Genomic DNA, 133,671 nt, shown 5'->3' with positions numbered 1-133,671 from the left:
TTAGAGAGTTGGCCTTTCCTGAGGAACAATTTACCTGCTTTTACTCGACTCTGGTACTTGTGCTAATTTAATATGGGATGTTTTACTTTTGCTATTATATTTGGACAATGAGTTTGAGCCAAAAGTTAGGCAGGATACATGAGGGTTAAGGGTCATGCCCATGAAGGGTCACAACCTTTCAATCAGTAACCAAAATCCTTCAACCACCGAGCCATTGCTTTTAACATACACTGTGGACACCTCACCATCACACCCATATGTGTTCAGATAGATAGATAGATAGATAGATAGACACACACACACATATGATATATAAAAGGAAAATGAATGAATGAACACCCATCCCCCTTTACTTTTATAATAAGCTCCACTCTTCTGGGAAGCTTTCCACTAGATGTTGGAGCGTGGCTGTGGGGATTTGTGTTCATTCAGCTACAAGAGCATTAGTGAGGTCAGGTGCTGATGTTGGGTAAGGAGTCTCCAGTTCCAGTTCATCCCAAAGGTGTTCAGTGGGGTTGAGGTCAGGGCTCTGTGCAGGACACTCGAGTTCTTCCACTCCAACCTTCACACACCATGTCTTCATGGAGCTCGCTTTGTGCACAGGGGCATTGTCATGCTGGAACAGAGTTTGTGTCTCTTAGTTCTTAGGGAAACTGTAATGCTACAGCACACAGAGACGTTCTGTACAATTGTGAGCTTCCAACTTTGGGGAAGACTCATATATGGACAGGTGTCCACATACTTTTGGCCACATACCTCAAGGCTCTATTTAAGGCCCAATGCTATTTTATAGCAACAGTAATATTTTGCTTACACTAGGTACAACTGCAACAAAATGTAAAATGTCTTACCTTTGTTATGCATCATACACGCAGAATTACTACATCGCAGTACTTTTGAATTCTCGATTCTGATTGGTCAGAAGGTGTTGAATAATTTTCTGTAAGAGCAGCCCTGAAATTAATTCCAAGATTTACAGTAATGCGCTCATCCTAATAGATTATCGTTTCTATAGTAACAACTCGGTCACAGGGACTTGACGTATGGCGTTCTGTAATTTAAGATAATAAACAAATGTGTTCTTATTGTAAAAAAGAAAAGCACGTATAATTTTTGACAGGATGACGTGTAAGGAGCTCTTTATTTAAAATTTACAGAATTAGTCTCCAGTGTGAGCGCTTTAACGTCATCCGATGTCATGAATGTCATGAATTCAGGTCCTCGAACAGCCTCTCTCCAGATCCTGATGTTATTTTTGTCTCATCTCTTAAATTTATTTATTTATAGAAATACTGTTGAGGAAAAAGTTCAGACGGAAATCCTTTCTCTCGTGTACGAACCTGGAGATTTGCACACGTTTATCACAACACGTTTGCTGATTGCTGCAATTCCCTGGGAGTCAGTCGTTCCTTTTTATCTCATCTGCAGCTTGTCCAAAACGTCGCTGCATCATTTTTATAAAATGGTATAAAAATAAATAAACAGAGCAAGATGAACAAACCAGATGTTTTTTTTTTCATGCTTTGGTTTCATCATTGGTTTTACTTATTCGATTTCACCTGCAATACAGAAATAAAGTTCTTTTCACTCTACGTCTCCCTTTCCATCAAGGGTACATCCTTTGAAAAAGGTGCACGTGATGTACCATTAAGGTTCCTCAGCGATACTTAACGTCCGATTATGTATATTAAATTATTTTTTAAAAAGTAAACTATAATGAATAATTAATGTTAAGGCGAGGCATCCAAACCCAGAAACCTTCAGAGCTCTCCAATGAGCTACTATTGGGCCTTTTAATTTAATTTTAAATTAAATTGTATGATAACAATTTTTATGAAATTATCAGTAGAAATAATTGATTTTATTTAATGTACTTACATAAATAATTTGAATTCACATGTGTAAATACCACCATGCAAGGGTTTTTTTTGGACGATGGAGCCCTCAGACCACACACACACACACACACACACACACACACACACACACACACACACACACAGAGATAAAATGTAATACCATGTAAAGACTCACTTCAGCCATATTATGTGAAATTCATTGTATGTTCATTTATAGTGGAAGAGGTTTGTTTTCTTTAAGACAGCTTTCTATATGCACAAATAAACGCTATTTATAGATTAATGCATATATTTATTGAGTACTTGAATCAAGCGGATTCACATGGTCAGATATGACTCGAAATGTACAGTTTGATGTAAAGGCAAAAAAAAAAAAAAAAAAAAAAAAGCAAGTGAAGAAGAAGGAATAAACAAGAAGATCCTGCATTTAGTACAAAACTCTGACTTGACAAAGATTTCTCCATATTTTTCCCGACACACAGCTTGTCCCCAAAAGATATCCCTCTCAGTCCACATCACCCTTCCATATCCTGACTTCTGGGAGACTTTCTGATTAACGACAGGACAACAAATACAAAAAAAGGCTTGGTCTTTTAAATAAAACTGAACGTCTCGCTATGCGATCAGTCGTCTAAGAAGTCGTCGTCCAGGTTGACGTCTGTAGTGTCGATGTCGTCCAGCTCCAGGTTGTCCAGGTCGTCCTCCAGCTCCTCCAGAGTCTATGAACAAACGCCAAAGCAGAAATTTTAATACTCTAAAATACTCTAAAAAAAAATACACCAAGGAACATGAATAAGTGAATTAATTACATATTTTTTGAATTTAGTATTTTATTGAAAGGTCTAATCTGATCGGAAATGGCCAAAAAAATCATTATCGCTCTAATTAGACACTAATTAACACAAGTTACGTTGTCTATAGGTCTTCTAAAGGCTTAACTTCTTTACGCTTCACGTGTGTCTGCCTTTAATAAAGCTCTAATCTAGCGTTTAAATTAGGATCTGAGTGTGAACACTTCCACTTTCCCTATTTGAGTTCCTTTGGCACTAATAGCCATTAAACTGTAATAAAACATAAGAAACCTTATGTACTTTTACTCATAATCTAACTCTCGTAGGTTTAACTTCTTTGATAAAACGTCTTTCACCTTTTCTCTAAACTGTGTAATGTCTTCCTCCACTTTTTTAGCAGGTTCAGGCTGTGGAGGAGCCACACTAGCTACCGGAGTAACTACAGGAGCAGCTCTGACTGCTGATACTTCTGCTTCTACTGCAGCCTCCTCAGGGCCAGCGGTCTGCTGTGAACACACACACACACACACACACACACACACACACACACACACACAGAAAGAGAGAGAGAGTTTATTTCCACCTTGCAAATCATCATCATCATCATCATCAGAGAGAGCTGGGAAAAGAAAATACGCAATAAATACAATTCACGAGACGCAAATATCCTGATGTTCATAAATCGGAATAGTTCTGCTTCCGTTAACCAATCAGTGAACAGGATTTCTGATTTAGCACCAGAAAATGACAATGATTTCCAGTTTCTTTGCTTGGTCAGTCGTACAGTGCATTCAGTGACACGTCTGCGTCACGTCTGCGTCACGTAACAACGATGCGTTAGCTCTCTTACAGAAGTGCAGTGTGTATCGTATTTGCCGTAGGGCTCGCAGTCGGTTTCGTAGGAGAGCACAAACATGCAAAAAGATCACTGAAGTAACTGTGAAATTGTGTAAACGTACCTGTGTGTGGGTGGGAAGGATGTTTTTGGGTTCATAACCGCTGGCTTCTTCTAGCACGTTCCGCTCCTCATTGGGCTAGACACACGCGGATAAAATCCACAGAGTTAGCGTTAAAACAGTACAGATCTGCTTTACATTCTCAGATATTAAATGTTATTATTTAAAAGTTAACTATTTTCACAACACTCGCTTCATTTATTAAACAACTTTTACAGTGTAGAATGCTGACTTCTGATTGGTCGGAAGGAGCTGATTAATTTCCGCAGCAGCTCTAAGAGTAGTGTGTATGAAAAGCTGGCAGATGAAGCATGTGAGGATGAAGACGGAGTGATGATCTCTCTCACCGTGACCAGGGGGTAGTCAGTGGCAGGTCTGCTCTTGCCCAGAGAGGTCTCTCTGAGGTACTGCTCAGCCAGGAAAGCCTCCTTCAGCCCAGGGAACAGGTTCTCGTATTCAGTGGGGTCGGCCAGTGACTCTCCAGCTTTCTGGTTGACTTTTGACAGACTCTCTCTCCACAGCTTTACCACTCTGTTAGCGTCACACAACAACCCACACAAGTTAAACAATCCTCTTTAACACATTCGTTCTGCAATCAGTGCATGATCACTATCGCTGAATCTGAGGCTTAACTTCCATGTTAATGTGACGAGGACTCGATTGGCCACTAGGTGGCAGCGGTGTGTTGGAAAAAGGGAAAGAAGGCAGCCAGAGTGTTTAGTGGTAAAGCACATACACATAAAGCACATGTAATGCTACTAAATCCTCCACTCTCATAACGATTCAGTCTGAAACCGATATTAGGTGAATACCGAGTGAGGCGTTAGTTAACGAGTGTGTGAGGGGAGGCACCTGGACACTTGGCTGGGCAGGTAGGTGCGAGCGAGGAAGGCGGCCTCCGGCAGGCGATTGGTCCTGATCAGAAGTTCCAGACACTGGTCCAACCTTAAAGCAGAAACAGCAACATGTACATGGAAATACATCAGTCAGTGTGTGAAGCCATGTTTAACAAGTGCATTAGGTAAGACTAGACCTTTTTTTTTCTCCACGTTAGCTTTCTAATGGTTAAGTAGCTTAATGTTTTCTTTTCCTTAAGCTCCGCCCACATGATCTAGTTTCTCTATGGTGTCCTGTAGACTAGAGCGTCTATAAAATGACTTATGAGACTTATCATCTGAACACAAACAAGCATCCTGGACCAGAAGTCCCTTTTCCAAATGGGTTTTCTCAGCCACTTAATACTTTTCTCCACTATTTCTGGAAAAATATTCTACATACAGTGCTGTGCAAAAGTCTTAGGCACTGTATTTTTTTTTTTAAGTACAATCTTTGTTATAGATGTTTATTTTCTGACTTCTACATTATTGATTCAGTACAAAAACATTTCAGATTCCAAACACTAGTTTTTCAGCACAAAATGAAACGTTACAGAAAAATGTTTGTATGTCAGTAAAGAAAGCAGCAGATTCCATAAGAGACACTTTTCAGATAAAAACAGAATGAAGGCTGCTGGGTTTCGCTGCAGAAATAAGAAGCGAGTCGACAGTCAAAGTCTCCAGAAGAACTGTGGCTGCTTCTGCAAGATGCTCAGTAACACTTCCAGCTCATTTCCTTATAAAACTGCACACACTGCACCTCAGATACTGTTTATTTATTTAAAGCGAAGGATCGTCACATTAAATACTGACTTTGTTTCATTTATTACTGTTTACTGCTCTTTATAGGATTTTTAAAATGTAGAAACATTTAATTTCATTATTTCTGAAGGCGTCTTTACTCTACAGCATTTCTTTGCATGTGCCTGAGACTTTTGCACAGAACTGTATTTTTCCATGTTATAGTAGTTGTAGTAGCAAGGAATGAAAATAATCACCTCTGGAATCTTTAAAGGATTACACTTATTGTAGTCAAAACAAATATCTAGGAGGAAAACGCTTCCATAACACACATTCATAGTGAAATATCTGTGATGTATTTAGCGATTCTGGTGCTTGGTTGGTGCTGTATTTCTGTTGTTATATACCAAGATTAACACACAGGATGGATTTTCCTCTAAATGAAGCTATTTAAGAAAATAAAACGGTACTCACTTCCCCTGTAAGAAGTAGGTCATGAAGGCGACGTTGTTCTTGCCGTCGCGTTCAGCACCTTCAGCCAGTTTGCTCACCATCGCGGCGTTGCCAGAGGCTGTAGCCAGCAGCAGCAGGCCTCCGTAGTCCTGGGCGTGATGAAGGCACTCCTGTGCCAAGCCAAACTGGCACTTACTGATGGCCAGCTCTGCCAGTTGCTTCCACTTTTGTTCAGACTAGATAGAAAAAAATATCCTATATTTGACTACGGCCATAAATATGTTATTATTATTATTTTTTTTATTAGTTTAACCCTGAACGAAGTTGGAGGTTAGATGCTTTGCTCAAGGGCAGAGCAGAAATTAAAAAAGAACCATTTCTAAATAAATCTCACCTCGGCTTCTACGGCGAGCTGGTAGCCAATCTTCAGCTCCCCGAGCTGTAGAGCAAGCTCAAACCTGTGCTCTGGGTCAGTAGACACGGCCAGTGCCTGCTGTTTGAAACCCTATTAATATATAAACATAACATCTGATTAAAAACAAGCCCTTTTTTATACGAGAAACATCATTTTATAAGTAAATTAAAGGGTCAGTGAAGTATGTGAAGTCACACCTGCTTCTCCAGGAAGTGGGCCACCCTGGTCCTCTGCTCTTTGGGAATGGTGGGGAGCACTTTGTCCGCCATGGAGAAGTCGCGCCGCATGACGGCTGTCTGGTACTCCAACACGGACACCAGCAGCGAGTAGCTGACGATGTTCAGCTCCTTGTCTCCCAGGTACAGCCGGTCATCTTTAGGGATGTAGCCCAGCAGGTACATGGTCCTGAGGAGATCAGAGGCTTCGTTTATAAAAGAATGCAGTAATAACCCCAACTTCAGGAAATGATTCTTCAGGAGAGACTGAGGGAAGAGTTATGGCTGTGTAACCTTCTGCTGCTACAACATTCAAGACATGGAATGGTGGAATGAAACTTCTACTGAAATGCACCTGTCCAGGTGAGCAATGGTGACGATCTCTCCGCCCACAAAGTAGTTTAGCCGGTTGACAGAGCTGGTGTAGATGAAGCAGTCTCCCACCCACAGACCTGTCTTCACAATCTCCTGTATCTCGCCCTGGACCTGCACGCGTGCGTACACACACACACACACACGCGCACACACACACACACACACACACACACACACACACACACACACAAAGTAGTCAGCAATTCTGATATTATGATGTACCCTGACTAATCATCAAAGATACACCTGCTGGACAAATCAGTAACTCAGGTTCTAGACAGATTTTGTTTCCAGGCTTTTCTTTCTTTTTCCAATTCCTACTTTCTGACTTTTTCGCAAGACAAGTTTTCACTAGGTATACGTGTTTAAACCTAACCTAACCTAAACCTGGATCTGGCTGGACTAATTAGTGCGTAAATAAATGATTAATAATACCGAAAACAAGACGTCACTATATGACCGATCGAACACTAACCTCGAAAGCGTCCTCGATGCCGTCCTCGGTAACCCCTTCGTTGGACTCTTGTGATGCGGCCACTTTGTCCGCCAGGTAGCGCAAGATGAAGAACGACTCCTCCGTGGCGATGCACACCAGCTCTCCGGAGTCTGACCAGAAGATCTGAACACACGCATGAGAAAAGGAAGGTCATGTCAGGCTTGGAATGATGAGCTGCACAGAGCAACATAGCAGTAATCTAAAAAATTTTTTTCGTAAACTAGAGCAACGAGCAGCGAGAATTACATGTTTGGGCTGAATTTCAATGCGCCGAATCAGCTCCGTGTTCTCCCAGTCGTAGAAAGCCAAGCCGTTCACGGACCTGACGCCCAGCAGAAAGCCACCGTAGATACCTGAAATGAGAGAAAAAAAAAAAAAATCTCACTTCACATGTGCTTAGAGTTACACTTCACACTTCGAGTCCAGTAGTAACATTCTTTCTGGAGATATAAAGCTGCGATATTAAATCAGAGAGCCTCTAAAGAACCACTGCTACGTTCCTGAGCAAGGACCTTAACCCACAACTGCTTAACTCGAGTCCAAGTTATTACATAAACGTAAAACGGAAATTACCCTCCGCTCCGAAGTCAGGCTTGAAGGACTTCTTCTCCTTAAAGTTCTTGAAGATTTTCACCACGCTGTTGCTTTCTCTGATTGCATACCTGCATACAAGAACAAGATTTTTCACACTTAAATACACAAATACACCAGTTCAGGAGTCATCACCTCAGGTCCAGGGACAAGCTTAGAAAAGTCTGGATGAACCAACATGACTCAAAGACCACTGTTCTTCTGATGCTTAACCATTAATGATGAGCTACATCTCTAATGACAGAGACTCTCAAACACACACACACACACACACATCTCTGTCATATCATCATTAAACATTCTGTCGTTATGGAATTTCATACAAGAATCAGAAACTGCAGAAACACCACTACTCAAACACTATATAATTTGTACGTACGCGTCCTGTTATACCTCGGATCTGATCAGAAGCAGGCGTGATGGAGAGAAGAACACTTACTCAGAAGAATCATGGGCCCAAACAAACTCCTGAGCGGAACCAAAGCTCTTGTTCCTCAGAGCCATAGCTGTGTAGATGATGTACTCTCCATCTCCACAAACCACCACGAACCTGCCACAAAAATCAAAGCCGATTGGTCACAAACAGATATTACAGTGCTGTGCAAAAGTCTTGGCACCCTGTTGTTTTTAGTACAAACTTTGTTATAGATGTTTATTTTCTGACTTCTACATTACTGATTCAGTACAAAAACATTTTAGATTCCAAACATTAGTTTTCCGGCACAAAATGAAACGTTACAGAAAAATGTTTGTATGTCAGTAAAGAAAGCAGCAGATTCCATAAGAGGCACTTTTCAGATAAAAACATAATGAAGGCTGCTGGGTTTCGCTGCAGAAATAAGAAGCGAGTCGACAGTCAAAGTCTCCAGAAGAACTGTGGCTGCTTCTGCAAGATGCTCAGTAACACTTCCAGCTCATTTCCTTATAAAACTGCACACACTGCACCTCAGATACTGTTTATTTATTTAAAGTGAAGGATCGTCACATTAAATACTGACTTTGTTTCATTTATTACTGTTTACTGCTCTTTATAGGATTTTTTTTTAATGTAGAAACATTTAATTTCATTATTTCTGAAGGCGTCTTTGCTCTACAGCATTTCTTTACACGTGCCTGAGACTTCTGCACAGAACTGTATGTATACATAATATATATTTAATGTAGATATGTTCATCGTTGGCTTAAACGTTGCAATATCTGTGACGTAAGATAATCTGATGAACAATAAATTGGTCTAAGTTTGTTTTTTGTATTTAGGTTTATTGCCATACCAATAGCTTCAATGGCAAATACAGATTAAAACAAAAGTCCTGATAAAAGGCGTTGTTTCATAACTAACCAGAAAAATATGTTTTACAGTTAAGAGATTATTACAATATTGACATTTTGGTGGTTCTTCGCTCTTCATTAAATATCCACGGGTCAGTCTGGTGAGGCCGTCACGGCACTCTGCGTACACCACATGATCGTGTGTATTAAACTGGTCTAAGACGTACAGTGCTAGTGTTTTACAAGGCATGGCATCGCTTAGAGAATCAATGTGACGTAATAGTAATATCTCCAGCCTGCGTTTGTGCAAACTGACCTTCCGTTAGGGTTGTGTTGAATAGTCTGGGGGTAGATCTCACAGCTGCCCATGTCTTTGACAGCCAGTGGCAGTCTCTCTCCGTCTTTAATCTCGGTGTCTCCCATGGCCTTCAGGTTGGCCTGCTGTACCTCCGAATGCTTGGCCCAGATTATCTTACCGTTGGTGTCCATGGACATGGCAGGCTCCTCGCGACCAAGCTAATGGAGAAAAACAAAAACAAAACAGACAAAAAAAATCAACGCAATGATAATAACACAAGCTATAATTCAAATCACGGGTTTATATTAATACGGTAGATGTGCTACTACAGGAAAATAATCAACCGAGATATTCTACATGTATACGCGGATATTGTGTATGACCTTAATAATAATGCTGCCCTCATCGTAACCGAGCGCGACGTTGTTGGAACCGCGCAGGCCGCACACACACCACACCCGCTCCATGCCGTAGTTCAGCGTGCTTTCCAGCCGGTAGGTGCTGGAGTGCCAGATGCGCACGGTGCCTGAACACCAGTCAAGACAAGCAACATACATCACTCAAAAGTAGGATCTTATTGATGATTGTGTCACATGTCACTCAAAATGGCAAAATATGAAGCTTTTAATGGTTTTAACAATAAATCATAGGTGAGGAAATGAGCAGGAATGAAACAGACGCACTCCTGAGAGCTCCTGTGCCTCCATTCGCTGGGTTGCTGTTTGGGGAAAAGCTAGAAACTTCATTTCTATAGTCTTCTTATACACAAAATCATGACAATGATTAAAATGTTTGATGTAAAATTCAAACTAACACGTGTCTGGGTGTACAAACTTTTCCAAAAATATCTTCTGGGATTAAAAGATTAGTGATTATTTGGTTATCTGCCGAACCTGACGCAGCTCATCAAGAGCCACGAGGCTTAAACATTTAAAGAAATCGAAGAGAAAAGCTCTCGCATACTGAGCTCCTTCATCTGTCTGTTTAACTCTTGCTCATTTCCTGTGGTTGTGGTTTGTTATTAGGATCGTTAAAAGTATATTTGCTAATTTACTCTGACTCCTGTGTGAACTTACCGTCCTCGGATCCTGTAACGATGATTGGCAGCTCGGGGTGGAAGCTGACGCAGGACACGTTCTGGGCGTGACCCTCCAGCGTCTGCACGCACGTCTTATTCTGAGGGGGAATAATTACGTAACCGGGAGAGGCGTAAGCTTGGCCCAAGTGAATGAAGTCAGGGAAAAAACAAAAAGAGAGAGAGAGAGAGCGAGAGCGAGAGAGAGAGAGAGACAGAGAGAGCGAGAGAGAGAATGCGAGAGAGAGAGCCAGAGAGAGAGCCAGAGAGAGAGAGAGAGAGACAGACAGAGAGACAGAGACAGAGCGAGCGAGAGAGACAGAGAGAGCGAGAGAGAGAGCGAGAGAGAGAGAGAGAGAGAGAGAGCGAGAGAGTGAGAGAGAGAGCGAGAGAGAGAGAGAGTGAGAGAGAGAGAGAGAGCGAGAGAGAGAGAGAGAGCGCGAGAGAGAGAGAGAGAGCGAGAGAGAGACAGAGAGAGAGAGAGAGAGAGAGAGAGAGAGAGAAAGAGAGAGAGAGACAGAGAGAGAGAGAGAGAAAGAGAGAGAGGTCCTCACCTGGTAGTCCCAGATCTTCACCAGTCTGTCGTCAGCTCCTGAAATGAGATAGGGCTTATCTCCTCCGCTGTAGTAATCGATGCAGTTGACTCCTTTCTCGTGGCCCTCCAGAGTGAAGTTGGGGGAAGAGGAACCCAGCTGCCACACCTGAAACATCACGAGTGAATTATTTCCCTTCGTAACGTCTCGACGCAACAGGAGATCCCAAACTAAGGGTTGCGTGGCTTGATTTACAGACGGGGTCGCGAGAGAAGCTCGCAATCTCCTCTTTTGTTTGTTTCGTTCATTTATTTATTTTACAAGTTGATATTAGAAATGGATTTTGTGTGCTAATATTTTGAAACGTTACTGCGAGTCACATCCAAATCCGAGTTTAAATTAATACGTGCTATTTCAGTCTTTTTTCACTATCCTGACACGCTGCACTAGTGTAGCTCAGCAAACAAACAAACAAACAAACAAACAAATATCTCCTTGTCCATCTAACTAACTCCGCTAAACAAGTTAATTCAAAGCTCTGACTTGGGAACCAGTCTTCTGGATTTTCTAGATCAGTAAATACTTTTCAACGTAAGGTCAATTTGAGACGCAGATCATGACAACAGTCACGACGACAGCGGAAGGTTTTAAGTTTAACGTCGCTGCGCGTGAAATCTCTAAACATTTTACAGTCTGACTTGGAAACCTGGTGGACTCTAGCGAGATTATAAATCATCACAGCTGTAGAAGACTTATTTTAGAATTTTAGAGTTAGTTTAGAAGAGTTTATTTTATTTTCACAAATAAACGGCACTAAGCGTGTTGTTCAGTATCAACAGGTTGCGAATACGAGTCCTGGGATGAACGAAGGACACGAGTCTTAACGATTACAGCAGCAGCTCTTAGGTAGAAGATCAACAGACATTGCCACAGAGCAGCTTTACAGAAATAAATCCATTCAAATTAAATCTAAATAAATTGTAAATGTGTGAATTTATCCCTAATGAGCGAGTCAGAGGTGACGGTGGTGAGGAGAAACTCCCTGAGACGATGATCTGAGGAAGAAACCTTGAGAGGAACCAGGCTCAGGAGGAGGAACTACATGGAGGAATAAATAGTGGGATTGTGCAGAAAGGTCACCTTGATGGTTCTGTCGAGCGACGCGCTCGCAAACTGGTTGTTGTCTTTGGGGTTGATGACGATCTGCATGACGTAGTGCGTGTGGCCTTCAAACACCTGACTGCACGACCACTTCTTCTCCCAGTCCCACAGCTTAATGAGCATATCGTCTTCACACACACACACACACACACACACACACACAACATTATATCAACATTATATCAAATTCTACAGTGTATGAAGTTGATATCCAGTCTGTTGCCCCACACACACTCTCTCACTCTCTCACACACTCACTCTCTCACACACACACACACACACACACACACACTCTCTCTCACTCTCTCACACACACACACACAACATTATATCAACATTATATCAAATTCTACAATGTATGAAGTTGATATCCAGTCTGTTGCCCCTCACACACACACACACACTCTCTCACACACGCTCGCTCACACACGCTCGCTCACACACGCTCGCTCACACACGCTCGCTCACACACGCTCGCTCACACACTCACTCACACACTCACTCACACACTCACTCGCTCACACGCTCACTCACTCACACGCTCACTCACACGCTCACTCACACACACACTCACACACACACTCACTCACTCACACACTCACTCACACACTCACTCACACACTCACTCACTCACACTCTCTCACACACTCTCTCACACACTCTCTCACACACTCACACTCTCTCACACACTCACACTCTCTCACACACTCACACTCTCTCACACACTCACACTCTCTCACACACTCACTCTCTCACACACTCACTCTCTCACACACTCTCTCACACATTATATCAGATTCTAGAGTGTATGAAGTTGATATCCAGTCTGTTGCCCCACACACACACACACACACACACACACACACACACCACTGCTCGTGAGGATGTAGGGCTGAGTAGGATGCACGGCGATGCAGCGGATGTAGTCAGAATGAGCCTCGAACATGTGCACGCGCTCTAACGTGTTGTAGTTGAAGACGCGAATCTGCATGTCGTCCTATAAGACAGAAGCCGGACAGAATTTACTCAATTCGCTGGAAACAAATCGAACGTAAGAGAACTTTAACTATCTGGAATAAATAACACACTTACTGCTCCAGTTATCACCCAGTTCTTCCTCGCGACAAACTTGGCAGCTCTCACTGGCAGGTCACACACTTCGAACGTCTTCACCAAGGTCTGAGCGGAGAAAAGAACAATATTCATATCGGATATAATTAACTGCTCTACTTTCTTCTGGATTTGAGGATTCGCTGCGTGTACTCACCTGTGTTTCGTGGTTCCAGACGCACACGCTGCCGTTGTACAGACTGGCGAGCATCCACGGCTCGGTGGGATGGAGATCCACGCTTTTCACGCGGTCCGACCGAGCCGTGAGCTTGCGCTTGATGTCCAGCCTGAGAGGCTGCGGGAAATAAAACGGAAAACGTCAGGAAGTAAAAAGATCATCGTATCATCGTAAATTACCTCCAGGATGAGCTTTTCTGATTGAGGCTTTTTTTTTCTATCATGAACACCATGAGGAACACCGCGAGGAATATCGTGAGGAACACCATGAGGAATACCGTCATAAACACCGTCAGAAACATTGTGAGGAATATCGTGAGGAACACCGTGAGGAACACCGTGAGGAACACCGTGAGGAACATTACCAGAAACCACGTCACTGAGATATTTTTTTCTATCATGATGTGTGGATTCAAACCTTGATTTTTTTTTTTTTTTTTTTTTTTTTTTTTTTTTTTTAATTCAAAACGTAGCTGCTACGCAAAACCAGGTGGACTAAGTGAGGAATGAAACACTCGAGGGGTGTGCTGTTCGAGGAAAATAATCAACGCTGGGGTGGTGTGTTGATTAAAGCAGCTGTAATCAGTCATTCCTTTCTTCTTTTTCTGTCTCTTCAAGTAAAAATAAAAAAAGGCAGAAAAGCAAAAACCTTCCTGACTGCTACACACGCTGACACTGGAGACTCCTTCCATATTATGTTAAATAAACGATTAATAATTAAACAAACATTAAATAAATAACCGACATGTTAAATAAACATTACGAAACTTACAGAAATCTTCACGATATCAATTCTTTTATTTAAAAAAAAAAACGCATGTCTTTTTTTAAAATCGGCTTTAGGTTATCCGTCATGCGAGTCCCTGTGGATCAGCCGTTACTATGGAAACAGTAACGTAATAAAACAAGCGCATTAATATAAACCTGTGATTTGCTTCGCACTCTGAGCTGCTGTCTTTAATGAGAGAACATTAAGCGACATCTTTCCGACCAATCAGAATCGAGAACTCCTTTGATGTCTAGTTGCGCTACGTTTAGTTTTCTTCGTCACGTAGCTACGTAACCACGTACTGATCAAACCATTTATTACTCACGTGCGCTCATCAGTGCTCTGATTGGTCAGAATCCCAGCTGTAGTTAATGCGCTTGTTTTATTGCGTTATCTTTGTTCAGCTGATGCTCCACGTAAAAGGCTGAGTGTAGATACGATGAAGTTTTCCCTAAAGACATGTTTATGTAGCATTTACGGAAGGAGTCTCCAGTGTCAGCGCTTTGTAAGAGAGAGAGAGAGAGAGAGGAGTAATCAGAGGCTGGTGACGGAATGATGTAAGCGATATCAGGAACCTGTTTCACGCATTTACTATAAACGAACGACAACAAGTACGACGTTTCATTTTTTAATTAATAATAAAAAAATATGTTGTAATCGTTGACTAATTGTTGAAAAGGAATAAAACATTACGATGTGAACTTATTGGAAAATAATCAACTTCGGTGTGGCTACTGCATCCCGTCGTACAGCTGGGCGAAATGATGATGTAATAACGACATTGTCAGAGACATCGTGAGGAACATCGTGAAGAACATTGGCAGAAGCATAGTCAGAAACATTGTGAGAGACATCATGAGGAACATGGTGAGGAACATGGTGAGAGACATCATGAGGAACATGGTGAGGAACATGGTGAGAGACATCATGAGGAACATGGTGAGGAACACCGCCAGAAGCATCGTCAGAAACATTGTGAGAGACATCATGAGGAACATGGTGAGAGACATCATGAGGAACATGATGAGGGACATGGTGAGGAACATGGTGAGAGACATCATGAGGAACATGGTGAGGAACACCGCCAGAAGCATCGTCAGAAACATTGTGAGAGACATCATGAGGAACATGGTGAGGAACATCGTCAGAAATCACTTCACTGAGATATCGCAGGAGACGTGATATATTTTTCTAACTTTTCAAAAAATCGCAATAACACACTTTGATTAGAAAACTGTTACGTTTTGTACTGAAGCTTTAAAATTGTAAAATGATTTTTTAATAATTATTAGTAGAATTTTTTGGGTTTAAAGTATTTATATTTGTACACGTTTAGATATTTTCTCATTCTTTTTATTTTTAATAAGTACACACACACACACACACAATGACGGATTGTGTGTATCGTAGAAACACCTTCAAGTATCACGATACAATATTTTTTATCATATTGTCTCCTCCTCTTCCTCCATCGTTGATTATTTTCCTGGAACAGCACACCCTGAAGCTGTTTTATTCTTTATTCCAACAGACTGCAGTTACTTTGCTCCTGGGATTTACATTTTGGGATTTTCAGCCCAAATAAAGACAAGTACAGCAAATAAACAGAGCTGGTTAACAACAACAACAACAACAACAACAGTAGCAGCAGCAGTTAAGTGACAGTCTGGATGTTAGAAAGAAATAACTTCATTTATTTATTTATTTATTTAACATTTAGCTTTACAATGTCCTGACCAGGCCACAGCACTGCCTGCAAACACACACACTTCTGTGTAAATATCCTTTAATCAGAATTAGGCGGATATTATTGTTGTTATTATTATTGTTAATATTATTACTATAGTTATTTTCTCTGATATTGGTGAAGTCACTAGCTAAATGATAATAAATTAGATAGCTAGCTAGCTAACAAGCTAAATTAATTTACTGAACGCAGACAGTTCACAATTTCTTATACATAACAATGTGTGAAAGTGTTAAATCTGTTAGTAATTATTAATTCTTTAATTCTTATATATAAAAAAAGACCAAAGCCACAGCACTAGCATTAGCATTACTATCAGCATTAGCGTTAGCATTAGCATTAGCGAGTGGTGTATGTGGCGATAGATTAGCACGGATGAAACAATGCTAGCTAGCTGTGCTGCTAACTCCACTGCTCCGTGTTTAACTGTGTTTAAAAGCGCTCATTGCTGTTAAACTCACCATGTCTGCTCTTCTCCTGTATAATAAACCTACAGCACCGCTTCGCTCTGCAGCTCTGCGCTTCTCCGCTACACCGCTAATCTGACGTGGAACTTCCTGAAACGTGTTGTCGGAAGCGATGACGTGGCCACGCAAAGCATTGTGGGTAGTTCCGCATTCGGCAGAGAGTTGCGTGTTTTTTTCTGACTGAAGTTTATTTTAAACGAGGAACCTGTTCACCAGCACAGAGGAACAAAAAGGACTAACTAACTAACTAACTAACTAAATAAATAAATAAATGAAGAAAGAATAAATGCATAAATAAATAAATAAATAAATAAATAAATAAATAAATGAAGAAAGAATAAATGCATAAATAAAGAAAGAGAAAGAAAGAATAAATGCATCAATGCATAGATAAATAAATAAATGCAGAAAGAATAAATGAATAAATAAATAAATAAATGAATAAAGAAAGAATAAATGAATAAATGCATAGATAAATAAATAAATAAATGAAGAAAGAATAAATGCATAAATAAATAAATAAATAAATAAATAAATAAATAAATAAATGCGGAAAGAATAAATGCATACATAAATAAATAAATAAATAAATAAATAAATGCAGAAAGAATAAATGCATAAATAAATAAATAAATAAATAAATAAATAAATGCAGAAAGAATAAATGCATAAATAAATAAATAAATAAATGCAGAAAGAATAAATGCATACATAAATAAATAAATAAATAAATAAATAAATAAATGCAGAAAGAATAAATGCATAAATAAATAAATAAATAAATAAATAAATAAATAAATGCAGAAAGAATAAATGCATAAATAAAGAAAGAGAAAGAAAGAAAGAAAGAATAAATGCATAAATGCATAGATAAATAAATAAATGCAGAAAGAATAAATGAATAAATAAATAAATAAATGAATAAAGAAAGAATAAATGAATAAATGCATAGATAAATAAATAAATAAATAAATAAATAAATAAATAAATAAATGAATAAAGAAAGAATAAATGAATAAATGCATAGATAAATAAATAAATAAATGAATGTTGATATATAAAAAGGTAGTTATAAATTTAAGGCATTAATTTAATTATGAATTACTCTTTTTTATTACCTTTATTTATTTATTTGTTTGTGTGTTTGTTTGTTTTATACATTTATTCATGTATTTATTTGTTTGTTTGTTTTAAAAAAAAAAAAAAAGCAATTAAACATGCAAATTCAACACTATTTTTAACTCACCAGAAGGTTATTTATTCGTTGCTTTGTTGCCAGAACAAACCGCGTGAAACTCGGGATCGAAAGCTGCAATATCATCACAATATAAATATTTTAAATATTTGAAATATTTAATCTCCTTGATTAAAACTTTAGGTTTCTACAGCTTTAATTATTTTTAAATAAAATATTTTGCTTATATACTTTATTTTCTGTAAACGTCTAGACATCAGCATTAATGTGGTAAAGTAATGCAGCTTGTTCTGGCAAATAAAAAGGTCCTAAAAGAAATCAATATCTGAGAAATAAAAGAAATAATCAATGATGCAGTGGTGTGAAAATTATTTTATTTTACTCCTGACATTTTTATCCAAGTTCAGTGCATTGTACATTTTAATCAACATGTCAGTTTTGTCTGATTTGATGTTGATATTTGTTTTTAAAGTATTATATTTTCTGTTGATTAAAACCAATAACCTAGGCTCTGAGTTTTTTATTAGCAGCTGCTCTCATAGTAAACGAATCCACATGAAATCAACAGCAGTGTAAATCTATAAATCTTTACATCTCACTAAATCCTTTTTTTTAATTTACACCAAAGCAGATATTAACCTGTGTGTGAACGTTGTCACTTCAACAGGTTTAAATTCATCCTGTCGTCTTGCCTTCGTAATTACACTATAATGTAGTAGCATGAATGTCAGTCTTCTGCTGGATAATAAAATACCTGACTTTCAGTGCTTCATGTTGCCCAGTATAATAGAAATGACTGTCATTACAACTAAAACTACATATAATTATATTGTCGTTATTATTATTGACCAAACAGAGGCTTTATTATTTATTAATGAGGCACTACTGCTTTCTTTTGAACACTTGATGGCAGACAACATCTTCACAATACAGCTCCTGTAAAAAAAAAAAAAGGTAAAAACAGAAAAAGCAATGTTACTGTGGCAATAGAAACGACATGAAAATAAGTTTATATATATATATATATATCTGTTCTGTGCAAAAGTCTTAGGCACGTGTTAATAAAGAAATGCTGTAGAGTAAACACGCCTTCAAAAATAATGAAATTAAATGTTTCTACATTAAAAAAAATCCTATAAAGAGCAGTAAACAGTAATAAATGAAACAAAGTCCGTATTTAATGTGACGATCCTTCACTTTAAATAAATAAAGCAGTATCTGAGGTGCAGTGTGTGCAGTTTTATAAGGAAATGAGCTGGAAGTGTTACTGAGCATCTTGCAGAAGCAGCCACAGTTCTTCTGGAGACTTTGACTGTCGACTCGCTTCTTATTTCTGCAGCGAAACCCAGCAGCCTTCATTCTGTTTTTATCTGAAAAGTGTCTCTTATGGAATCTGCTGCTTTCTTTACTGACATACAAACATTTTTCTGTAACGTTTCATTTTGTGCTGGAAAACTAATGTTTGGAATCTAAAAGGTTTTTGTACTGAATCAATAATGTAGAAGAAGAAAATAAACATCTATAACAAAGATTGTACTAAAAAAAATACAACACCTAAGACTTTTACACAGTACTGTATGTCATTCATTATGATTTAAAGCTCACCAAGTGTAGTTTATCTCCCTCTAACCAGTGCCTCCATCCACGGTTGGCCTTTTCTCCCTTCTGTGTGCACACCAGTGTGTCGCCCTCCCAGCTGACCAGAGTCTGTGCTCACAGTTAAACAGCAGTACAATCACAGTGCTGTCTTCATTTTGCTCATTTTACACATAACAAGCTTCAATTACCAGTCGAACCTCACCTTCCTTGTCTATTTTGATGTTTGACCTGTACAGTCAAATAATAAAAGATAATAATAATAATAATAACGAATAATGTGCTTTCAGAGGTAAAACTGTTTCCGTGAAGTTTTCTAACATGGAAAAGTCTTCAGGATAGAGGACTCTGTGTTTTTATTTTTTGTCTTATTAAAATAAACTGGATCAGATATTCACACCTACCTTTAGCATTCTGTTGTCCAGTCCTTTAGTATACTCATCAAACTCCTCCCCGATTGTCAAGCTTATCTCGTAGTTCCTGAAGGTGCTGAGTGTCTTTATCGTAAGCTTGTCTCCATCTTGGATAATAACTTTGGTTTGAGACAAGTGGGCCGCGATCTTCCGTGTGACCAAATCGATGTCTGCAAAAAAAAAAAGAAGAAGAAGAAGAACATGATGCACGTGGGCTTGAGTTGATCTTGCAATCACCTGTACAAGAAACGAATCGTAATCTCACGCCACTCGTTCGGGCTTACTGAGTATTTTCATGTACTCTTCAAAGTTGTCATTTGTCTCCAGAACCCAGGTCCCGCTCAAATCCACAGGCATGGTGCTGTGCGGTGAACTTTGGGCAGAATGTAAGAGAGCGTGCTATTCTGGGACTTTATACTGGAGCAAGCAAAAGGGTCACAGTACTAAAGATAAGAAAGAAGAGCAATGGGAGAGAAGCCAAAATGAGGCACATATCCCAGTCAATGGAATAAGAAGGAGAGAAAAATAGATATATAGTTGTCCTTGATCATAGATTATATTATAATCCTGTAATGTAAGTGAATTTCTGGTTCAGAAGAAAATCTTTACGTTTAGAGATGGGTAAATGTCAATGGTGCTACCACCACCAGGCTTCACTGTGTTGATGGTGTTTTCAGATGTTGGGTTTCTTTCCAATGTAGCGCTTTGTACCAAAGCCAAGCCATTCTCTCAGACCAGAGAAGCTTTTTCTCACATGGTTCCTGAGCCTCCAACATGCCTTGTGGATCTCTATAGCATCTTAAGAGTTATCCGTTGAACTTTTGGTTGCTTCCGTGACTATCTTTACCTCGGTGACGTCTTAGTTGTGCCAAAGTCTTTCTGTTTTAAAAAAAAAGATTTAATGGTGCAGGATATTTGGGATATGTTTTGATAGCTCATTGTTCTTGATGGGCTCATTAATGCTTTTACTTACTCATCGAGTTCTCAGATACTCATCAAGTGCTAATCTTCAGTTCTCAGACCCAGAGCATTAAAACAAGACGATCTCATGTTTGACAGAATGACAGTTAATTAAAAAGACAACTCAAATAACAGAGAGATGTCACCGTCACTGATAGCTCTTAGTATCCGAAAGGAGCTGTTTTCATCTAACTCCTGTCATGTATCCACATGGCATCTTAATCATTATGATAAATAAGCTAAAGATGAGCTAAAGATTAAATATGACTGTTATATGTTACAGAAAGGCAATATTTCTTTCTGATAAATGATCAAGCGGATCAAATCTAATAGACTCCTTCCACTTTTTTTTTATTTAAGCTTAAAGGTGTTGCAGATAATAATCATTTATTTGGCATTTGCAGTGTTTAAAATAGAAGAACAGCAGGGGTCAGCAGTGTCTCGCTTTTAGGGAGTGACGACCAAATGAATGCCAGCGTACGGTCTTTACAGATGGTTAGGCCTGAAGTAGAAAAATCCAATCATGTGACCAAGCAATCAGATAAACACCACCCACATTATAGCAGTGTGTGATAGAAATAGAGCTAAAGCCAGGAGAGAATAAAACCCCAGTTGTGAAAAAGAATTCCCATATTATTACACCATGAGAGAGTAAATACAACGTATACACGTGTGCATGAAGCCCTGCCATGGAGTGGCGTCCCATCATGAGCTTGTCCACGCTGGAGACAAACAATATTAAACACAATAGTAAGAAACTGTATGTAGAGAGCTACTGCAATTTCAGTTTTCTTTCCTCATTATGAGAAACTGAAGATGGGAGTTTTCCTCCATGATGTTTCTGATGTTTGATTAACATGAACTGAAATCTGAGATCTGTATCTGCATGATCTGATGCATTTCACATGATTGGCTGATTGAATAATTGCTTGAATGAGCAGGTGGACAGGTGTTCCTATTAAAGTGGTCTGTGATTTTTACACTTTTGGATTTCATTGAGTGTTAGTGAGATAAGCTTGAGGTCCACTGCGACCCTGAATATGCTGAATGTGAATGGATTCTGTTTTGACGATGAACACTTGCGCTGGCGAAGCTGCTGTTGGTTATTAGCTCGAGCCCAGAAAGCAATTTCACAGGCTGTTTCCAGCCGAAGCTATGGAATAAACGCGAACAAAGCTTGCCCTTTAGCAAGGAGATACCGGCGCGTCTGTCTGCATCACGAGAACAAAGCAACACCGGCACAGTGTGACTACTGGCCAGGTCATCAGAGATCACTATCTTAATAGGTTCTTGTGTTTATTGTCATTTCATGAAGCTAATTCTCTTATTAGTACAATTTCTTGCTGTATACTGCACATGTCCCAGTTTGTCAGGACTCAAGGGTATAGACAATGAAAGAAAGATAATAAAATGTGAAACACATTGGTAGATCTAATCTAATAAGAGACGAGGAAGAGAAATGAAAAAAAAAATATCTTACTCTCAGTTTAAAATAACTTTCGGAAATAATCTGATTTGTCGTAGCTAAGTGAAGTTACAACTCCTCCATTATTGACAACAAAATGAAGGTTAGAGTATCAAAAATAATTAGCATTACTAAGAGAAAAAAACACTCAAGTAAAAATAAAACTTTTCATCCATATATGTACCTGAAGACGAGAAAGAAAGTATCTAGTTAAAAAAAAAAAACAAAAAAAAAACGACCAAACTAGCAAAGTAGCTGTTACTTATTACACAGGAAGCGTGAAGTAAAACAGACTGAATGTAAATAAATGTAGATTATTTACATCTGATTTAAACTCGTGTATTATTATTAATTTAATGAAACTCTTCAGAGTAAGTCTTCCGCTTGCTGTGACATGCCTATAGCGTGTAGCGGGGTGTTGGATTCAAGCTTCAGGCACAACTACAAAAAGTTTATATAGTTTGTTTAACGCTGGTTGACTGAACGTAATTATAAATTCGTATGGACACAGTGCTTAAATGATCATTTAATCAAAAACAATAACGTTTCCTCCGTTATCTTCCATCCTCCACACACCTGCATGCAGGAGTGTTTTTATACACGATGCTGTAACGCAGTAAAAGTACATTTCTATTATTATTCATTTATTGAGGCTTCTCTTGCTTGGGCCGAGCCTCTTGTGATACAATGGTCTTCCTTGCCCCTTGCTGTAGCGTGTTATCACCACCTTCTGGAGCGTCATTTGCTGAATATTTGATGACGTGAAATTTTCAAGGAGGATTTTTAAAAAAAAATAAATAAATAATCGAGTAGCCCATTATAAGTGAGAGCTCTAAAATCAATAACACACACTTACAGCTATATTTGCTTTTTCTAAAGTGAAACAAAGCATGCTGTTCTCCACAACCTTCCTCAAGTCAAGGTAACTAATGTAGCTAATGCACTTCATTTAAAACACACACACACACACACTCCAAGATACTTCACATGGCCACTATTTAAGTGGAAAACAAACAGCTAAATAAGTAAGTACTAATTTCAATATCAGCATTGGTATTGATTAGCATCACAAAACAGATTCTTGGCCTAAAAAAAAACAAAAAATAAAAAGGGTATAGCTGCATCCCTCGTAAACTTTGTAAAAGCTAACTAACTTAAACATAAACTCAATATTGTTATAAGTTTAAAAACTAATAACCAATTGGTAGCAGATCTTGTGTGGAATCTCAGGCCTTGAAAACCTTGAAAAGAAAGATTCATTGATTGGTGAAAATAAGAAGCCGAAAAGCTTAAACAGTGAAATAAGTAAGTAATTCTGCTACGTCCTCACGTTCTGGACCAGGTGGTTTTCTTCAGAACTAGTGGACTTTTCCTGTATCCTCGTTTTCCTGCTGAGTACAAATTCATCAAAGTCATGCTCTTGTGGCTGTGACGTCACACGAGAAGCCTAGAAAAGTCTTTCCCGTTCCCGTCTTGCCGAGGAGTCGAGGATATGGAGTCATACTTGATGATACTCAAATATAGCATCCGAACTCTTTCTTGCTGTTTCTTGCTAATAAGGTGGAATCAGTACCATTAAACGAGCGTGCATCGGTGTACACTTCGGGTGACATTCCTAGTGTTTGACTCGTTCATTTTTCTCACCAGATACTGCGTCATTAAGACAGACTTGTATTTTAGGGAAAGATAGTGAGCTGATTGTTGTATGAGGTCCTGGAGTTGGATGACGGTCATGAGAAATAGCCAAATTAACACTTTCAGAGTCACTTCAGAGACAACATACAAAATACAAAGGGTGATTGAGGTGAGCTGGTAGTGTGATGGTACTCGACTATTGCGAAAGGTGCAGAATGAACTAAATGGTCACGCTGTATGGGGTTGATAGGGGGAGGGTGGGACTGTGCATGGAGTTCTGAGTTTTAGAGGTGTGTGTGTACACCAAATGCCAGTGCCCTGGATATTCAGCAGCCCGATGGCCTTAGGGTAAACGCTGTCCCCAAGCCATCTGGTTCTGGAGCTGATGGTGCAGCGTCGCCTGCCAGACGAGACGGCAGCAGCGAGACCGGACTCTGGCTTGTGATGCTTCTGGGTTTTGGGTTGTAGTTGGTGACTTAAATCAGTAACTTAAGTTCAAAATATCAATATTTACTTCATGGAAAGGTCTCAATATTCAGTCTTAGGTTGCTTAATGTACATTTCCAGGCAGGGATTTTCAATATAAAGAACTCAAGTGCTCTCAATTCACAACATTTTAATGACCCTGCTCTCTCATACTGCTCTGCATGCTCAGGTCATCTGCCCTCGTACTCTTTCTTTTTTTTTTTTTTAAAGATACTGTTTACACACCATAAGCTATTTCATAAGGTTTTTTTTAAATTGATATTTTCACAGAGCACAGTTTGGAAACTGCTTTGTCCAAATCGCTGTGATTTCATATTGTCTGTTCATTAGGACAACAACGTACACCAGGCTTAGGAGCATATTTTTAAAATTAGTATCACACCGATACCCAAAACCTGTATCAGTATTGATGCGTCCCTAGTGATCATTTCTAAATGATGTCCTTGATTACGTTACTGGTGTCTTCTAATCATTCAGTGTAGCACAAAACAAATTTCCACTTCGTTACAGGAAATCAGAAATCCGAGTGAATGCAGTCACACACATACGGAGTGTGGATTGCTCCACTGCCTTGCTGCGTTTGAGTTTGATCTGAAGTTTTATTCGGTGCTCTGTGTGATGGAGCTGCTGTCGAAAATCAGCTTTCTATCTTCTTTAGAAAGCTGGCCTCTGGGTTCTGGCTGTTCAGGAACGAGTTTTCATATGACTCCATTTCTTCATCTGTAAGCTCCATCCAGACAAACTGCAATACGCAGCATGAGATGTAGATTCCTCTGATGATGCAATGCCTCTTAATATCAACTCCATTCAAGAAAGGTATTCAGTTGCTTGGAGACTAGAAATATACCTCCATCATCCATAACCCTAACAGGTACTTATTGAATATTGGAGTAAAGCTAATTCATATACATTCTCTAGGTTCCTGGATTAAAGCTTTGATTCTGGAACAATGTAAAATAAGTTTATTCTTCTTTTCCTTTCTGGGATACAGATGTTTGTATTTTACACAAAAAGCCCAGTGAAAACTACACAACATTTTAAACATAAAGAGACGCTCCTTTATTCTAAAGAAATGTCTTTATTGGTCAATGTACAGAAAGTGCTGTAGTGACCACCAGAGAAAAGGCATAACTTTTCATAACATTTACAAAAAACAAAATCGAGCGATTCAAGATATCTACAACAACGTAACACACGGAAGAGTGGGGTGTGGTTGAGTATCTCACAGCGATGGTTTTACATTAACATGGCGGATGAGGAAAATGGTAACCACGGCTACAAAAACGTACATGTAACACAGTGCGGAAATAAATGAAGCTAATGACCTTTTCCTAGCTTAGATCACGTAGCAGGAACAACAAGCAATTTCCAGCTACAGAAGAATGACTACATTAACATCCATCTTGATTCTGATCCTACTATAGAGTTAAACAAGCCTCCTCGGCAAATGCATATGTTCTTAATGGATCGACAAAATGGCTCGAAGCCCTCATCTTCACAAGACTTTTTTTTTTTTTTTTCTCCGCACAACATTTCCTGGCTTTTCTCTTGCATATCTCTGGGGATAAATGGCACACAGAACTCATTACTAAACATGAAGTGGGGTTTTTACACAATTGGTACTTTTAGCCAGAGGGTAAATAGCAAACTTCCTTTTCTTTTTTTCTTTTTTCCTTTTCTTTAAATTTTAAATTTAGGATAGAAAATGGGACGCATCATTATTTGCCATTCCTACTCTTTTTTTTATGTGGAAAAAAAAGACAAAGATGTCAGAGAGACACTACTCATCAGAGAGGCTTTTTTTTTTCTATAACAAGCAAATGTGGACACAAAACAAGGTGACATGGAGGAGATGCATTCTACGTGACTGACAGCTTTCTATTTACAGTATACAGGCATATAAAATCATACTGCCACCCTTTCTATGAGCACAAATCGAAAGAAATTTAACAGAAAGGAGAAACGAAGAAAAAAAATTATATTTTTACGTACTTCTGTTAGAGGATCTATATAATAAATGCAATAAAAAGTGTTTTACCTTAAAAATAAATTCTTCAGTGTTATTCGTTAGAGAAAAAAAGAATAATCAGTGAACTTTATGCCACACGAAATCAAGCGCTTTGTAAGTTAATGTTACAGAAAATAACATTAAGCATTAAGCACATGTTGAGACATTAAGAAGTGTAATATGTTCAGGAAAAACCATAAAACCTCCCAGCAAGGCTACACACATATATGTTACCTGGTAATGCCACCAAAAATGTTGGACAAGGCTTGTTTTTTTCTTGGGTTGATTATATTTAAGCTCCGTAAACACTCTCGATCTGAGCGAGGGCATGTTGGTGCAGTTCCATTGCTGGCCATTAAAGACAGATTAGAGGATTAAACAACACATCAGGTAAGTGTTATCAAAAAAAAATTTCAGGGTGGATCAGTTAGATAATAATCTAATAAGATTTTCAGGCAGCAATTTCTGATTTTTTTTTTTTTTTTTTTCCTGTGTGTGTGTGTGTGTGTGTATGTCTCCTGAGTGTATGAGTTGGACAGGGGTGTTAATAGGGTAAAGTGGACTCGTCCCACACTAGTTTGCCCTTCACTCTTCCTCTCTCAACTTTTGTGTGCTCTTCTTCTTCACTATCATCAGACTCCGCACTGGACAGATTCCTAGCCAGTTCATCGTCATCCTCCTCTTCAAAGTAATCGTCCTCTTTCTCAGGATAGTCCTCCTCCATATCCTCAGCAGTCTGACGGCCATCGATGTTCTGATGTTTCACAGAAAACAAGGGAGAGACAGCTCATTTCAGACAGCACTGAAATCTCAAGGCTATGAAACTATTTGGATGGAAACATCTAAACACTCTTACAGGCTAAACACCGAGTCTCAGACGATCAGACTTGATTTTAAAGCTTTAACATGTTGTAAAATCAGCTATAGAGTAAAAAAAAAAAAGGTATTGTACCAGTATACCTTAATAACACACAATTTTGAAATAGATAGATATCATTAAATTCAGGAACACAACAGGTTACAGGTTCACACACACACACACTTCCTTATGTTCTGGGCCAACAGGTTGGTTTTTTTGGAGCTAGTGGAGTATTCCTGCTTGTTTCCTTGCTGAGTACCAATAACAAAGCTGTCCCCTTCCTGACAATGGTCAGATCAGACACTGCATGCTGAGCATTAACTCATCCAATTTGCAGCAAATAAAGCTGTCTTGCGCTAAAGCCAGGCGTCTTCCATTGCCTAGTCCAGGTCCCACTGTGCTCTCAGCGGCAAATCATCAATGTCTCTCTCTCTCTCTCTCTCTCTCTCTCACACACACACACACACACACACACACACACACACACACACACACACACACATGCTTACTTCTGTGGTAGACCCATTAAAAGACGCTTTCAGCCAGCTCTGCAAGAACCCCTCTACAAAAACATTGTTCACTGTGCAAGATAAGAGTTTTTTTTTTTAGCACAGTAAAAAAATTCACTTGCCTGCACACAGCTGGTGCCTAGATAGAGCAGACAGACTCACAAGAGTGCAAATGACCCCTTGCAATCATGCCAGTGATGTGCTGGAATTGCTCCCATGGGCCAGACTCATAATTTCAAGGTGTGTAGAGAGTACGGAGGGCCATCAGTAATGTCAACAGCAGATGGAACCATGTCCTGTTTGGTCAGAATGGGGCCATCAACAGCACTGGTTGCGTACTCTGTTGGATATGCTGCAGTCTCATCCATAATGCAGCAGAGCTGGAAAGGCATACCGTTATAGATTTGGCCAATTGCATGCCAACACATCCTGGTCAAAAGACTCGGTCCATGACCCACACTGAGCAATGAGTTGGTTCACGAACAGATCGACTTGCCGTAGATGAACCACTTCATTGTGATTTAGCTGATCTCCAGGCAAAGGTTTTCTGTGAAACCGAGCATTCAGTGTCAGATTGCACTGGCTTGGTATGTAGGCAGTTCTTAGATAAAAGGTCTCCATCTGCCTGCTTCCAGAGCTTTCCAGAGCTTTCCAGAGCTTTCCAGAGCTTTCCAGAGCACCTCACGTTTGCTTGTGATTTTGTGCCTCCCCCCAGGTGATTGATGTAAAACAGCACCATGGTGTTGCTCCACAGTAATGTGGAAAATAAGCCTCTTCTAGATCTGTGGTCACAAACCAGTTCAATGTCTGGAATGCTTATGACTTGGGTGTCGCGGCTCTTCAGGGCGGACCTCTGTATTTGGCAGCGGTCGATGGTTGAACTGTAAATGACACCCTGTGCAGGTTGTGCTCAGTAGCCAATGATCTGATGTTATCAAGCTGCAGAAGGGAAAACCATCACACCACTGACTGTGTAATTTCAAACAAGTCATTGTGATTTCCCAGCACTTTCAGTGATTCAGGTCAATTTTAATTGCATGGGACTTTCAACAGTAGACAGAGTCACAAAGCAGAGAATAGTAGAAGACTAAAGGCAAGCAGTACTAAGTGTATTGAAAGGATGTTTGGAATGAGCATCTTGGGAATAAAAAGGACAGCCAGACTGTGTGTGTGTGTGTTCAAATGGTACCATCACCAGTGGCAAGAATTGTAATAGGTCTCCACATCAATGCACTCTTATCTGATGGTGCACATTTAACAATAACAAGATTAGGCTTATTAGCAAGAAAAAGAATTACAGCACTATACACAGCGCCACGTCTTTGAATCCACGTCCTTAACTTCCTGTCAAGACCAGAAAGGGAACGTGAATGAGCACGACTTATAGGCCGTCCATGTTGGGTCACGAGGCAATGACTTTGCTATTGGTACTTTGCAAGGAAACTGCCCCGGTTATCTGGAACGTAAGACGTTAGAACGCATTTCTGATATAATACTGAAATACCAGGAATTCCCGTCTTATACTTGAGAATTAAATGGCATGTATCTTTGAGATCTATAGGAAAAAAAAATTACTCATGATCCAAACTGTCTGCTTGTACCCCTGGAACACGATTCACTGGACAGGTTAATGAAGCAAGTGTGCAAGTCACCTCCATAGGATTGACAGTAATGGTGAAGGTTGTGTCATCCAAGGCTATTTCTGGCTCCTTCCATTCATCCTCTTTCTCTTTTAGACCTTCTAGATAGACTGCATGAAAGCGGTAGATGCCCAGCACCATGATGACCACCAGGGCAGTGATACACATCACTATCATTACTGTAGCAGCTGCAGATGTATCTGTGAACACACACAGCACACACACACACACACACACACACACACATATATATACAACGCCAAAGTCACAAATTACATATAAGGTCTCAAATAAAGTAGGATAAAATCTCACGTCATAAAAATAAGAAAGTTAATCTGCACCATTACTGGCAAAACCTCTGACTCTAAATGGTTAATAAGCTGCTTGTTGCTGAATTTTATTAAACCAAACATGATGTACAGGCTTCTCTGCTGGCCAGTGTAGCTTTTTAAACTAGCTAGAAGGGAGAAAGTAGTAGTTTAGTGCAAAAAGACTGCAGTGTTACAGTACCTTGCCCCTAGAAATATGTACAGAATACATCGATGCTCCATGCAAAGACTCGCCACTTACATAAAAACAGAAGCACTGGACGATCCGCTCGTCATTCCTACACTCTTTTCTAGCATTAACACTGTTACTGAGTTGTTTATGTTGCCAGGATGACAATGTTGTCAGTCAGTATCTGACACACGCTCACACAATCCTGATCAGGCAGAAAATATCTTTATAGAAACATTTAAAGATTGTTCTTAAACCATGCTGCCAAAGGCTTTAGCGTATTAACTGACGTTAGTAAACAGTTGCGTAAGGCAGCGACTAGAAGTTACGGATATAAGTTTTCAAATGAACAATAAGAGGTGCAAATATAATTATTAAAAACTCGTGCATTTATGAAATATTAACGAAGGACTATTTTTTTTTAAAACTTTAAACATTTTTAAACAATAATGGACACAAAGCAAATGAATTAAAGTTTATACACAGTTTAATTCTTACTTAGGTATAATAATATATATAAATAGCATAACAATAATGTTAGATATTTAATAACGTTTATGTAACACTTATTTTTTGTCAAGTGCATTCTAGTTATTTAATATATATTAAAAACTCTTAAGCAATTATAAAGTGCTCCAGAAAGGTTGAGTGTCATAAAAACTTGAATAAATAAGAAATAAGACACGAGATGTTGTGCGATGTGGCCTGACATGTAGCATAGAATTGGAAAATCATCAACATTTTACTAATAACGTAACACAATTTGCAAATGTTAGCAATTGTTACATAACGTTGTATAAACATCTCCTAAAAATATCAACAATTATATGTATTTCTTTGTTATATAATTTTTGAATCCATTTATTGTTAGTCTTGGATTAAGTGGATTGTCCTCTATACAATGGAGCAACGTATTATAACGACCTTTATAACGATAGCACTTGCGTCATCATTCGTCTATAACCGCTTTGAGAGAATTCATTAATGGTTCATCGTGGTAATGTTATATTCAAATTAATAAGTTAGGAATAAAGAAATATGCAAATATGTACTTCAAGAGAGCAGAAAAAAGCAACAACCACGGGGCGTGTCCAGATAAATCAGCAGAATAAAGTCTGACGTGGATAAGCAGCAAAATTAAACGTTAATTACTATTAATAAATGGTAATAAGTGAAGAGTAAATGGAAGGTTTTTGTGTCTGGTATCCTCACCTGACATGTATTTGGAGTTGGTGTGGATGACCAGTGGATGATGTATGGGTCTCATGTACTGCGATTGGACAGCCATTTGATTCACATGTTCCACAGACCCTACGCTGTGAACTATTCGTATCTGAGAGGCGAAACACAGAAAAAGAATTTAAGAGATTAAAAAAAAAAACAGCTGAGATTTGCAGAAGGCTAAGAATGTGCTGCAAAATGTTTAACATGAGTTCAAAACATCTTCCTGTGTAAACATAAGTCTATCGTTGTTAGTAGAGAAGGTTTTAAAACGGATGAAGGAAACGACAGACACGCAAACGCGCCGTTCCGCATGCCGAGATGTGACCTCTGACCTCTAGGTTAAAGTTGTTGCTGATGTAGCGGCCATTGAGCTCGGAGCAGCTGAGCCTGAACCTTCTCTCTGACAGGCTGGCCGGTTGCCAGTTGCGGTACCTCACCTGCCGGATAGCCAGCTCGTAATTTGCCATGGAGTCCACACCTGAGACACACACACACACACACACACACACACACACAGGCTATCAGTCAGTGACAAGACACCTACTGAATTGTGTTCAGCTAGACAGAGCCACAAAAATACAGCGGAGCCACTAAGGTGACATGGTGACTATTTTTAAATAAGGCATGGTCACGAGTTAATATATTGACACCATGAGGTAATGCTTTCAGGCCCAGACTAAATATGTATGGCTACATATCATTATTTTATGGCTTTCCCATTGTTTAATGGGAATGGGTGAAAGCCTAACGTCTAACTCAGGCTAATGGTATATCCATGTCTCAACGCCATATATGAAAATAACATTATGAATTAACTTCAAGTCAGTTGTAAGCCTAGCAGCTAAGTGCATGTTCTTCAGCTTATCCTTTAACCCGTTCGACTCATCGGACATTTTCAATCAGTATAAACAAACGAATCATTTTAGCACCACAAGTCTGTTATATGATTAGTCAGGACACTGTTGGGTTTCTGTGCATAGAGTATCGTGGCTCTGCGTTTAGATGCTGGAGAGCAGGATGATGGAAAAAGGGAGAGTTAAATTTAAAGAGTTAAACCGTAGGTATGTTTTCTTCACAGAAGAGCACATTGAATTAGCAGGAAAAACACTGGAAAGTGTGATGAAAAGGTTACAAGAAAAAAAAACAAGTCAAAACAAGGTATATGATAAAGCGCAATAATGAATCAAGGTAACTCATATCTATGAGAAGTGCTAAGACTAAGAATAGGCCAAGTTAAATAAATACGTTTTTAATCTGGACACAAAAACTCTGAGCAAAGTGCCTGAGGTTAGATCTAACCTTTCAGGAGTTTCGACCAGAACTAAACCATGTGGAACTTACAGAGTCAGAAACATCACAAGTGGCTGATTGAAAGCACTGACATATTAGATATTAAAATGATAAACGTGGCCCCATTTATGGACGTAGTAGGATAGCTGTAGTGATGGATACCATAGATGGAGATGCCGGATGTGGAATTAGTGGCGTCTAGATGTTTCCCCAGTAAAGAGCTGTGATGGAGCTCCAGACTCTCGTGCTCTGGATTCAGCTCCTCCCCAATGACTAACACATCACAGTAATCAAGGTTGTGCATTACCTCCAGAATTCCAGGTCTGTGACCTACACACACACACACACACACACACACACACACAAATGTATATTATTATACCTTAAAGCTACACTCTGTGGCTAATTTGTCATGTATCATATGCACAATCTCTCTACTCATATACACACCATATCACCCACTACTGAGCCTTTGCGTGGTGCGTGAATGCAATTTCACTGATCTATTGCTCCTGTGCACAAATTGACGAGCCTTGGACAATTCCTAAGTACATTTGTCATAGTATGGTACAATAGGGATCACTTATATTTGAGAACTTTATTTCCTAAGCATCATGGAACATCGTGTTTCTTCGGACATGTTTATATCACGCTTCCAGGAAATAATCTTAATTTATTGTTTCACATCACATCACATCACATCATATCAGCATGCTTCTCCATGCTAGCTCGGAAGCGGGAGTCACAATTTCAACTTTCCAAGAGTATCAGAGAGGTTTGTGTGTGTGTGTGTGTGTGTGTGTGTGTGTGTGTGTGCACAAGTTAATAAATATGATAAACCTGGCTCTATCAGGAAGTGAATCTGTTACAATAACCAACAGCAGTACTTCTAGCTTCCTGATTTATTCATGTGATCATGTTATTTATGCAGAAAGCAGAACCTATCTCGGGACATTTTTTAAATATCGTTTCAGAACACGTCTCCAACACCCTCCAAGGCACGTGAAGCCAGCCAAATGCATCTTTTCAAAACTGCTGCTCATGCTGCATCTCAGGGCATCTTAAGGCACTCGGAGGAAAACGCTATCCGCCCTCTTCCGCATACATGAGCTCACAGCTGCCCATGATTGCCTAGTGTCGCTGTGATTGAAAAGAGAGAGAGTGTGTGCCGTGATCTCCAGTAAACACTTTTCTCAGGAAAGGGCTTAAATTATTCGAGGTTCGGAGTTCTAAATTAATAGCTTTGTTAATATTTTTTTAATCCTTGTAGAAGCCATCAGCGTTTTGAGTGTAATAAAGTATCGAGCGGAGTGTGTGTGCGCTGTGTTACCCAAGCCGAAGGTCCCGTCGCTCCTGATGACCGTGCTGATGATGTGAATCTCTTTGAACAGTGCCACCCCAAAGGAGGCTTGGAGCTCAGCTGCGGGTATCGTGACTCGCTCGGTGCCTGTGATGCTGATCTGAGGCTCGCTGGGCACCAGCACCATCACCACTGCCTTTATGTTTGGGATGGAGATGCACGAGTCCTCACCGAAACATCTACACCACATAGGCAGGAAAGAAACCCACTGTCACAATGCTCGATTCTCATTGGTGAGAAGGTGGTGATTCATTCTCTTTAACGAAGCACTCACTGAATGGTAGCGGATACATGTAGTGTGCGCAGGCCTGGAGTCGGGAACTGCCTCGAGTTAATGTAGGAGACCTTTGCCATGGCTGTGTTAATGTTCTCCAGATCATCACTTTCCATCACTAGCACTGACTGGGCTGGGTTGAAGTGGAACTAAAATAGAGCGAGAGTGAGCGAGAGAGGGAGAATGTGTTAAAAGATTTACGCTTGTGTGTATGAGCTGATCTGTTTATGTGTATGTGTGCACCTTGATGCCTTTCCCCAGACTCTCCATGGAGTTGATGTCCAGACCCTCCTTGCAGGCCTGTAAACAGGAGATGACCTTCTGAGTCTCGATCTTCCCAGGGCGGATAGTGAGTCCCGAGAGACTTCCGCGGAAGTACTGCGTGAAGCGCGGAGTCGTCACCTCTCCTCCTGCCAGGTAGTCACAACATGGTCAACAAAAACCGAGCATACAAAACACGCGCAACAGCCAACTCTACCTGCATTACAACAATGTATTTCCTTCTTCAATCTGCTGATACTAGCATTCAGAGAAGGTCCTGAATCTCCAATGATCATTTCTCTGACAGATTTTACCATTTGATTGTAAAAAAAAGAGTAAGGGAACACTTGAGTTCTCATTTATGACAGAAAAGGACAGCCTACTACAGTATCTCTCTTATGATATAGAAGCATTTCTTTTTCTAGCCTGGAATTATTCAGAAAGACGAGGATTAAAATGAAAACCCAGCTCCTAACACTCTCTATTTGAGTAATTAGATTATAAAGAAGTAAATTGCCCATCCATGTCTGTTTGCGAGTGCAGAACATTAGCAGTAGCATGATGAAATGCTTATGAAATCAATGAGTCCTAGCGCTAGTAAACTTCTAACAACAGCTCTAACAGCTAGAATTCAAACCGCAGGTGTATGTTAATGTGCTCTTTCTAATACGTTACTGTTTCTATAAAAACGACTTACGCGAGACTTGAATGGTCGACACTCCACATAAACAAATGAAAAAAAAATTTAAGTTGTTTATATTATCATTGATTATTTTTCCTATAGTGTTTTATTCCTTGCTTGTTTTCTTTCAGAACTTAGACAGTAGAATGCATTGCTTTCTTCAACCATGATAAGGATCTCAGTTTTTCCAGCCTTGACACAGCTTATGTTATACAGGAAGCTGTTATTATGTTGACTGCTTAAGCAATCTCACATGCTAACACTCTTGAAAGCTTCTATAATGTGGCTTAGCTGAGCTTAGACATGATCCGCTGAGGTGTACTTGTGAGTGAACCGTTCGATTCTTTTGAATCCCGTCTTGGGGATCACAATAATCAGCACCGGAGGCAAAATTGAAAGAAAAACAGATGAGTGCTGAGAGCCTCATTTCAGAATACTGAAACTAATCGCTTTGGATGGTTTGTAGAAAAAAAAAAAAGAGAAGAAGGTACTGTGTTTTCAGGGGCCAAAAATGGCATCTCTATCGGTATTCCAGCTAGGATTACTAATCCCTTTCCTGGCTCTAACAAAAACATCTCTAACTCTACAACTCTTAAATTCACTAGCATGCTCTCTAATATGTGTATTAATGCTAATAGTATGCATAAATAGTAAGCCATGACTTGTGGCTTCATTAATGTTGCTTGTTATTTAGAACGATAGTATGATAGTATTTGTGTGTCGCTTGTTTTATGACTGGCCAATCACAGTGAATAATTCAAATACATCTCTCGTATACAACAGATCAGATTTGTGTGTAAAATTATAATAAAGCAAAGAACCACATTTTCCCATTGTTGTTCCAATTCCTTATAAACTATAAAATATAGTAATGAATTACAGAATAGCCCCTTTAATGAACGTGGAGGTGGTGCTCGTGAAAATTGATCACTAGTGGTGAATGAAACCAGGCTGAGAGTTGGAGAGACAAAAAAGGTCCCATCATAACAGTTTATTAACAGGTTATCTTTTTAGTGCTTCTTCTCTTCAGTGGTTGTAGAAGCTCTACATTTTGCTGATCTAAGCAAAAAAAACCACCGTAAACATCATGTCCATATTTCCCTCACCTTGCCAACAAGCGCCGACTGTCAGCTGGACGTCAATCTGCGAGGGGTGAATGGGCCAATCGTCTGTTACTAGGTAGGGGTCGTAGGTCACTCCATCGACAAAAAGGGTCACAGCGGGAAACTCCACGTTGATCACGTAGTAGTGCCACTCTTTATCACAGATCTGTGCGGAGAAAAGAGAAAGAAAAGATTTCTTAAGATTAACGATTTCTCTTAACATTCACCTAAAAGCATTTACAACATATTCAGCTCATGCCTAATGTACTGTATTTGGCAGCCTAGAGAACAAAATATCCATCTTGGATCATAAAATACACGAAGAACACAGATAGCGTAATAAAAATACACACACTGGAAGCGACCAGAAGTGATGGTTTTGCTCTCTACACTTCCCTGCGCTATTTTAGCTAGCTAGCTAACTCGAGTTAGTGGTCTATTGGTATCGTGTATGCATGGAACCATCTCCGATGCAGATGTACGTAGATCCACAGAGCAGCATGCTGTAACACAACACAGTTCAGTCTTAATAGAATTGTCATTAATAATAGTTAAGTAGTTAATAGTTATATAATGTTTAACTGTCATGGTTTCCCACTTTGTGTCAACGTTTCCATGGTGACAAACTCCATATGGTTGGCTTTGTTTTGGTTTCTGTTCGAGTCCTGTCTCTGCTCTTGTCCTGTCACTGGTTTGTTACCTGGTTGTGGGCACCTGTTCGGTGTTGGTTCTTGATTAACATGTATAAATAGCTGTCTTTTTTTTTTTTTTATTTATCAGTCTTTATATTACTGTAAATCAGAGCCTTGCACTCGGTGCTCTCATTATTCAGCTATTAAACAACAAAATTACAGAAAACCGGTGCTTATTTTTTGAATAGCCGTCACTTCTGTTGGTTAAACACTGTTATGCTCCTTTTTCTTTATCTATTTTGAGGTGATTTTAATCTGTTAATCCCGTCAGCATACTGTGCCTTTGACCTATAGAGCAAACTATAAATTAAACCATGACAAGACGAGTGTCTAGTCTAGTGTCTAAAGGGCAAGGGATATTAATATTAATATGAATATGAATGTTATGCAGTGACAGCTAAGACCTACATTGCATGACAATATACAGCTAATCATGCGTTATATTACACCCACAAATCAAAAAAATCCTCCTTAAGAAATTCAGATTTAATTAAAATTGCTACTGTATTTAAAAATGAGGCATCCTTGGAAAATTCACCTCTTCGATTTTGTCATATGCCATGTAGGTGGCCTTGCAGGAATAATAAAAATGAGTAATAATAGTCATATTCATTAACAGCAGACAAATGATTCTCTCAAGGTCCTAGAAGGAGAGAATTCAGAAAGCTCAGCTTGATTTTTCAGCATTCTGATAGATTATTCTGTTTTTCTGCTATAGATGGCTATATTTTGTATTCAGAAAAGCTGTTCTAAATTCAAAATATAGCTATCTATAGCAGAAAAACAGAATAGTCTATCTGTTCGCTTCTCCTACCCTTTTACTGGATCGCATCTGTGTTACAGAAACGCAAAAACATTCTGAAAAAAAAAAACATTAAATGCTCAGGCTTTGAAATATTCAGATGTTTTATCTGTATATTGACAAAAGTTGCATTGTAAGATAAAATTACTTTTAGTTCAGTTCAGTTGGCCGCTTTACTCTGGGGATGTAATCGAATATATTATTCAGAACAGATAATGTGTTATAAACATATACAGATACAGATAGAAGGCGAACTATTGTTTTTTTTTTTGTTTTTTTTTTAATTATCCACAAAGATTGAAAGATTCAGATTCATAGCGGCCATTTGGCTGAGACTAGAGGTGTTTACTTTCATGCGGTCAAACGTGAAGCTCACTGGACAAAGACAAACCACGTTCGTTAGCGGTGTAGCACTGCACAATGCATTTGCAGCATCCTTAGGATCCGCCCGGTCAAGGTTGCATTGGTTTAAATTAGGCTACTAGTTTGGTTATATTTTTGGGACGTACTGTACCTAACGGTTAGAAAACATTGCTGGAAGATACAAACAAAAATAATAACCATGCCATTGGGATTAAAACAAAACAAAACAAAATATTCAACAAAAATAATAACCACGCCAACGGGATTAAAACAAAACAAAACATTCCCTATTTGGACAGCAATTATGAACTCGAGTGATGTAGCTAAGGTTGAGGAACTGTTAAAGCCAGAATTCATACACCATGCTGACAGGCCTGACAATTCTACCTCTGTTTTTGTTTTTTTCTGGTGTTTTCCAGACAAACAACACAAAAAACAAATGAAATTAATATGGTTTAGACCACACCCACTTCAGTTTTAAGTCTGAATACAGATACAGATTGGTTCATTGCATTACACACCTACTACACCCAGAATCTCTCATTCTTTTAACACGTTTATTATGGCAGGCCACACCTCCCCACTTCAGCTGACACACCTCCCCACTTCAGCTAACACACCTCCCACTTCAGCTGACACACCTCCCCACTTCGGCTGACACACCTCCCCACTTCGGCTGACACACCTCCCCACTTCAGCTGACACACCTCCCCACTTCAGCTGACACACCTCCCCACTTCAGCTGACACACCTCCCCACTTCAGCTGACACACCTCCCCACTTCAGCTAACACACCTCCCCACTTCAGCATTCAGCTAAACATCACCAATCTGGAATTAGACGCACAACAGATAAACCTAGTCGCCGTTCACCAATTGAATTCAGTGGGCTTGAGGGGATTTACTCAGAAGGTAAAATGTCCATGAGAAAAACAAAGGGTATGAAATGATCATCCATGTTTGCACTCTGATAGGTGGAGTTGTTGATTGCTTTCAGAGTGCAGACTGAGCTGATCATTGGAGCATGAGATTGGCTGAGTGTTTCTAAGTGCCAGGAGATTTATGGACCTGTAATAGTCCAGGCTTGAGCTTCTTGGGGGTAAACAATCATTTGAGGCTATCTGTCCCCCCACCTTCTCTCCTGACCCGTCAACCCACCATGTTGAGCTACAGAATGTACAGAATTTGTAGTTAAGGATTAAGTAGTGCTCAGTTTGAAAGAAAGAAAGCACAGGATATGATGAACAGCTGTTGAATAGATTTCCCAACATAGTGCACAGGTACAGGAGTTTAGAATTTGCTTCAGAATGTAAAATATTACACTGGAGGTGAGATATTGACATGGAAGAAGAAAATTGGATATTTTTGAAATTTCTAAATTTCTGAGGTACCAGATAAAAAGTTTAGCAGGACTAGAACATTTTCATATTGCTAAATCCTGCACATCAGAAAGGAGAAAGATTCAGCTAAAGACAAGAACCTTCTCTCGGAAAGAATAGGCTCTCCAAAAAGATGAAACAAAGACTCGATCTCTAAACACAAAGGACAACGCTCCAATGCTAGGATCATGGTGCACCTATTATCTGTGTGCTCTATCCTCTGTTGGAATTCATCTGTCCATTTACAAATGAGATGCTCGTACAGGGCAAGAATCACCTGGTTGATGGAGCTCCTACCAAACGGTATGCATGGCACACTTTCACACAGAAACAGCCTTCACCACGGTTGACTTGAAGGCGTCCGGCTCTAGTGTGCTAAATATAAGACGCACCTCTCATCATCATTCCTCTCCTCCACAACAGCGCTGACCAAAATCATAGCGACTTCCCACTCTCCACTGAGCAGTGGCAGATAAATGATTCAGGAATTCCAGAGACGTTATTGGCACTGACCTCCATGTCTCCGCCGCAAGCTGGTCCAGTATGTGACCTGATCCTAAGAATACCAAATCAGTGCTCTAGGGAGCTGGGTTTAAACACAAAACTTTGTGCTGGTCTGTCTGATAAAAAAACATGTTCATCTATCCAGAACTAGTAAGCGATCGCTGAAAATTTATTTTAGACCTTAATTTATTTGAGAGATTGCAGGGTTTTTTTGCATAACTGTCCACTTCAATTCAATTCAATTCAATTTTATTTGTATAGCGCTTTTAATAATGGACATTGTCACAAAGCAGCTTTACAGAAATAAATGGATTCAAAAAATTATTGTAAATATTTGAATTTAGCCCTAATGAGCGAGCCAGAGGTGACGGTGGTGAGGAAAAACTCCCTGAGATGATATGAGGAAGAAACCTTGAGAGGAACCAGACTCAAAAGGGAACTCATCCTCATCTGGGTGCAACGGATAGTGCGATTATAAATCATTCCCTTCTATTATTGTGTACTATAAGGACAAATAGTGCAATTGTGCAACCAATAAATTCATCACAGTTTTTGCAAGATGTCCGGTTGGTTAAAATCTATCCACTGTCCACTGATGGAGTCCTGAGTACGAAGCTGCTCGTGGCAACTGCAGCCCCAAAGCCACTACAGCAAAAACATTCACACTTTCATATTAAAAGCAGTTCCTGATTTTAATAAATTTGCAGTTAGACTACAGTTACCGTTATTTACGCTTGTTTTTTTTAGCTACTAAATTTTAGATTAACCTCTTTCCTTTGAGTTGATGAGCCAGTTAGGTCGTCTACAGCATGATAACAAGCTATGAAAACAACCTTGATGCTAGAATTCTGCACTGCATTGATTCATTCTTCAGTCTGATGAACCCAGAGTCTATCCTACTGGGCGCAAGGCGGGAGAGTTCACAATTCACCACAAGTGGCTGGAAGGCACACACACATTTACACGCTCATTCACACTTAGGGGCAGTTTAGCAAAGCCAGCCCACCTACATGCGTGTTTCTGGACAGTGTGAGGAAACTGGAGAACCCGGATGAACCCCAGACGGATGAATACAGAGAGAACATGCACAGAAACTCAGCACAGATGACCCAAAATAAAATCCAAACAACTGTCTTGATTGTTTATTCGGACAAATCCAATGGCACACAACTTGTACTTCATACCCAATTAGCAATTAGTTCCTATTTGCTCTTTGACGTACAAAATGGAAGAAAAACAGAACCGTGGTTTCACCTTATCCTGTCACATATGACCTCTTATTAAAGGTGTATAGAGACATTACAAATAAATGCCATATATTTATCATAAAAATCCTTCTAAGTGTATCATTTTTAAGCAGGAATGCACATCATTGCATAGTATGTTTAATGTTTAAATGTAATGTAATTATTATATTAGTAATATTAAAAATATATACTATATGGCCAAAAGTATGTGAACACCTGTCTATCACACCATTATGCAGTTCTTCCCCAAAAAAGTTGCCACAATGATGGAAGTACACAGTTGTATAGAAAGTTTGCATGCTGTAACATTACGACTTCCCTTCACTGGAACTAAGAGGCCCAAACCTGCTCCAGCATGACAGCATTGCTTCTGTGAACGTAGGGTGAGAACAGTCCTACCACTCTGTTTATGCAGGAAGTAGATGGAACGATGGGAGATGGAATGTTTTTGTGATTTCGTCCCCCATGACATTCTCTTCAGGCACCCACACCACTCTCACCCAACTCCAGGCATGCAACAGAGAGAGATATGGCACTGATGAAATTTGCAAAAGCCTTGGGAGGTGAAGGTGGAATAATATCTCATCAGTGCATGAGAGGAAACTCATCTCTCTAACCCTTCACATCTGCATTATTGGGACCACAGAGTTTGCTGGCAGTTCATCACATCCACTTTCCTGGAAAAGGCCATTCGTGCACACCAAAGCGCCAACACACTTGTGCACTTGCACACAAACACGTGGCTTAGCTTCGTCTCAGCGTGGCTCTGCCAAGCATTTCAGCCAGCCATGACAAAGCCATCATTTCAGACTCTCTCCTCCAGGAAATGCATTGTGTGATCAGAAGGAGCTGTTCGGATTCAGCTGGGTTCTCGAATAATCCCTACAGTAGGCTTATAGTGAAGAACTACTGAAAATTGAGTTTCTCTTTTTTTTTTTAGTCAGAAAAGCCGTAAGCAAAACCAAGCTTTTGTGGAACGACAGAGAATGGGAATATTACATCATGGGTGGATGTTTAATACTGTTGCAGGTGTTAGTAGCTCTCTTGATTGCTGGAAAGGTAGAAGGGGTAGAAGAATTAAGGATTTCCCTTTTCATCCTTTGCTTTTTCCACTTAATTTTAATTTTGTATCGTGAAGATGGTTTATTCTCTTTTGGAGACGTTTTGTTGACACACTATTTGTACACTATTATTTTAAATAATGAATAGCTTTCTAATTTATTTCTTCATTATTCAACTATATCATCACGTCTCAAAATCGATGATATACCAAGAAAGTAAGGAGAGGAAGACCGCTGCTGCTCTATTGCGTCATTGCCTTGGCCGTGCTACTCGAAAAGCAGAAACAGTAACAGCAGTTTGCAGCTGGCGAAGTTGCGTAAAACATTACTAAGATAAATACTAGACCTTATTCCAAGCACATCATAAACTTTGAGATGGTAAGGAGTTATCTAGCTACGATATGACTATGTGGTAAATTACTTTCAATATCACTAGCTCTCAAGTTTATACCTGCTTGTTAGCTAGCTAACTTTGTTTACGTGAAGTAAAGAAACTTTGTTTATGTGAAGTAAAGAAAAGCAGATAAAATATATTAAACTATATATAAAATATATAAACTGGGACTTTTAAGAAACTCCACTGATATTAAGTGTGAATGAGTGAAAGGAAAAAAGACATTACTGATATATAAATACTGAAACATTTACGTAAACAAGTAGCTATAAATTGTTTATAATATAAAGTAAACTTCTGGGTTTTACAATAGTGATCCAGTAAGACATAAGCAATGAACAGTCATGGATAAACACAGTGGTAACATGGTAGCTGTGTCTAAAGCGGACGTACTATGCACTATATTCTAACACCATACACTATGGATGATTTTTTCGTAAACAAAAATGATAGCTCACTGAATGGTACGTGATATCACTGACCACAGTAACACCTGGTGATTTTAAAATCCAAAATGTCTACTCACATCAATTTGTTCCTAATTTGTGCTGACAGTGTAATGGCATTCTCACTCGGGGCATTTACTGCGGCATCGTCTGATGCTGAAGGAAATCACAGGTTCAGCGCATGCAGTCCTCAGGAGAAAAGGGTCTATTCAGTGTCACGGTGACAGATTTGTGTGTATTTTATATTTATATTCTTCTGCTGAAGGGCAGAGGCTCCAATTTTACACACCTACACATACACATTCATATAAACACTTCCAGCATCTGCGTTTTCCCAGAGTTTTTTATAGCAGGATGTCCTTTATGAATACAGGATCTCCGTTAGATCAATAACATCATTTCACGTCATCTTTTAGGAAGCAAAATCATTTGCGCCGGGCCTCCCTCGTTTATAGTCACCACAATTAGCAGAAGAAATCATTTATCAGTCCCTTTATGACATTATACTCTTCTTCCTATGCTCTCAGGACTGAAGAACATCGATAGTGAAATCGATAATGCAACATGTAGTTGCATCAGCTTACTGATACAAATGTATTGAGTCAAAAAGCACAACAACCAAGACCTTCTCTCTCTCTCTCTCTCTCTCTCTCTCACACACACAATTAAAAACTGAACTAAATGTTTTAAAGATCATGTTTTAAAGAGATGCCTATGTCTACTGCGGACATTGTAGGCCATGAAAACATTAATTCAGCATCTAGGATTGTGACACTGGCACATTAGGGCCATAATCATACACATCCCATTCCAGATTTAGTCCCCATTTGCTGTTATAATGAGCTCCACTCTTCTGGGAAGCTTTCCACTAGATGTTGGAGCGTGGCTGTGGGGATTTATGTTCATTCAGCCACAAGAGCAGTAGTGAGGTCAGGCGCTGATGTTGAGCGAGAAGACCTGGTGTGCTGTGGTTGTTCCAGTTCATCCCAAAGGTGTTCAGTGGGGTTGAGGTCAGGGCTCTGTGCAGGACACTCGAGTTCTTCCACTCCAACTTTCACACACCATGTCTTCATAGAGCTCACATTGTGCACAGGGGCATCGTCATGCTGGAACAGGTTTGAGCCTTTTAGCTCCAGTGAAGAGAAATCTTAATGCCTAAGCAGACAAAGACATCCTATATAATGGTGTGCTTCCAAGTTTGTGGCAACAGTTTGTGGAAGAACCACATATGGGTGTGATGGTCAAGTGTCCACAAACTTTTGGCCATATAGTGTACACTCAGTTATTTCACCAAAGGAAAAAACTGAGAAGAGGGTAAATTGCTGTTTGAAAAGGCGTTTAATATGTGCTGTTTAATATGTGCTTTTTAAGCCCTAAGAGTTGTCTTTATTTGATTTGTATTTAATCACAGTTAGAGTTTTCCGAACTTCAAAGTGACGGTTGCTTTATTGCATTTAGCCAACAAGCATGTATCTTAGCATCGACTGGAAATGCAGGAAAGCATTATATGAATAATAATATGAATAATAATGTCATGTCAAGAAGACAAAGTAATGTCCAAGACAAGGAGAATATGATGAAATACAAAACAGTTTTTAAATGACCATTTCACTAAATACTGGAAAAAGGTTATGCAACAACTGTATCACCCATGTGAAAAAGTAATTGCGCTCTTAAACTTAATAACTGGTGGTGCCACCTTTAGCAGTAACAACCGCAATGAAATGCTTCTGTTACTCCATTCTTCTTAGCAGAATGGTTTTAATTCAGCCACATTGGAGGGTTTTTGAGCAAGAACTGCCCATTTACGCTCCTGCCACAGCATCTCAATGGGGTTCAATCAAGACTTTGACTGGCGTTCTGTTTCTTTTGAGCTATTCATGGTGGACTTGCTTTTGTGCTTCAGGTCATTGCCATTCTGCATAATCCAACTTGAACTGGTGGACTTCTGCATAACCCAACTTGGACTGATGATTGGAGATAATCCTTTAGAATTTGCTGGTAGAGAGCAGAATTCCTTGTTCTGTCATTATGGAAAGTCACCCAGGCTCTGAAGCAGCAAAGCATCCCCACACCATCACACTACCACCACCACAGTCATGGACAAACTGGTGTCCATGTTGTCCACAGACTGTTTGACATGTTGGTATGATGTACTTATTGTAGGATGTTGTGTTAGCATTATGCCAGATGTAATAAGTCTTTCAAGAAGTTCCACTTTCAACAGTCCTAAAGCTTGGGGTTCATCAAGATGTTTTTCTAAGATAGATGTAAGGCAATCATTATATTCTTCTTGGGTAGCAGTTTCAACCTTGCAACTGTCCCATGGATACCATTTTTGCCTAGTCTTCAGTTTCTAATGGTGAAATCATGACAGCTGACCTCATCCAAGGCTATTGAGATCTGCATTTCCTTAGATGTTCACCTGGGTTCTTTGGTGTCTTCCTGGATGAGTCGTTAATGCGCTCTTGAGGAAATTTGGTAGGCTGACCACCTCTGGGAAGATTCACCACTGTTCAAAGTTTTACCCATTTGGAGATAATGGCTCAGACTGCAATGCTGGGGTCTTTGCACACTCCTCTGTCTGGACGACTGGTTGCTGTGTGGACAGTCCCAAGAGCAAGTGACGAGCCTGATCTTACATATGTAAACTCTGGGATAAACAGTCAATTATGAGACCATTTGACACTTCGACCACCTCAAACCTCAACTCTTGGGCTATTTGTTGTCTTATCAAGCTGCAAGTTCAGGTTTGCTGTTTGCTTTCTGGCCAGACTATAGTGCACAAACACACAGAGAGTGATTGTACTAAATTGTATACTGGGCAGAGCAGAACTGACTCACTGAAGCCAGAGTGGCTCACTGGAAAAAAAAAAAAAGTGTTGAAAGCTTAATTTCCTTGTAACCTGTAATGAACTGAGGAGATCGTGCTGGCATGTTGAATGGCTCATGCTGTTATGAAAATACAAAACCCTCTCTGCTTGTGTGCAATTTCTCAATGGCAGATAATTAACCCAGAGGAAATTTGCAATTGCTGACACATTTGCAGACTCTCGTGGCTGAGGAAACTGTCACAGTTATTTAACACAGAAGAAATATGTAGCTGCTGACACAATTGGAGGCTCTCAAGGCTGTAGAAACAGATGTTACATTGCCTGTGTAATCAGTCATATTTCTAGACCGGTTTCATTTAAAAGCCTGACTCCCGACACATGAAAAAATCTGTACACTGTCTAATATTTTTGGGACATGCTGAGTCTTCAAGTTGCGTGAAGTGATTACTACAGCACATAAGACACTCTGTTTACTCAGGAGACATCTGAAGTAATGAGAACATACGTCTGAAACAGAGATTCACAAATTATAGATGTCATGGCAGAAACTTAGTCATAATTCATCTCATACGGATGTTCCATCTGTTTTCAATCAGCAACTGAAAGTGTGGTTAAAATTGTGGGTTATTAATTATCGGAAGGTTGGGAAGTATTTCAAGCTGAGATACTAACAAGCTGCCACTGATGAGCTCCTGAACAAGGTACTTAAACCTGACCTGATTCAGAGGTACCATAAATCCTGGACACCTGAGCAGGGCCACCTCTCCACCCCATGAACCAATGCATGGAGACCTGACCGTCCACAATGCAACCCAACACAAAAAACACATTCTTTACTACATTACAAACCCATGATGAATATTTGAGTAGCCCCAGTGATGCACAAAACGCAATCTTACCTTAGGCAACTGGCTGCTTTCCTGTTTTTCACCTCACAAACTCATCCACTAATTCGCCAACGTCCAACGCTTTAACGAGGTCAGACTCAATGGCCGGCAGTTGCGGCATGTTGTGTCTTTTTTAGCCCATTTTAGTTCGGATTTCATTTTTAGTCCAATCCAGTGGCCTAATTCACTTCAAATCTATACCCATCAAGGACCCTCTAGTGGTCTAGGCCTCTGGCCATCCCATTCATTCTGGAATTGAACTACGCCTATTTTGGTTTCCAGACACACACTCTCTCTCTCTCTCTCTCTTTCTCTCTCTGTACTCTTGGAGGAAGTGTGTATCAGTGTCTTTTCACCTGCTCCAGCTTCCAGTGGAACTCGGCCGGCCTGAATGTGTCCATCTGCGTGAAGTCCCTCCGCAGCAAGAAGACCAGACGACAGTTGTGCACATAAAGTGAATAATGGTGTCTGTTCATCTCTGCCAATATATATGATGGGCGAAATTAATTAAAATGAAAGGAAAAACCTGAATAAATATCATAAAGAGTGAACGTGTAGTGTAAGCAGTTAACATCCTGCAATGCTCTGTGGCATGGATAGAAATGCTGAGCAGGCCAAGTTGACCTCAGTGTTGGATTAAGATGGTGAGATGAAAGATCTAAGGATGTCAGGATGTCAAGAGCTTCAGGTATAAAGATCATACAGGTGGCTGTGTTTTAGTAGCAAAAGTCACCAAAATCACGATCAGGTTTTCATCAGTGGGAAAGTCGTCAGTATTCGAAATTGTGGTCGAAACGCATATGTAATGACCATGATGCATGTTCTTCAGGTGAATAAGTATGTTAATTGTTTAATATATTAACATTGTGTTGTGATTCCATGGAGATGCAAAAGGTTTTGCCTTTGCTTCAGAATAATTTAACGACTTGCGACATGCTGATTTCTTACTTTCTAAAAATAAATGCAATGTAATGGGGACTGTTTAGCACTAACTAATTTCCTGAATGCTAACTGTAGGCTTATTAGCAATGTTCTCATTTTTGTGTGAAGCATTCCCTTCATAGGCCGGTGGTAACCAGTCATGTTTTCACTCATACCTGTCTTGTCCGAGTTACATAGCAGTGTCTCTTTCTCGCCTCTCAGTCCAGGACTTGGGCCGTGCTTCATCCATGTGGCAATGGTGAATTGTTCAGTGAGGTTCTGAGGCACCACCAGTTCTGGAATATTGGCCGCCTGCCGTCCATCGAAGTGGAAGACGAGGTCACTGTCTCGTCCGCTGTCTGTCAGCAGCGAAGCTGTCCAATTTGCCGAAGCACTCGGGGCAGGGAGAAGATCCACACTGCCTGAAGCGGCACCTGCAGAAATAACAACAGTGAGAATGGCTTTAGCTCATGAGGTGACGAGAACTCACAAACTGAACTAAACCGCAAACATCAGCTCAGCACAGTGCTTTAGCATAGCAAGAACCAGGGGTTCTAACCTCAGTGTCAGAATAATATACATTATAACATTTTTACTAAAGAAAATTCAAACTTACACTGTTACGTTGAAGGTGATGAGTAAGTTATCTGGAAAATTCCCAATGCTTAGCCACAGCTCTAACTTCAAAACTTGTCTGATATCCACATGCACAGCCACATACACATGTTTCATAGAGACCCTGGAACATGCTTTCTCTCTTTTGTACTTGGTAAAGCCTTCTTGGTTTGTGCAATGCAGTTATGAGAAAATATTATTTTCTCCCATTTTTAGACAATGACAGGTGAGCAAGTGTAAAATAATAAGCGATGAGGCAAGCTAGTGTCAGTAGAGCCTTCTTATTCCATGTGAAAAATAAAATAATGTCATTGCTATATGTGAAGCGGGAAATTCTGCCCAAAAAAGTAGCAAAAAAAGACCAAAAATCTGATTTTGACTAAAATTCTGGAGTTAATGCCAATGATATGATGTACTCTGAAACATCTGCTGTTTTTTGCGCAGTGAACGTCATGATTTGATCAAGTTGTCAGATAGCTATGCGCTGTAGAGATAGTCGTAGTGTCTGTATTAGAGTGTAATTGTATTAGAAGATGAACGTTGGATCATTTGAAGGGTTTCCCAGGTTACCACACATATAGCATTACATCTCATTTGTTTGTATTTATCTTAATCAATAATGGATGTTTCCAGTAAATGCCTGACTTCCTAATTGCAAGAATCCATTTCCTGAAATGGACTTGCATTCTTATATATAGGCTTTGAGCACTTTCAGTCATCTATATTATTCATTAATTTATTTAAATTAAGTTTAGCTTCAGTCTGTCTGACCCAAAGTGACCCAGAAGACCAAAAAACATGTTAACTGCTAACATGCATCTGCAGCATTAAAACTCAATTTCTTTCTGCAGTACTTAAACATGGAATTCAGTGCATATGCTGCTGTTCTAAAGCAATAAGCTGAAGTAGTTTCGAAAAATTTTACTGCCTCTACAAATACATTTCACCATCTGTTGGACCCTAATATAAATAAATCACACTTTTTAAATACTGGATACTGAAAATGAAACCAGTGAATTTTTTTTTTTTGCATTTTAATGGCAGGATCAAGGAATTTAATTAAATTTAATTTAATCAAACCAGGCTTAAATAACAAATACACATATCGCAATATTCATAATAGAATGCACCATATATCTGCAATGATCAGCATGGGAGAAGAAATCCAAGACTAATCTGGTTTTCAGGGATGTATGGGGGAGTAAATGTATGTACTTCAAACACCGCGCAAGTCGTTAACTCATCCCACTTCTTTTAATCCTGCCTAAAACGATTAAGGTCTTCAAACTGCCAGGCTGAAGGACTCTTAAATGAAAATGACACAAGTTCAATTTCACCGATTTTCCAATTCAGCAAATGAAGAGAAAATCAATGGCCAGGGCAACTTGTGGGGGAAAAGAGTGTAACTACAGAATTACTAAAATGTATACGAGAGACTCCTGGAACAAATCTTCGCAAGAGTTCTGGTACTTCAGTTTGATTGCATACAGTGGTGTATGGAATTAGTGATTTTGGGGGAAAAAACTTCAGTTCCTCGCTTTATAGAGGAGAGGCATATACATTTAGGATCATTTCCAAGATAATATATATTGCAGATATACGGATATATACTGGACAATTGAGCACAACATTATTAAGTAGTAAACAAAACACGTATTTCCAAACAGTTATGACCATCTGAACCCAATTTACTGGATGTAACTGTTGTAGACCCTATTTAGCATATTAATTAAGGTGTTTGCTCATATTGAACGTCGCAAACCAAATTTTGGATGGATGGATGGATGGACTAAACACTAGGGAATGCATGTGTTCATTAATAATCCAAGTGTTAACTAGTTTCTTAGTACTACATATGGTGCATTCATGCTGATGTTTACTTTAACTAATGTTGTGAATGGTTCCACATGGAGATCCTAAAGATTTGCATTTCTCAAAAAATAGTTTATACCCAAAACTATTGTAGATTTGTACATAATCATAAAGACACCCGGTGTCACCCAGAAGAGGATGAGTTCACTACTGAGTCTGGTTTCTCTCAAGGTTTCTTCCATGTGTCCTTCATCCAGTACCCAAACATCCTGGAGTTGTGAGTTCTGAATACCATACTTCTTGCCTTATCTCGTCTTTTGCCCAGAACTAGCTAAAAGTTAACTAGGTAAGTACTTTTTGTTGTTTCTTGACCTCTGGACTCACCACAGAGCTTCTGCAGCGATTTCTCAGAGTAGGTTTCCCTGTCGCAGCCCTTCCCGATGTGGCTGGTCTGCAGTTCTACCGTGACTCGCACCGAGGACATGGGGCCGCCACACGTCTCGAGGTGCATCATGGGAAACAGCTGCTTGCTGCCCGAACCGGGCTCGTAGTCCACTTGCTTACTCCATCCTGAGGAGAAAACAACATGCTAAACAGCTTTACTAGCACTCCTAGAACAGAAAGTGCACACTGTTAAGGTAATACTGTAGCTCCAATACAGAAATAAATACTGCATGGACGTCTTTAGCAGAAACTAGAACTTGAAACTTGATATTTATCAAGTATTTTTGTGAAAAAACTTAAAGTGTTAGGAATTTAAAATGGCAGTTAAGGCACAATCTATTCCTCTGAATTTTGTTTTCAACATATCTGATGAAAATTCAGTTACAAATTTTAAAAAAATAATAAAATCAGGACATAATGGAATGTTGGTGCAAATTTGCAGGAATATAGTCATTACTCAGTCTAATACCAGGCTTTGGAAATTTATGGATGTAAGAAAAAAGCATAATAAACTAATCTAAGTCAGATAAGAAACTTGAAAGCTCATAACAAATACGCTAAACATTGCTTGCCCTCAGTTCACGGACACTGTTACTAACTTTCCATTAAAATATTTATCATTTAGCAATCCTTACGTAAAGTTGTTTGCAAATGTTTTCCTAGACCAACCTGAACTAAAACTTCAAATTTAAAAAAAAAAAAAATTGGATAACATATGCAGTGTGTTATATAAGTTGATAAATGCCAAATCTCCCATAAATTACCAAACACTTTTACAGCAAAGTCGATTAATAATTTAGTCATAAAACTTCATTAAATCTGAAAATGACAAAAACCCACACAAACCAACGTATCCTCCTTTTACAGGATGCCATTTCTTTTGCTCTAATTGAATAGTCTTCTTTGTCTTTGCTGATGGATTTATTTTGGTTTGCTTTCTTTCAAGTCACTATCATTTTTCTTTCTCACTACTTCGGACACATTTTTATAAAGGCAAGACAGTAGTTGAAATAGATGCCTTTTTTCTCCAGAGAGAAAGGGTCATAGTTCTTTATGAATAACTGAGGCAGCATTTTCGCTCTAAATAAAACAGAACAGAGAGGACAGGCTTTATGCTTAAAATAAAAAATGGTGTGTGATTGGTTCGGATTGTTCAGAATAACAGCAATCACTTTTTTATTTTACCAAATCCATAAAAACACAGAGAAATAACAATAACTATTCCACACAACGTCCTGGGATGCTTGTTAAAATGGAACCCTGTGGGTCCACACCTTTTCTAGGTCTGGAGAAAAGGAGGCCATCCCCAGGTTCAACTAGCCAGGACGTCTGTATCACGCTTTTCTTTTTCTTTTCTTTTGTTTCCAGCAAATGAGCAAATGAACTGTTAAGCAAATTATAATCGCTTTTAGTTTTATAATCGCTTTTGTCATACTGATGACAAAACCACATAATTATTGTAGGCACAATGCTAATAGTTGGAGCATGCTAAGATCTGTATTTAGAGTTTGCAACTTTAAATCAAAATTTACCGCATATTCAGAGATGGGTTATGCACATGCTTAAGTCGATTTTCTGTCGAAACAACATTACGATTATTAAAATTACCTGCATGCAGTTCGGGCCTTCAAGGTTGCCAGATTTTTCCTGAGTGGAAGCATCCGAGGTTTTTCAATTAAACAGGTAATAGTAGTACTAATACTATACTGCTGCATGAATAGTTATAGTTGTAATTAACACATCGATTATTGCAAATTTGGTTTAATTTAACAGTATGGTTTCCACCCTTATTATTCAGCAGCTTATAAAATAGCACTTGATCCAGCACATCCTATTATTGCACTTTTTTCTATCATGTTCCAACAGTTAATTATGCACACAATTTAACGAAGAAATTAATTTGAAGTCTTGAAATTGTAATGTGGGATGTAGACTATTTTATCGCTCTTTTAATCTTTTTAGTTTGCTATTTGCTAAATGAACAAAATAATATCAAGGTTTTTGTTAAATCGACGCACTCTTCTGTAAAGAAACCGTGCCAACAGTTTGAAGGATAAGCTGACTGAGCACTCATCACTCATCTGCTACACTTTCAGCTCAATTTCCATGTTGTTCATAAACAATGTCTCTGATTAAGATTTAGTTTCTTCTGATGTAAAAAAAAAAAAAAAAAACTTTTAGTCCACCTTAGACGTAACTCAACTCTGAACATGGCCCTAAATTTATTCAGGTGAAAATGGATATATAATCCAACAAAATTCTTTGTTAGGTTTGTGATCATTTGGAAGAAAGGGACATTTGGGATGTGTCATTCATTTTGTATGTTTCATTTTATATACAAGATGCAATACTAATTTAAGTTAAGAAACATTAGGAGACTGGACAAGCAGAGGCACTTTTTCATGGATTTTAAACTTGAGTGAAATGTTAATCTCTCTGCGTGGACAGGGTGGCCTGCAGGAGACAGTTAAGGGATGGAGGATATAGATAGATAGATCAGTGCTGACACATGAGGATTGACCCTGGAGAGAAAGATGGGCTGGCCAATTACAGACCTGCACTACCATGACATGCTGGACTGAGAAATACCCTCTTTTCTTTCTTTCGAGCCTCCTTCTCTCCTTACCCTGGGCTCATCACCTCAGTCACCATGTTTTCCACCTCAGCTCCTCACACTGAATGACAATGCAGGACACACAATCTCCGAGCCAGTGCCTGAGTCTAGCTGCTGGTCAGTGCCTATCAAAAGCTATTTAAGGAACTATCATTCATGAGGCTAAAGGAGGATGGGTTGAGGTCGATTGAATACAGAGAGGAGATGGACTTTACTAAAATTGATTTGCACTTTCAAACTGAACTTGAACATTGTGTGAGAAGCAGTTAGCTTGCTTTTACAAGATTTGTAATTAATGTGCTTGAGGGTGACCTTTTGCGTTGTGCTGGGAGGAAGCCGTTGTTTTGCAGGATGATCAAAACCATCTCTTTCTCCAGGAAATACGAGAACATTCTTTTCCAGACAATGCTTTCCCTTGATAAACTGAGGGGGGAAAAAAAACTGGTGGCACCTTTCTAATTGCCCCAGATCAACAAAGTTTAGCTCTCATTTTAACAAGCATTTGGAAACGTGACCTGCAACAGCAAGATTTGCCTCTGTACAAGTACCGGTAAGATGATTTAATTATATGATATGAAGGGGAAACACAGCTTGGATTACTTTGCTCAGTGTGGAAATTGTCATTGGAATACATTTGCATTAAATTTAAAACTTGACTGAAAGCAGTTCCCCACGCTGGATGCTCAATTTCCCAATGTTTAAAAAAAAAAAAAACAGAGTTAACATGATTTAGCCCAAGGGTTTTTCTTATTCTTTTCTAAAGGCACTTTTGTCCTTATTCAAAGAACCTCTGGTAATACATGGGTAGGTACTTCACAACTGTTAAGCAGAATAGTGACTGAAGAACATCTATTATGTTCATCTACACATATCATCCAAAACACTGGAAAACCCAATGTACATAAGTGGTATTCAACATAAGGTATTCAACATAAATTAAAGCCAAAGACTTTTAGAACTCATTTAGTATCCATTTTTAACACAAAGAAAAAGTGGGGCATGTTAATCCCCCTTTAATTCAGTGACTAATTTAGAGCTCTATATGCAAGAATGGTAGCCGACATTTGAGTGAATTTACCTACCAATTTGGCACAGTGCACCAGAATCATTGGCTCTGGAAAATTAAAGCTCTAGAAGTAATTATAATAAGAATAAGAACCTAATTTCATACACTTTTGTTGCACTTGATAAGGCCAGACTTCAGAACATACAGTAAATAAGAAACATAGTTGAACAAATCCTTAATTACAGCAGAGTTACCCAGTAAAATGTGTTACAGTAAAAGGTATCAGTAATGGTGATCGTGGAATCACAGTACACAGTACACAATGGTGTTGAAGTGGTAAGAAAAGGAGCGTCAGATTAACCTTGCCAGCCAGGCTTGCACATGGGTTTGACGTGGATTTGGACAAGCACGCTCTCTTTCGCCCTCTTTTGGCCGCAGTCGTATGCGCTCACCATGATCTCGTAGTATTGCTGCTTGTCATAACTTAAATGTTCCGTGTTCCGAATATTGCCTTCAGGAAGGAGAAACATATAAAAAAGGGTGAGGCAAAATTACATTCAATTCAATTACAATTCCACATGACTTCCCTCTTTGGCATGTAGTCATACACATTGCTAGCTACATTTGTAATAGTGGTTCTATGCACTTCAAATAACCACCAGGGCCAGTGAAAATCATCTCATTTTACTTTCCTGTGTGCATGTGTATGCATGAAGAGACCTTATAAGAAAGCGACATACAGAATGTGCAATAAATATCACTGTCATACCGCCATCATTCCCTGGAGCCATCTCATTGGGTTGGCACTGAATAACTAATAAGGAACCCTGACAGGAATCCTGGGTTCCCACACCCACTTATCTAATCACAGTGCCTATAAGGACAGAAATGTGGCAGACAGAGGCACCACAGCCCTTTCAGAAAGGTCATAATACATTTGAGGCCCCAGAAAGATGCCATCCTTGGTGCAGTGATGCAGTGTACACATATAGTGTATATAGGAATGTGTCACTATCTAGCAGTACCCAGAGATAAGCTCGTATTGTCCATATTGAGCAATGCAGTGGCCTATGGGATGCATGCCAATCATGGAACCAAGGAAATGCCACACTCCTTTCCATACTGTAAGAGCAGCTTACCTAATTACGATGGGGCTGACTCCAAGCAAGCTAAAGCCTATTTCCCCTCTCACTGAGAATGCACCACTGGGTGTGGCATTTATATTCCAGCCATTGGTTGATAACCAGATTCCAAAAGCCAGAATTTCAGCAAGCCTAGTGGGATTGCCACTAGAGCTTCTGAAAGCAATCCCATCATCCTCAACAGGATCCAGTACTGCACACAGTGACCTGGCCGAATCTGATTGGCAAGCATAACACTGTCTGCCAAACATCAAGGTGACCGGGTGGCTAGAATTCAGTGAATCTAGCTTTCTGAAAAACACCCATGACAATATATAGAGGTTGAAAGGTAGAAATCTGAATGGGAATGCCTGTCCTTGGGAAAAAGTTTGAAAGGTTGAAAATTGGTATCGCGCATTTTCACCTATATGAACCAGCATGATGAGCAATAAGGCAAGCAATGAGAACAAGTAAAAGCCAGCTCAATGCTAGCAGGCACCACGCTGAGTTCCATATGAGTTCTGTATTCATAGAAAAGTGTTGGTAATGTATAAAAAAATACACTCACCATGGTAGAATAGAAGAGATGAGGCTAGGACACATTATCTGTAGCTCCGACTGTAGTCAAAAGCTGCTAAGCAAACAGCTCCAAGGGGTGAAAAAGAAAGAGCAAGATGGCTCTGCGCAAATACCGCATCATACGTCACTTTCTGATTTTGTTGGAAGGTCTCAGCTTGCGTGTGCATGCACACAAGAAGGTAACTGTCTTCATATCATGCACAAATTTTTAGCTGTACCACATAAAGCATCATACTATATACATCTATATATGTAGGTAGTGAAGTGTATGTTCAAAATAGGTGTTTGTATATGTGTGAGAGAATGTATAAGCAAATTACAGCCACTAACAGCAGGTATAGTGAGAGAGGGTGTGAGAGAGTTGTCCTCATTATAAAGAGAACATTCTTCACCTGGAAGTTCTCTACTGGCCACCATCTGCTCCAGAGCTAAAACTGGAGCTACTGAGTCTGATCATGACTGAATAGTGGTAGCTGTGTGACTAAACATCTGTGATAATGATTGAAAGATGAAGGAGTTCAAATTCTAAATCTTAATTCACTTAAAAAAAAAAAAAAAAAAAAAAAAAGGGACCTGTCAAATGAGAAAATGTTAAGTACCATTTATACCAATGGTTTCAAAATGCAAGACACGCCTTTATGCATCTGTGTGTGATTGCGGAGGAGGAAGGTGAGTGGTTGACAGAACAAGGACTGAGGCTTTAAGACATTCACAGAGACACATGCATATCCTAACACCACGGAAAAGGTGTCAAGGATGTAAATTAAGGCTAAATCATTCGTGACATCTTCTTTTGCTTGTTGTGTTTATATATGTATGTGTGTGTGTATATGTGTGTGTGAGTGCAACATATGGCCAGGGAATGAAATAGGCTTTCCTCTTGTCTATCCCACATAGTGTTCCTGATTATCTCTTCTAACACCTGGAGAGTGAACCATCTTGTTCTTTCATGCTTCTGGGAATAGACGGTGTCTAAGCACTAGGTTTTGCCTATGTTACTATTTCAAATATGTAAGCTACAAAATGCAATCGATTCTTATTTACAGTACAGAGAAAAGTCACAGAGATAAATAATGGATGAAGGAAAGTAAGAATTTCATAGATCTTTTTATATCCACGTTCTGTGGATAATGCAGAGAAGCAAGAAGTAATGGTAAGGCAGAGGGCCTAGTCTTTATTGTGCCCATTTATCTTTCTGTTTGTGTGCTTGTGTGTGCATGAGAGAGAGAGAGAGAGAGAGAGAGAGAGAGGAAGAAAGAAAGGAGCCTCACCATTGCGGTCAATGGCAAAAGGTGTGTTTTGTGTGATGATCTCGTAGTTGCAGATCTGGCTGTACTGGGCTGAACAATCCTGGTCCCAGGCCTCCACTTGCACAATGCTGTCATAAATCTTCCCCTCCGTCACCGTGGCCCGGTACACCGGCTCATGGAAAAAAGGAGAGAACTCATTCACGTCCTCGACCTGGATGTGGACCACTGCTCTAATGCACAGAATGAAGCAAGGATGGAATAATGGAGAGGAGTGCAGAGAGGTAGAAAATAAAGGGATAACGTTGCATTGACACCTTAACACAAATGGGGAATTAAATCCAATAGCAAGGTAGGAAAACCAGCAGGGCCAGACATATACTTAACTACTCACCGATCACTAATTTATCACTCATTATAACTGCTGCTTAGTATCTCTGCACTCAGCATGCTTGCTTGTACAAACACTGATACATGCTTACTTAACTTCTACTGAAATGATGAAAAATAGCATGTGCGTAACCTAAAGCTACATTATATTTGCAGCAAATAGGAAGTATATTTGTGAAATATGACACAGCTGCAAAATACAGATAGTGAAATTAGGAATGTAGATGTATTCTCTAAAAACCTTGAGAATTTGCATCCTACTCCATGTCTAAGCCAGATGAGCATTAGCTCCAGATGAGCATTAGCTCCAGATAAGCGTTAGTGTTAAATGTGCAGAGTGTATAGTGATGTAAATTTCATTTCCACCAAGTTTAAGGATAAGTTTTATGATCCATCCAGATTACAAAGAGCATCTACGCACTTGTGGCTCTTTTTCCAACTGTCTCCTGAGACGTCTGCCCCACAGTCATAAGCCTGAATGATGAAGGTGAACTCCTTTTGTTGCTCGCAATCAATGGGACCAGATGCTTTCAATACTCCTTCCCCTGAAGTCTTGTTTAATACCTCTGCCTTGAATGGAGTGTCCTGTCCATGGATCTTAAAAGCACAAATCTCTCCTGAAACAGTAAAAGCAACAGGTATAATGAGTTTCATATACACACAACCCAGCTTTTCAATCCCACCGCCATTTCAACAAGGCATCGTCAGATCTAATGTTCACAAAGAAGGTTGTTCTGGTTTAAATATACAGCGTACTGTGTGGATTTAGTTTTACTGCTCCTGCTGGGTGAGCCAGAATGACTGCCTGTTCACAAATGTCTTTACTGTGGATGTAGAATCTCATTGTGCCATAACAGAGCTTGCAAGTCTGGAATGTTGAATGGGGTACTGCAAAATTACTGACCTAAATATTTTAGATTCTTGTCTCAGTGGCACATTGTTAACTGGCCCCTTTCAATTTCTTGCCAAGAAGAATTCAATTATGAGAGCTGTACTGAGAGCACAGTGGGATTTATTTTTCCTTGTACACATACAATTTAATTATAGCAAGTTATTGCCTTGTAATAATGAACTATGGGTGTTTACTTGTGTCTTTCATCTTCCATATGCAGGTGAGGAGATAAAAGCATACCTCTCGAGAGAATTAATTTGGTTTACTGTTATGCCACACGACCGTGAAATATCTACTGACGCCATTGCTAATGTAAAAAAAATAATAAATACAGCTAAGGATGCTGTCTTGCTATTATATCAACTCCAATGTTTTTTTGCAATGCTTTCTCTTCTTCAGCATGTCTTGTCAAGGATTAGAAACAATGGTCAGGAAAGTGTGTGTGTGTGTGTGTGTGTGTGTTGAGGAGATAAAGATCTGTTCCCCTCCAGCAATATATACTCCATCGTCTGGGCTATATCACAAGTAGAAATCACAGTAGTCAACCACATTAGGTGAAAGGTCATGTACATAAGAATATTTGGCAGAATAAAAAGTGTTGGCAAGACTTCGCAAAAACACCTGTTAAACAGAGAATTGGCATGTCTGAATTTGTTCACTGTTCACCATATACTGCACTCTTTAGAATGCAGCCATTTTGAATTGTCGGAATTTTCAGTAGATGCAATATATTCCCTAGATAATTCACTATATTATCACCCATAGTGCATCGAAAATTCTGTGTACAACCTATGCACACTACCAAGTGCCGTAACGCACAGCAATTTCTTTCAGCTTGAGATGTAGTTGTCCAATGTAACAACCATTAACGCTAACAGATACTTGTTAGTTGTTTTTTTTAATACAGAAAATTGATAAATACCTCTATAATATTGTAGTTTCAGGTAGATTAGTAACTTGTAACGCTTGAATGGTTTGCACAACACAATTATGTGTTTCTGGAGCGTTCACTAGTCTGAATTCTGTCAGGCATCTACCTTACTGCTGCCCTACGTTATAGTCTACACTGTAAATAGTAAATGAGTAAAGTAGTGATTCTGGAAAAAATATACTCTATGAAAACTATACTATATGAAAACTAGAAAGTAAGACTGGGTAAGTCTACAACAGAAAAAGAGCTGCTCAGTATTTGAGAGACTGAGACCTCTTCTGGCAATGGCTCTGATTGATTTTCCCTCTTTTCACAGCTTCAAAATGGCTTGTTTTTCTCCCATAGACAGCTCTCTGGTCTTCATGTTGGTTTATCCTTTTTAACAACAAATGCAGTCTTCACAGAAGAAACCCAGAGCTCAAACCAAGAGTACACATTCAGAGCTATTAACTGTTTAAACAATCAATCTAACAGGCCACACCTGGGCAACACGAAACCCCTGTCAGTTACATGTTCCAATATTTTTGAGCACTTGAAAAATGGGTGGGCTCAAACACAGGGAACCATGTTTTAAGTTGTTTAATGTATCTAGATGTAAATATCAGGAAATGAAAGCTGAATATCTGATCTATTGTCTTGGTTCTATCGTAGAGCTAATTGCCCTTACTGCTTGTTTTACATAGGGCTGTCTCTTGATTACTAGGGTCTGTTAAATCTGGCAGCAAATGATTAAAACAGATATAACCCAGTATCAATTGATTAAAATCTAGGATATACGATTATAGTAGGAGTTTGCTGTTATACCTCTCTAAACATTGCATATTAGAATATAAAAAAAAGAGTTGATTGCTCTTTCTGCTTTCCGCAAAGTGCCATGAACTGCATGTGCACAAAGGTATTTGCAGGCGTGGAGCATCGAAGCAAGCATGCAGAGAAACTATTACGCATGAGAGCACTTCCACAGTTCTCTGAACTCAGAGTCACACACACTTCCTTTCCCATCACTCACCAGCGTCTACAATTTGCTTGTGAGTCGAGGTGCAATTCAAGGCACCCTGCATTCATTTTAATGAGCACACTTGCTGATACCGCTCTGAATGCACAGGTTGGATGCCCTTGCGCTCTCTATTAAAGATACTGTTTAAGCACCGTAACTTCTTAAACATAAAAGTCAGCACTAGGAGTTCACAGTTCATTATAGCAGCAGCCAATATAAACAGAGCTAAATAAAATGTTCCTTGGTGCCATTGATTGCCAGAAAAAAATACATATATACACAAGAATGGACAAGAGTGAGTATATGACTAATACTCTTTGATATCAGTGGGGTCTTTTTACTGTTTCCTCGCTTTCTCTCAGCCATTCTGTCCTCAAATGTCATTGGAAGGCAGAGCTTAAAGGGCACAGTGAAAACTGATCTGGAGGATAAAGGACAGAGGCTTGAGGCAAGAAAGGTCAAGGCAGTAGGTTACTATATAGTATGTATATGTAGAATATTTGTAGTCTCATTTATTCAAAGAAAGGAGTGGGTGGAATTCGTGCAGTAGAAGTGGGCTGGAGAGATGGAGTGGAATGAAACATAACGAAGGGAGGCTGATCAGATGTGCGAAAAGGAGTGACAACTAGATTGTGGTGATGTCTTTCCCATTGGTAAAGTTGACAAAGGAGCTGCTAATGCCAGCTGCTGTTCTGGTTTTGGATGCTTCTTTCCTCCATCTTCTTCCTGATTTGGTCACCTGTCAACTCCCACCCACCATCCAGCTCTCCCCATCATACAACAGCTACCAACCAGGTAGGATTATGTGCTTCCTCCAAGACACGTGATGTCGAATGTATCTTTTCAAACTGCAGATCATGAAAGTGCTATCTACCCTCTTCCACATACATGAGGCCACAGATGCCTTTGACCGGCTAGTGTTTCTGTGATTGACAGGAGAGGGACAGAGAGAGAGAGAGAGAGAGAGAGAGAGAGACAGAGACAGAGACTATGCCATCCATCCCACCCAGAGAACACGGTTGCTCCCTGGATATGGATTTGAATTCGCAGTGAAGGGTAATGGTAGGGTGAACGCTTTTCTGGTGCATCACTCAGGAGCCACTTTTCATGCCTTGCATCTGGCATTGGCTGGCTGAACACCACGTTGCATACCTCTACATATCAATTTTGCACTTCAAATCACCAAAGTGCATACTTAGAGGAGAACCGCAGAGCTCAGGGCACCATTTGGGACAGCGTCAGTAATTACAAACTAAGATAATTTGTTGATTAAATGTAATTAAAAGAAAACGTGGCAAATGCAGCTCTTTTTACCATACAAAAAGCACTGTACCACCAGTTCACAAGTCTCCAAGGTTAGCACAGAGCACAAAAGGTTCTTCACATTCCCTGAGTATTATGAGGTTGAAAGAAGAAGGTCCAAGTGGGCGGACTTAGTGGAAGAGGCAAGTGTATGAAAGGCATTGTTAACAAGTGACAGAACAGTGGATGAGAGTGTGGGGAGCCATCATTCAAAGCTCAAAGAAGTGCTTGAAATGTGTAATTATTGGCTCTGTCTGCTGTCAAAACTAATGGGTCAGTGCCTTTTGTCCGCCAAGCTTTTGGGGAAAAAAAAAACAAACCACTAGCATGCTGGTGATGTGCAGTACCACCTCCTTACTCTAATGGATAGAGTGCTTTATATGACCTCCTCACACCACTATCATTTCAACAGTGTCAATACATTTACTTCTTTATGTACACTTACAGGAAATTTTCTAGAACTGCATTTGTTTTGTTGTTCTTATATGGCCAAAAATGCTACTGTGATACATTTTTTTCTATGTATTTATCATGTTATAGAATCATAACACTGTCACACTTTTTAAAGAATATCCTTGTAAATAATGCAGAATAAAATGTGATAGCTTATATACAGTAGCAGAGAGATAGGTAGCTAGTATGAATTCCTGGGAACAGGAAACCTTCTTCATCTAGGCACAGCCCTTATCCTCTAATAAACAGTTTTTAATGTAACCCATCATATTCGTGCTATCACCAAAAAAAGCCAGCAAGTCATTGGCCAATATTTTGATTATGATTTGTGGTGTTTCCACATCAAGTCTGACAAACGTATTTAATCTTCTACTGATAATTTCCAGCAGTGTCTTCATTTCCAAACTTGTGCCTCTCCTGTCACATTTCTTACAACCAGTTTTTCATGTACACCATTTATCATCCCAATATCAATAAGCTACTTCACCCTACTACTGGCTAAATAACCTCGTACGATGGCATGGTGGTGCAATGACCATGCAACCACAGGGGTGGTTCATGTGGATCTGTGGATCCGTCAAGGACAGGCATCTGAATTCTAAGGTCAGCCTCTCTTTAGGAACTTAAGATGAAAGACAGAGTGACTCCTATGGCTCTCTGTGCCTCACCAAAGAGCAGGCGATCCACATAATGGTGCTCAGTTTCATTGTGAACAAAGAAAAAAGCTCCCTAACACCACAACAGGCCATTTATCAACATAAAGCTGGATTAATTGAGCTTGATAGCCACTCTGTTACCCCAACATGCGAAAGTTATTACTGTGCTTGCTAATCGAATGCAGGCAGGATGCTTGAATTGCTGACAACAGTGGTAGTTCCCTTGGGCCCGATAGAACTGAGAAGGTTTTAGCAGTGGGTTTTTAGCCTTCAACAAGACCCCAAATACCACAGACCAAGATGTGTCCTCATCTTAGCAAGAGGAGTCCACTGGGGAGCAGTGTCAAATCGGAGAGACTTGGTCACCACGGATGCCGTGGGGGAGCACTGTGGTGTCACGGGGGTACAGGGGTGTGTGGAGCCGCACCATGAGATCAGAACACACCAACCAGTAGGAAATGAGAGTAGTCTATCTGGCCCTTAATTCTTCTTATTACCAGTTTTGAGACACCACCATTTACTGTTCCAGTTGATGATTAGATACATCAATACCCAGGGGGGTGGAATAAGGTGGTGAACTCTGCTTGTTTGAAAGGTCGCTGTCTACTGTATGTGATTCTGATAAGAGTCCTACTTATGGCCCCAGGATGGCCAGCAAGATCGCCGCTACTTTGGCAGCTTTGTCCCTGAGTATTCCCGTTGTCCCACATGTACGGAGAGGTTCGGCACCATGGCCAGGTTACTTCATCTGTGGGTGTAGTGTGTACATTGGATTTAGTGTGTACACTTTGAAGCTAAGACAGAACGAGAGCATCCTCTGTGTTTTTTGAATAGCTGTAGCAGAATCCTTTTGATAAGATGAACAAATCATTTACAGTATAATTTAGAACTAAACCTCATTTACAGAACTAAACCTAAGTTTGATTGCATGCTGATTGACATGCAACTTGACCAAACTGAAAACTTGTGATATTTCTGCATGGATAACAACATGAATTAAAAAAAAAAAAAAAAAAAAACATTACATAGGATAACCAACCTTGAAGACATGTCCCAGTGTCCTGGCCCTGGGTCGGGGCTGAAAAGAAAAACAGGGAACCATACCCCCAACCTCTAGTGACTCCAGATGCATGAATTCTTACTACTCATACCCTGAATTCACCACTAATACCCAGGAATAATCATACATGAGAGTAGCACAGGGGTGCAGCTGGTACAACCGCTGCCTCACAGCTCCTGGGTTGCTGATTCAATCCTGATTTCAGAGTTTCTATATATGTTCTCCTCATCTATGCATGGGTTTCCTCTGGGTTCTCCAGCTTACTCCCAACTCTCAAAAACGACCCAATAGGTGGTCCAAATGAGTGTTTTATTGTGTTTCTGCAAGGTGCCCTGTGATCAACTACCATCCCATCAAGGATATATTCCTGGACTCACCATGAAGTTCATTATTTTCCTACAACAGCACTTTCCAAAGTATTTTCTCTCTCTTACACCACAACGCTAACTTTTTTTTTTTTTATTTATTAAAGAACAAGAGTTAAAAACTCCACATAAACAGCCCATGCACATAAACCTGTCTGAGCCAGGCTGTTATAGAAAATTATTCAACACATTCTAACTAATCAGAATGGAGAATTCAACAGTGCTTTGGGATAAGCGTTTATAATTTATGAGGCAATAAAATGTGCTTTTCCTATGCTCAATACTAACTTTGTAATTAGATTTTGATTTACGTCCTGTTTTGGAAAAAAATATACATATGAATTCACATTTATGGAGTTGGAGCGGAGTGAATTTGTTTAAAAGCAGAGCTTTCTGATTCCCATTAAAACTGTTCCGAGATGTCGTGCGCAATATCAGTATCCGCATCAATGAATCCCTAGCAGACACACAGCCAGGTTTGTACGTAGTGCTTTATCTACCACACCTTTACACAGCTAGCTCCCAGATAACGCTACAATATTTCTTCTTTAACATCACTTGCGATCTGAGCTACAGCCAAAAGATGTAGTGGAATAGACTGACCATCAATTTATTTTCTGTTCTATAGCTTTAACAGATTTTGATGGACACAGGCTCCACAGTGTATTTTTACTCATTTTATGCTTCCTTGAACAAGGCGAATAGGCTGAGGGAGATATGCATATATGGATCTAATTGGCTTGTCAGGACTACGGGTGCCCCATTCATATGCGTGACAGTAAAGTGGACAGAAAAAAGCTGTTACCCTCTCACGTGTAATTAAGTTCTAGCATGTACACTGCACCTCGGCTCACTGGGCTGTGTTTGAACCAGCCTGTCACTTCCTGTCACCTGCCAGGCATGTATATCCTGTTTCACCTCCTTCTGCCTGAGAAGCAATTCTCTTGCATGGCTGATGAAGGATGTTTTTTTTTTTTTTTTGTTTCTCTAGAAACGTTATATATCACCCTACGTTCAGACTAGCGAGCGACAAAGCGACAGGCGACCATTCATTCTTTATGTTCGTACACGACACATTTGAATTGAGATTTTCTTAATTCTATGCAAATTAAATAATCACGCTGTAAAGCAACAAACCCAAAGGATTAGCTCAAATGATTCCTCAGAACAATGCTACTTCAGGTGTGAGTTTTTTTTTCTTTTCAGCTCCCGTCTCACAACTTGAGTTTTTACCTGCAGTTATTATTTCCATATTTACTGTTTGATGCACAAAAATGGAATGAAAACTTATAACCGTGGTTTCATGTTATCAGGGTTATATAAGACTTCTCATTAAATAAAGCTTGGAAGGAAGTAGCAGAGATCATTGGTGCCTGAGTGAACGTGACTAGAACAGTTGGCTTGCTTTGCTAATCTGACAACTAAGCTAGTAAAAAGCCTCACACAGTAGCGGACAAGAGACAAACTACGAACAACACAATCCACGGGACGCTCACTAATGTGAATGTAGGGTCACGCGTTAATATACATTCAGCGGCCGGTTTAATAGGTACACCTGTACACCTCCTCATTCATGCAAATATACAATAAGCCAATCATACATCATGTCTGTCTGGAATCATATGCACTGGTTATGTTTATCCACTCATTTATCTAGGTTTTTCAGCTCCAATCTCCAAGCTCTTTATCGCTATACAGTGCTGTCCATTACCAGGTAAGGGCTCGAAGGCAGGATGCTTAAGAAATTCAAGGGTGAAGTTTGAGAAGAGAGTTCAAGGAAATGTTTCAAGATAAGAATACTTAATGGGCTGCAAATGGAAGTAAAGGATGTTCGACTTAATGATGCATCTGGAGACGCCTTCATTGGGGGAATCTCCATCAACCTGTTCTATCCATCTTCGTTTAAATCCAGGTAGTCAAGGAGACATGTCTTTCAAAGTAGTTTTGCCTGTTTTCTGGATTTTTTCTTTTTAAGGTTGTGAATTTTTTTTTGCCATGAATCTCTTCTTCTCTACTTACACAGCACAGTTATACGTACATAGATTAAATATAGTGGATAGGAAAGAGAGCCAATTATATCATTAAGTCATTTGAAATGATGCATTGAAGACATTTAATTACACCGAGGGAGTCATCCTTCAGTTGAAGTATTCACGGCAAGTAAATAACAGTAAAGAGTTCACAAGAGCTGAAATTAGCACCATCCCATATAAGCACAGGGCCGTAATGCAATGACACTATCTGTAAGTGTATCTGTTCAGTGCTCCACACATCTGTATCTGTATTGATTTATGTGGGGGATAGAAGAAAGCTTCAAAAGCATTGAGAGGAGAGATGTCTAAAGCAAGTGCCAAAAAAGGTTGGTATGTCTTAATATTTTTTATAAGCTTCAAAATCTTAAGAATAGCACCCTAATTTTCAAACTCTTTTCAAAATCAATTGATTTTACTCCCTTTCATGCAAAAACATTTAAAAACATATCCAGATTCTTTGAATGTTTTATTTTGCTTAAAATTGTATGTCATCTGAATTTTTATTTATTTTTTTTTACTAAATTTTCACTTATATTAAAAAGCAAAAGGATTGCCCATTTATAGGAATACCATAAGTAAAAAAGACAAAACATTAAAAACGTTAAAAATTCCTCCAGTGTCTTTAGAAATAAGAAAAAATTAACATTCTGGAAAGCCTTTTAGATGTTATAGAAAATATCAAAATATTTTGAACAAAATATAGCAATATTCTTGACACAATTTTGCAGAATGCAGCTGAATTCAGATGTAAAAAAAAAAACCTACAATAAAAAAAAAAAACTTTCAAAAAGCTAAGGTGTTTGTTGGCTATTTAAACGTTCATTGGAGTTTTGGGATTTTGTGAAGAAAGTCTGTAAAGATATACCAGAGACATGTTTCATTTATTGAGAATGGCAAATGGTCTACAGAGAGCAGACGAATTCAGGATGATAATTTATGTTAAATTACAGTAAAAGGCTCAAGTGACTGGGAGGTGATATATGATCTTATATTTTCCTAAAAACACCCTTAAATAGACTATCCATATGCATGGGCTCTATGCATGAAAGGGTGAAACAGCAATGCTCTCTGGTGGGAGAAAAATGGTAACAGGAGTACGCTTTTATGCAAAACACACTCACTGCCACTTTCAGAAACAGAAAAATGGTCCCAGCTCATGTTTTAATTATCACCTCTTCAGTGTCTTTACAAGTTTGTAAAGCTTACACCTTCCCACAGCTGTAAATTCTCAGCATCAGCGAAAAGTGTGATTTATTTATTTTTTTTCAAATCCAGTCCCAGTAAGTGACATGATATAATGAGTTAACATTTATCATTTCTGCTGTAGGTCTTAGGTACAGGCTCAGGTGCACAGGTAAATGTCCAGATAAGCCTCCTCAGGCCTGAGTAGGTTTGGTTCCAAGCCAATAACATTGTAAAGCAAAAGCACATGTATAAGAGAGAAAAACACGAACAGCTACACTAGTACCACAGTAAGTCTTAACAAGAGTGAAAGAACTACATGGCGTTTTGTTAAATCCCAAGTGAATAATTAGGACCACACTGCTGTGAATAGTTCCCCAGGCATATATCTTCACGCCAAGGGAGACGCTTAGATAACAGACATCGATATGGCAAATTATTTATTGAGTCTATGACATGAAAACATGGGGCACACATGCGTGCAGGCAAAACTGCCCCATTCTCACACACTCCCATAATTATTTCTCAGGCTGACAAACAACACTGACCCAGAGTCCATTAGTACCAGAGGGAGTTTAAACACCTGGCCAGAATCTCATGTTGGCATAATTTAGCAAAATAATCTCATATGGCTAGGAGCGAACTGTCAGACATGAAGCTCGTGAGATGAAATAAAGCCGTGTTATTAACATGGAATTTGTGCAGTGCGGTGTTTACCACATCTCATGTAAATTACACTTTCATTCATTTCTGCATTCATTTTCAGTAGCTACATTATTCTGGTTTGGGTCACTGTGTTTGAAATTACTTGACTTTTACGCTCCGAGATATAGAACCAACTGCGTTCATTAGAAGCTACAAGGTCAAGGCTGTCTGTGAAAAGGGGATTAGAGGAGTGTGTCTGTAGGAGTGGGTGGGATTGGTTAAGAGAGTCTTCAAGGAGTGGTTGGTGATTGGTCACCTTTTTCTGTGGGAGTGGATAGGATGGGTCAAGAGTGTGTGGCAGTGGGGGAAACTGGTCAAGTGTTTTTGGGAGTGGGTGGGATTGTGCAAGAGTGACTGCTGAGGTCTCCTGAGCAACACAACAGAAAAACGTATCGTCTGACCTATCGTCCGGAGATCATGGGTTTGAGTTTGGTGCCACAGCCATCCATGGCCAGGAGTGTTATAGAGCAAAACTGGCTGTGATCTTTGGGTGGGAGGGGTGGGACTGGGTAAGAGTGTTTGAGCTGCTGGGATTGGTCAGTATGGTCTGCAGGAGTGTATAGGATTGGTCAAGAGTGTCTTTGCAAGGTAGTGGGCTTGGTCAAGACTGTGGGAGTGGGTGGGATCAGTCAGGATTGTCTGTGGGAGTGGGTGAGATTGGACAAGTATGTCTGTGGGAGTGGGTGGGATTGGTTAAGACCATCTTTGGGAGTGGGTGGGATTGGTCAAGACCATCTGTGGGAGTGGGTGGGATTGGTCAAGAGCATCTGTGGGAGTGGGTGGGATTGGGTTGGATTGGTCAAGACCATCTGTGGGAGTGGGTGGGATTGGGTGGGATTGGTCAAGAGCATCTTTGGGAGTGGGTGGGATTGGTCAAGAGCATCTGTGGGAGTGGGTGGGATTGGTCAAGAGCATCTGTGGAAGTGGGTGGGATTGGTCAAGAGCATCTGTGGGAGTGGGTGGGATTGGGTTGGATTGGTCAAGAGCATCTTTGGGAGTGGGTGGGATTGGTCAAGAGCATCTGTGGAAGTGGGTGGGATTGGTCAAGAGCATCTGTGGGAGTGGGTGGCAAAATGCTTATGTTGGATAACTGGTCCATTTAAACGTAATATTCACCTTTATATTACTCATTGTGTTATTATAGTGTTATTTTCTGCTGTTCTAAATGGCTAGTGTATATTATCAATGTCTTCCACATCTTTCTGCATTACTAAACAGCATATAAATGTCTGCAACAGACTCAAACATTTGTGTAGCAGGGTCACGGTAGGGTCTTCCATGTCTTGGTCATGTTTTATTGTGGTTCAAGATAATAATATTATCTGCTAATCATTTCTACCGCAGTACAACTGCATGCTTCCCACACTATATTGGCAAGAGTGTGTGTTCTAGTTTGTGTAGCCAGAAAGACATAGTGAAGGGAATGAGTGTCAACAACCAACATTTTAGTAGCCATTAACATTATCTTCCCAGTGATGCATTCACTCTGTGTGAGTGAAGATAAACAAATCCCCTCCATGTGTAGGGTGTTTTAGGTCTAGTTTTAGAAATTGGGAATTTTCATCACCTTTTCTAATATACTGTAACCAGCAATATTTGTTTTTCTGACTCTGGAGCCAGAAACGCAAACCACCTTGTGAAAACAGCTCTGCTCTGCTTTTTCTGACTCTGCGTGGGAATAGCACTGCAGTAATTTAATGTCCATGACAGGAAGCTGACAGACAAACCTGCACACTTTAGGATTACTGAGTTTCGGTTACTGTGCTTAGGTTGCCAGACCTAATTTATTAGTTTTCCGTTCATGTTTTTATCAAGACAGAAATTTCATCAATCTTCAGTCCAGAGTCCAAGCCTAGACTGATTTTTTGTAAACATTCTACTTTGGCTCTTTATCCAAGGGACACTTTCATTCCTATACACAAATTAATATGGTGCCATTTTGTCTAAGCACAAAACATTGACTAAACAAGAAAGAAAATTCTTTCATTCCTTTATTCCTTCCTTCATTCATTTTATTCATTCATTCATTTGTATATATTAATGTTTTTGAATTTCAGCAACATCTATTTTCAATCTGCGTGTATGCATGTATTCTCTCATTGAAAGAGACGAAAGAATTATCACAAGTTTTGTGTTGTTTTTGTTGTCAGTTTTCAGGATAAATAAAAATGAATCTCCTTAATGAAGCACAGACGCAGCAGGCACACAAACAGAATGTACGTTTGTAACTCTGTGCTGATTTTACAATTATTTTAATATATTTTATAAAATGCAATGCAAAGTAATATTATTTTGTTACAAGGTTGAGTAAAGTTTAACGAAACAAGAGTCATGGTTCAGCAAAGAAAAACAACTGCTGGTTAAAATATTGCAAAACAGTTGGATATTCTGCCTGGTTTCAATCACGTATGACTTTTAATAAATTCTTTAATGAAAAATAAAAGTGTAGCCAATGCACATGACATGTGATATTGATATGTGAGGTATAAAACTGGTGCTTGTGCCATTGTTGTGTAAATCAGCTACATGCTCCATCAACAAGCTGCTTAAAAGAAAAAAAACCTCCTAAAAGTGTGAAGGCATGGACTTTATCAAGCACACTGTATTAGTTTTATAACTGAACTGTGCTTGCTGAGAGGCAGAGCAAAATGCCTGATTATTATCAGGGCTAATACTGTATGCAAAAAAAGGTTTCCAAGTCAGATTTTCAAGGTTGTCAGAAAGAAAATTAATTCTATCCTTTGCCATTTAATAAGCTGTGAAGCGCTGTCACAGTACCTTGTTTGCCTCTTTGTATAAATATTATAAAATTATCACTGCTGTTAAATTACTCTCCAGCTGGCACATCCAGACACTTATCTGACACCAACACACAAATATAATTATTGTTTTTTTTCCTTCACAAGACTTCCAGCTGATCCCCTCTTGCACTTGTCTAAAATGAATAACCAGATTGTTCTAGGCTTATTTCTTTTTCTACCATTTCCAAGGTCAGTAAGACTATAAACATGCATCACCAGTGCAATCAGGATGTCAGGAATAAAGAATACTCTGAAATAATGCTGAAATCAGAGCATCAGTCAGGATATGTTTCAGAAAAGGTGCCACTAAATCTCTACAATCCGAGAACTACATTTCATACAGACACATGGCAGAATGAAGAGATATTTCAATGAAGAGAGTCGGACTTGGTTCAGTCAGCGAAGGGAAACGTGTACCTGCGTAGGGGATGGGAGCATCTTTGTCCAAGGCTACTAGTGGAGGGTCCAACAGGACAGTGTCCATGTTCTCGGTGATCACTCCATGGTAGGATGTCTCAATCCATGGTTTGTGTTTATTCACTGGAAGAGAAAGACATAAGAAAAGAGAAAGTAAGTCAGTAGATTCTCACATCTCACAGTAATCTGCTGCAATCTCTCACCGTTTGCGTACCCTAAAGGTTTTTGTTTACTTTTATCCGTCATAATTCCTCTTGTTGTTTGTAATATAAGGAAAGCAAAAGGCCAGACATTTTTATATTGATCTTTTTTTTTAAAGAATAGATGTCACAACTGAGCTAAAGTAACCTGACACATATTCAGAGTTGAGATAAGCACAAAAAAAAAAAAAAATTGGGTGTGCTGGATCAAGTGCTATTTTACAAGCTGCCCAACAATTCACAAGACATATTTAAGACAAGATAAGACAAGACAAGACAAGATGTACCATTATTGGGAAATTAAAGTTGACACAGCAGCACAAATAGGAGAAAAGAATTTCCATAAATACCTATACAATAGAAATAATAGAAATGATAGAAATTTATCACACTGCAATTAGTCAGCCCTAGGTGATTTTCTTGGAATATCTAGGCTCACATTTGTATGCGCACAAGGGCAACCATGAATCCTTGTCAGAAGTCCAGGACAACAGACATACAGACATACAATAAACTACATTTATCCATAATGTAAGTCAGGATAAACAGGGGAGAGTCAAATCTAAAAAAACATAAAACTAGGAAACAAGGCACTAGGCGAAACAGCTGTTTTGCATTGAAACAAAGGAACAGCTGGGTATACACAGACAAGTCAATCAATGGGATAACACAGAACAGGCGCACACAATAGAGAAACAAAGCAATGAAATGACAGGGCGGAGACAGACCTAAACCAGAAACCAAAACACAAGCACATGGCTTTCATTACCATGGGAACTGTGATGTTAAGGGGGGAATATGTGACACAAGGTCAAATCCAGTGTGCTGGAATCGAGTCAAAGCAACAATACATGGTCCAAATAAATAAGACCCTGATTGGCACGGGTTCTCTTTGGGAAAACATACAACTCCAACATGCAGCAGTTAACGGCTGGGTTTATAAACTCTCGATTTTATGTCACAATTGGGCAGAAAGGCTATTCTTCATTTACTGCGTGCATCTCATTTCACAGTGCATCACAATCCACACCTTTTGTGTAAACACAAAGCACTTACAAACCACAATTAACTGTAAGATAAGTGAAAGTCACTAAACAGTATGAAAAATCATTTACTCTAAGCATAATCAGCCACCTTGACCTAGCATGAGGTTTAATAGACTTTTGGGTTAGTAGTGACTATTGTACCGATGTGTGTGTGTGTGTGTGTGTGTGTGTGTGTGTGTGTCTATTGAAAGAACCACCCAATATTCACCTGTACAATAGCTTGATTTCTGATCAACTAGAACACACATGACAGTAATTCATATGATTTGTCTGTACTTTGAAGAGTGTATAATCCATTATACACCCACTGCCCATTCTCTCTTCCATTCTGTCTCTCTCAATTTCTCTCCCTTTCTCTATAATGTCTCAGTTATTACCTGGGGAATAATTATATTATACATTATACGGTGTTAATGCACAGTGATGGAGGCTAATGCAACAGAAGGTCTGCTTTTATCCACTCCAGAGCCATATATTCTGCTATGAGACAACCGAACACCACGATAATGGAAACATAAAGCAGGCTTTTAACCTAACGTTAACATTAGCAATTGATTGCGTTACGCTTTTTTAAAATTTTTTTTTATAAACTGTGGGCCGTAGACGGCATTCTTTCATGATGATTGACATCCTCATATAATTATATCTTAATGACTGACGATCTGTCATGAAAGGCAGAGGAATGGTTGAAGGTTAAGTGTATACTGGAGCTTTAGCTGCGGAAGACAATCAAGTTCAATTGGCTTTGTACGTAGAGGAATACTCAGATAGTAGTATTGTTGAAAGTGAGAAATGAGACTGAATAAAAAGTATCCTTTATTTCACAATATAAATCATAACCACTCTTAGTTAATCTCTTAATTTTGGCCAATAAACTAGCAAACTGCCTTTACACACAAGAACTTGCCTTTAAAAAAATCGGGGATAGAAAATGCGGACTGAAAAAGATGTTTTTTCCCCCCTCCCTCTCTCTCTGCCTTCAAATATATAATGCGATGCAATGTAAAAGCAATTTAAAAATAAAAAACAACTAATATGATGATGTATGACTGAGAAGATTGAAATAAAGAGCTTATAGGAGGCTAGTGCTCTTTAAGAGAATGTCCTCTATATGGAAAAAAGATTTCTGCAATTTTAATAGCATTACATTTATGTATTTAATCCTGGCTTCAAATGGCATTCCATAGTTGCTTGAGTGTATTTACAGTCCTAATGTAAATTTCAGTGCCATATATTGTCAGAAAGTCTGAGATCTGACTACGAATGTGCACAATTTTGGTATTAAAGCATCACTGCATGTGCATAAAATACGGCCCACAAATAATTAATGAAGAGGTGTTTCACTGCATAATGGCTTGTGAAAAACTACCTTCCAGAGGAAAACCTGCATCAACCATCTCTACATGGATTACACTTCGGCTTACATAACACAGTGCCTTCTTCAGAGCAGAAGACGCCCAATTTAGACGTTTTCAAGGCAAGAAGGCTGCTTTCAGTTTCCTGGCAATCTGTTGCTCCTGCAGCAACACCGATTTCTGAAACGCCAAAGTCACTGCTTGTGAAGAATGCAAAAGGTTAAACATCTTGTATCTACTTAAAAGGCACACACAGACTGGAAAGGTGGCATTTCAGCCAACTGATCTGATATGGCAAATCTTTAAACCACCTGCTCTCACCAGAATGGAGTGCAATATTGGTGAATTTTTTTTGATATTGAAATATAACGGTTAACCGGGAGTCAAGTGTGGCACTTTGTTCTTTGTAAACTGAAGGGATTTTCCACACTTGAAGGGCTTAAACGTAAAAAAAAAGGTGTTTAAAGTCCATTAAGGTGCACATCTAATTCTCATTAATGACAGGATTTGTAGAGATTTCAATTAAGCGTGGTAGACGAGCCTCTAAGCTGGCTGCAGTTGGAATGCAGAACGCAGTATTTTTACATTTTTTGGATGCTTTGAATAAGCGTCACCTGCAAAAGCAAATATTTACCAGTAGTCCTTCGCTACAGAATAGCTAGAATGGCAGCCATTCCCATTTAGGCAACTTGGCACACAATTTCTCATTCACACCCTGTAGGGTTTAAAAACAGTTTTAGACCATTCCCTGAGATACCTGACAAAGACTTTTATATCTGCCCCTACACCATGAGTCTTCTGTTTTGCTTCATAAGCTATTCTCGGATGCGAAAAATCCGTTTTAGCATCTACTTGATTGCTTGGAACGATTGCCGTGGGCTGAACATCTCTATCAGTACATGCCAGATGACAAAGGCTGATTTGGGACACTACTGAGAACTACTGCAGTTGAACATGATATAGACACAGCATCTTTCATCCAAGGAAGGCTGGTAATTGAGTTATAAGGAGGATGGACATGAGCTTCCATGCTGCGCGCTCTCTGATCATTTTTAAAACATGGTTTAGAGAATTAGAGGTTTTACAACTAGGGCGTATAATTGACAAAATCTCAGACATCATTGCCAAATGCTTCTTGGTATTATTATTATTATTGGTTTACTTGAGCACCTTGTGATTGTAATTGTGATTATAATAGACTTATTTGTATAGATTCAGAACCCTGTCTCCTAAATTAGAAGAATGTAGCCTTTTAAAAAGATAATAATGATCTCCACAATCTTCAGATCTACCTCACTCAGCTCTGTTCTTGCTGTAGTTTGTGAAAAGTAGCAAGATGCTGTTATACCGAGCATCCGATTCTCTAGCTCCATTCATCTTTAAGATTTATTTACTCAGACAGCATTCTCATTAGCGTTTAAGCGTTCCCATACTCAAGACATCCGTGTTTTAATATAGGAGGTAGGACTTCCACAAAAAAAAGTTTTTCTCTGACAATTAATTTTAAATAAACCATTATAATAAAAAACTGCCAAGAGAACACAGCACAACTTATATATTAAAGTACTTAACTTAAATGTTTAGAATACACATTGTATTACAACCCTAAGTGTGAAAAAAAAAATCCTTTTATCAATGAGATTTAGTGTGTCAGGGATTTGCTGAGGAGGCGGATGCAAATGCAGAATACTATTTTTATGAAAATAAACGAACGACACAAACACAAACTCAGACAAAACATGAACTATGGTTTCAAGGCAACGTGGCGTACGTAGACTAGAGAGCATTACGTGACAGCAAAAGACAAAAGCTAGACAATGAATGACGTGAAAGACGTGAATTAAATACTTGTGCTAGTTAACTCAAAATGTGATCCAGGTGCAAACAGTCATGTGACATGATCCAGTGAAGTGCAGTGGCTGATGGGAAACGTAGTCAATCCCCGATTTCGCCGAAACCCTGACACAGTGATAGCAGCTACATTAAAACTCCACTAAATTTTACTCTTACACAAAACTTGTTCATAGAGCAATTCTTTGACTGAAAGTAAATACTGAAATATGACATGCGCAGCATTTAAACTAGAACAGAAAATGCTCATATTTGCTTAAACCAGGTTTTCTCCAGATTTTTGCAGCCCGGGACCTCTTTAACGTTAAAAGAAATTTCACTGACCCCTTTATTACGGTTATTCCATGTACATAATCCAACTATTCAAATATTAGGCTCATTATTTAACCCTAATATTACATAATGTCTGGTTCTTTATTGGTGCTGTTTATTAGAACTTTCCACTCACAGAACAGCATATTTCTTTCTCATTAAGTCCAAGTTGTCATTATTTCGAAGCCTACTTGTTTTTGAGTTATGGAGATTTGGATTAAACCCCTTCAATTCACGTGACCAGTATAATATAATAATAAAAACATATAAACTTCTATAATGGTGAATTGTGATTTCTGCCACTGTAACAAACCTCCTACGCTTCATGGACACCACTTTTGAGTACCACTGGATTAAATGATCACATCTATATGGAAACAGAGTATGATAGTGGAATAGATATCAGGATCAGCTCAAATCATCAGAATTATGAGATCATGTACTAATTGTGACGCTAACATTATTACAAACGTCCAAAAAACTCTCATTGTTATCTATACTCCTGATGAAGTCCTCTTCTTTGTCAGTTGTTCCATCTGAAAAACCTCTGGCACTAGGATTTTCACTTTTATATATTTAGGTTTTCATTACCTGTGTGCGTTATGATCCGCTTCACATGACACTGTTACCACTAATTGATTTGACGTCCCAGTCACTTGACTCAGACGCACCGTTGCACGTCAGTCTCCCCGCTGTTTCAGTGACGCCTCTGCTCAAGGCGAGGGGCCGATGTTAGTGCCGTTATAGCTTTTCTTGTGCTTCATACGATCCTTTGCACGGTTCCTCAGACTTGCTATAAGCTTTCAGAACCACGAACACCTGATGCCTGAATTAAAAAATTCTTTACTTCATAGAATAACCACTTTAAAGGCAATGGGAAATTTCCAAACAGATGTAAATTCATAATTTAGCTATTTATCATTTCATTTGAAATAAACAAAGGGGTTATAAAAATCATCACAAATTTCTGTCAGCCAAATATTTAATACTCCAACATGGTAAACAACTAAATTATATAATTAAATTATATATATTTTTTGATACTTTCGACGGCAATTTTGGCCACGTCAATAATTTTTTAGATTTCCAGATAAACTGTAACTACGACATATCCTCTCTTAAACTGTAGTAATACAAATATTTTTTAAAATATCAACAGAAAATGTTTATTTTTGTTTACTTCATTTTCTGAAACTTGGCATCTTTGAAGAAACTTCAGCTCTGCCCACGTGGCACAATCAAGTCGTGTCATAGATCCATGAAAAGCTCGTTGCCTGATATACTGCAGTTTATTTGTCATTACGAATATTCACAATACTCAGTGACATATTTTTGACATTTTTTTGACAGAGCCACCAAAAATCACAGATGCAAGCCTGAAATTGTTGCCTTTCTTCGTCTGGCTGGGATGCTGGAATTTGCATCCCGTCCAGTAGTGAAAACTGGGAATGTTGTTCCACAGTGTGTAATTGTTAGCTAAATGCTCAGACAGCCATATTACAAGATGTGTTAGTAGTAGTAGTGAAAAGGACATGTGTGTGTGTGTGTGTGTGTGTGTGTGTGTGTGTGTGTGTGCTGAGAAACTTCTCAGCATTTCACTCTTTTCCAGGTTTCAGTAACATGGAAACACAAGGTAAGTCTCAACATTTGCATATTAATATCCTGGAATAAAAAAAAGAGAAAGTTGTGTGACTAGTGCTGCAACATTACTGGACACATACCTCACCTGAGCTCTCTTTAGTCAGAGTAGTCCATCCATTACTGGAAAAACATTATATGCATGTCAGGCTGTAGACTTCCTGACTTGGAGAAGAGGGGATTAAAAAAAAAAAAAAAAAAAAAGGCAGACTCAGACTGGCATTCTGATTCACTGATGTAATTAAAGGAAACCTACTGGCTAGATTTGTCTTTGCAATAAAACCCTAAGAGCTATAAAAGGTCCAGAAATGACAAACAGGAACAGACTAATTAGGCGTATTGATTTAAGATAAGCCAATACTCGCACATTAAGCAGAATGGAGTTCACTGTAAGAGGCAGGAGAGTCATTTTCAGACACATTAACCTCAATTCAAAGCCATGCTCCATTGACCACAGGTTTTTTTTGTTTTAACTCTAATGGCATTTGTCATTAATTTTTAATGCTTATTTCTGAGCTTATGCAATATTAATCCATCAGTAGCTAGAAATCACTAGCTCTCTTGGCTGATATAACAGGATGTGGTTTTTCTGATGCAAATATTGTATCGCATGCTACAGAATATAATATGGTGCCAATAAATTACCTTGACCCGAACTAAACACATACACTAATTGCTTGACTAATTGTTTCTGTTATCCCAGTCTCAGCTGTGTGAGTCAATGGCAATGTCCTGGGAAGCATGCCAGTACTATATTTCAGCCGTATTATTCCTGCTATGACTGTTATTAATCCAGAACACATTGCATTACATTACATTAAGCTGATGGTTTTATGCAAAGTGACTTACAATTGAGAAATGATTGAGGGTTAAGGGCCTTGTTCAAGGACCCAACTGTGCCAGTCTGGAGGTTCTGGGATCAGAAGTCATTACTTTCTGATCAGTGCCTTAACCACAGGGAAAAAAATGGTTCAAAAGCATGAGGACTTCATAAATGCTGCTATAATTAGCAGCATGAAAGAATATAAACTGCACTGTTCCGTTATGCAAACATTGAACTGAATCTTTTCTGTAATAAATATTTCTCAGCCCTGGCATTTGCCGTTCTCATCTCGTATTGATTCCCTGGAGGACTCCGAAATGTCAATTGCCCATAATTAGAAAGCTGCCATATTTAGTAGACAGGCTTGCTGTTGCAGAATGTGGCTCTTTGCTGTTTTTCATATCATTTATCCAAATTGTTTATCATTTGATTTGAGTCACTCTGTGTCTCTATGTTGCCGAGCCTGTAATAAAACCTTACAGTGTTGATTTATTTGATTGCAAACAACAGTGTCGCTCTGAAGGAAATGAAGTGATGGCTTATTGTTATGGAACTAAATGGAACTGATTGAAGTGGAGCTGTCAAGAGGGTTAAAAAAAAAAAAAAAAAAAAAAAGGTGTTTTGCCAGTCCCTTGCTAACTCGTTTCATGTGAGGTGTTTGTTTTGCTGCTTATGCCATTTATTTTCTCCTTTCCACTCAGCTGTGACCAGACAGACAGAGTGAGAATCTTAAAAGAATTTAACACAAAGCATGCACTGCGAAATCACAATTCAATGTCAGGTGGTAGTTAGTACAGTCAGGCCAAAGGACAATTCTAACGAATAAACCAAGAGAGCAGATAGAAGGTCAAACTCAGCATAAATGATCAATAAGTTAACACATGTTTGGCAAGACTTTGCGATGAATGAGTGACATTGGCGTGTTTATATACTAAGGAGTCAGAAAGTCCACATGAAGTGTTTGGCACTTAAACACTTCGTTAAAACTCTAGGGATCGCGATCTCAGCTGTCGAGGACAGTTTGATGGTTTCATGCAACCACAATATGTCGAGGTTCAACGTATTGTGTGTTTTGAGATGCTTTTCTCCTCATCACGGTTGTAAAGAGTGGTTATTTGAGTTACCATAGCCTTCCTGTCAGCATGAACCAGTCTGGCAGTTTGCTTCTGATCTCTCTCATCAACAAGACATTTCCACCCACAGAATTGCTGAATTTTTTTTTTTCTTCAACACACACTACAGTTTTCTACACTATACTGTACCAAGAGAGCTGCAGGTTTTGATCAGCTGATCTGGCACCAACAACTACGCCATGGTCAAAGTCAAGGGCTCTTGATTTTTCTTGTCTTCTTATTAGTAATAATAGTAAATTTTCCATTTTATCTTTATTTTCAGTTAGCTTTTAGACTAGCTTAATCAGAGACATTAATTTTTGGATTTTTTTTTTTTTGATAAAATGAAACTTGTGAACTTGTTGGAGATAAACAGAGTGGGTGGATAGGAGCAGAGTGACAGAAAGAGGAGAGTCATTAATGTCTTCTCGGAAAACATGATTACTGACAAAGTGTCACATTACCATACAAAATTCCACCATTATATCCATTATTTCCATTCAAAAGCTACTCAAAACCTTTTTTCCCAAATAAAACGTGTACTTTTATTTATAACTCAACCAGAGCCTACCACAGTGGCCTCAACTGATAAATTATCTGACTAGTTTGTCCCAACCGGAAGAATATTTTCACTCCATGTCTATTTACAACAGCGCAAAAATGCACAGGCTAATCTACAATACCACAGCTCATGTAAGGAATAATGCGTAAAACACTGCAGGCCATGCTATTAAAGAAAAATAACAAACGACAAGGTGGTGTGATGTAGCCCGATGCAAAGCAGAGTTACTTTTACCACCCTAAGCCACCACATCCAGAGGTGATTTATTCCTCTTATACCAGGGCAGTTTGCCAGCAATTACAATATTAATTGATTTATGAACGACATGTCATAATTTTTAACTATTTAGTTAGTTAGTTCCTGTTATCACTTATGTTATAGCAGCTATAAACAGTCGTTCCCTCACCAGCCTCTCTTTTTTTCCACTTTCTTGAAGTTAGTAAGACAAAACAAGCAAAAAAACATAGCGTGTTGCCTAGAAAATGCATGGTGGAAAACCTACTGAACTGACTTACAAAGTGCTGACAAAAGAGACTCCTTCCATAGATTTTAAATAACCATCTTTCCCACATCAACAATTATGTTTTCCTTTGTTAAAAATCAGCATTACAGTTTATGAGTAATCTTCTATATAGTGCTTCTGCCATTCAAGTCTTTTGAATGAGGTATATAGAAAAAAAACTTGAAACATGCCCATGTTCTTTTCAACACAAAGACTAATTTGATTTGATTTTTCTACAGCTGAGCGAAAGGTGCGAGTTGTCTACTGATGTGAAATTCCCAGCAGGAACACACTTGAGAATAAATCTCTGAATCCACAGCTGTCGTAAAATTATATTTATACACCTTTCATATTACACGTCTGAGTGAAAAGGCAACGATCTTGCTTGGCACCAACACACAAAACAATACATGTGCTGCTGTATGTGCGGTGATGTTTTCACCTGAAAATCAATCAAATGTCAGCGTAATGGCTGGGATAGAATCGGGATCAGTGTTAGCTGTGACTGCAAACACGTAGTGTGTGGCTTTTAAATCAAGTCAACTGTGGAATGTTAGATTTTATTTGTGCTTTTATATTGTTGTGACATTAGCTTCACACCTCTCCAACATCCCCTCCAGAAAAAAAAGAGAGTGTGTGAGTGAGAAAGTGGGAGTGAATATATTCAGTTCAACAAACCAGATTGTAGCATGTGGAAGCACTGCGGCGTATCACATACCTGAACTCCTATTAGGCAGTAGATATGTCATGGGTAGATATGTCAAGGGCTGATTAAGACCCCGTCCTCCAGCTCAAGCTGATCTACAACTCCTTGATCTCGCCGACTGAATCCTTCTGGACTATATAGATGTGTATCTCGAGATGAACTATGACAGCGAACGCTCCAGTTTGAGTTAGAACATTTAGATGCCACTATCTATATATATCTGCATTGGTTTAGTGTCCAAATATCCATATCTATATGTATTTGGATTCAAACCCAAAGTGGGAGTGGCCTGAATTGGAAGGTAAAATTAAATAAGAACCCCAACACCACTTCCTGGAAACACCGGAAAACAGATATGATCTCTGGAGCTCAGCCAGAGTGACCATCAGGTTCTTGGTCACCTCTTACCAAGGCTCTTCTCCCCCATTTGCTCAGTTTGGCCAGCTCTAGGAAGAGTCCTGGTTGTTTCAAACGTCTTCCGTTTAAGACTTATGGAGACTGCTGTGCTCTTGGGAACCTTCAATGCAGCAGAAATTTTTGTAGACTTCCCCAGATCTGTGCCTCAACACAATCCTGTCTCTGAGCTCTGCAAGCAGTTCCTTTCACCTCATGGCTTGGTTTTTGCTCCGATATGCATTTTCAGCTGTTAGACCTTATGTAGACATGTGTGTGCCTTTCCAAATCATGTCCAATCAATTGAATTTGTCACAGGTGGACTCCAATCAAAGTGTAGAAACATCTCAGAGATGATCCAGAGAAATGGGATGCACCTGAGCTAAATTTCAAGTGTCACAGCAAAAGGTTTGAATACTTATGTCATTGTGATTATATATATATATATATATATATATATATATATATATATATATATATATATATATATATATATATTTTTTTTTTAACAACTTGAAATTAAACAAAATTGCTCTTTGGGTTGATTTAACAAGCCTGGATTGCCAGATCTTTCAGGAAGCCTCCCTGTGGGTGGCAGGCAGCAGGTGTAGGAAGAATGCTTCATTTAAAAACTGGCAAATAAATCCAAAACATAAGGCAAGGTCTTAGTCACAAAACAGGAAAAGGGTCAGTTGATGCACAAATAAACTGAATCAAAAATCGGAAAACCAGATCAATAACCAGGATAATCAAAAACACACAAGATATAAGGCTTGGTGATGTCAGGCAAAAAGACACTGAGTGGATACTTCATAAAGAACTCTGAGTTTGTGTGAGTTTATATAGGAGTGTTCATGATTGTGGTTCAGATGTGTTTGATTAGTGTGATGGTGATTGAGAACGTCACAGAGTTTGGGTGTGTGTTGGTTTTTGTAGTTCATGGCGGCCATCTTTGTAGGCCGCGATGGCGTTGATGTAACAGTAAGATGGTTTGAAATGCAAAACATATAACAAATGTGTATGTGTGTCCACTTCCTCTTTCCCAAAAAACACTCAACATCGTCTGCATTCAGCTAATTATAATGATAACGAGCATTGGTCAGGAATTTGGTTTGTTTAATCATAAATCAAGAACGAGACAGTGACAGAAAGTTCTGGAAAGTATACAAGAGAGAGACAGAAAGCAAAAGAGGTGACAAGAGGGGAAGAGAGTGAAACATGACGTCAGGACAAGGTGCTCTTGTCGAAATAAATGTAAAACTTTTTAAAGCTTCAGTGCATCTGTCCATCAACCTGAAAGTATCCCATTCTTGGTGAGAACTATGATTAGTTCAAATGTCAGGACAAAATACCCTCAGTACATCCTGGTGCACTTAGTACTCTCCTGTCAAGCCTGTCTATCAAAGAAAACAAAAACATCCGTATAAGGTTTCATTTTTAGTATCCACAAAATGTCTTGTGGCAGATTACTTGTGAGTTTTGCGTTCTAGTTTGCTCCACATCATTTTTATTTTACCATCAATAAGACCTTGTAATATGATGCATTTCTCAACCTTTGTATGTAGTTTCATTGCTGCGATATTGATACTAGCTTTTAGCCTTCCATCTGAGTACAACCGAGATAGGAAAGAAAGAGAAGGACTGGAAGGAGCGCAATTTCCCCAAAGGTAGAGTAAACATGATGTAAATAGACTACACACAAGTTCATCCAATTGTGGTCTCGTAACCACATGGCCCTGTGGCTGCACAGAGGCATGGAGGAAGAAAGCATGACAAAAGACAAATTTCTGTCTCGATGCTTATTTTGAAGCAAGATTCGAGTGATGGTGTGCAGACAGATGGAGATTTAAGAAAGAATCCCAGCACTCTTACCAGCTCCAACGCAAAGAGCTGAGCAAGTGTGTGTGTGTCTGTGAGATTTCACATGTGATTGAAATTTCCAAGCATGCAACCAGAGATTAGTCATGATGAATCGCCCCCGCTATATCTAGGGGCGTTTTAAACAGAACACTGCAGTAAGCCCAAATTTCAGCCTTCTTCCTCTTATTCTCTTCATGCTCATCTCCCTCTCTCACCCTCTCTGCCTTCATCTTTCCTCTCCTTCATCACCATCAACATTCCCTCTCTCTTTCTCAGCGATAAAAGCATGGATCCATTAGTGCCTCTCTTCCTCTCTCTCTCTCTCTCTCTCTCTCACACACACACACACACTTTCTCTCTGCGATAAGAGCATGGCCCCATTAGTGCCTTTCTCTCTCTCTCTCTCTTTCTCCCTCTCTCATGCTATAGGGATTATAGAAACACACAAAGAGGGAAAAAGAGGGTCACTATGTACTTAAATTTAAAGGAGGGTGGGGAGAGAGATTTAAGTGTGTGATCTTGTGTTATGTGTTAGTTATATTTTTTCCAACACGTACTATACAGCGTGTAAGGTTTAATTTAAGTATGTTGAGAACTCACAATCGTATCAAAGTCAATTCCATCAGCCAGATCTCACTGGGAACACAGAGAGACATGGGTACATTACAATACCATACATGGGTACATTAATGAATGCATGTATTGATCAGAACATCTTGCAGCCCTTTAAAAATGCCTCTGAAAGTGCCAGTTCTGAGGAATAGTTCTGCTTCAGTGGAGTTCAGTGATGTTAGAAGTGCTTATAAATTCAAGAAATGAGAGTCAAACAATGTTAGAGCAAAATCTATAGTCTCTTTCATTTCTATTCATTGTGCTTTAACAGACTGTGTCAAAGATACTGGATTCTGGATACCTTGCCAAATCTGACTGTGCATGAAAGCATGAAAATATCATTACTTATAACGCCATTCACATCATCAGGAGATTAATGTGTCTATTGAGGTCTCTTTCTAAGCTAGTTGACTGGAAACCTTTTTTTGTTACTCCTAATTGACCTAGAATCAAAGAAGCAAACAAAGAGAATCATCAGCATGTCAGGAGGACCTGACAGACCTTAGGACTCTTGACAGTGTCTACCCTACATCATTGCACAGTTCCAGTAGGGGTGTCACTCTATATGAGGCTAACTGTAGATGGGCCCACCTGTGGAGCTTGAGAGCTGTCCAACCTCATGCCACCTGGATGATTAATGTACCTGAATGTCAGAACAGTCAGAATTCTAGCTGGTTGATATCTTCTAATTTCACACAGCCACACAACACCTGTGCCCCTGTGGCCACCCAGCTAATGAGGGAAGTGTCCATTGTGATTGTCACAGAGCAGGGCACGGTTCTCATATGGTGCCTTTTTGTTGAAAGACCTTGTGCCTCCAAGAAGCTAGAGCCTGTCCCCAACTCTATTGCACCTCTGTTCAAATGGGAACAAATTCCTTGAGTCAGAATGGCAATCTTGTTGATGTCTGATATCGACAAAGCTCTGAGGTCTCAAAATGGTGGGGGCCAAGAGCAAAACTGGACCATGTATCTCTGAGATACTGTTTTCAAGATCAACTTAATTGATATTGTGGCTGACCAATGGGACCAATGTTTTCAGGTGTAAATCACCTCACTGCACACCAACCTATCTATCCAGCATCTCCTATAAAGGTAGCAATAAACCCAACACACTTTTAATAAAAGGTCTGCCTGATTTTCTTTAATTCTTTCAAAAGAACCTAAACCTCCGATTGCCTGCATTAATAGTTAAGTCACAGCTTTGCTCCCTGTAGGCCTATGTGTAGTAATCATGCTCTCTTTATCCAGCACCTACATAACTCCTTAAAGCCGGTGACCCTGCCCTTGCTGCTTACATAGTACATAGTTATACATTCTCTCATATCTGGTCAGGTCGGCCTATCCTGATCCTGAGCTACAGTCTGTGTGGAGTTTCACATGATCCCCCTGTGTCCATGTGGGTTTCCTTTTGGTTCTCGGTCTTCCTTCCTTCCACCACACAAAAACATGCCAGTAGGCAGACTGGAGGCAAATTGCCCCTAGGTATGGATGTGTATTTAATGGACTGGAGTCCCATCCAAGGTGTATTCCCACCTCACACACCAGTGTTCCTGGGAATGGCTCTGGTTCCACACAATCCTGACCAGGATAAAGCAGTTACTGAAGATGAATGAATGAATGAATGAATCAATGAATGAGTGCTGTAACCAATTCTGCCCTTTTCATCTTTACAGTATTGCCCATCTCTCCCCCTGTGCTGAAAGAATGGTTCAGGTGTTTATTACATCACAACTTGATTACTGTAACTCACTTTTTTCCAGTCTTTTTCTCAAGTCCCTTTACAATCTCCATTCATTCACTGATCTTCACTAACCACTTTATCCTGATCAGCATCTCGGTGGATTTGGAGCCTATTCTGCGAGGAAAACACATTCATTTACTAGGGGCAATTTAGGGTAGCCGATCTACCTACTGACATGTTTTGTGAGGGTGGGAGGAAACCCGCCATCAGAGGAAATCCCACACAGACACAGAGACCAAAGAGAGACCATCATACACTCTGCAAATACAGTAACCAAAACTCAGGATCAAACCAGAGACCCATTGAAAATTCAGCTACCTGATTACTCTAACCATATAACCTGTTATATTTATTTTTTCTCCCTTTTCTTCTTTTTTCTTTTGCTTCTTCTTATTAATGAGGCATTTGTACAGCTCTCTTTACAGAGGAGCACACAAAAAAACAGCACAAATAAGCAAAATGTGCAAACAGCAAAAACATCCTCAGTAAGTCAAAAAATCAGCCCCTAATGACCTTCGAAATCTCACAGCAGATGCTGCTCCCTAACACATACACATGTTCTTGTTAGCGCATAGTTGGTATTTGCACACACAAAAACTGAACTGCCTGTTTATTAGGTTTATCAGGTACACACACAAACTATATAAACAGAGTATACCATATGAGGTAACACAAGCATTAGGGCACTGAATTCCATAGTTGAGGGTCTTTGTAGAAAAAAGCTCTCCCACCTGCTGTAGTCTTTATTATTCTAGGTACTAATAAAGAACCTGCACTTTTGATTGAAGCAGGCATGGCATGAGGTGCTGTGAGGTGAGACTATTTAGTGCTTTAAAGCTCATCGATGGTAAAATAAAAATGATATGAGGAAAACTAATACACACACATTTTAAAGACAGAAAGTCTTTAAACCTTCGAGACAGCAAGGCATTACAGTAGTCCAAACTAAAGCTAACAAAAGTATGAATTAATCTCTGGCTTGTTCATTGGAGATATTCAAAGATATCTGGATTTCTGTAAAGCTGCTTTCTGAAAATAAAATTTATTTTAATTGAATGGAACTTTAGATTGATAGATCCAGCATTTCTGTTAGTTCAAGGTCAAGTACAAGAGAAACAATTCTGATGAAAATTAAATCAAATATTAAAAAGTCATGGAGAGATGGAAATGAACAGTGATAATTATATTTTTCATTTCAAGACAACAAATCAATTAGGATTCAAGGATGTTCAACAATGATCACTTTCAAATATATGATTCATGAATTCATTCTTCCATTCATCCTTTTTCTTTCTCAAAGTTATTTGCAAATCTCCTTTACCAAAACTTGTTTTTTTTGTGGTCAGTGAGCCACCTTCTTACTTCTTATATTTTTATCATGTATGTACACACACTCACATAAAACCTCTGCTAATCCATTTGGGGCTAAAAGAAAAGCTGCACCTCAGGCAGGTATGTTTGAACTAAGGATTGTATTACAATAGGCCCTGAGTCTTAACCTGGATCAGAGATTGAGTAGAAAGAATAACAAAGCAGGAGTCAGAGCTGGGAGCTGCCAGTAATAAGAGCTCTACCATCTTCCCCTTCATTTTCTCCCCCTCTTTCTCTCCATCTGCTTCTTTCCGTCTTTCCCCTAGCTCAGCTTTTTAGCTCTCTCCTCTACCCCTCCCTTCCCTGCTCTGTAGTATAAGATGATCCAGATAGAATGGTCAACAAGCTTGTGTAGAGCTGGTGTTGTAGTAATGAAAGGGAAAAAAGAGAAAGAGAATACTTGTCCTTGAGTTATTGTTGCTGGGCAAATGAATACAAAGTTGGTACAGAGGTGGGGCTATTCCTTTTTCATTTCAACACACACTTACGCACATAAAATGCCTTTTTTTTGTTAAGGTGCAGAAGACTGTAGAGATTAGAGGAGATTTCAGTGAGACTGAATGAGATTTAGATATGATGTTATACACGTTCAATTGTTTCCCTTGCAGCTGCACAGAGAACTAATGTTATTCAGCCAGGTCATTTAGCATGAGACCATATTACCCCGATAGCAGATACTAAGCAACCTTTGCCTTGACCATATGAATAATAGCTCTAGCTTACTGATACACAATCAAAACAAAGTCATAATTACCTTCCCCACAGCACTTTTGGTCTGTTTATCCTGCATATCATGGGAACTGGCATTATTTTATTAATTCAGCAGCTTAAAGTAGTAAATTAAAAGTGTGATAAAATAGCTTACATCTGGCACACACATTAGAATTTCATGACCTGGATTTGGTGTCTCGTGGCTTCATTAAATTGTGCGCTCAATTAATTGTCAGCACACAAAAATTTTAATTAAAAATAGGATGCACTGGATCAAGTGCTATTTTATAGTCTGCTGTATAATGAGGGCAGAAGCCATATTGTTAAATTAAACCACATTTGCAGTAATTAATGTGATAATTACAACAAGGACTATTCATGCAGCAGCATGTTGACAATATACTAGACTCCTTTTGGATGATTTTGTCATCCATATATCTTCATATTAGTCTTGTTTTAGTCTTCATTTTTTCCTGGTAAATTGTGTCTTCCTTTTACATTACATAATATTACATTTGACAGTAAAGCAAAAAAAAAAAAAAAGCTTTTTCCTTCTTCAGTCGGCATTTCCCCCTGATTTTTCGGCTTAAATGCAAGTGCTTGTGTTTAAAAGTGGGGGTGTAGACTACTGAAAACTCCATCTCTGATGCTTCTCGAGAAGAGTCTTTCTACTTTTGTTTTAGACAAATGATCTGAGAGAATCAGTGGAAAGCTGTCCAGCAGAGCTGATATACTGCTAAAATGTAAGAAAGATAAAAAAGAGACTTTTTTTTAGCAAGACGTACGGAGAGGGAGGCAAAGACAAGGAGGCAGAGAGAGAAAAGTGCGAGAAAGGCTATAAAAAAAAAAAGAGACGACAAAGTGGATGATGAAACTGGGAGCTTGGTTTGTTCTCTCATTAATGATTCTGTGTTGCTAACGTGGTGTCTCTAAAGTCTTATTCGCCATGTGTCCCGGCCATCTGCAGCCCTTCTGCCACCTCTCTAAAGGTGTGACACTAATTCCAGCCCATAAACCATACGATGATCATTCAATTTCACCTGACAGGAGGGAGACGGGTGCCAAAAACACTGTGTGGTCTTCTGGAGATTACTTGTCTCAAAAGTTTCTAAAGAAATACTTTAGACATTCATACTTTATTCCTACATTTAAAGGCAAATAAATTACAATAAATGAATAAATGGTAACTACTTAGCTCTGTTGTAAGTAATTCAATGATGCACACTAGCTTTTGTTGTAGCTTTGACTAAAATTAATTCATCTATTCAGGATGGCTACACTGCACCTCGTCTCAGTTACACACGATTCTCACCTTCATTTTTCTTGTGCAGTATGAGCTTGAATGAGGAGCAGTATATGCCTGAGGAATGCCATTCAAGGCCAATATTCAAACACTTAAAATGTGCTGAAAGGATTAATTAAGTCGGCTCACAATGCATATTATAATACATCACAATACATAAAAATAAAATAAACTGCTATACAATAGGATGTGCTGAATAACCAGGAAGGAGGAAACCTTGGTTTAACCAAATTTGCAGTTATTAATGTGATACTTACAGCTAGGACTATTCATGGAGCGATATACTGCCAATACACTGGCCTTGTAATAGATGTTTATTTCAATGCTTGCCATCTTCTCTTTCATAGATTATCCTATTACTATTTTCTTTCATTACAAAAACACTATTCCTTCTTTAGTCTGCATTTTTATGCCGTAATCTTTTTGGCAAGTGCATGTGTTTAGAGGTGATGATCTAGAGGAAATTTAAAAAAAGACCTTGTCTTGGATGCTTAAGAAAAAACTGAGAGGTGTGAACTACAGGAAGGGAAGTCTGATCATCAGAATAGTGACTTATAGCATTATATTTTACTTTCCAGTTTAAATACTAATGTAACTGTTGGACTTCAGTCACCAAGTCTGAATACAGTGCATAGTAAATATGTAGCACAGTCTGAGGAAAAGCTTACCAAAGAAGTCTTTATAGGGAGAGATATCATAGTTCTGTCATTTTATCCATCATCTATATTTCATTGTTCTGCTTTTAAACTGAGGCAGTACATTTTGGGCTCGGCGGGAGACGACAGAAAAGTGTAAGTGCTTCCCGAAGTGCTTTTATGCAGAAGAAAAAGTGCAACTCTTCTTTTCCTACAAGGGATAAAGGAATTTTTAGTAGGTCCGTGTGCATGGGATATATCACATCTTTGTTTGTTATTTCTATTGGTCATTTTACGTGCACACGCAGTCCGTAACAATGACTGACGTGTGACGATCAGACGAGATGAAAATCGCACAAATACTGTGTAAAACTAATTCACCACCTTTAAGTCACCTTAAACACAGTCTGGAATACCGGATGCTATAAAGCATTGGCACATACATCAATAACAATCCCACCAATCAGAGTTGAAGAAAGGTTTGTTTTCTGCTTCTGCGCCTGTGTGGGGGAAATCAAGAGGATTTTATTTTATTTTTTTGAATGCTTCAGTTTCTTCCCAACTAACAAATACGGCAGGTGGAAAGATTGATGATCTGTTGCGTTGCCACAAAGTAATGTCTCCTATAATGCTGAAATAATTGTGGATATTAAAAAATGGAAGTCAATGCCATCTCAGGAGCAGAATGGATTGAGAGTGGCAGTAATACAATAAAAGGGGCCGCTGCTGATGGAGGAAAAATTTCATTAACAATAATAAAGGATGGTCGTGACTGGATGGCTGAAACGCAGGCAGACAGATCATTCTTCAACGTGGCCTTATAATGTTGCCAAGTTCTTTTCTCTTTCTCTCTCTCTGTGTGTGTGTGTGTGTGTGTGTGTGTATGTGTTAATCACTTGCTAATAGTATAATATCACCTGCATTCACAATGTTCTATTGATTATTCACTGTATTTGCATGTTGTATGAATTTGAAAACAACATCATAATATAATTTAGCAAAATATCCATCATGAACAGGATAAAAGTCTTTACTGAAGATGAACGAATGAATGATCCTTATATAGCACTTTATAAACACTTCTTCTCTCTGAACGTAGAGGTCATAGTCACCAGAGTTTTAGCACAATCTCTAACAGCTACTTCCTGTTCACTTCCGATATTTAAATAACCCAAGTTCCTAGTTTCATTGCGAAGTCTTGCCATACTTACAGTTTTGTTTTTGTCTGACTACATGGCCATGTTTTGATTACTTCTGTGTTTTTCTTGGTTTATGCTTTGGATTACCCTTTGGTCATGTTTTCTGTTGCTGATTATGTTTTGAACTTTTTTTGGATTTGGATAATGAGTTCACGCTTTGCACATGGAACGCCACCTCTGCATTTCCCATGTTACAATATCCTTTGATATCCTGAGCCATCTACATTATTGATTGTTTGCTCAGGAATCCTCAGAATGTGTTTCTCACAAAGAAGTCAAGGCAACACTCATCATTTTACACATTATAAATTGTTACATATAAAATACTCTGCTATTCAAGGTTGTGTTTTTGTCTCCCCAAAGTTAAACAAACACAATGCATATTCAGGGACCAAAAAAGCCCTCAAATCTAATAGCCTATTATTAACCTTGATAAATTCCCATTTGGGAAACGTATACAAATACACATAAATAAGAGTTTTTTTATTTTTTTCCGAGACTGGTTGCGAGTTGAGGTGTGCTTTGGGACTGGTATGCTGCATAAGCAGGAGGATTTTATTTTCATGCAGTCAGATAAGAAGCTCACAGTACAAACAATCTGAGTCAACAACACTGTAGCTAGCGTCAGGACAATATTTAATACATAAAAAGAGGACTTGAGGAAAAATAAATAAAAAAATACTTCGTCTAGGAGGAACAAAATGATGACACATGATACATTTCTGCTTATTCAAGTCTTAACTAGGAAACTTTTTTTCTTAAAATGCTTTTGATATTTCTGATCTTTTATGTAACCTTAGACGTGAGTGGTTTATAAGAGAGCTTTCATATCTATTACCCTGTTTGCCTCATCGGAATTAGAATAAAATCGATTTGTTTTTACACGGTCTGGAATTAAATGACGAAAAAAAAAGAAGATGCTGACGACTGGCTTGTGGAAAGGAGTAGAGATATAACTGCAAAAGTGTTTCATTTTCAGAACAAACGAATCAACAAACCAACCAACTAACAAACAAAAAACAAACACAAACAAGCAAGCAAAACAAACAAACAAAAAAATCAGTATTTGTTTGTGGTCTTCCGAGATTATCGAGAACACTGAACTTTTTCAGCACTCCAGCGCTGACCTCTGCCGCTGTTTTTCCTATCTTGCATGTCAATTTATCCAGCTCACACGAATGAATAAATAAATAAAATAAAATGGATGAATAAATAAAAGAAACTATGTAGTGTGTTACATATTTTAACTGCACTTTCTGCAGGAGGGTCAAATCAGAGTTGAACTGCATCCTCACTGCAACTGAACTGCTATTTATTTGGAAAGAGACCAACCCACATCCTAAAGAAGGTCTTAAAGCCTTTCTTTTGTCTGAACCTGCCCAAACGGACCTTGTTGAGAAGTAAACACACCAAGAAAACCGTACGAACAAACTGGAAATCAAAGACCAATATCAATCTCATACGTTGGAACGACTCTCTGCCTCAGTGAAAAATAAAAACCAGTGAATTCAACTCTATTCGGACACCATCATCATTTCATCACCTGCGTAAAGAAGTGATTCACGTCACAATAGCGAACAAGAGATTTTCTACAACTACACCACATAACCAAATATAACTAGTTAACTAGTTATACACGCACCATACACAGAAAATCGAAAGATGGTGTTGGACATTAATTACACACAATCCATTGTTCCTTTCTTTCTTTCTTTCTTTCTTTCTTTCCCGTCATAATATGCATCACGTCCATTTTACATCTACTGTTGCATCTGTGTCACGTTTATTCTCACGTCTACCGTTATATCTGTTACCCCTACACTCACCGCTCCTCCATATTACCCTTCATTTATTTACTATCTCCCCCTCTTTAAGAGGACATAGGTGATTAAATATCTGTCAATATCCATAAATGGTGGCAGGCCAACAGAAAAGAGAGAGAGAGTAAGAGAAGTAAACACAACAAGGATTGATTCAAAGGAAATAAACGCTACATATATGACGCTTAAATGAAGGATAGGAAGCAACATCCTTAAATGAAGGTTGTACAACACTCTAATCTAATCACAATCAGCACCATCTAATGCTAACCTTAGCCTTTATTTTTCCTCTAGCCACCAAAATGACCTTGATAACATGCAGATAAACATTTCTGCTCCATCCAATAAGCAGCCAAACAGCTTATAATCTACAAAAGACAGCCTTGCCTGTTAAAAGGTTCAGCTTTTTTTTTTATTTCATATCAAATAATTAATGCACAAATCTGATTTAAATGCATATCCAGGCACTGAAGTGCAGAAACATCGCTCCGAGTGATGAAACTCACCCTGTTATCTGCTGAGCTGGTGGAAATTAATGAACTTTGAAGAAGTGGAAGTTCACTCCAGACTCGGAGATGTAACTTTGGAATAGAGTATGTAATGGCAGGGTACTCTACAATCTATCTTTATTAGAGAAGAGAGGTAAAGAGTGAGCGAAATGATACATATGTGTTAGCAAAAACACACAAAAAAAGTATGTAAAATGTATTTATATAGCGCTTCAGAATATATATATTAAAAAAACAATAAAAGAGTGTGAACGTAAACAAGAATAACAACACATTACAACATAACACACAGAAATAAAATAAGACATAGCAAAAAAGGAAAAAAAAGCACATCACCCAGTATAAGCTCGGTGAAAGCCAGCTTGTAAAAATGAGTTCTTTACAGTTTCTTAAAACCTGATTCAGAGTGTGCCGAAGATCTGTCCAAAGTCTAGGCACTAAAACAGCAAGCGCTCCATCTCCTTTAGTTTTTAATTTAGACCTTGGGGTGATCAACGAGTTTTGATTCGATGATGGTAGAGTCCTCGTTGGTCTGTTTGGAATCAATAATTCAGTAATACAAGAAGGTGCTTGCCCATGCGATGCTTTGTAGAGGTAATAAGTAGAATTTTAAAACTGAGGATAAAACAAGCTACACTCTCCTTTTTTTAAATTATTATTATTATTATGGAGGAGTTTTCCACTAATGCCATTCTCAGAAGGTTGATGTTGATGTAGAACAGCAGCTCTGACAATAGTACCAGATTTTTATTAATGGTACGTTTTGAGAACATGGGCTCCAGACTTCAGGCCGTCATTGACTGCAAAGGATTTTCATCCAAGTATTAAAATTATGGTTATATTTACAATTATGTGACTTTGTCCAAATACTTTTGAGCCCCTGAAAATGGAGGTACTTTGTTGAAAATGGGTGTAACTCTAAATGGAAAATGCCATATTTTTGTGGAACGTCTTAAAATAAAGCTGAAAGTCTACACTTCCATCACGTCTTGATTGTTTTATTTCAAATCCATTGTTTTGGTGTATGAAGGCAAAATCACAAAAACCTGATTGTATTTATTTAACATTTATGGAAGGAGTCTCCAGTGTCAGCACTTTGTATCAGCAGTGTTGTTTCTGTCTAATTTACGAGAGAGACAAAACAAGGCCGGTGAGGGAACGACTCTCTATAGCTGCTGTAACGTAAGTGATAACAGAAACTAACTTGTTTTTGAGGACATTCCAAAGCATGAAATCTAACTATAACCTGATCAAATGTATGACGTGCCATTCTTTTGGAAATGAACCATGTAATTTGTTGTATAAGAAGAATAAACCTGCTTCAAGGTTCGGCTGCGTCACACCACCTCGTGGTTGATGATTTTCCCATAGCAGCAAAACCCTGTTGTGATTTATTCCTGATATAAACGACAATCACAAACGTGTTGTTTAGTATAATACACTGTATATTCTGTATATTACCATAACGCTTATAAATCACTAACACTGACTGATCTATGGAGCGGATGAAGTAAACAGCCGCCAACTATTTTCCCTTTCCAGTTTGCATTTATTAATACATTTACGTAGCGTGACTTTTTTTATGCTAACGCCTAGAATCTATAAGAACCCTTATAATTAGAACTTAGATTATATCATGGTTAGTAGGACTGTAGGATTTCAGCTAGCACCTCTACCCTCGAAAGGCAGCTCCGCTTCTGCTTTGTGGTGATTAGGCTAGAATAACCTCACTAAAAATAAAATCACAGGGAATGCTTATTACTTTGAAATTGCTACTTAATTGAAGTATTCTGGATCAATCATATGTCCAGGAATTGTATGGAACACAGTAGGTTTAATTCATTTTAATGAAGCTCAAGCACCATAATTAAGTCTGGCAGTAGTGGCCTGGATAGCAGAGAGTAGCGTTTCTGCGTTTATTGTAAGCGTTCTCGATAGAGAGAGAGAGAGAGAGAGAGAGAGAGAGAGAGAGAGAGACTGTCTGCTGTGAGCTTACTTGTTCAGTGATCAGACAATGATACAGCTGCTCAGAACGCTCTCTATGGTCAAATATAGTAATGACTGGCAGTAGGATGCTTGCTTTCTTCAATATCCACAGGAAATGAGGACACTGCTGGGAGTTTTGGCCAGGAAGCTGGTGTCGAGGTCCAGGCACGGTCCTCTGCCATGTGCACATTCATGTTCCGCGGTCATAATGATGTGGTGTGGAAGGGAAACCAAGATGCAAGCCGAAACAGGATTGTTTTTTGAATTTTATGGGATTTTAAATGTGATTGTAATGAGTCCAATGATACCACAGTGCCTAGTTTTCCAAACAGGGAAATATGCCCTTATTTCTTGGTGGTCCCAGTGACTGTAGCTGAATTCCCAATAAAGAAATCCTATTAAAAACCATTTGGCTTTTCAAAAGACTAATTTTTGGTTAAAGTTCCTTTAATGGTCACACAAAATGTGTGCATGTGGTATGGGTTTAGCTTCTTGAGACACTTTCAGATTAGGTGATTTTCCCACTGCTGAACAGTGTCTGAAGGTGATTTGCATTTTGTCACAATCCAGTGTGAAAAGAAGATAAGGGACTTCTAAAAAGCAGCTTCTTTTTTTTACATGCGATTATCAGAAATGACACATTTTAATTGAAACCAGCAGGCCCGGATGGAAAGAGGAAAAAAACGATGGTGGGTTTATACACAGTTTCCAAAGCAAAAGAAACATCATGCTGCTTTATATTTCACACTCCATACTATTGGCCACTTCTTAGAGCACAGGTGTCAACCTCGAAGACTCACAAGCCAAGCTAAAAGTGGCCCACTGCCTCATTGTCCGGAAAGAGGCCTAAATTCATGAAATCAGATATAGATCAAGAGCTTCAGCTAATGCTCACATCAAACATCACAATGGGGAAAAATGTGATCTCAGTCATCTTTGACCATGGTGTGGTTTGAGTATTTCGTAACCTGCTGATCTCCTGGGATTTTACGCACAACGGTATATAGAGTTTATACAAAATGGGGTGAAAAACAACAACAACAACAACAACAACAACAACAACAAAACCATCCATTGAGCAGCAGTTCTGCAGGTGGAAATGCCTTGTTTCTGAAAGAAGTCAGGGGAGAATGGCTAGACTGGTGTGAGGTGACAGGAAGGCTATTGTAACTCAAATCAATCCACTCTTTACAACCATGGTGAGCAGAAAAGCATCTCAGAATGCACAACATGTCAAACCCTGAGTCAGATGGGCTACAACAGCAGAAGAGCATATTGGGTTCTTCTCCTGTCAGCTGATGAATCTGAGGCTACACTGGGCACAGATTCACCGAAACTGGCCTTTTTAAAAAAAACAAAAACAAAACTATCGCCTGCGCAGTTTTGATGTTTATATAAATACATATACATATTTATAAGGAGGTTCTAGTGTATGATAGTATGAAGTATCATAACAAGATGGATTGAGCAGTGCATTTGCCTCCAGACCTGACATTTCAAAAATGAGTCATCTTCCTCACAGTCACAATAATGACAATAAATGCTTATTTGAATGATACCAGGCTGTTGTGAGAGTTCATATTTTTGTAGCCAATATCACAGAAAAAAAATGAGGGCTGCATAGTGTGTGTGGAAATAGGGACAGTTATTGCTGCCATGCAGTGGAGAAGCATGCCTTGTTTTATGGTTTACTGTAATTCAGTTGAAGTCTCTAAAGCAAAGAGAAGCAGTGGCATGCAATCACACCCAAAGTTTGGATTGTCTCTCTGTTGTTTATCTCCATAACTGCGAGATGCTAAATAACCCAGTGCTGACAAAACTCAAAACTCAAACCTGGTGACACGTGTTTTATCTTCTCTAGATTGGAAAGAGTTTCTGAGTGTCTTGAGATCTATATGTTGTGCTCATGCACAGCTGGAGCCACAGCTCCAGGACACGGATTGATTATATCATAATCCTGGTAGAAATGTACTTTTATTTCAGACCGAAAGTGTTTGTTGTCCTTGATCCTTAGGATTAAAACGAATTATTATGAATAGTGTTATGGATGCTGATATTTTGCATGGAGTACTATAAACATAATTTATTAGAAAAATTTCGTCCTGCTGAAATGATTTGTTGGTATGAAATGTTGGTAAAATTAGGCTTAGCACCAGTTTACACACAGTTTACACACAGTTGGTGCAACTGATGAAAAGATACAGGTCAAAAGCTTTACTTCATATTCATATCAAACTCCAGAACGGAGAAAATTCTTTCACCATGGCACGATTGTCAGTGCCAGTTGGGCTGCCATGGACCCAACCTTCCTTTTGTCAGGCTGGTGGTGGTTGTGTTATGATGTGGGGAATGTTTTCTTGGTACACACTGGTTCTCTTAATACCATTTGAGAATATTGTTGCTGACCATGGGCATCTTTTTATAGCCACAAATAAATATTCATTTTATAATGGCTACTTCCAGCTTGATAATGCGCCATGTCACAAAGTCATCTCCGACTGATTCCGTGAGCATGTCAACGAGTTCATTGTACTTCAGTAGCCTTCTCAGTCACCAGCTCTGAATCCAGTAGAGCACCTTTGGGTTTCTTGTTTCAAACTCAGTCAGCTTCTATCATCAAAAAAAAGGGCGCATAGAGAATTTTTTGGATCCTCGGCCCTATCTGTGCCAGAACACTGTGTACACTGTGAGTCATAAATCTTCCTCCGCGATTTCTAGACAAGCCAACTCAACTGACACCACAACCGGGCCGCTCAGTCAGCGCCACTCGGACAACCAAACAGAAATATAAACCTTTGCTGATTATCTTTTCCAATGGTGGTGTGACAGATCGCCTAGATAAGGAATAAAACTATTAAAAGAGTGCTGTTTTAGGAAATTAATCAGTGATGAGTTGGTGTCATGTGACCTGGCGCAAAGCGGAATTACTGATACCACCATAACGTTTAGAACAACATTTAATTTTGTGGAATGTGTGCAAAACTCGTTAGTTTCTGTCATCACTTATGTTATAGCAGCTCTAAACACTCGTTCTCTCACCTGCTTCTTCTTCTTCATCCTCTTGAAATGAATAAGAAAAAAAATGCAGCTTGTCATGTCACCAGTGTACTATTACTTACTGCAAATTGCTGACACTGGAGACTCCTTCCATAAATATTAAACAAACATCTCCTTACAGAAAACATCACCATATCAATGATTATGTTTTTCTTTGTTAGATAACAATTTGCACTTGTTTATTATAACTCTTAGATTATTGTGCAGCGCCTGGCGTACAAGTTCCTGTCAATGAGCGGTTACTATAGAAACAATAACATATTAGAACGAGCGCATTAACATGGACCCGTGATTTGAATTAGAGCCAGAACTACTGTCCGAGCTGTTTGTCCTTCGGAAGAAACAGAATGGAGAACTCAACATCGCTGTGGCGTGAAATAATTTGCTCCGGTGTGGTTTGTATCAGCAGAGTGTGCTGTAGTTTGCATTTTATAATCTTGATCCATTTTGAGGACCTGCCTCTCTAAAGGTCTCCACAAGGCCAGCAGAACAAAAAAAAAATACATAAATAATCAAATCACCTTGCATAAGTAAGACATTATGTCCTCTGATAATATAATTGCTCTGAGTGTTATTGTGTCAGCATGCCTGGTTCGAGGAAGAGTGTGTGTTAGTGTTAGAAAAGTGGAGGTGGAGGAGGAGGAGGAGGAGGAAAAATCCATGTTAGGGAGCGATAGCACAGAAACACAGAAAAAAAAAACACTCACAACTGACTTGCCATCTAACAAACTTGCTCCAGGATGTAAGACTAACAGATCTTTTTGCTTAATTAGCTGCTTTTTCAATAAGTTTCACTTTTTTTTTCTTGTCATGCACTTTATATTCACAGGTTTAATATTTCGTGTGCATTTCTCAACATCTCAGCATTCCCTCTGTGTCATTCTCCATGATTCTTCAATTTGTAGGTTTTTATTTGTATGCTTACAATATATTTTTTCATGAAAGACACTTTACCTGTGTTTAAAATGTCTTTTGCTTTTACTTTACGTACATATTGGGGATATCAGGGTGACACAAATGGCACCCCAATCGTGGAATCAGTCTTACGCATGAAAAACACATGCATGGTGTGAAAGGAAAGCAGAAGATCTAAAGGAGAACTTCCTTACTTAGCGAATGTAGCATTCACCTGGGAGCATCGTGGCGCAGGTGTTCAGACTGGGATATCAGCTCTAAACATGAGTAATGAGCACTCAGGGGGAGTGTGTGCAGGTAAACACGTACACACACGTACACACACGTACACACACACATACACTCCACTGCTTAGAAACAAGTGTGGAAAAAAGTGCATCTTTACAAAAACATAATGGAAAAATGGAAAAAAAAGGTCTTGTTAAAAAAAAAGGATCTTAATGACAGTGTTTTACGAGAGGATGGAGGGTCCAGGTGCCTAGGAAGCTACACCTGAAGAACTACAAGGAGGCACATTGTCCCAATCCAACTGAGCAGGTGGAGAGAAGACAAAGAGATCATAACTCTGCATCAGATGTACCCAGATTCTTTGCTCAAATTATCTTCATCATCTTGTTCAGGTAACCGTGTCGAAAATAAGCACCGTAAACCTTCAAGGTGGTCAGAGGGTTTGACGCAGACTTCATCAGAGGTGAAGGCCATGATTTCTTGGTTTTTTTTGTTTTTTTTACTTTGCTTTACCTTTTATTTAGTGCACAGTGTACACCCTGGCGAGCGAGGAGAAAGGAAGTGTGTGTATCTCAGTGCTCAGTGCTCGCAGAACACAGAAAAGTGCGACATTTTCGGCACCTAAGGACGCTTTTTGTATAAGCGAGACATGATATCTGTCTGTGAGACACACTGCCTCGCCCTCCAAATGCTTTCAAGCAGCGCAGCTTAACAGTCGCGTTTCTAGGTACAATGAGTGTGGTATTATCGTAAGATATTACATTCAGTCATGTTCATACAGTATGAGGGAATATTAGTGACTAGTCCTGGTATGATTTGCATGAAATAAATCAAGAAATGAAAAACATAATGGGGGCTGAGCACAAGCCTGGTACATTTCCTCACCTAAGTGTCTCCTCTGGTAAAAGCTGATGTATGTTTTAAACTACTAGTAAGGTGTTTCCTTGCTGTCTGAGTCTCAACCGTGTGTGTGTGTGTGTGTGCGTGTGTGTGTGTGTGTATGCACTCAACAGAGAATTGCTTGCAGTCAGCATAGTGAATTTTCACCTTGTATTGTGAAATGTACTGCAGCAGTGCTACTCTACATCCAGGACTTCAAGTCTGATCCACTCAGCACAACACTGAGACCCTGTCCATGCATATATGGATATATATTTTTTTCATTTAAAAACTGATTTTAAAAAAATCCCTGCAAGGTAATCCCCTGGGGAAAGCATGCTATATAAGAAATACTATATAAAGATGGGTTTGATTTTCATTAGTAACACAAAGCCAACATGCCACACTGAAAAGCAGAAGAATGAAAGTGCTGAATGAGTATCTCAGGTGAATGTTATTCACCGTTAAAAAGCAATCCACGCCGCTGCATTGTATTTCACCCTGCGATTCCATTGATGTGAAATAAACTGTACATAAGATATTGCTTCCCATTAGTGACACACAGAAAACGCTACACACTGAAAAGCAAAACCATGAACCACCTTGTAATACAGTCGCTGTCCAATCACAGCCCTCAGCCATACACGGGGGCGTGGCTGTAATCGGAGAACAGAAGAAGGTCCTGGAAGCATCATTTTCGGTATGAAAAAAGCGCACTTTAAAGATACAGGCTCATTGTTTCTTCGTTCCTTCTGCACTGACTCCTTAATCATCAGGCTTTTTCAGAATTATTCCGAAAAGATGATAAAAGGGTTAAAAAGACGTAGAGCTCACAGCAGGACCTAGGAGTTAAAATCTCTCCCAGATACACCTCTGTGACGTGGTATAACCTGGAATAAAAATAGAAGGATTATGATTTGCTACTCCTGCCAGTTTTTTGACTTGCTTAATAAAGCTACAGATCAAACTCGTATTCAATACGAGCGCGTTTAAAATGGAGAACTCCTACAGGGATTTGTGGAACAGTTTAATGCAACCTTTTAGATTCAACAAGAAAAGTGGGTTCTCTCTCTCTCTCTCTCTCTCTCTCTCAAACACACACTCACACACACACACACACAAACACACACACATATTGCCAAAGGTCACAGTGAATAATGCAGTCTTCTACCTCCATCCAAAATATCACAACCTAATCCGAACAGTTTAGGTCATCCAAACATTTTAGATCTTTCAGCTCTGAATTCACCAAATCACACACACACACACACACACACACACACACTCTCATGGAAGTGATGCTCGAAAGCCATTTTGGTGTGAACTGACATGAGAAGTGAAGGTCAGAGGAACACATACTGAAAGGTTGCTGGCCTCGGGATTAGAATTAGCTGACCCACATAGCTAAGCAAAGCAGAAGCGCTACATGGATGGTATCTGCTCATGAGAAGTTGCAGTGCTGTAGGTATAAGGATGGTTCTATAAAATGAACACAATACATTTCATAGTGTAGGGAATCCTATAACGTTGCTTTCTGACAAGACACACACACAAACACACACATATGCACTGGCTCTCGGCTTGCCTGGGTTGATTAATCCTCCAATGCTCCATTGAATACATTATGAAAACACACTATTCAAGTTTTAGCCCTTTGTGAGGACCAAATGTCCTCATAATGATAGAAGATTTTATTTCAAAAGAGACAAAATATTTTATTTGAGGTTTAAACTAGGGTTAGGTTTTTAGGTTAGACATATTGCCAAAGGAAGGTCCTTAGACAGGCCTGGACAACTCATCAATTTATAATCTAGCCCACTAAACAAGTAAAAGCTCTAGTAGTGGCATGTTTTGGTTGTCTGGAAACTGGCTAGGCTAACATGTGGTAGTTAGTGTAATATAATAACGTATGGCAAGCTAGTCAGTTAATTAAGTGTGTTAATACAGAATAAAGGAAAAACCAAATGAGTATATAATCAATCGTGTTTTCGCCCTCAAAAACAAACACGTCAGCAAATCGTTGGCCAATGTCTCAGCTTCGAAATGTGTTCTGTCCTCGAATTGTACGGAAAAGTTATAACTGGAGTTTGGCTAGAATTTGTCAGTATGTTTAACCACAAGATGTAGGAAGACGGAGAGTTATACGTCACAGCTCTGTGAATCATGTTAAATTTAAACATAGCTATAGCTACGTACCAAATGAAAGCTTTTCTTGTGCAAAATTCAGTAGATATTCAAGAGTTTAATTGTCGTCGTCTTGGAGGGAAGCTAAGAGTCGCTGTTCCATGCGTGACACCATGTTCCAGGTGATTTTTTTTAAATTTATTTTGGTTGTTTTTGGTTGTCTTGTCCTCCGGGCAACTACAAATAAAATACCAACAGCCTGGACACAAAATCTGCCTGTCTCTGGTGTCTGAGTTACTGATATCTTCACCCCTGGTATGTGTCTGTGTTCATGTGGGTTAATGAAAGTGTAGCTGAGCATGCAGTGTTATTCCTGCACAGACTGGACCGACCTGACCTGTGGGAGAAGCTGGGCCAGAAATGATAGAGGCAGGACCAAGCTGTCCTACCTTTTTCTTCACTTTGACAACCTCTTTCCTTTCTGCACATTCTCTCTGCCTTCCTGTCTTTCTCTCTTCTCCTCCTGCACTCACTGCGGCTCAGTATTAGTGAAGCTAATGAATCCGGATGCTGGATAAGTAAGAAATAATACCGTTTTTTTTTTTACTGAAAATAATGACGAGGCAACGCTAATGAACTTGATCAGATGCAAGAATTCAACATCCTTGCGGTATAATTAGTGTTAAATTCAGCTGAACATCTGCAAAACACTTATGTGATAGATATGAAAAGAAGAGATGCTTCATGAAACAAACAAACAAAAAAAAACAGAGAGAAAAATACAGATGTGCAGCAGAATTGAGCAAATGAAAGCAACATATCACCAGCATTCACTCGACAAACGACCCCCTTTCTAACCAGGCCATCGAATCGCTCCCATAACAACAACGGCCACGCAGAGGAGAATGCCTTTTCTAACACCTTTGTCTCCAAGTCAAAGAACAAAACCTTAAATTATGCAGCTTCTTCAGATAAGACAACACGATTTATTCGGCTTAACTAATGCTCGGCTTTCGATGAAAGGTCCATTGTAAATCTCGCCCTCTTTTACACTCGTGCACTTGTGTCTCGCTGTGTTCTTTACGAGTCTCTTCTTTCTATTTCTTCCCCTGTTTATAGATCAGGGATGCAGTATTCAAAGAATCTCTCTGCTTCTTAGACACACTTCTTTTTTTGTCAGAAGTGTTTTTTTTAGAAGAAAAATAGCAACATATAAGACAGAGAGATGCCGTAGAAAACTAAAACACACACCAAACACACACCAAATAAATAAATAAATAAATAAATAACTAAATAAATTGCTGCTAGTGTTAATCTACTCAGCAACTATGCAGATAAAAAAAGAAATTAATTAATTAACAATATAAAAAAAAGCAATAATGTTTTTTATTATATTAGTCCATCACTCTTGTATAAAAATGTATAAACTTATTACAAAATCGTCCTAGCATATTAGGCTTAAATTGATTTCAAATTAATTTCACGGATATTAAAATTACAATATGAAAAACAATTCCTTTATCAGCTCCTGTTTGTACTGAATTAGAATTTATTGAATACTAATCTTCTCATTATTGTATTACAGTGAAATTTGTTATTGAGCTTCATTTCTGCATCTATTATCCATGCAAAAAATCTATGCAATTGTTTTTTTTTTTTAATTCTTGACCAAATAGACATAACACTAAGGCCCTAATTTATGAAAGGTTTGTATGTGTAAACCTTTGCACCTTCCACCTGAGCAAAATAATACTTCCATTTTGCAGAGTTTGCTTCATGAATATGCAATATGCTTTATGTTTCTATTTAAAGATAGTAAATACGGGGCATTGTCAATGCAACATGATTAACTTTGTATCTGTGATGCAATTCCCTAAGCCTTAACGTCACTTTTGATAAAGCCATTGCATTCACACATGAATACATCTGAAGGGCATGTATTAAATTTGCAAAATCTGCCGGTTTGGGCCAGTTGATGATAGATTTATACCATTTGCTAAGTCTCAGTAATGAGAAAGTTGATCTAAATGATTAGTAAAATAATCATAATATATTACAGTGGTTAAGTTGGTTTGATGTTAGTTATTCACTGCATTTAACTAGAGCTTTTGAAAAGGTTTTCATTCCCGTTTACCTTATTGACATAATGCTTACCCATACACTCTTTAATTATTTATTAAGATCATATTTTGTTCCAAAATCATCATGTTCACTCTACTCTTCCTAGTGTATCTTTGACATGCAGCTACCGTCTTAGTAAATCAAGGCAAGGATGTCATGCACAGACGGACACACGAGTGCAACATGGAACAATCCAATCTTCCAATGGACGTACAGTGGGAATACAACCTGCCTGGGAAGTCAGAAAACCGGAGAACCTGGTGGAAACCCACATGGACACAGGGAGACCATGTGAAACCTCAGACAGACAGAATCAAACCCGAATTCAGGATCGAACCTGGACCCTGGAGATCATTGCATGGCTCTTTTTATATGACTCAGATCATCTGAACTAATTCCTCACTGAGGCTTTTTGCTCTGTACAGAAATGCACGCAAAGGCACAAGGTTTAATTAACCTGGAAAACTTTCAACACTTTCTCGCCGGTGAAGGATTTCAGAAACATTAAGGAGGTAAAATCGATTGTGTCTTGATGAAATATGTAGCTCAAACACATGGATTTATCTATACAGCCACCTTCACAGCTCATCTGTCATATTAGTGTCAATGCCTCATAATCAAATCTAACACTGTCACAGTTGGAAAAGGGAAAATAATCAACGTCGTATAACAAAACTTAGGTCTGCCTTGAGTGCTCCAACACCCCAAATCAAGCAAGCAGGACAAATTTAGAAATTAGGATCACAGCTGGACTGGTCACATGTCCAGCAGCTGTTTCATGAATCCACGCGCTTTTGCTCTTGTGCTGAGTTTTCCTACCTTTGAAAGCGAGGACGCAGCTCTGGCTGAAAAGCCCAAAAATCACCAGCGCTATCACGGCCATCTTCATGACGACGAGAGCCAAAATTCACACTTCTCTTCCATGCTCGGTGTCGCTCTCTGTGTGTGTGTGTGCGTGTGTGTGTGTGTGTGTGTGTGTAAAGGCGAGTCCCTCCTTCCTAACAGCGCATGCAGAAACGCACGCGGCGGGATGGAGTCTGAGTGAAGTCCCTGTGCGCACGGGAGAAAAACACAACTGGTGCTGCCTCCTACGTCACATGTATTAGGTCTGTGATTAGACCATTTTCATCAGAATTATCAAGCTTTTTTCGTAGATTTAAATAAATACTGTTGGATACTTTTGGCATCAAAATAATACCAAGATATATCTGTTAGTACATAGCCTTTAGAAATAAAACACATTGTACCCTATTTACATGATCAAATGTATACACATACACAGCAGTTAGCATTTTCCTTGAGTGAAGTTTTTTTTTTTTGACAATTTTGAAAATAAAGCATTTCACTATAGCATTAATTCATTTTCAGTAACCGCTGTGAATCCAGAGCCTATCCCGGGAACACTGTTATAGCCTCCTATTCATTCGTGTCCTCTAGATCAGACATTTTGCTTTCGCATCTATCATTTTACTCATTTGAGTTTTCCTAGTAATTCCTGTTGTCCACTAAAGAGGACATCCTGGGCTTTCCGATGAGATCCAATCGATCATGGTGGGAGGTTGAATATGTCCTCTTTCTATCTGACACAAAATGGCTTCCATTATAAAAAGCGCATTGTTTTACTTTCTACAGGATGATCATGTGCGTTTCACTTAGTGACACGTTGTCTCTTACCAACAAGGCGTTTCCACCCACAGAACTGTTGCTCACTCTCAAAATGTTTTTTGTTTTTCGCACCATTCTGTGTAAACTCTACAAACTGTTGTGTGTGAAAATCCCTGGAGATCAGCACTTTCTGAAATACTCAAACCATCCCATCTGACCCCAACAACCATGCCCTAGTTACAGTCACAGAGATCACACTTTTTCCCCATTCTGATGTCATTAACTGAAGCTCTTGACTTCTATCGGCATTATTATTATTATTATTATTTTTTTTTTTGCATTGTGCTACTGCCACCTGATTGGCTGATTAGAGATCTGAAATGAATGTGCAGGTGGACATGTGTTCCTAATAAAGTGGACGGTGAGTGTATGTTTGTACATGATGATTACTTGTGTTTTATTTAGTGCCAAACTGACCATATATGTTTTACTTAGTTAAAAGATGACCATGTATAGTATGTTTTAAGGAAGTGTCTCTGAATACTACACCAAAAAATTTAATTCTAAGACTTTTTTTTTAAACTTTAAAGAGATCATAGACAATTTCCACCACCATGACTCGGAATCTTCATTTATCACATACAAGATGTACGAAAAAAAAATCCATAGAGGTTGATATGATGTTCGAAGGTAGATTGATGTTCAAAATTAGAAGATTATAATCATAATACAGAATAATAAAAATAATATACTTTGGTTTCAAGTAGTAAAAAGGTTGTGTATCATTAGCACTAGAGTAAGGAAAGGATATCAAACTCATTTTCACTACCTCTGCAGTACACTATAGATAGCACTTCCTGGTCAAGGACCATATAAGCAAAGTTATTATTAAGTCTCTGCGAAGTCTTGCCACTATTACCTAGTCATGTAAGTATTGAGCTGTGATATTCTGTCTGTCATGCCTGTGTTTTTGTCCATTCGCTATTCTCTGTTTAGACCACTCTTTTAGATTATTTTGACATTTTGTATGATTACTGTACATAACGTTGTGTCCATTTTTGACTACCTTTTTGGACTAGGTTTAATAAAAAACTTTGGACATGGATTTTCATGCCTCTCTTGATTCTGGTTCAAGACAATAGTTATTTTCAAGGAAATAAGCTTCTGACTTGACCTGTAGAATTACACTGCAGCATCAGGAAAAGTTCTCCTGTATAATCTGAAATGTGCAAGCTAAATTGCACAAGCTAAAAGCTGAAATTGCACAGGGTTGCCAACAGTGTGCTGAAAAATGGTCTCGGTTCTTTTTAAACACAGTGAGCTACCAGGTAAAATTCCACTGTGTGGCTGCAGAAGTCTACACTTGTAGAACTTATCCAGCAAATGCTTTCTCTTTGGATAATTTTTAGAGAAAAAAGCTGCAAGGCCAGACAGCTATGAGCAATAAATTCTTGTGCGTACTAATTTTGACACCCTATGAGACATGACCAGAATCAGAGGGTGGCCATAGCAAACAAAGCATGTGAAACTGCCTCCTCAACATGGCGTTGTTTTGTATATGAAAGCCACTCCATTATGCCAGCATGCCACGATTATAGCATTGCATTGCAGTTATTCCAGTAATGCCCTTGCTTCAAACGTAATGTTAAACATCAGCCCGTGGTATGGTAAAGATCTCTGTCAGCACTAAAACACCTTCTGGTTGGCTGTAAGACAACCCTAAGCTCGTGACACAATGTCTAGCAGCAGTGTTGTGAATATGGTGGATGAACAACAATGCACTACGTACCCCTTGATCATTTCAAGCTCATCAGCCTGGGCACCTGGGAGCGGCACACAATTGGAAGATGCTGGCCGACCAGGACCAGAAGCTCTGTTTCCTAACTGAGATTGCCATGATCGAGCTTACAGTTCCCTGGGAAGATGCTGTGGATGAGGCTTATGTAGGCAAGAGGCTTAAGTATGCTGAACTTGCTTTGTATGCTGAACAACAAAGCTGGAGAGTCAGGGTCCATCCAGTAGCAATAGGCTGCAAAGTATTTGTAGCCATCTCAACAACCAGGCTTCTAAAAGAGATGGGAGTACATGGCCAAGCCCAACATCAAACCACCAAATCCCTCTCCAACATTGCTGAGAAGAGCAACCAGTGGCTCTGGGTGAAGAGGAAAGACCCCTCATGAGCCCCAGGCAAAGGGAGTGAACCTGGGATATCAGATCTCATGGTAAAACCCTCTGGAGATGTACTGGACTCATCTGTGAAACAGTAGGATGGAAGGTGCCTACTTGAAAACCCTGAAGGTGCCTTGACCATCCCACCAGGAGCTTTGAGCCAGCAGTTGTCAGGAGGATGCAAATACTACAGGGATTGTAAGAGCTAGTCCTATATAACAAACTTAATATAAGATTTAGGTTCAAAATCTTTCAGTGTGATGATCCACTAAGGGTAGACTTGTGATTAAAGACAATGACTTTGTTCTGCTTACCTCATCAATCAGCGTGATCTGGGTGAAAATGGGTATGCATACGCAGGAACAGGCTTCAGAGTGAGCTTGAGGTAATAAGAATATATTTTCTATCAATTAGCATGTTTTGTTTTAGGTTTGCCTTTGCCTCTATTGTATTTATGGCATTTTGACAGCAAAATTGAGCTAAAAAGCATATAGCATAAAGCCAGCTTTCACCAAACAAGTGCACTTGCCTTTAATAAAGCACTCAATTAGAGGCTGATTAGAATGTGAGAGTGGACAATGAAGTCCTTAAGTATTTGATTGAACACTTGTTTAATTTTTTTCCTGCTTAATTAATTGCCAATAGTGGGTAAACCGTAGCCGAGCTTCGGTTAATGCTCACATCAAACATCAGGATGGGGGAAAATGTGATCTCAGAGACTTTGGGCTGGTTTGAGTATTTCAAAAACTGCTGATTTCCTGGGATTTACATATCCAAGAAGTTTCTAGAGTTTAGACAAAACAAAAAAAACCTCCAGTAAGTGGCAGTTCTGCAGAAAACCCTTGTTTGATAAGAAAGGTCAGAGGAAAAGGCTGTACAGTAACTCAAATAACCACTCTTTACAACTGCGGTGAAGAGAAAAGCATCTCAGAAAGCACAACATGTCAAAGGTTGAGGCAGATGGGCTACAACAGCAGCAGTAATTCACCAAAACCGGACATTTGAAGAAATACGAGTTTTTTTTTTCAATCTCCAAAGTGACCAGTGAGTGTATATGAACTGCAAATCTTTACTATTTCTTTACATGAATAAAAGTGATACCAAACACTGTCTCGTTCTGTCAGCTTTCTCCACATATCTCTCTGTTTCTTGCTGCACCCTTTTCTCCTCCTCCTTACAGTCATTTGTGCCATGTGTGTCCTTGAGAGAGATCAGTGTGTGTACAGAGAGGGGGAAGGGGTAGTGGTGGTGGTGGTGGTGGTGGTGGTGGTGGTGGAGAGGTTTAGTCTGATGTTCGCATTGCGACTAATAAATAATAAAGCAGACCAAATTAGATACACATTCAAATTATTTATTACAATTTATTTTCCAACAGCATATTGCACTTCTGGTCTATAGTGACCTTATTTGAGATCTAGCCCAGACTGATGGTGTGCTCATCCACGCGTGCTAGGATTGGCTGCTGATGGTTCACTTAGAATTATGACGCAGACCTGAGATATAAAAACATATGCTGCTCACACACACACACACACACACACATATACACACACATATATACACCCACAAACCCACAAACCCAGTGGCATCAACTGTACATGCACTTCTAATATTTCTAAGGTCAAACTATCGAAAATCTTTTTATTATCAGTTTTTGCTCATGTTGCCAATTTCTCAAAAGTTCTCAAACTGTTTGCCATCAAGAACCTCTTTAACTGTGAAATAACTTCACAACCTCCCTGAGTACAGACTTATTTTACAAACATAATCCAACTATTCAAATATTAGGCACATCATTATTCTTATTGAGAAACTCTGCTCTACAGAATTTGCTCGTAAAAGCAACTAAAAACTTTGAACTGAAGTACAAAGAGCAAATCCACATCAGGCATAGACAAAATCCACAGGCAGACACAGGGAAAACGTTTTTTCCAGAGTTACGTGAACAGTGTAGAAATCAGGACACAAACATCTAAATGGTAAACTATGGAACACGGCTAAGAATGACTTACAAGGTGGCAAGGAAACAAGAACAGAATGATTTAAAAGCGCTAATGGCAACAAAAAGCAGGTGTAAATAAATGAAACAAAACTAGAACTCAGGAAAGCTTGATGTCTGGTGGTCAGGAGAGGCATTGCAGAGAGAGAGAGAGAGAGAGAGAGAGAGAGAGAGAGAGAGAGAGAGAGAGAGAGACTTTTTGACTTTTGACGGGCATTTATTTTAAAAATGTATGTGTTCGCTTCAGCAGCATTTTTACACATTTGCTCGAGAAAGTGGTTAAATAAATAAATAAATAGTACATAAATAGGTAAATAAATACACAGGTCAGGAGAGGCATTGCAGAGAGAGAGAGAGAGAAAGAGAGAGAGAGAGAGAGAGGGAGAGAGAGTTACATTTTCATAGATTTTTAGATTTTCTTTTTGTCAGGCATTTTTTCATCATTTTCATACCAATTTATTTATAATTATCCAATAGCGGCAGGTCGTGATATTATACGGGCGAGCTAAAATCTAATATCTATTAATAGCTGTTATGCTTGAGCAACACATTCTATCACAAGGTTTCACTGATGGCATGTTAGGAAAAACATGGAGCAAACTATTACACATGAAGACTTCAAGGCTGCATGAATCTACTTTCTGGGCTAGAAAGAAATAAGCCCCAGCTTAGATACTTTTCTGATGACTATTTGTGGTGCTGTTGCATGTCACAAAAATCCAACATAATCCACCTTAGGACATCTTACCAATAAATAATCTGATTATCTGTAATTATGCAAGAATTCTTCCGAGGTGATATCAGAACAAATGCTGTTAAAGACCAGTTCATTGTTTTATTCACATTCCTCCCTCTCTTAAGCACATACCTGTCATTATACTTACTGAATAATATGTTGAAGATGAATAACTGAATATTAGGCTGAGATATTAAGCTGTTAAATTATGCTCATAATAATGCCACATTGCCACATTCTTCTAAACCTTTCCTATAAAATGTATTAATAATTAATATGTGAGTCTATGAGCTTTAAAAGACCGGAGCTGATCATTGGGATAGGCGTCATTTTCACAAAAGTGCTTTATCGGTACATTTTTGTGCCAGAGCCATTAGTGAGAAAAGCTGTGAACAGATTTCAGATTAAAAATGCATCACTCACTCCATCAGGCTCCCTCATTTCTCTCTAATCTGCTCTCTTATTTATTTATTTATTTATTTATTTATTTCTATAATTAACTTTTTTAATCACTTTTATATGTATGCCGTGCTCTGGAGACCGTTGTGGGTTGTAGACAGCGTTTTTGAATTTGATACTGAGTGGCATTTGCTAATTCCTCTTCACCCTTTGATGCAAGCTGCAGGCAATTACACACTTATGAAAACCTACCGAGAGAAACCGTGTAATTATTGTAATAAGTGTGATCATGTCAGGTGGGAGCTTCTCTTTAGAGAAAGGCCATACGTTTAAGTCGAGGGGATGGACAGGACACATGAGATCATTTTTTTTTAATCTCATGTGTCCTGTCCTTTCCTAGAGGACTAGCATCAGAACCAGTATTCTCATCTCCTATGTCTTCTATCGCCTTACATTATGTTTACATGAAAGCACAAATCTTTTTAGAGGAGGAACCGGAGGAAAATGATCAAACAGTGTTACAGTTCAGAGTGTGTGGCAGCAAATTTAGATTAAATTGACCCTTTTTTCCTTTTCTCTAACATCATAGAGAAGGACAGGTTTTAGAAGTGCTGTTCCACCTCGATGCTCTAATCTCCAGTTTTATTAGGTTTAAAACATTAAGCTGCACTTAATGTTTTAGCCTTGCAGGCTTGCCACTGGAAGCTTTTTTTTTTTTTTTAAGGACATTGGGGGCAGGTGGAGACCACTATGATAAGAATGAAAGTTTGATTTTTGCTTGAATATGATTTGCTTCTGAACATAAGGATGTAACGCTAAGGACATAACAGAGGTGTCCATTCTGTTTTATTTATTTATTTTTTTTATTTTCACCAGAAAGGTTCAGTGTCAGGACTGGGATCCTGCAGGATGCAACAAAAAAGTTCCACAAGTGGGAGATTTTCCTTTCATGCAAGTCTGAGTGATAGTTAGTTAGTTAGTTAGTTAGTTAGTTAGTTAGTCGCGCTGGTTGCATGTGCAGATATGAAGCTTGCGGGACACACAAAGTCCACATGCATGTGATGCTTTTACATCATTCATTCATCCTGAGTTACAACCTTGTCATGGTCATGGTGGTTCACTTTAGGCACATAGTTTGTTTAGATTTCAGGAAAAACAGAGCCAAGTAAATTTGGTACAAATAAAAAAATAATAACTGCATGAACGAAACTAAAAAAAGTCTCATATATCTCTATATATATCGCCTTCCCCTTTAGAATTAGCCTACTGTGGATTTAATTATGAATACAGATAAAGATACTTGGACCACTAAACAGATACAGATAGTGTCACTGCATAACTCGCATAACATTATGTTACTGTTATCTTGTCTATCCAAACATCAATAAAAGCTAAGCCTCTTCAAATTTCAGAGTGAATTCACTGGGTAACAAGAGACGCAGTGTAAATTTCAAAAGGGTTAACTTCAGTAAGAAATTCCTGATGTATATGCTCAATTTATACTGATTACATTTTGTCCAAATTGGTCAGACAGGAATGCAATTATCACTCAAGAATAATTTGGGGACTGTAATTGTACATCACAAAAGAATGGTTATATAATTACAGTGAGTGCCGTAATCAAAGTTGTCTGGTTTAATTTGAATCAAAGAGCAGTTTCTTTTTTTTTATCTGGTTGTCAGTAGCATGGAGAATATGGTTTTAGTGTTAAGGAACACTTGTGATGTCATCCTTTCAGTCAGATTATCTGAATTTGCAAAAATTCATGTTGTATATCGCAAAAAAACAAACAAACCCCATATTACGCTCCATCAGTGCGCAATTCTTCCACTGAAAAGAGTAAGCAGAAATCTGACAGTTTTGACAGTAGGTTGCATTTAACGTCTCCTTTCTATTTGAATATTCAACATTTTTTAATGAATACCACTTTAATAAATTGTGCGGCAGTTATTTTGTCAGAGGAAGATCTGCATGGATGTAAAACTTGTGCATCCAGACGTATCCTGATGATACGTCTCCTGATTTAAATCCAGCTAACTATCCATTTTAGCAGGGAATTAAAAGGGAATGCATGCTGACTCATTTGTAAATGCGAGACTACTTTGTGACTAACGCCTAGCTAGAAAACTTATCATACATCTCTTACAAGGCTTATAAAACACCAACTTCACTTTTGTATGCATGGAGAAGACACCATTAACAAGAAAGGTGATGTGAACAGGGCACTTAACTGCACTGACATTGAACAACACATGTAAGGAGACACCGAGGCCAGTAACTGGTCATTTGTCACTTTAACCAGTGCTGTTTCTGTACTGTGATGAGGCCTAAACCAGGCAGGAAAGATTTAATCTACATGATATCTAAACAAGTAAGTGCTCAGCTTCAGAACTACAATGTTTTCTATGATCATGGAGATAAAGACGGGTTTGAAATTGGCCAAAAGTTTGAACACCCACAACGGTAAACGGACGTTTTTTAAATCAGATGTTTGATATCTGCTGGTTTAAAAGATGCGATAGAACACATTACAGCATTGGACATCGTCTTTGCTAACTTGCGTACCACTACGATGGTACCTTTAGTTACCTGTTACATAAAAGAATCTGAAATTATCTCCTGCATGGATAATTATCTTCGGAAACCTGTGCTTGCCTGACACTCTAAATTTACTAGCAATATCAATCGACAGCTGCTTCTGGCCCTAATGGACTAGCTAATTTCACAAGTCTTATATAACCAGAGGACTTTTAACAGCCTTCTCAATGGGTGCCTCACTTAAGAGACAAACCTGTTTGATATGGGAATTGGAGAAGAGTGCTCCCTTGGGCGAGTATTTGTGTTGTGACCATGCCTTTACTTTCTTTTTTAATGAATTCAACCCACTTTAACCCATACCTGCACTCTTTCTATACAGTAAACTCAAGTATGTAATTCAATTCAATTCAATTTTATTTGTATAGCGCTTTTAACAATGAACATTGGCTCAAAGCAGCTTTACAGAACATAAGAAACAAACAAAAACAAACATGCAAACTGTCCTAGATGTTAGACAGAGTTACTCCTAGTGAGCAAGCCTGAGGCGACTGTGGCGAGGAAAAACTCCCTGAGATGATATGAGGAACCTTGAGAGGAACCAGACTCAAAAGGGAACCCATCCTCATCTGGGTAACACTGGAGTGTGTGATATGAACAATGTCCTTTCTGCTTTTATCTATAGTCATGTAGAATTTTATGTGTATATTAATTTGGAGGTTGAATTATTCAGAATTTTTTTTCATTTGTTACTTATAATAATGTGTTCCACCTTTCTAACACTTAAACAAATAAAAAGACTAATAGAAAATAGACTAGGAAGAAGAAATGTTTTCAAATGTAAATATTTAATTGGTCCCATTTTGTGTAATAATATTTTTACTTATATTTTTTTTTTGCAAACTTAATATTTTTGTTGTATCATATTTAGGTTTATTTTCTCTGATTTACAATTTTCCCAAGGAGTTTTTTTTTTTACCAGTATATCAGATTTATCATTTCATCTTTAGCAAACTGCTTGGAGCATGTGGATGGTGTCATATCAGCAGCATGTTGTGAAACCTCAAAATAGTCTGTGAATCCAACAGATTGAGCATTAAAGTCTTTCTCCACAAATGCACTCTCCTTTCTCCTACCATAATAAATATTTTGTTCACTATGAATATTTAAACAGACATGATAATAATAATAATAATAATAATAACAATAATAAATTCTACAGTTGTGCACATACATATAATCAATTTATTATTAAAAACACTTTTTGAAATACAACACATGGAGGAAATTATATAATTTTATATTTAAATCCTGCAGTATTAAATTTGACACACATTATTTCAGTAGCATTATTCTAAAATAAAACTTTATTTACAAAAATTGCTCATAACATTGAATGAATTTCTTAATTTGCCCAGTCTTTCATGCAGGCAGACATTTTTAAATGCTCGTCAAACACACATAGCATAATTGTAATTCACTGAAGATCAACTAAAGGATGCCATCTCAGTTACAAAGATAATGAAATGAGAGCTCCATGACCTTTGGCAGGCAAAGCTGACTCTTAAAATGGCGGAAGGAAGTGCAGTCATGAAGGTTCTGGGCAATCCAGAGTTTGGGGACGATCAGTGAGGTAGGGGAAGGGCACGCAAGGTACGCAGTGCGGGGGGCCCCAGGTGATGAAGGGCACCTGACTCAATTTCTAGGTGCTTTCACACCTATTAGTCCGGTTTCTAAGTCCAAATTTGAGCGAAATTGACTATTTGGTTTGATGTGTTTCCTAGCTACACATATTAAACAAGCCAAAAAGCTGTAAAACATAGGCTGAGGGGCGTCAAGGGCTGAAAATACATGAGGTTAGGGCCCCCTAACATCACTCTTGCAGGAGAACACTGGAATTTTGTATTACACCATTGGAGACTATGGCACTAAAAGATCTGCTCCCATTGATGTTAGTATTGCCCCAAACAGATAGTTCAAGCAGGGGTATATCTCTCTTTTCTCTTGTATCTCTCTTGTGTGACTGCTGAAACCACATGAAATTAGATGAGCCAGTTCACAGCATGAGTGTACTTATATTGACCGACCTGAGCGCTTAATGGTCACTGGCTAGTATTTTGGGTTTGAGTCTGACCCTAAAATAATAGCAGGTATCAATAGTAATATCCAAGAGTAACATCAGGTAGCTTTTTCCCAAAATGTGATCACAAGTGGTCACTGAAGATGCTTTCAAGACACATGAAAATACCAGGTGTGTAACTGTCCTTACTGGCTGTCCACTTCTGATCGAATCTTCTGAGAAGCTGAGATGGATGTTAATGCCAAGTCTGAATGCCAGGGCCTTCATGTTTCCCTGGGAGAGAGCAAGACCACGCCGGAATGAGACAGCTAAGCAAGACAAACAAGCGCAGGAATAAAGGATGAGATTTACTATGTTGGCCTTTTCTCAGAAGGTACAGTGTTACCCCCATTGCGATATATCTTAGAAGCTGCATAATTCAGGCTTTTGTTCTGTGACCAAGGGGGTGTAAAATGTGACACTTCTGTTTTATTTTCCTGTTGTTGTTGAGGCAGTAAGACACTAGTTTAAAAAGCTTAGAATATGCATGTATGTATATTATTCTCCTTAATTTTGTCATTGCACAGCCTTTCAACAAGTGTCTCTTCCTTTCATGTTTGCCATGTTATTGCCATCTGTGAACACATCTTAATTTTATCATCAGTTATCTGGCATGGATCATTAGCCTGGGTGTGAGAGTTGACAGTGAGTTGTGAAGAAGCCAACTTTGGAGGGATTTGGGGAAGGAGGGAGGGGGTGTTGGATGAAGAAAAGAGGTGCATAAGGAAAGATGTGCTGGGTCCTGCCACTAGAGTTATCTCACCAGATGGCTAGATAGCACCAGTTTCTCTCTGGGGTCTGATAATTTTGCAAACAACATTTGTGCACTCTCTTTAGCATACACACACACAAACACTCCGCACATAAAACATTGGATGGTTCTGTGATAATTGTGTGTTAGCAAGTGTGGATCCAAGCCTGTCTTCCCTTGCTGTCACTGTGAAGTGGAATTCTCTGAACTTTCTTCAGTCTTAATGGACAATCAACTGTCCTTCTCCTTATGCTGATTTCTCCTTAACAACATCAGAAGGATTTGTTCATTTCTGTCCACACAGGCCACTCAGGTGCTTGTACACTGCCTTGTCATTTCGAGACTGGACTACTTCAACTCGCTCCTGGTGGATCTGCCTCTGAGCGCCATTCTACCTCTGCAACTGATCCAAAATGCAGCTGCAAGACTTGGTTTCAACTTTCCTAAGTTCTCCAACACCACCCCATTGCTACGCTCCCTCTAACACTGCCCACCATTTCTCAGGGTACAAGGAAACCAAACCATGCGTCAAGACTCTTCTCTGCTCTGGTGATTAGCTGGTGGAATGAACTTCCTCTAGATGTCCTAGCAGCTGAGTCACTGGCAGTCTTCAAATGAAGAATAAAGACTCTTCATGAAGTACTTTATTTAAAAAAATGTTGTCTGTGTGCTTTTCTTACTATATTACCTCCCAACAGAGGTTTTTAGATTCATAGTACTCTTAGTCTGTGACCTAGTGAACCAGTATGAGGATGTATTTATTGATACTTGATATTGAGACTTCAAAGCACTTCTGTAAGTCGCTCTGGAGAAAAGCGTCTGCCAAATGCCATAAATGTAAATGTTAATTGAAAATGTTCCAGGGGCCTAATGGTATGAAGAAGATTGTGTGCCAGAGCAAAATGCAATCACACCGGTGAAAAAACCCATGAAATTTAATACACAAGTTGTAATGATTTTCATTAGGTCCTACTGTAAGCTGTAAGCATTTATAGTAAGTATTTTTTTTTGTTTGTTCATTTTGGTACCAATTCTGAAAAGCTTGAGGGAAGTTAGACATTAAAAAAAAAATGAAATAAGTAATGAAATAAGTTAGGTTTTCAATCTTTGTTGGAGCATGGCTTAGGGCAGTGATTGGACAGTGATTGCATTTCAGTGTGGCATGTCTTTAACACAGTGGTGAAAGTGAATTACATTCACCTTTGATACAAAATGAGAAAAAAAGCAACGCTGATTGTTTTTCACTGAAGAGATTAAGTCATGTAAGGCCAATGGACTGAAGGTTTTGCTTTTCAGTGTGGTACTTTTTCTTCATGATACATTTTCTTCTCAAAATGTCTCTCACCAGAAAGGCATTTCTGCTTGCAAAACTGACTCTCGTTGGATAATAGCATCATTTTGCAATTGCCAAAGGATGTGTTTGCCTCCACTATGTCTTCTCTAGGAAGAATCATCTACACCCCGATAAACCATGAAAAATACTGGAGTTCCACTGCATGCAAGTTCACACAACAGAAGCCCTTATTTAATCCCTCTTCACTCACACCTCTGAATACCTTTTCGATTTGTAGCTTTGCTAAGCAAGCAGTACTTAAAAAACGGAGTTCACACTGCCTTGTTTTAACTTTGTAAAATATACTTCCTGTTGTTATGACCACAGGTTTGGTTGTAGGCTGTGAAGTTCTAAGCTGTGTTTGACGTCTCCTCGTCATCTTCCTTGTTCCTTACTCCAGACAAAAGGAGATGATGAAAATGACCTTGGTATGAGATTTTCTGGCAAGGAATATTAGTACAGCGCTATGATTCTCTTCTAGCTGCCAGGCATCTGAATCACTCCTGATAATGTCACCCTATTTTTTAAGATGTCTGACTATCGTGTATAATGGCTGACTCTCTGTTAGTGTAGATTCCTTTAGATGTGCCTCCAGACTGGAGATTCAAATACAGGAGGATGTTATAACAAAAATCAGAAACTCAAGCCAAAAAAACAGTCGTAATATAGTTAATAGTCAAACACAGTGAAGCACGATATGACAAACCAGAAGGCAAATCCAAAAGTACACAATAAAATTAATCACAAAATATACTAACGCAGAGATTGGCAAGACTTCGCGATAATGGAATGCATGTGTCCTTCTGTCTGTCTGTCATTCTGTCTGTCTCTCTCTCTCTTCAAGACTCCAACAGAGCTAATGTGCATATACCTTGATGGTAGTTTTAATTGCAACTTTCACAAATGAGCATGAAATATTTATGAAAGTGTGATTGCTTCTCAGCATTCGTCTTGTGATGGAGTGTGTGTGTGTTTCTGTGTGTGTTAAGTTATGCAAAAACAATTGCACATCAAAAAAAGATTAGAACTGGGCTATTTTCTTTTTTTTTTTTTTTTTTTGCTGGGCCCCCGATCAGTGGAAAAGCCAGATTGTGAAAAATAGAGATGAAAATACAACAAAAGTAATTTATCACAATACAGGTGAAAGAAAAAGTATCACATTTCCTACGCTTCTCAAGTTCGATAAAAGTAAAGCTTTGCAGATGACATGGTTTACTGTCAGATAGTGTGTGTGTATGTGTGTGTGTGTGTGTGTGTGTGTGTGGAGTTTTGATGTAGAGTAGGCTTTGTGAAGCTTGCTGAAGGCCACTTGGATGATTAGAGGCGGCAGTGGGAAAAAGTGAAAGCCTGTCCACATGAAAGCAGCTATTAATTTTCCTGACACATCCCGCAGGCATTATTTCTCCTATGTGTCTGCTAAAATATGTTCTCTTCCATCAGGTTATTAAAAAGGGAAAAGCGAGTGAAAGTTTTAAAGAAGGGGAGGTCTAAGCATTGATCTTACAAACACAGCCATCGTCTGTTATTCACGAGTGTGCAAAATCACTTCACATCCTGCTCTATATTTTCCACCGTTCCTCTACTCCTGAACCTGCTCAGTTGTGGTAATTTTTCTAGCCACTATCCCGTTACTTTTGTTCTCAAAGCCAGCAACGAGACGCAATGCAACGTAGAAAGATGGTGTTTAAGGCCAAGATGTTATAGGTTTGTCAAAAGTGACACTTTTTGTAACTTTTAGAGTTTTTAAGGCATGACTTTTTTCATTGTATAATAACCTGCTTGACAAATATAACCATTTTCTTGTATCACAGTATTAAGATAACTAACAACAGCCTAATTCATGTCTTGGTTATTTTTTAAGCGTTGATAGATTAAGTCCGAAAGTTACTTTAATATGTACGTGGGGAAAGTTATGTGTATTCAGAACCAGGTTACGCACGGACTTACATACTTGCATCAGTTTTCTGTGAGCCCCATTCAGATTATGCAAATTACCTTCAAGGTTGCTAGATTTTTTTTTTCGTAGACTCATCTGAGACGAGTTTTTCAATAGTGTCTAAACCGCACCCTTTAATCACAAGCGCTTGCTGTGAAATCTGACAAAAATCAGTGGATAGAAATCAAAGAAGGATTTTTTTCTTTGCTGTCAAATGTAATATTTTGTAACAGAAAACTGAAACAGTTTATAAATGAAAACTAAAAAAGACAAATATGATGCTATACACGAATGAGAAGAAGGCAAGCATTAAAATGAACTATCTAATAGGAATCTAGTATATTGCCCCAATGGGACCATGCAGTAGAGTGTTTTGGGAGGTAGAGGTGGAGGTTTACATTTTACGACCCACGTTTGAGATGCTGCGCCAATTAATTGGTCCTGATGTTGCACTTATTGCAACACGTTGTCAGGAAACGTGATGAAAATTCTGTCATGTGACACTTTTTTTTGTGTGTGTGTGTGAATGCCATTTTTCTCGACAAAAACTGTTTCCAAACTATTTTTTCGCAACATTTGAAGTATCGACTTAGAATTTATGGGCTGAAGTTAAACGGTAAAAGATTATGTCGACACTTTTTGATAATTTGCGTTTCCATCAGCTACATCGGTAAATATTTCAATGTGCTAAAGCCTTTTTTGCAAAAAAAAAAAAAAAAAAAACTCTGGATGGAAACGTAGCTTTTGACTCTGTAAGGCTATTTTGAGCACAGTCTATGAGTGACAGAGCATGGAAAGGTTTTTGTGTGTATGTGTGTCTATCTACTGGTGTGTGTATGTGTGTGGATTGTGAAAGCCTGTCTATGACTGATGTGTCTGTCTGACTTGTCTAAATGATTTGTCTGTGTGACATGTCTGTCTGATGTGTCTTTCTGGACAGGAGGTCATTAAAGTGCCCAAGCTGCTGACAAAATGATTACATCCAGAAGGGGACCTGGAGCTTTTTGGGCTTTAAGCTAACCACTAAGCATTTTGTGCCCATAGGCACACACAAACACACAGAGAGAGAGAGAGAGAGAGAGAGAGAGAACAGTAAGGCACTCCAGTCCCACTTCTTCTGAAGCTCCATTATGGCCAGAATCTGCAGCAGTTACTGCTTTTTTTTTTCCTTTCTGGGAATTAAACTCGGAATACCACTGTTGGTTTGTGATTTTCCAATTTTGTAGATGACTGACTGCTCAGTTTCAGGGTCAAGACAAAAAAAATAAATAAACAAATCATCCAAATGTGAATGAAACTGCCTCCATAAATCCATTTGAGATTCCAGGGAGGAATGTTTTCTTTCTTTTTTTTTTTATCCAACCACCAGCCCATTCTTCATATATTCCCTTATTTTTATCTCCCTGTTGGAAGCGTGTGTTGTAAAAGATGAGTTGGTATTTTTTGTGATGTATATATCTCCAATTAATGCCCTCATTATCCGGGTGCAGACTTTTGCTGGACAGTCGCCTCTATCCAGTCCAACAGCGGATGCCATGTTATTTCCATTTTAATAGGATTTAATGGCACTCCATGGGATGTTTATCAAAGTTTGATATAATTTTTTTTTAAATAACCAAACCCAGATTAATACATTTCCGTAACTTTGTCCCAGACTTGTTTTGACAGCTCCTTGGCCTTCATGATGCTAATTTAGGGGTTTCGCAGCAACACAGATGAATACTAATGCAATTACACTACAAAATATGGAAAAAAAAAATATTCTGAGTATATATTGTATTGGTTAGATTTTCTCAGGACTGTTATCCTAATTACAGCAAATGACATGGTCAGTCAAAGTCAAAGTCAAGTCTGATCTGGATTACTGACCCACTTCAGCAGAGAAGACGCATCCGACACAAAAAACTGGCATCATAGCAAATGAAAATTTCTTGAATATGGTCAAATTTGTCTAGTATTTCTTATTATAAGATTACATTAAACCAAATATAAGATCATTAAACCTATTACTGGACAATGGGGCCTTTTGCACCGCAGGAACCTTTTCATAGTACCTGAACCAATTGTGGAACTACCCACTTTTTGGCGTTTTCGCATCTCCGGAACTGGGTGTGATTTTAGTACCGACTGCCTTTTTCGAGAACCAAATGAGCTCCTACTCCGGAGCAGGGTCTAACCAGCACGACTGGTACTATCCGTGACGTAAGGAGACGCTGATTGGCCGAACGCGTACGAAAACGCCCTCACCCGCCATGATTTAAAACGCCGTGTAAACATACTGTAGTGTCGACTTATTTCGCAAGTATGGAGAACAGCGATAGATGGACGTGAGACACGACAAAAACACAGCTCCGATCACAGCGTCCTCCATCCTCCACTTGTTTACGTTGTTGTTCTTTGTTTCCGTCATTGAACGCCGCGCACAAATGACGTCGCTGTCGACCGGCTTACGTCACTTCCTAGCGCCCGCTGTCGGTGCGAATGCAGCCCTTTAAACGGTACTGGGAAATAGTTCACGCAAAATCACCCAGTACTTTAGTACCGTAAATTTAGTTCTGGAACTAAAGCGGTGTGAAAAGCCCTATTATTACTCCTTTCAAACTCCTTGTAGTTTTCTTATTCTACGGGCAGATGAATTTGCTTATTTTTAGAAATAAATGCTTACAATGAGTAAAATTATCTGCCAATAGAACACGCCTATTTCAAGCTTGAAATGAGTACAAATGGCTTGAAATAGATTTAATCATCTATAATATCATCTTATAATAGGAAATACTGGATAAATCTGACTATATTCAAGGTATTTCCACCTGATAAGATGTCATTTTTAGAAAATTAGACTTGCAACATGGCAATCTCTGCCCTCTACGATGATGAGATGAATGAAGGTCTCCAAGTAGTATTTGAGAGGGATTTGATTTGAGTACTTTTGATTTTTTTTTTGAGAAAATGAACCATTTATTGGATATAAAAGCACATTCTACCTCGGCCATACAAGTGTCATTGGATCAGCGTTGAGGAGGACCCGTCAAGCATTCAACACCGCCATTCTTTGTCTTTTGTTCTTTCTTTTCTTCCCATGAATAGAGATAATAATGCATTTTATATGGTCACGTCTAACCAAAAGCCAAACCCCATCATCGGTGCTGTATTATCTGCTGTACCTGTAGTTCTTATTGTACTTACAGAATAAAAGGAGTTTCAGATTATCTGATTCAATTCATCTTATCAAGAGGTTCTTTAGAAATTGCCCAGTTTTTTTTTTTTGTGATCATGGAGCATGTGCAAATCCAAGGCATAATTGTATAATTTTGGTATTTTCGTGTACCATTGAAGAGGTAATGCAGAGCAGTTTAAATGTCAAAAGAAGCGAATGAATGAATGAATGAATAGGTTAATAAAAGGTGTGATCTGGTACACTGCTAAAGTATCCAATATGTGCACAGAGCAGCACAATGAACTGTTCATAATGACATGCAATCATATTTCACTTACTGATTTCATACTGATTTTAATGGTTGCAATACCCCGGTTCCTGACAGAACTCGCAGAAAGCGTATTCAGTTGTACAGACAGAATGACGCAGAGTTCATCAGCCATGCTTACAAGGAACTAGCGAGGTAGCGGTCTACACATTTTGCGAGCCAAAACCTGTGGAAATATCAGAGTTTAACATTTCAACATCTCACCTGTGGAAACGTACAGGTAAGCCAATAGCTAGCTGAGTGAACTAGACCATCTAGCTGTCTTTTATGGTCTTTTACTGTTATGATGTTCAGTAGTGTTAAATATACAGTGATAAATATTCCTGCTACAGCCTATAGGTAATACTCTATAGGTAAGAAGCATTTTTGCTCATCATTACTCCAGTCGTTTTCCATCAGATCACTGATTTATTCTTACTTGAGTAATATTCTTGATCACTACTTTTATTTTGACTCAAGTAAATGATTACTACAGTAGCACTACCTTTACTCAAGGGTCTTTTGCACTCTTGATTTATTCAAGCAAAAGTGGAAAATAAAGATCTGCGAAGCACTTTTGAGCTCTCTGATTGTAGAAGTGGTGCAAAATGCCTCTTGCCTCCATTTTAACATCCTAAGAATTTTTTTTTTTTAAATTTAAGTCATGCTGCAATATCAACTGGCTACATGCATGATGATAAGTGTAGGTGTCTTACTAATCCATTTCCCCTAGAGCAGGTGGCATTCATGTCCTTGCCAGTTTCTGAATTTGCCCTTGGGGAAGTATAAACTCACACCCACCATAAGCCGAGTATACCAGATGCACACTAAGCTCTCTATGGTTGATCCTGCCCTTAATTAGACTTTTCATGGAATTAGAGAGATGCAGTCAATTTTTGAAATGTATAAGACTGTATTTTATTTGATATTAGAGAATAACAGTCAATGCAACAAACAATAAAATGGCTTCTCTATGTATTTGACTGGAGTTACACTCTGCCAGGCTTGTTGTCTTCATTTCCTCCTTCCCAATAAATCCTGGTTGCCAGGTACAAGTGGGAATTTGCTCCACTCTCACTCATATCCCATTCCACTTCCTCTCTCTTTCTCAGTGGGAAAGGTCAAAACCCCAGATTTCTGCTAACTGGACTATTCTAACCGAGCTATTCCTGGAACCGCAGCCAGACAAAAGAAGAGAAAAACGATTATGTTAGCAGAATCTTGTTTTGTACCGTTCCCCCAGGTGCTGTCACAGAAAATGGCATTAATCTATATTTTCATTTCCTTAATGTTCTTTATCTTTCAGCCTTATTACCTCATCACAGGGTCTCAGTAGGTTCTTAAAAAGGCTTTGTCTGAAATGTCATTTTTACAAATTTAAGGACTTAATAACTATTAAATTGTCTTCAATTTCTACAGTATATAAATGGTTCTACATTTTATGCTATAAACATTCTTAAATCTATAATATTTATCTGCTGCTTCTGTAATGTATGGCCACTTACCATGGACAACAATTTTCCCAGTATTTATTTGATACAGCTCATTTTACACAAACTGCAAGAGTACGAAAGCAGTGCCGCTTCCAATACACTCACATGTTCATCATTGTGACCGTTTAAAAGCCCAGTGTGTGTCAATGCTTATTAATGGGACCATACAGTATTGGAAGCTGAGCTACAACGGTGCTTGCAAAGCCAATGGTGTAAAATAGTAATTAGATCATGTGCCAGATGCCCTTCAGTTGCCTAAAAGAGAGAACTAAAGATTAAAGAAATTCTGTGTACAGTTATGTTGAGTACATTTATTTTGAGTACACTAATAGATGCTAGCATTTATGCTAGCAGTCCAGTAGTCTTTAATTGCAGTAGGATAGTCACCAAGTGCCCTACTGAACAGCACCAGTTCTCACTGACAACCCAAGGATGGCCAGTAAGATAAAGAGAGACAAGAAAGAGAGCACTGCATGTCTCCTATTACTGTGTGGCGGTGTACTAGGCTCCAAACACTACTGCTTGGCTTTCATAGGACACTTAGAATTACAAGAATGACAATCAGGAAGCCATCAAGACGTTCAGTGGCGAGTGAGAAACAGGAAACTAAACTGAGAACGGCATAACTTCAGTGACTTTCGAGTGAATTTTCAATGAAACAGACTTAGAAACCATCTTCATACTCACAAGTAGCTAGCATAACCAGATTAAAAAGTAGCACCTTTAAAACTTAAAAACTACTACCTCAACACGTTACTATCAATACTATCAATTTCTTGGCTGTTTAAACGTTAACCATTAACTATTGAGTAACTTACATACATATAAAATCCAAGGCACAGAAAGTAATGAGAGCTTTTAGAAGAATTGTGCACTGGACTCTACCCTTCTAAGAAGTAAAAACAATATGGAGGACTATATTGGTGCTATTCAACCTATTGAAACATTCATCACTAGATGATATTATAATGAGCTGCTTTAGGAAGAAGAATATCCCCTGTCTGGGGTTAATTTCACAAGGAAGCCAACTGGCCCAACTTAACCCATTCTTGGATGTTTTTTTTTGTCAAATACTTTTGTCTCCATCCCTATATAAAAACTTTAAAAACCAGTAAGACTCCAATGGGTGCTGGAGTAATGCTTTAAAGAATTTCTGGTATCCCAGGATCGGATGGGACTACAACAAAAGGCCTTGCATTCCTCATCCCCATGAACCCAGTCATCAGTGTGGTCAAGACTTCATGTGAAAGATGAATGGTGCAGTTTTTCAACATCATTGCACCCAGAACGTTTCAAGAATTCGATCACCAATCATCCTTTCCACACTCTGGGATGTACGAGTTTCACTCAATGTCAGTGTACAACCTTGGTCCTGTAAGTAATTTGTTTTATATCTGGGTCATCTGAGTTAATCGTCACTTACTTGATGACGTTTGAGGTTGACGTTTTCAGTCACTTCAGTCAGTGTGAACCATCTTAGAGTTCAAACAATGATAATTTTAGGCCACCTCCTAATTTAAGTCCTCTGTAACCTCTAGTGTAAGAGGATGTGACACCCCAAGGTCCAAAAATATCTTGGCTCACATAAATGGGTAAATAGCAGGTAGAGATCCAATGTTTTGGGTTTTTTTTCGCTCTTCTGGCTTCTGTTTGAGCTTTCTACAGATTACACACACATTTATGGATCAGTTTCTTTGATTTTATCTGCTATAGGTCTAAGATGGGTGCCATCTGGGGTCTTGTTCCTACTTCACACCTCCACGGTACCTGGTTCAACCCTGAGCTCAGGTTACTACCTGTGTGGAGCTTCTCATGTTCTCGCCTTGTCTACATGAGTTTCCACCACGTTCTTCAGTTTCCTCCCAACTCCCAAAAACATTCAGGTAGGCGAATTGGCTATGCTAAATTGCTCCTTGATATTGTTGAGCGTGTGAATGTGTGTGCATGGTGTCCTGCGATGGACTGACCTCGCACCTGGGGTGAAATCTTTCTCCTTGTACCCAGTGTTCATGGGACTGCAACTCTGAGCAGGACAAAGTGCTTACTGAAGATGAATGAAATAAATGAATGGTCTGAGGTGAGAGACCAGTGAAATATTACTTCAGGATTTTGAGTGGTGATTGGATTAATGCAAATGATGAATGAATGGCATTTACTTTCCCACTACTGACATAGGACAAAAGTGATTCATTTTCTCAGACCAATCTCAGAAAATATTCCCATCTTTCTGACTGGAGTGTATAAAATAGCCAGTCTAAAAGTTTTGCTCTCTACTACTACTTTTTTGCACCATGGTACAATTATCTACATTATATACAAGTTCAATAATGTCTATGTGTATAGTTCAATGAGGCATGTACCTAATTCTACAGTAAGGCAAATAAAGAGATAACAAGCACTTGTCATAATAGAAATGCGACAGAAACCCCAGAGATTCTGCTTCTGTAAACTCATTTTGCATTTGGAACTGCTAAGCCTTTCAGCCAGGCTTCTCGACACACTGTATTTGCTGGTGGATTTGCAGTAACGCTAACAGTTCGATCCACCAACATACTGCGTGTAGTAATAAGTTGACCAGGTGCAATACAACCATGCTGTAAAACCAATCCGTATGTTTAAGAGAGGTTTAAAGAGCTCTTAAAGGAAACACTGGAGTAGTCGTATGCTTATGAAAGATGTTTTTAGAACCTACCTTTCTGTGTTTGGAGACACTGAATTTTCATTTTCTGTGGTCTATAATAAGTGGTAGGACTTTGGTGAGGTGGCTGAAGCTGCAGATGGCCAGGCCACAAGGTGAATGAGACACCACATTAGCAGCAAACTAAGATTAATGAGCATATGAACCTAAACTATGTAGACAGACTCAATTTATTAGTTTCACTTCTCCATTTATTAGTTTTTTTTTTTAAATCCTCCTGATTGCCATCTACCATCTGTCTGAAGACAGTAGGAATTCTGTGTGCTGTTTATTCCAGTGCATTTACACACACTTACCGGAAGTGTACTCCTGTATTTCCTGAGCTAACGTGGCAGCAATCCGGCTGTAAAGAAACGCAGGCAGATCGAACCTATGCAGTAAGGAGAAAGGTGTCATTAGGAACACAGCCACAGAACAAGTGGTTTTAATGCAGCCGTAAATGTTTAATGTAGTCATTACGTGTAAAAAGTACTTCTGTGATCCTCCTGAGCTCAGGCTTCTCTCTCTACTCTCTGAGTATATTTAGCATTGCAGTGTTAGAGCTGATCAGTAACATATGGGTGTCATTCTCTATGTAGCAGTTCCTTTAGATATCACTTACTTTTCTCCCTTATGCTTTATATTGCCTTCTGTTCCTCCTATATGTCGTGTGGAGCTCTCTTGATTGCCTGGAGTCGAATCAAGGAGGGGTTTATTGTCATCTCATCCATATACTAATATATGCTCTGAGACAAGTGTAAGGCAGATCAGTGTCCAACTATCATTTCAGTAAAAAATGACAAGCAGAGGGCAAAAAAATTAATTCAAGGAGGGAATTAATTGTAATTTCTCAGCTGAGTTGTCTGCTGCAAGGTCTCGTGGTTGGAAACATTGCAATTCCAATAGTATTCAGTGATGCAGCTGCAGGAAATCGAGTCCATTTTCCTCTATAAATGGGCTGGAGCAAATTTTGGCTTTATCTTCAGATTTTTTTTTTCTATGTGCGCTCTGAGATAACACTTCAGGATACAACAACAACAAGGTGAGGAAACCTAATGGAAAGGAATGGAATCTGTCATGTACCATGCAGAGGCGTGTAAATTATCAAAAGCAATGTCCGATGTTGTTGTGTGCTTCGGCCTTATATCAAAACAGCACGGCAATTTAACTTAGAGCAGTTTATAGTTGCTGAACTGCTGCAAGACCAAGTGGTGCTCAGAAAACAATTAAATTTAATTTTATTTGTAAAGCACTTTTAACAATAGAGATAATCACAAAGCAGCTTTATGGGAATCTGGCTGCAGATTTACATTCTTAATGAGCAATTGTGCAAAAGGGAATCCATCCTCTTCTGGGTGACACTGGATAGTGGGATTATAAATTATTGCAGTACACATTTGTAAAAGAGTAAAAACAAACAGTATGTTGAGTATCAGAGTGTTCAGTATGATCATATCGTGAATAAGACCCATTAAATTAGCATTTATTCATTTATTACTAACTGGGGTTCTTTTCATTGCCATACAGGTGGTGTTGAGATGGAGATCAGGTGAGGTTATCTTTGCAGTTTGTAGCTTGGGGCTGTTTACATCATCATTAGTGATTGGGTCCACCATGGGATCTAGTGAACTAGATGATGTAATTTTAGCTGTTATTGCTGTTTTAGCTTGCAGCACAGTATGAAGTAAGCAGCAGTGGATTAAGCACACAACCCTAAGAGACATGGTCAAGATATAGTTTCCCTGGGGAATTCAGTAACGATAAGGCAAACCTGTTGATGAGAATAATCTATTGTGTTGATCCAGGCATGTCAGAGCCAGGTGAAAGGTAGTAGATATGGCATTAGTTTTCAAACTACTAGTGAGATAGGACATTTGAGCAACATATGTTGTTGTAAAAGTATTCCCAACCTGCTTGAATTTTTTACCCAATTTTTTTTTGTGTTTTCACCTGGAACTGAAATGGAATTAATTGGAATGGTATGTTATGAGTCTACACAAAATTGAGTAAAACAAAAAAAAAAAAACAATATAGTTTGCAAAATTGTTTAGAAAATGTAAAAGTTGTGATTGCATAATTCCATGAATCTCCTAAACTAGTTCAAGCACAACCAGTTGCCATCGGAATAGATCTATAATTAGTTCAATTGAGCTCACCTGTGTGCAATTAAAGTGTCACTGAAAAGCCCCAGAGTTTTGTTAGGGAACATACCTAAAACAGCTTCATAGAAACCAAGTGCTATCAAAATAAGAAAAAAAAAAAAAAACAATCAGGGTTAGGTTAGGAAAATTATCTCAAGCTTTGCACATCTCATAGAGCACCATTAAATTCATTACTTAAAAATGGAAAGAATATAGCATGACCATGACTCTGCCTAGAGGAGGAAATCCACCAGAAGGCAGTGACTGGGTAAGAAAGGCATTAGTCAGACAAGCAAACAAAAGAGGCCAGAGAGAGATCCACAGCTGAGATGATAGAAGCTGTTACAGGACAACCATAAGCCACAAAGCTAGGCCTTATGGAAGAGTGGTGAGAAGAAAGTTATTACTGAAAAAAAAAGCCATATGAAATCTGTTTGGAGTTTGGCAAAAGGCATGATAGAGGTACAGCAAAAAGTTCTCTGGTCTGATGAGACCAAAATTTAACATTACGGCCTTGGCACAAAGTGCTATGCTTGGCAGAAACCCATCACTACTAATCACCTTGAGAACACATTCCCCACAGTGAAGCACGCTGGTGGTAGCATTATGTGTTACTGTGGGGATGTTTTTCATCAGCAGGGAATGGGAAACTGGTCAGGAACGAAGGCATGATTGATAGAGCCAAATACAAGACAGTCCTAGAACAAACCTGTTCCAGTCCAAGAGTCTTAAAGCTGGAATGGAGGTTTACCTTCCAACAGGAACATGACCCTGAGCGCACTGCCAAAGCTACACTCCAGTGGTTCAAACCCTGAATGTGTCAAAACTGAGTCAAAGCCCAGACCTCAGTTTATTTGTGGCAACATAGTATGCATCCAATCTGACAGACCTTGGGAAATGTTGCCGAGGATAATTGGCAGAAATATCCAGACGTGCAAAGCTGATAGAGGCATATCTCGAATGTGGAGTGAATACTTCTTCAAGACTAGCTTTTCAAAGCTTTTCATGACTATAAGAGTGGCACAACCTGGTAATAACCAAGAGAGTTAGCATTTCATTGGCATAGGAATGTTAGAGAAGGGAGACAGTCAGCAAGGACATCAGCAAGCTGAACAGCAAATTACCCTGAGCACAAAGCCATGTATGTTGTCAGGGCCGATTACATGGGGTGACTTTGGATAACATTCTCCTAACATCAACTGTGGATAGGCAGAGGACATAGTGATTGTGGTCCTCCTTACAGGCTTGTATTTCTGTACTTAGAATTGCATAGTAATTGTTATGGACAGCTACGATTTTGTTGTTGTTCAGAAATTAGACATGAGCTCAGTTTGGCTTTTGTCTTGTCACCCATCACAGGTTTTCAGCAAAGCATGCACCTATTACATCAAACTACTGCTATTTCCAGAAAAACATTTTTTTATTGTACAAGAAACATTAAATAAAATTCTGTTAAAGCTCAAGATATTCTACGGGGGACATTTCTAAGTTATCACTTCATACATAATCAATGAAGATGGTGGATGAAATTTGATCTATAGACTGTAGATCTTTCATAAGATCTTTGAGCAACCAGTGCTCCAGGCAAGATGGTAGATTATTAGTTTTCTACTTTTTTCTCTATGCTAGCTTGATAAGAAAAAAACAAGCACTATTTCTAGTTATTCAGAAAAAAAAATCTCACCCTGTGTGCAAATCCCACTCAACTGTCTGAATAACTCTTAAGTCCAGTTAGTTATGTCTGAGGTCTGAATGCAGATGTGTGCAATTTCGGTGTGTAACTTCTTAACTTCTGCATGCTTAACGCAACTCTGAAATGTTGTGTCACAACACATTTGCAGATCTTTGCACTAGCTGCACTAGCTTTGAATTCAAATAACAAACATCTTTGAATAATTTGTCTGTTTTCTTTTGAAGTGAACTGAAACACCTTATGCACTTTTTTCCCCCCAATACAGATTGTTCAAACTTTTGAAGACTATGTGATTAATTATCAGATCCAGGCCCACCCAAGAAAGACGCAAAAGAGATATGACTGCTTAGGACAAACCACGTGAACTCTCCAAGCCGAAAAGAACTTGTTGACTTCTAGCAACTCCAGGAAGAGACAAGAAGACACAAGGTCAAGACGGAGTCATAAACAGAGACTGGCTCCAGATGGCCCACTAATTGGACGGACTCTTCCTAAAGTTCTTATCTGACACCTGTTATTTACACTTTCCAAGGCAGTCTAAGGCTGGAGGTCTTACACCAGACATATTCAAACCTTTTTTTCCCCCATGAGGTCAGCTTCCAAGTTTTGTTGAGAACCTCTGCTTTAGACCGTGTGTAATGTTAGAAATTAGCGATGCACCCGAATACAGACACTTTATTTGGAATAAACAGCTGATTTGTTCTAAACAGATACAAATGCAGATATGAACAGGATTCACACTATTGCATTCACACTATATACATTAACGTGGCCATGAGTGAGCGGTCAGATATGAAGATTGTGGGATAAAACAAAGATCATGTTCATTAACGTGGATGTACGGCATCCTGAGTAACTCCCTGGTTAGGATTGTGGTGGATGAAATTAGACTTTGTTTATATTTTGGGAAATAGAACCAACTAAACCTGTAAGAATATATCACGGACTGGTACAGACAAAAATTAGGAGGAGTGAGATTTTAAAAAAAAAAACAGCCTTGTGCACACATCTAGTTGAGATCAGTTATGTTATCAGTTATTATGACTTGAGTGATGTAGCTGAGGTTGAGGAACTGTCAGAGCTAGAATTCACACATCTGTATTTTTTCTTTTCCCCACTGTTTTCCAGTGAGTCTGTTAGCATAGCGGCATGGTTCATATTTAATTACCAACAACAAAAATATTGTTTTAGGCAACACGCACTTCAGGTTTAAGCCAGAATACAGCTACAGATACATACATGTTACACCCCTATTAGAAATACTGTAATGGGCCTGTATATCTTACACAGTGTTACAGGGCCATCTGGAGGACAGAAAGAAGGAGGAGAGAGTAAGGAGATGGAGTAGGAGGCCATGATCTCATAACCTAACCATGATTTGATCACAGTAGTAGTAGGAGGTCCATATAGCCTATAGTTAGCTCGCTAAATAATAACCAAGGTGTTCGCCTACATGTAAACTAAGTTTATGCAGCCGTGTGTGTTGGATATGACTTTCAAAACTTCACTGAAACTTCTAATACACAAGAAAGCCTCCTGTTCATCCTACTTGTGAGACAAAGTGCTTTGTTGTGTAAGAGGGCGTTTATCCTTTTAATGTTTTAAAAGAAAAAAATTGCAACTTGCCAAAAGACTCAAAGAAAATACATATTATTGTGTTATGCTATAATTAAGAGAGAACTGGGACGACTTATAACATTATTACTTATGATTATCATAATATAATAAATGTAAGTTGTGTTTAATCTTCCTTTATCGCATCTTTATCACAGGTGTTGTTGTTTTGTGACTTATCATAAAAACAGTTCGATTCCAACTCTGCTACAGATAATAATTGTAGTAAATGTTCTTCTTGCATTGTTTGAAAGTGAAGGGGATTTCTGGGAGAAGGACAGTTTTCCCTGAACACATCCTTGCCCCTTTTATGATCTACTGGACACACGGGATACAAGTCCTTCTCTGAAGCAGTGTCGCCCTCTGCTGGTCATGAATGAAACTGCAGTGATGATTGTATTTTAAATAGCCTGCACCTCTTCTGTATGAAGTGATCTAGTATTATTAATGAA

The 133,671-nt window shown here is 38.9% G+C and overlaps 3 protein-coding genes across 5 annotated transcripts; all 3 read right to left on the bottom strand.

Annotated features, from left to right (window-relative positions):
- Positions 1-2,130: 2,130 nt before the first annotated feature.
- On the bottom strand, positions 2,131-16,514 carry copb2 (COPI coat complex subunit beta 2). Of its 2 annotated transcripts, none has more exons than XM_026936712.3 (22): positions 16,368-16,514; positions 13,371-13,508; positions 13,196-13,282; positions 12,974-13,100; positions 12,083-12,231; positions 10,964-11,110; positions 10,411-10,510; positions 9,718-9,860; positions 9,353-9,552; positions 8,207-8,317; positions 7,750-7,838; positions 7,423-7,529; positions 7,156-7,299; positions 6,661-6,791; positions 6,288-6,495; positions 6,070-6,180; positions 5,697-5,911; positions 4,459-4,551; positions 3,954-4,137; positions 3,610-3,684; positions 3,007-3,156; positions 2,131-2,578 (listed from the first exon to the last, which is right to left on the bottom strand). In XM_026936712.3, exons 1-22 carry the CDS (start codon positions 16,368-16,370, stop codon positions 2,483-2,485), a joined length of 2,808 nt encoding a protein of 935 aa, XP_026792513.1. In that variant the 5' UTR covers positions 16,371-16,514; the 3' UTR covers positions 2,131-2,482. The 2 variants fall into 2 exon arrangements, with proteins under 2 accessions (XP_026792513.1, XP_026792514.1); XM_026936713.3 differs by having other exon boundaries at positions 3,007-3,153.
- Positions 16,515-17,922: 1,408 nt separating this feature from the next.
- Positions 17,923-20,019, bottom strand: LOC113540056 (retinol-binding protein 2). The gene is made up of 4 exons (XM_034303992.2): positions 19,862-20,019; positions 19,569-19,747; positions 19,174-19,275; positions 17,923-18,504 (listed from the first exon to the last, which is right to left on the bottom strand). Exons 1-4 carry the CDS (start codon positions 19,932-19,934, stop codon positions 18,451-18,453), a joined length of 408 nt encoding a protein of 135 aa, XP_034159883.2. The 5' UTR covers positions 19,935-20,019; the 3' UTR covers positions 17,923-18,450.
- Positions 20,020-25,181: 5,162 nt separating this feature from the next.
- Positions 25,182-108,662, bottom strand: clstn2a (calsyntenin 2a). Of its 2 annotated transcripts, none has more exons than XM_026937114.3 (17): positions 108,644-108,662; positions 70,983-71,105; positions 57,610-57,805; positions 56,823-57,031; positions 54,213-54,362; positions 50,172-50,357; positions 47,537-47,794; positions 46,796-46,917; positions 35,835-35,997; positions 34,029-34,195; positions 33,786-33,934; positions 33,482-33,690; positions 32,314-32,481; positions 31,194-31,339; positions 30,850-30,970; positions 29,152-29,339; positions 25,182-26,885 (listed from the first exon to the last, which is right to left on the bottom strand). In XM_026937114.3, the coding sequence occupies exons 2-17, from the start codon at positions 71,047-71,049 to the stop codon at positions 26,676-26,678; spliced, it is 2,709 nt and encodes a 902-aa protein (XP_026792915.1). In that variant the 5' UTR covers positions 71,050-71,105; positions 108,644-108,662; the 3' UTR covers positions 25,182-26,675. The 2 variants fall into 2 exon arrangements, with proteins under 2 accessions (XP_026792915.1, XP_026792914.1); XM_026937113.3 differs by lacking the exon at positions 108,644-108,662 and adding an exon at positions 105,375-105,600.
- Positions 108,663-133,671: the final 25,009 nt, after the last annotated feature.

The sequence above is a fragment of the Pangasianodon hypophthalmus genome, chromosome 4 (assembly GCF_027358585.1).
Source record: "Pangasianodon hypophthalmus isolate fPanHyp1 chromosome 4, fPanHyp1.pri, whole genome shotgun sequence".
Classification (NCBI taxonomy): Eukaryota; Metazoa; Chordata; class Actinopteri; order Siluriformes; family Pangasiidae; genus Pangasianodon; species Pangasianodon hypophthalmus.
This window is presented reverse-complemented; position numbering and strand designations above follow the sequence as displayed.

Coding starts and splice junctions, on each gene's coding strand:
- copb2 (XM_026936712.3), bottom strand. Junction 9,861..10,410: donor CGTTACAGGATCCGAGGACG/GTAAGTTCACAC, acceptor ACTGGTGTTCAG/GCACCGTGCGCATCTGGCAC. Junction 9,553..9,717: donor AGGGCAGCATTATTATTAAG/GTCATACACAAT, acceptor TTTCTCCATTAG/CTTGGTCGCGAGGAGCCTGC.
- LOC113540056 (XM_034303992.2), bottom strand. CDS start 19,934: ATGCCTGTGGATTTGAGCGGGACCTGGGTTCTGGAGACAAATGACAAC. Junction 19,748..19,861: donor AGAGTACATGAAAATACTCA/GTAAGCCCGAAC, acceptor TTTTTTTTGCAG/ACATCGATTTGGTCACACGG. Junction 18,505..19,173: donor AGGGAGATAAACTACACTTG/GTGAGCTTTAAA, acceptor TTTTTTTTACAG/GAGCTGTATTGTGAAGATGT.
- clstn2a (XM_026937113.3), bottom strand. CDS start 105,444: ATGAAGATGGCCGTGATAGCGCTGGTGATTTTTGGGCTTTTCAGCCAG. Junction 46,918..47,536: donor ATGTAACTCGGACAAGACAG/GTATGAGTGAAA, acceptor ATATATTGGCAG/AGATGAACAGACACCATTAT. Junction 33,935..34,028: donor GTCTGGGGAAAGGCATCAAG/GTGCACACATAC, acceptor GCTCTATTTTAG/TTCCACTTCAACCCAGCCCA.